Here is a 121555-nt window from a genome sequence, read left to right as displayed (position 1 = left end):
TTTTTTTGACGCAAAGTTTTATTTTATCGTTATCCTTCACACAAACGTCCTTCGGCCTTGGGGTCATGGAAATCGGGGTTGAAGCCTGCACAGAGTAGATCGTTGTTTTCCTCCTTTTTATTTTTCACGGACGTCCTGTGACCTCCGTACGGTTCGTGGTCCCCGCAATCTAACGCGGGGAAAAACGGGTCGCCTGCTCTGTAGTCAGGGTATTCCTAGGAAGGGTGATAACTCGCTGTTCTTCTGGAAATTCACATATCACCCAAAAAGGTGACATGGGTAATGATTACGGTATGTTTTTTTCCGGTGTTTATTTTTGAGCGAAAATTGGTGCATGTTTTTCGGTGCTTATTTTTTAATCACCAGTGTATTATGGGTTGAACGTCTTGTGATGACGCTAAAAAGCGTTGATAACCAAAGAAAAATGCGATTGGACAAGAACATTTCAAATTTCCAATTCTATTCACATATCCATTACGCTCTTCTCGTGGGAGCATCTATCCTGACGAAAAATGCCTAAGTCATTGAGCTGTGAACGCATACTCAGTGTACAATATTTCGGCCTAGAGAGGTATTGCGCACGCTCGAACGCGCTTCACAGCCCAGTAGACGAAGTTGGTGGCACCCAGAAGGCGAGTTTTTGAATGGTCTGTAGTAGGCAAAAGAAACAAATAACAATCAACGCATATCAGCTCTTCAAGCGAAGAGGCGCGTTTCTAAGGTCAATGGTTCCGGACGGCACTAATGTTGTTGGCGTTGCCGTAAGATGACGTCAGTTCATACGAACTGACGTCACCTTACGTGATCACGTGACACAAACACGTCATCTTACATGATCTCGTTACACGAAATGACGTCATCTTACGTGATCACGCAGCACGAAATGACGCCATCTTACGTGACCACGTAACACGTCATCTTGTAAGTCAACCTCTCCCCACAGCAGCGCGCTCCGCGCTTTCCGGGCCCGTGCAGTGCTGTAGTCGAAATCAAGCTCCCTATGGCAAGCGAAAGCTTCTGAAGTCTCACATTGAGAATACTCGCAAGCGACCGTCTGTGGAAGCTTCGCACGTTGAGGTTTTTGTTGAGATCGAGCCATCGTGTTCCATTAACTATAGTTGAAGTTATCGTTCAATAAAGCCCCAAAAAATATGAATTTAGTTGGTGTAGACATCAAGATCTAATCAAAAATGCGGTTTGACGTCGTTTAATTAACGTGTATATACAAGTGTAGAAAAAAATGAGTTATTTGTGCATAGATGTTTAGAAAAGTGTTTATTATTCGACATAGGACTTTGGGAGAAGGATGTGTTCAGATTTTTCTCCATGAGCTCAAATATACCTGACGCAATAAATAGTGACGATTTCATCGTCCCAGTGGTGAGCAGGTGATTTCTTGCTCGAAACAATGATGCCATTTCATAAACCAAGTTCTGTGACATCTGCTTTTCCAATGCCTGGTCACTATTTTGTAAACCTTTCAGTCCAAACGAGTACACTTCTGTTTGTTTTTGTTAGCTTACACTGTTAGAAAAACTCCTGTCAAAATATGGGACACATACATGCTAACCTTGTTGCCACAACATGTACTGTATTACCGGACTACAGAACATGTTCCATACTTCTTTAGTGCGGGACATGTTCTTGCTGTATGGGCAGCCACAACAAGTTCCATACAACATCATCACGGAACAAGTACTGTATGCTACAGGAAATGTACCATCGTGGCACACAGCAGCACATGTTCTGTTGCAAGCCATGCCAGAACATGTACCATTTTTACGAAGTACATTACATGTTCCAATGCGTCCAAAACGACACAGGTTACATTTCTTGTACGTACGGAAAAAGTTCAGTCTTGTTTGTGATAGTACTCGCCCCATTTTATGTTACTGCCGCTATTCGTGAGTACATCCGGGCTTTGTATGTCACATGACAAGCTCCTCTTTGAAAAAGTTGATATGCGACATGCAAAACAGGGATGCCCTGGCAGTTTGCAGGCGCAACTTGATGCACGTCTTTGCAACATAAAATTACCTGCAATGCGCAAATGTTCCCCAAACTTGTATGTATGGAAAATTTTAACTGTCGTATCTAATGCGAGCACTATCCTGAAAACAGAACAATGAATCTGTGACATATATACTCAATAGAACAGCCAGGAATGCCATGAGAAAGTGTTCACATGCTACGTCAAGTTTAGAGAGCATTGTACATGTAGTGACGGGGATAAAGGCAGATAAACATTTGTAAAAAAATCGTTATCAAACTAAGTTCACGCTTGGTCCTTTTGGTTCCAACCCATAGCAACGGACCCATTGCAAAGAAGACTGAACAGTTTTCTGCTTCAAAAATATTTACATTTATTTTTCTTTTAAATGACTAGAGCAGATACACAATAAAAAAAAACACAGTTCATGCCGCAAATATTTTGGGGGGCAGCTCAGCCATAAAAAAAGATATGAAAGTGAGCAGTCTCCTAAAAAAATCTGACCAAAAATTATGCTGACATGCTACATCTCGAAAAGAACCATCTTGGCCTATACAACAAATTGTAATATTAACAATAGAAAAGAAAGATTAATCTAAACAAGCACCGAAGTTTCTTTCCACTTCTTTTGGAACTTCGAGAACTCTTGGAGGGCTCCCTGCGCCTTCAGATGCACCAGAGCAACTTTTCTTGACGACTGCCGGGACCCCTCCTGCGGGTTCATTGCCACAAGTCGCCTGAAAAAAAAGATAACATAAATAATGGGTGGGATTTCTTAGAGGAGGATGTATAACAGAAGCTAAGGAGTTCCTGGCTCCTTCTTTAACTTCTCTATCGGTTAGGAATCCAATCTGGACAAATTCTAAACCTCGTCTATAGTATACTTTCAAGCCGAGACACGCCCTTAATTTCGACAGTCCGTGCACACACCATGAGCCTCCAAGTCTGATCCTTGCATCAAGACAAATTGTGATTGTACACAAAAAAAAAAAAAAAAAACACGATTCAGCTTACTGGCATCAGTTCTCAGTAATAACTGGACACATTTCGGATCGTGTGTCAGCACACAACGCTAAAACATTCTACAACCCGAGACGGAGGCTACAAAGAAGAACGAACACATCCGTCTCAATTGAAACGTATGTCTTCGAAGCCTCCATCTCGGTTTGTAGAATGTCATATTAACCAGCTCGCCTGTCTAGTAAAGTTGTACCCAACGATACTTCGGTTAAAAAAAGGAATTCACAGTACCAGTAAATGCAATATTACAAAACAACTTGCCTGAAGTGCTTAAGCAGAATATTCTGGTTATTATTAAAGGGAGGTTATCATTTGAGCCCGTTCTCGTTTCGCCCTTCTCACTTGGCCCTTCTCAAAACAACCATTCTCAAAAAGATCTTCTCTCTTGGACCTGGCGCATTTGGTCCTTTCCCGTTTCGTCCTTCGCATTTCAACCCTCCTCATTTGAGTCCGTTCTCGTTTCGCTCTTTTCACCTGGCCCTTTTCAAAACAGCCATTCTCAAGAATATCTCGCTTTGACCCGTCGCACTTGACTCGTTCTATACGAAAATCGTTTTTTTTTTTTTTTTTTGGGGGGGGGTTATATTAATAAGTACATTGATATATTTTGTGCGTGCGTGTGTGTGTGTGCCACGCTACAGGCATACTCTCTCTGCCAAGGATTTTAGCAGTGCGTCGAGATCGTCGTGAAAAGCTACTAGCTGACAATAAAACAGAGCAAGTATTTATCGAAGCCAGATCATATTCCGAAATGTCACGTTTTTTGGGGTCTCTCGACCTGGGACAATGCCACCACTTCTACATTGCAGTGTTTCTCAAATGGGGGTCGCGAAGGCATCTTAGGGGTCCGCGAAGCCATGTCTTATCAGTCAAGCACGACAATATTAGTTGTCTTTCTTCACGTCGTTAAGAAACGTTCCAATTTTTTGGGTGAGTACTCTCGTGCGTGTGTCAATGAGATAAGTCTACTTCACACTAGCAATTAGTTATATCCATTTATTAAATCATTATCATGATAGCCTATACCTTTCTATTCCCCTCACCCCGAGCGGGTTCCTCCATCATCTCCGCCTTTCTGCAAGGGGTCCGCGAAACATCAATGGTTGAGAACCACTGCTAATGTGTATGCTATTTCTGTTCAAACAAAGTTTCCAAATTAAATGTTCATCGCTTTTTTTTTTCTTCGTTTGCTTAGAGGAAGGGAAGGACGCGTCATTGTACGATTCTCAGTGCGCACCTCTACACATAACATATACCTAATGGTATGTTGGGGGCCCAAGCAAGGTAAGGCTCATCAACAAAGCCGCGAATGCATAACAACGTTAGAAGCATGCCGAAGTAATGCCATTCGGTCATAGGGCGAACGGGCAAAATGAGAATGGGCCCAGTTGCGAAAAACACGATTCGGATCTTATGAGAAGGTTCAAACGAGAAGGACCAAATGAGAATAGGACGAAATGTGCAAGGTTCAAATGCGAATGGGACGTTTTGAGATACACCCATTATTAGAATGCTGAACATTCACGTGTTTTTTTTTTTCATATTATTTATTCTAACTGATAAGCATAGCCTGGTCACAGGTATATTCGTGTGCCCCTGCAGAACAAGGGCTCATGTATTTGAAGCCGATCGATACTAAGGCGGATTAAAATATAAGTTGCATGCTCCGTAGGATGCACAAGTTCTAGTATTGGTTCTATATGACAATGTATCTGAATACCAGATTCATACTGATTCATTATATTGCAAGATAATAATATGACTTACAGAGAAACGGTCCTCCCAAGCAGGTCACGCAGTTACTGCAGCACATCCAATTAATGTGAGCAACGAATATTTTCAAGCGAATTGTGAATAAGGGTGTCTAGAAAGCAGCACGTTAACATCAGGCCTTTGCCTTTCTTAGTTCGAAGTTTCAACAAAAACATGGTACAACATGTTCCAGGTTGCTGTTGAACGTGCCAAACAAACACAAATGCTAACGCTAATATGCTGCTCTACAGAACATATTTCTTTCCGAATTGCTGCCGAAAGTTAGACACTTTGTTTAATGTAATTGACAATGCCTCAGCAAAAGTGTGACCAAGCTGAATGAAACCCTTAATATCTACATGGGAATACTGCAATACGTTTGAGGAATCGTTATGCGTCTGCTACACCGAGCGTTTTTTTTTTTTTCTTACAATTTTGTTTAAAAAAAAAAGCCATGAAAGCTACACTTATCCGATTTGTGCGAGTGAGTTATACGCCCAGGAAGGATTTGGGGGTGGTTAATCTTCGCGATAAGTCGGCTAATTAATTAAAATTCGTTAATTAACTTTTTAATTACTGAAAATAGTCATATGGTTCCAATTAGAAATTTGCTGAGCGCCGTCCAAAACCCCTAAATCGGTAATTTTTAGAAAGACTTTGAGCGCGTGAAGAGAGCAACAGTGCGCTGAAGTTACTACTCGTAGAGCAGGTACAAGGCTGGGGCTAAATAAGAGACAGAAAAATCGCACAGGCGCCTTACCGCGACAGCTAGCTTTGTATGTGCTCCACGAGTTGTAACTTAAATGCACTACTACGCTTCTCACGCGCTGAAAGTCTTTCTAAAAATGACTGATTTAGTGGTTTTTGATAACGCTCAGCAAGTTTCTAATTGGAGCCATATGTCTATTTTCACTAATTAAAAAGTTATTTAACGAATTTTAATTATTAGCCGACTAATCGCAAAGATTAGCCACGCACATAATGTCCCCATTGGCGTATAACTCACTCGCAGAAACCGAATAAGTGTAGCTTTTATGGCTTTCTTTAAACAAATCTGTAAGAATAAAAAAAAAAAAAAACGCCCTGTGTATGTACAGTACTCACCAAAGGAACACGCTACTGTATTACCTCTGGAGATTACATCAATCCATGACGTAGCGCACAAAATTGTTGCATTAAGCAACATGTTATAGTCGTCGTTCGGCCACCCACAAGTTAGCACTTTTATGAGGTAATGATCAGTTGGTGTGTTCCTATAAGTTTCGGAAACATTGCACATTGCCAAATGAAAACACAATTTGAACTTTTTTGACTTGTACCATATTATATAATGTGAACGAAATATGTTTCGAGGGCTCAATATTTCCCGATTGAGGTCAAAGTTGAAGTTTTGGAATAATTTGCGGGTTCTAATTTTCACGATGCGGTGGGATCTCAATATAGTTTCCAATGTGTTTATATTTTACCAGAATTGTTCGCGGGACCTTTTTTTTTTCAAATTGTAGGCGATTTGCGAAAATTAGGTTCTTGCGAAAAATAAGTCGATTACAGTCTTCGAAATTTCTAATTTTGAGCCAAATTGGCTTTGCCGGAAATACGTTGAAGAGCACACCATCATTCAAAAGTATGCCAAACTGCTTAGGATGTTGGCAAGGACACGATAACAAATTAGCTACATAATTTATTGCTAACGGCCTATTATGTCATTAACGCTATCAAAAAGTATTTAGCAGTTATCGCTGCTTCCCAGACAAAAAAATCGCCTATTTATTTCTTCATGAAATGCAATATCCACTAGACAATTCTACCACCTGAAGGAATTAGAACTGTCCATACGATACATTTTTGAAAAGCAAATTCACAGCGCACATTTTCATAACTGAAAGGCACATCTATAGTTACCTCTAAACGAACTTCAACGCTGCTAGCAGCTCAGCAGGGTACTTTAGGTATGTGGCGTATATCAGCTCCAAGGCAGAGAGGAAGCTGACTCCTTCGAAGCACCTGGTGCCATCCAGTGGCAGTCGAAGATGCTTCTGCCTGAAAAAAAGTCGATTTTTTTAGTCATAAAGGAACGCTGAACCGAACGTTTATGATTTCAACTGTGTTTGAGAGCATTAATACCTAGGACTTCGGGAGTTATAATTGTTTTCAAACATGGCACACCTTTTCAGTTTTTATCTGGGGAGGAGATTCTCAGTTTCTTCCGGTTAACATATATATCCACGAGTTTTATAGCTTTATTCCGGTGATATATACAGTATTTTCCTTCAAATCACAAGGAGAAATCGCACTCCGTTGAGGTGAATGAACTTGATAAGCGACAAAAACAAGTCAAATCCCATCCTCAAAAAAAAAAAGTGAACTTGACATTTAAAATTTAATTACAATTCACGAGCATGCTCCTGAATGTGTGAGGCTGCATGCATAATGCGCGACTCTGGTCGCATATTCGCGAGCAAGCTCGTGAGTTGCGAGGTTGGTTAGGTCATGATGGGGCGAAAATATTTGTTTGAGGGGCTCTACAGTAATTTTTATTGGCAGAGCGAAGCTCTGCCACTATGGCCAGGATTCGGGTCGTCCAATCAAAGAACATCAACGCGCGTCGTGCGTACAGCCACTTCCGGTTGAGCTGCACGACGTCGTGCATGTAGCATTACTCTACATAAAAAGGGTGTCCTCAGGCCATAAGCGGGAGTTCACTCTGAGCATGCGCAGCGTTCAGAGAGCTCTGATGTGGCGTCCAGTGAATACCACCTATTACAATAAAGGTTTCAACTCGACCGGGGTAATTTCGAAGTAAATTCGTTTATCAGAATCTCAAGTTATTTAGGAAATATTTTTGATTTTTGAATTGCTCGCCACATGCATCCTGAGGCAACACTCCTTTTTACTAACTTTGTGTGTCCAGAGTCATACGGCAGAATTCGTCTTTTTCTTCTAGTTCTGTACATCCAGCATGTGTGTCTCTAATCAAAAGTCATGTGGATGTTCAAGAACTGAAGGCTGCTTTTCTCAGGTAACTCAAAAGTAAAATCCAGTCCTCTGTGCGCTTCTCGAAATTTCTCCGTGATCTTTGAACGTACCTTGTCTGTTAGTTTGTGTATTGGAAAACACACCAAAAAATCGTGCACATATCTAAAGCACTTGCTGACTCCATTTTTCTGAAAAAACCCCTGTAGTTCTCTATTTCCTTTTGCCATGTACAGGTGGTACTACCATATATACACAATTTTTCACACAGGATAAAAAACATCGCCGCAAGGTACGAAGTCAGAGTGTCACTATCTGCCCCTTTCAGGCTCAAAGGATTACGCAGGAAGGTCAGCAATGAAGTGGACGAGACTAACAGCAAGGCACTGTGTCAAGTGAAACACAGGAGCAAATTTGTTGAATGTGTCGAAGGTGTGGTATACAAAATACCACTGTCGTGTGGAAGATCCTACGCCGGGCAGACTGGGAGATGCCTTAACGAGAGACTAAGGGAGCACAACCATGCATGCGGACAACTGCAAGCACCTGGCAACCTTGCAGCGCATTGTTCAAAATGCAACTGCAAAGCTCTCCTTGACACTACTTCCATCTTGGCCAGATCAAAGGACAGAACAAAGCGTGAAATAATCGAGGCTTTTCACATGGCCTCGGGTAGACACGGAGCGTGCGTCAGTGAGCTATCGCTAGCTTTGCGACAAGAAGAAATAGATTTACTCAATAAGATACCAAACTTGTCGGAGCAAACATCAGGCCCCAGGTAAACGCTACAAAAAACACACCATCCAGTTCGTATATCAAAGAGGCAGCTACAGCAAACACCATCAAGTTCAGAAGCCAACAAATTCAAGACATCAACCATTCGTTTTCTTAGCCGCAATTTTGGAAATACGGGTCGGGGGAGAAAAAAGAGAAAGAAATTAAACAGTTGTTAGTCTGCGCCAATTCATGCATGTTTTTGTCTGTCCTTCTGCATTAGCTTCATTTCTCCAGTTGTTTTTTTTTCCGCGTAACTACGCAGCGCAGCATACCATCAATACTAAATAGGGTCGGGCAGTATGCCGCCCCGAATCAGGAACTATAAAAGGCCTAGCTTTATGCAGCTGGGAAGACGAGACGCTACACGCTGGGCATCCCGAACTTGGAATATACGACACCCTTAGAGATAGTAAAATAACACTGCGTTAGGAACAACTTAACGTATACGTACCTTGGAAAACAAAGCCGTCTACGCACCGCTGAACGCCTCTGACGACGCGATAACAACGTCGAACTCGCCTTCCGAACGGGCAGCAGCACTCCGCAGCTCGCGGGCCCACACCGGCCGGCAGCGGCTTGCGCATGCGCGGGTGAGAGATGTCTTCCTTCGCGTGGCGTAACACGGCTCACGGGCACTGTACTTCCGCGGTCTGATAGAGTTCCATAAAAATTGCTGGATATCCGGCACTTTTGGGCGCGTTCAATCCGCTTATACCAGTTGAACCGAGTATAAACTGTAGTCTTGTAAGGCTTTTTTTATTTATACGGATAAGCTCATACTTATTGCCTAAATAGCACATTTCAATGCATATGGTACAGTTCCCGTTTTTGAAAGCAAACAGCACATTGTATGCATTTCCAGAAAACGGGACATGTTCTATGCGGTTTTTCCACGTAGATTGATGGAATTTTCTAACAGTGTAGGAGGGGGTCACAGAGCCTATCTTTTTGTCTTCCTCTAGGCCAGACGTACAGAGTTATACCGCAACACGCATCTGTGGAGCACACAGAGCTATCGCTCTCCTGTTGGCGGTGCAGTAGCAGACGACACAACGCAGCTCCGTAGTCTACCGAGGGCACGGCTAGCCGCGGCCCGTAGCGCGACCGTTCAGACTAGGGAAATGGTTTTGAAGAACCGAGAAATGGTATCTTGTATACAATAATCACATGTCGTTAGTATATTCTACTTGCTAAGCCAAATAAATATTTGCAGCTTGTGAGAATATGTTTGCGTGACGATTTACCGTTCACACTCCTGACGGATGTTAGCGAATCCTTCATGTTCGTGGCTCGCAGTTATCGGTACCCCCTCGGAGTGACTTCACCATATATATGTTTTTCTTGCTTGCAGGACATCATAAAAATCACAAACACGCGAGAAAAAAAAATCTTATCAGTGAATACGTGTGATTTTGAGCTTCGCAGCTCTAAAGATGCCCGGTAAATGTCGTCCAGCTTGGGAAGAAACTAATCCTTTTTGTTGGAGTTTGACTATCGTATGCTGGCAGCTCGTTTCCGGTCTGTTTTGTCTATACTCCGTTTCACCGTAATTTGGCAACCCTCAGTCAGAGCTGCTGTGAGGGAATCACAGTCGCGGAGCAAAGCACGTGACAGCTACTTTTAGGAGCAGTACTATTGCGCCTGCAGCGCGTTACCGACTGGTGTGTTTAGCGTCCTATGCTGGCCATACATTAAAAGTGGTCCCGAAGTGCAACAAATGACGTCACAGAAGACGGAGTGTCACCACGCTGTTGCATCTCGCGATCCTGGCAATTCATCGTAGAAATGCTGGCGAAAACCACGAGGGAACACGAGTGTCGCTGTCGTCATGGCGTCCCAACGAAAAGCAATTATACAATTTCGACGTTTTTGTAATTCGGTAATTTAAATTACTGTATACAATTTTTAAGAAAATAAAGTGGGACCGGACATTTCATCGAACGCCGTTTCGTCGAACGCCGTTTCATCGAAGCCGTTTCATCGAATGCCGTTTCATCGAACGCCGTTTCATCGAAGCCGTTTCATCGAAGCCGTTTCATTGAACGCCGTTTTATCGAACGCAGTCTTATCGAACGCCAGGGTGGCATTCCCGCTTCCTGAAGCTGGTCGAAGGTGCCCATCCGTTCTGGAAGTTTTTGACTTGCATCGCCACAGAACATCAACTGACGGAAGACAAGCTGGAGGCGATGCTGAGTTCCCAAGAGCCTCCTCGCCAGAAGATGGCCATAGCGGTAAGGAATGTGAAGGTCCGCCTTTTTTATGAGAACAGACGGGCTGTGGGGGACTTTTTGAGAGCAATTGCTCATCATTTGAGACGGTGAATGGCTGTTGCACGAACACGTGAAGCCCCGAAAGTTTTCAAATAAAATTTGAAGTGACGTACTTACTTTTGACTTCATTGAGTCTTAAAACTAAAAAAAGCAATGTTTCGTTGTAGTTTAATAAATAGCACCCCAGCTTTAGCTACTGCAAGCTTCGGGTAATAAAAAAGTGTCAATGGAAAGACATGAGCGGCTAGGAGGCTCACATGGCTAAGGTTATTGCGCCTGCGCAGAACCTAAGCCGCCTTCTGGCCTCCATGAGTTGGAGTGCGCTCTTACCGGGAGTGCGAATTTTTATTTATTTGTTACAATACCCTCAAGACCCATCGGGTAATACAGAGGGGGTGAACAGATAAGCACAATGTGCGAAACAAACATAAAGATCGATACAAATATCTTCATGGGTTACTTGCATCAAAATAAATCGTAACAGCTACAAGTTTGGACATTAAAAAACCTGACGATGAAATAGGTGAATGACACAAAAATGCACTCGATCCGTGCATAAAAGAACATCTTTCACACTTTTTATTTAAGTGATATTCGATGAAACGGCCGTCAGCGATTCGATGAAACGGCGTTCGATGAAACGTCCATTTTTTCGATGAAACGGCGTTCGACAAAACGGCGTTCGATGAAATGTCCGGGAACCAAAATAAAGACATCATAACCAAATAGGAACTTCCGTGCTAAAACGTGCAGTGCGAAGTGAAGGCAACTACTATCTTTTTTTTTTTCTTGATGTCCACAAAAAAAAGGCTATGCAGCATCGATCCTACCGTTTTTTTTTGTTTTGTTTTGTTTTTTTCGCACATTATGTGATGTCCTCTAACACGAAAGTACCGACGTAAAAGCGCTGTAGAGACGATATAAAAACAAAAATTTAAGTGAATCGAGCTTTGTAGTGGAACGGAAAAAAAATAAATAATTAACGACTTTTTACGGTAAACACTTCACCTCTAAGTAGAACTTCAAAAAAGTGACGGTTACACGCTTTCATGCCCATTTCAACGAGGTTGGGAGAACGATGTATTGCATCTTGTGAATAGACATGTGGAGCAGCATGTTTATGTTAGAGGCATTGTGTGTAATCGCTGCGCAGTACCTGCCAAAAGGAGATATTATTTGGGCACAGTCTCAACCGTTTCCGTCTGTGTGTGCTACGAATACAGCAACTCTTTTCGTAAAAGAAGTGATGAGGAAATGGCGTGCCCTTGATGATACGATTGTGATTATGAAATAAAATTTTCAATCAGCCAATAATTGCGACCTGTCCGGTCGCCTGGAACCCCGACAACAACTATCGTTCTCTGGAAAGTTCATTCTAATATTTACACGTTTTGTGGAGTTCATCGAGCGAATAAGAATGTTCCAACAATGAGCTAAACCTACACGAGTTCCTGAATCCAACACGGCGCTTTTGAATTTTAGCGCCGTAGATAGTTCTGCGAACAGCGTATACTTCTGTGCAAATATTCGTCTAACAGTTCTGCAACGTTGGAAAGCACCGGAATGATTCAGAATCACTGCGGAGTTGATACTCGGGAAGATAAGACGGGCACTTGGGAGAAACGGACCGTGGCATTTGAGACAGGGGCACAACCGGGGGACAAACGTGCTACAATCGCATACCCTTCCAAGGTCATCGCTTGGGCGACCGCGCGCGCGCCCAAGAAATTTTTCTTTTCTTCTTTTTACGGGTGCTGGGGGGGGGGGGGGGGGGAGGGGGGAGTGGAGTGGTGTAGGCGCTGATTGTCTTCCTCCTTTGTGGCTTTTGACAGACGCACAACGAGACTGGCAGAAAAAGCGCATGATTCATTTCTTTCGATGGAGGCGTTCTGTCTGTGTATGCGAACATGATTTTTTTCCCCTTTTAGTAGTTAGTTGTTCTTGCCTTGACTCCGGTCCCAGTGGGTGCGTTGTCGTTGTATGCCCACTATTTTTTTTTTTAGTTTACGGTAGTTTTTGCGCTGACGGGGTATCAAGGTAGACAAAAAGAAAAAAAAATGAAACAGCGCCTCGACAAAAAAAAAAGTTGTTGCGATCAGGAACGTTTTCAAAGCGATTTTAGGAGCCTGCAGTGTTACCACAGGTGCAGATTGAGAGCGTAACCCACGCACTTGAAGAGAAGGGGAAGCTCTCGTCTTATTGGAACTCTCTTTTATGGGTTTCCACGTCGCGATTGTCCTTCAAAATCAACTGTCATTTATTTCTCGCTCGTGGCTTCCAAGTACTGGAAGCCACGACTCGAGCCACAATAGTTTTGTGAAATCAAGGTTTCGCTGAAATGGATAACTCTCACGTACAGTTCGACGCGCAATACCTTTGCCGTATTGACTCGCGAAAGATGCCCCCAACACGGCTGAGTGTGGCGGTGCTCCAGACCTAACATCTAAATTTTGTTGCCTTACCTGTTACTATTTCGCGCCCATTTTGAGCCATATCAAAATGAAAGCGCATGATGAAATAAAAATGACACTCGTTTTCCGCTCGATGGAAATTTCACGCCAGCTCGCTGTCTTTGCTGGTACCTTGAGCGTTTCCCAGCGATGCGGAGAGTTAAAAAAAAAAAAAAAAAAAACACGTACGATGGCATCCTTTGCACACTCATTACTTCTATAACACTGAGCCACCTCGTATCCTTTCGTTTTTCTTTCATGGTACTAATTTCTTTCTGCGCATTACGGCTGTTACGACGCTAAGTCTGTCTGCCCTTCGAATTTGAACTTAGGCTCAGATCAGGGACGAACCAGTTAGAATCAGGAAAATATAATTAACGTTGTAGCAAAGTAAATCTATCATATCGATCGGAAATACGATTTGGCACATTCCATCTGAACACATATTGTGCACAGCGAATGCAATAGCGAGTCAGCGTGCAAAACGCCGCCACACTGAGCTACCATAACATCTCAGCGATTTTTGCATAGCACCGAGCACGGAAAAGAGAAAACAGTTATTCATTCACATAAACGAAGCAAATTTATTTAAAGCCCGGACACTCCGTACGTCCAATCTAGCTAAGGTTATCAATAGACTCGACCATGTCATTTGTCGAAACAGATAAAAGACGTTGGCAAAAATGATTAGACTGAATAAGTGAATCTAACGCACGTATTTTACCAACCGACGGTCGCGCGCCTTCAATACCTTTTCCAATTGTCATTGCGCCCCTTGGACACACTTTGGGGAGCAATGCATATTTACATCGCCGCCCGAGGTCTCCACTGATCGTGTAGTGCTGACCCAAATAAAATGCTAACCTGACTCTCAATCGCTCACCGCAAAGGACGATTTCGAACAGGCGGTACTGTAGGTCACTTGAGATAAAAAAAGAAAAACAAGCTATAGAAACGAGCGTCGTAAAAAAGGGGACCGGCATTTTTATTCCTACCTCCGAACAGAAACTAGCGCAACCCACTGCATCACACAGCGCAGAGGCCGGACTCGGCCACCGCGCGTACATATCAAGCGCGCGCGAGGGAGGGAGAAACTTCCTCCGCCGGGAAAACACGGCACATTTCGGGATCTATTTCACGCAGCGGATAACGCGGGCCTTTTCACACCTCGATACTGGCGCCATCTAGAAGTTGCGCGTTCAACCACGTGTCGAGCCGCGCGCCATCTGGTGGCTGAAACGGACGAATAAATAGAGGTACCGCGCCCTCTTAACCGGAAAACTCCATAGACCTTTTCCTCTCTGTCACATGGCCGGTGCCATCGTGGAATCACGTGACGCCGCTGTCACGAGGTGGCTTCCACGCGTCGCTCCGCTCTCCCCTCCGCGCCTTGGAGAATATGTTGTATTCGTGTATTTTGTCGCACTTCACCTCAATCTGTTGCCTTGCTCTGTAAAGTATCGTCCGATTCTTATAGACCGACACGCGGAGCGGCTCTGTTTACCAACACGGCCGGAAGGCCGCGCATGCGCGGTAGCTATGTGGGCAAAAGCAGCCCGGCTGTCCGTGTTTTCGCCATTGCGCTCTATGGCGTGCGCTCGTTGTTGACGTTGTAGGGACGCTTGTATCTTTATTTGTGCGTCGTATTTCCTCATAACGTATGTCGTATGCTATGCCCGACTATTTGAGCTCGTTGCCCGAGCCTGAACGGTAGCGGTATCGAAGCAAACTGTGCGTGGACGGCGTTGCCTACGAGGATTCGTACGCCGTAAACAAGGCCTGCTGGACTTCCGACGTAAAGTTGCTGCCACGGAAGTCAACGGCTCAGGTCGTCGTTTATTCAGTTTTTTTCGCCAAGCCAGTTCACGGCCGACACGGTGCAGGCGTACAAGTCTCTCGAGGTCTACGATTACATCGAGTCGGTTTCCGCACTGCCGGCGGGATCAGCAGACTGTGGGTCTGCGGAAGTGTGTGTATTCATTAATTGATTAAATACACAGAGCGTCTTCAAGTCAAGGTATGATATTTTTCATACCCTCTTGACCACAAGGCATTACAACCAATAAAGGTTTGTCCGTTCTGCAGTCTTGACGGTAACAGGTTACAAGTAACGGCGTTACTAGGAACGCGTTACTTTTTTTAGTAACGTAGTAACCTATCCGTTACGTTTTCGGCACAGTAACGGGTAACGTACTTATGTTACTATTTCAAGTAACGTAGTTACATTAGTCGTTACTACTTCCCAAGTCTTAAAGAAATTACACTTCAATTGTTTCCGTGTTTTAGGCGTCAAGCCATGTTTTTCTTTGCGTCTTTCCCCTAAGTATTTAGGTGAAACCGTGAAAAGAGCTAAAGTAATTATGTTCAGTTTATGCATGAACATAATGTTTCTTGATATATGACCTGTATCGTCAAAACCGTAAAATGTGTTACATCATAATTTTAAAAAAGTAACGCAGAAGTAACGTGCCTTACTTTTTATCGGTAGCGGCAACGCGTCCTTTTATTTTTAGATAACGTAGCTCAGTAACGCGTACCTTTTATTTGCAAGTAGCGAGTAACGTATTTCGTTACTTTTTTTTTTTGGTAACGCCTACAACACTGCCGTTCTGTCGTCGATCCCCTTCTGCTCGGTAGCACGGGCGTAGCGAGCCTCCGACGAGCGCTTGGGGGGTGCCCGGGTGCGTTGTGCGTGAACACCGTGGAAACAAAATCCGGGTGGTCTCGATCAGACAACGGTTTCCCTGCACATATGCAAGCCTCGGGACGGAGATTGAAATGGAAGCCGCACTTGCCTCCAAGAAAGTGTTTGCCGCACAAACGGTCGTTCGCGCGAGGCGACCATTCTTTTCGATCCACGGATATTATCCACCTTCTATGCCTTTCAGAGTCTGCCGGGAACTTGTGGAAACTCACTCCGCTGCTTTTCTTGTACATTTCGGTGCAATTGACGGCAACACAGCTTCGCGGCATGCTGAAATGCTATGACGCCCATGCGAAACGTGCGCGCTTTTGCCCACACCCCCGGGCTCCGGCGCGATCGCAGCGCCGCCGCAGCTCCGTGACGTCAAGCCCGCGTGTCGGTGTATATTAACTACCAAACTGCATGCCATAATTATTTGCACACATATTGCACTTCTATTTATAAGACGTTTTGCGTATTTTCATTGTCGGCGTACCGGACGTATGGGGAGTCTAGAGAGGAGGCACAGACATCAGCCTCAGCACTGCCGCACTTCGAGTATATATAGCTTACCCTTAAAGGAAATTTTCTTGGTCGATTTCGAGCGGTTTTAGAGCGAGTTTTGTCGGTACTTTCCTGGACGGTCAAACGCACGCTCGTAGATTTCCCGAAGGCGTGAGCAAAGAACACTTTTGCATAGCCCCCAAATTCACCAAGGGAATTCCACATATGACAGCACGACGGTTGAAAAGTCAATTACTTATTAGTGCTTCTTTTTATTTATTTTTTTCAGGGATTGTGGCGGAGCATTGGCAATAAGAAGCATGAGGTATATTTATGATAGTGCATTGAGGATCTTGAACACTCGAGAACTATAGTAAATTTAAGGAGTTCCACGTGGTCCGCGTGCCGCAATACCGGATGCCTTTGTAGCGTGCTTTTAAGCGCGCGCCTGGGTGATACAGTGACCGCTGGTCGAGCGCTTAAAAGCAAGCTTCAAAGGTCCGGTAGTGCGGTACGCCGAGCAGGGTAACGGTCTGCGAAAAGTTCCCAATAACTCGAGCCAATAGATCGTGACAGAAATTAGAGAAAGCCCTACTGGAGCACGTGTCCAATAACTATGACGATCCGATTTACTGTACCCGCTTGTTCACTTGAGGTTTCGCCTGCTTTCTTCAAAATACACAAATTAACGCGTCTGTGTGTGTGTGTGTTTTTTTTCACACTTAAAGTGTACGTGCATTGTGCGTGAAAGCTTTTACATGTTCGGCGACAACGCAAACGAACATTGCGAGTTGAAACATCGGTCCGCAATTATACAGTGATGATTAGAAGCGTCAGTATAGACGCTATTAATTCGCAGAACGTCAATGGCTATGCCCGCTGACTATATCGGACGTGTCGTACGAAGGTGGTGCGGATAGATAAATTTCAAAAGGTCGAAACTACGTCGGACACACAAACAACCAGGATCGAGGTGTGTTCTGTCTTCCTAGAAAACAAAATAATTAAAAATATATAAAATATCGGGTCTACGCCTATTGTCTCTTGTATTTGTGTTCTTTTTGTTAATAAGCTAGTATTAAGCGATAATTTTGTATTATGCTACCAGATGACAGAGCCCGTAGACCGCTCGCTGCACCCATCGGGAGATGGCAGCACAATCCACAATAAACTCGGTACGTACGTCCACCGTTTACCTTTACAACTTTTTAGGTCTTATTTTTCACAAAAAAAAATAAATAAGTGCTACACCCTCAAATTTTGCAAGGTAAAATCCGCTACATAAATGCACAATCGGCGAATATTTTAGCTTTTTATGTGCAGGCGCCAATGTCTCCGGTTGTTTTGACAACGTTAGAATCCATTCTGGTCACCCTTCACAGTGCATTTGCTGTTTTTTCCCTCAGAGTCTTTCACGTGCCATCGAAATCCCTTTTTAATTAGTTAGCCGCCGCTTGACAGAGCAGCAAACCGGCCCAAGAGGGCATGCCGCCAGTAAAAGAGTTGACTAAACTCGCCGCAAGAATTCTCCACAAGCCTTGCAACGGCTGACAAAAACAAAAAGCAAAATGTAGCGGTAAGAGGACGAGACGGAGCTCGAGAATGAACGTGGTGCAGCACTAAATCAGCGAGGAAGTCATAAACGGAAAAAAATAGGTGAAGGCTTACTTGCAATTCGTAACAACGTGAACCGAATTGGGGGAGATAAGATAATGAAAAAGCGAGTTTCTGATAACTGACGGTCGTAAGAGACGCCACACTCTCGTCTCATAAAAAGACATTGCCACCTTAATCTTAACCTGAAAGGGCAACTCCGCTCAATATTGAAGATTTCGGGATATTGATTGATTTCGAATTAAAAAGCCCTAGTAAAACACACTACGTCGTTTGCTTCGCGAAAAATGGGATATATATTTTTAAATCTAATTTTAAACACGAGCGGAAATCGAAACCGAAACTTCGGCTCCGCCCGGCAGCATTGCCCTCGGGTCGCCAAGTACATGGCCATCACGTGGTATGAGATGTCACGTGATCCTCGGCCCAACGACGGGCGGGATTGGGCAGATTGGGGCGGGAGTGTGGCAGGCGCGAGTGTCGTCTGCACCGCACTCTTCGCCACGTTTTGGTGTCTACGGCATTCGACGACGTCTGCACAACTGCGGCATCGGTGTCCGTAGTGTGGACGAAACTCCGAGAGACAAATATCGCAATCGGTGAGACGACGACGGCGGTTGTGACGCGGAAGACCGCGGTAACGGCGGGACCACGGCGGGCGGCCGGACGGCTCCCAAGAAACGCGCTGCGCAGGCGCGTTACACCAATCACGTGGACACCGCTGAGCGCCGAGAGGCAACGTTGCCGTCGTCATGCGCGACGCTCGCCCGAAGAAGTGAAATCAAGCAAAAGGGGGCCATGATAATGACGTGTAGCTCAATGTTGGCTCCGCCCATGCCGTAGCCTTGACTGCGCTGTTGGTTGCGCCTGAATTCGCCCACTCAAGTCAGCCGATTTCGGCAACTTGGCGAGTTGCAAAGTTTGTCGGACCGTTTAAGAAACATTTAGACAGAACTGCGTCGTAACATCTCACGTGTGGTCTTCCTAGGCGACACTGAAGAGGACCTGCATTGTTTTTTCAAAACCAAAAATGAAGCGGAGTTGCCCTTTAAATAAGTGCAGGCCGTTCACCTAGAGTTCCTGTATATAGCTACCTACGGCAGCAGAGTTGCGCATTCAGCCTCGGCGGGTGGCCGTAGCGCCGGCTTTTCTGCACGCCCTGGACGCTTCGCTCCTCACGTGACTAAATTTCGCGAATAGCGGCGCCGCGCGCGCCGCCGCGCATGAAAAAAAGGGAGAGGAGGAGAAGGAGGCGAAAGCAGGGGAACATGCGCTCGGGCACGAGCAACGTCGGCGGAGCAACCGTAAAGGTGGCTGTCTTGCACGGCACCGGATGCTTTGCTCCTCACGTGATGGATCTCGGCGAATAGCGGCGTGGCGGCGCGGGGAAAACAAATGCGCAACTCTGCTCTCCCTTCGGGGGAGCATATCGAGGAACTTTACGTTCACCCTTTGGTGTTAGACTGGTGGCAGCTGATAAAGCGCGATCCAAACCAACGCTTCTTTTTCCGCCTGTAGGTCGTGCGGCTGCGGATGTGACGTATTTTCGTGACGTCGCGCCGCTTCTTCGCTCCTTCCGGGCGCGCACAAAAAAGTTGGATAATTTCAACTTCTTTCTCAACGCGCACAAAAACGCGCGGTGACGTAGTAGGGCGCTCCTGTGTCCCGGCCAATCGGTGGAGGGCAAGCTAGTTCCGGCTCCGCGTTTCTTCGCCGCCTTCTCAGAGCAAGTGACAAAAGCGCCCGGTGCGCATCCACAATTGGCCCTCTCCTCCCCCACTTTTATTCTCTTCCAACATAACAACGCGATCTCTCTCTCTCTCTCTCGCCGCCTTCTGGCGCGACAGACTGGCCTGGCCGGCCAGTCTGTTGCGCCATAGCCTCCTCTATACGGAGAAAGCCTGGCACATCGACGACGGAGCCATAGAGCGCGCGGCCGCAGGAAAAAGGAGAGGAGGAGCGCGCCCAACGGTGACCAATATGGTAGCGCAGAGCAGAAAGGGCAGACCTAGACAGCGAGCGCTTGGGTCAGGAGCGGCCGCTCCCCGAACCACGCTTGTTTTTGTGTTTTCGTTACCGTCGTTTCTGTACTCCGGGAGAAACGGGCGCGGCGATTCGAAAGGGCGCAGGGAGAAACGGGAAAGGGTGGACGTTGAGTTTCTCCTCTCCACGATAGCGACAAGAAAAGAGAAAAAAAAAAAAATATTGTTTCTGCGTTTGGTCGCTTGCTCTTTTGTGGCGCTAGCGGGCAAGGTTCTCTCCGCTCCCGTTTCTCCGCCCCTCCTTTCCCATTTACGGCGGCCGTCTTTTCACGCGACGCGCCAGGCTTTCTCCGTATAGAGGAGGCTATGGTTGCGCGCGTGCGCGCTCGCCCGAAGCTGGCCCGTCCAAACCAAAGCGCACGGTTCTGACTCAGAAAGCGCGCCCGGAAACAGCAAAAACGTCAGGAAATGCGTCACATCCGCAGCCGCACGACCTACAGGCGCAAAAAGAAGCGTTGGTTTGGATCGCGCTTAAAACCTATTTGCTCTACCGACGTCTAACCCCTGGTTAGCTCAGTTGGTAGAGCGCTCCACTGGAAATGAACGAACTTTTACTTGCTTTCGCATGAGGAAAAGTAAAGCCTGGTTCAGACAGTTGCGTTTGACTGCGTTTGACTGCGTTGCGGCAGCGAGAAACCAGGACATCCCTCCTGCTTATATCGCGTGCCAAGATGATTCCTTGAATTGGATTCCACGCTTCATTCGAAGCACAGATGTGCCGGTGACTCGCTTTCGGTTCTCGACGCAACGCAGTCAAACGCACTCAAACGCAAGTGTCTGAACCGACCTTTAGGCTTCGTCGTTTTACGTAGATCCCCTATGCTGAGCGCAAGTTTGTCTGCTTCTTGCGCAAAGGTAGCGGGGACGCCAGAATGCCAAGCTCTGATTGGCTCCGATTGGAGAGACAGTGGGTGGACCTCAATCTTGGCTGCCTTGAGGTCTACCCACTATTCTTCCAAACAAAGCCAATCAGAGCTCGGCGTTCTGACGTCACTGCAACCACTGCGCAAGGAGCAGACCAACTTCCGCTCCGCTTAGCCACTCAGAGCTTACGAAACGCAGGGCGAGGCGAGTCACGTGCCTAGTATTAGCGCTCAGCAGCCAATCAGATTGCGACATATCAGCTGGTAAGAACGCCGCGGAACAAATCGTGAATCGATAAATCTGATTGGAATATTTAGCCTCGCCCCGCGTTTTTTATATTGGTCCTGCCTATTGTTTCCGGCACTTTTTTTTGCATTTCGATGCATGCTTCATCGTGTGCATTCTCTAGTTTTAGGTCTGTGTTAGCAAAAATAAGTAAACTTCACGCGAAACTTCAAGACCACCGGGTAGTTTCTAAAAAAAAAGGCTGCAAAAAACAACTTTTGTTTTTTTGCGAATAAAATGTTGCTGCTGCTTGGGATACCCTCGCTACCTCTCTGCAGTTTTTTGTGATCTTATACGAAGCAAAACAGCTTCTATGTTTAAAAATGTGTGTACACTCGTTCTGTTAATAACACGGAAGTCAGGGCTAACGTTTGTTCTCACACATATGGCGGTGTTTCACTCAGTGTGTTGGCTTTCACCGTGTGCTTTAGTTTTTATTGCCTCGATGATTTTATCAGTACTTGAGAGAATTACAATCATTGCAAGAGTGAAGTGATTACACCGCGGAGATTGGCATATTGCCTGCTTGTAAAAAAAAACTAAAAAAGTTCTTAAAAAAAAAACAGTTGTGGGTGAATTTTATGGTGTTTTATCCTCTGAACTTGAATATCACGTTCGTTTTCCCCAACGCGATGCCACTAAACGTGGGAAGAGACGAAAAACCTCCAACCAATCGCAGGGAAAACTGCTCGCAGAGATCCTGGCGATATCCCACACTGCCTGGGGATAGTTACGAAATTGGAGAGGGAGCAAATTGGCGAAGAAGTGAGTGAAAACACGTTTATTGGTACCATCTTTGATGGCAGGCGGCGGCACTACAGCAGGGCCCTTTTGGCGAAGGAAAGAATATGTACATTTGGCTTTCAATTCCTAGGCTATGTGACGCAAGCTACCGCCCGTTATAAAGGGTACAGCCGTTAGCACCAATTCATCCGTCCATTCATGGACACGAAGCGCGTCACGGAAGCCGAGTTTTCGCCGAACGCTGACGTAGACCTCTTGTCCAATAGGTACTCAGAGTGCGTGATGAAGCAATGGCGGACAAGCGTTGCGCATACTTTTGAAAAGGAAGGATTACTAACTCCTAGATTTTCTGCAATGTTTTTGGCAACAGTTGGCGGGTGACCAGAACTGCCGTAGTCACTGAGAGGATGAAAACAGCAGGGAGAAGTTTCGGCTGTTCCACCTCCAACTCAAGCTTCCTACCTTCGGTGACACCTCGGCGTCTCGGGAGCATCGGGCGTGCGCGCGCCGACAGTCAAAGCACGGCGGAAGGCAAAAGGCACGTTGTGAAGACCAGGCACTCCAAAGAAACGCCCAGCAGTTCTCATCCTGTCAGCGTTTATAGTGAATAAAGTGGCTCAAAAACAGTTCATTTGAATTATGAACACGAAGGACGTGCCTGTGAACAGCGGTCAGCGAAAGTGAAGAAACCTGTTTGATGGTCCCTTAAATAAGGGGTCTCTAAACAAATTAATCCATGATGTAACAATAGAAAGCCTACATGCAAATAACACGACTTTCGAGTAATACAGTTCAATATGTATTGTAATTTAATATTTGGCTATTCATGGCATATTGTGAGGAATCAAAGTGAGTACGGTTGCACGCATAAGACCACAATAAAGGAAAACACTTTCGTGCTGCCGGGACGCGCAGCTCTCAACGAGTATGATTTTCGCTCGAACCACTCCTGCGTTTTCTTCTCCTGGAATCGGTCTTCGCGCGTTTTGCCAGCAGCTGCATTTTATGGGTGCAACGTTGCACGTTACAGTATAATAAGTTGTAGCCCAGAAGCCTCAGCGGGCACAAATCGAGGCACTTACGAACGTTAGCATATTCGCAAATGGCAGAAAGCTAATGAAAATAGAAGGAAGGATCTAAGGCAATACGCAAAAATCGTCACAGACCAAAAAGCAAAATAATTTTAACATAACTACACAGACATAAAACAAGGGACAAAGAGCGGAGATGCCGGTGATGACAATGAGTAATAAATGTGATACAAAAAACTATGAGCGGGATACAAAGTCAGAACGGGTACGAAGCGTTTGGTGGGAGTCACAGCGCCGTTTCTTTGTACGCTCTTATCTTGGCACAGCTAACAGCGGGCCTGCTGGAAACGGTCCGCGGAGCGGGCGTCACTGCAAAGACCGCGGCCAGCCTCGGGCCGTGTTTAAACCGCGGGCCGGGGTTCGGAAACCCCTGCCTTCAATCAATATCCACGTAAAATAAAAATGTGATCGGATATTTATTTTTTCAAGTTGGAATATTTTCACGGTAGGAAATACATCTTGTGATGGTAGCCGTATGAACCTCAGTAGTGAGTAGTCGTGTTCAAATCTTAGAGAACGTTGTATGTCATTTTAAAACAGCAAACGGCTGAAGCGCCGAAGTTACATGAGCTGTATAAACGGAACTTTATGCAACTATCGCCTTGAGGTGGTGCTACTGAAAGAGCTATCGAAACAAAAAGTTTCTGTATTGCAAATTTATAAAACAGGTCTAAAACACCCGAGTACCCAGCTTTGTGCAGCAGCTTCATTAAAAAGAGAAAGTACACGAGTCCTTTAGCTTATTTTATTTCATCTGCCACATCGATATTCATTGTCAAATAAACAAATTAAAGTTTTGAGTATTAATTCTATCGTTCTTTTTTTTTTCATTCTTGTCGCTCATTGCACATGGTTGATCCCACGTCAGTTCGTGCAACGATGGTCGGGGTCATAATTTTGATATTTTTGTTGAAAATATACATGAAAGCCATGTTCTTGGGAGGAATATTCAGCTATACAGGAACGCCGTAAGAATATTTTTTTCGCTGAGACATAAAATAGAGAAACTCGAAGCGTGGAAATTGAGAAGATTGGACTGTGCTAATTTGCACCGTCGTCATTTTCTCATTAAAGCTATCACGTCACCCTAACTTGTTTAATACATTCTACAGAAGATATACGACACATACAAAAAAAATTGAAAACTCAATGTAATATTATGCTAACAAAATGGTCAAACATGGCATGAAGACGCGTTTTAGAGACATATTCACAATTTTTTTCGTAAATAAACCATATTTTATAATGATTCACTAAACATATCAAAATGTGTGTCTTTAAATATTCTTAACGAATATATAAAGCTAATATGCCCACACTGAATTGTATGCTTATAATTAACGCGGAAATGCGGCTGTTTCTCAAAATGTGGCAAGATTGGACGTCGATATTTAAAAAAACTTCATAATTTATTTATTTTTTAAACTCCCCTTGGTATTTTGCAGTGACTCGAACTAACTTGTGATGGCAAAACATTGAGTATCAATTGACCTCCAAATGGGAAAATCTACGACAAACCTTCACTCCGAGCGAGCCGACGTCTTCGTCTTAGCGGCTTTGCTGCACCATGCCAAACATTTTGAGCATTAGTTATGGCATGTATTTTATGTATTTTTAGAGCGCAGCTCTTAGGCGCCCGTTTCCGGCTTGAGCGGCGTCGCCGTCGACGTCGCCGTCGGCGTCGCCGTCGGCGTAACCGCGCGGTGAATTATCGGTAAATTTCCCCACTAAATCTAGCGGAAAAATTTCCCGCTAAATCTAGCAGAAAAATTTCCCGCTAAAACTAGCGGAAAAATTTCCCCGCTAAATTTAGCGTAAAAATTTCCCGCTAGATCTAGCGGAAAATTTGCCCCGCTAAATCTAGCGGAAATATTTCCCCGCTAAATCTAGCGAAAAAAATTTCCCCGCTAAATCTAGCGGAAAAATTTCCCCACTGTCTAGCGGAAAAAATTTCCCCGCTAAATCTAGCGGAAAAAATTTCCCCGCTAAATCTAGCGGAAAAAGTTCCCCGCTGTCTAGCGGAAAACATTTCCCCGCTAAATCTAGCGGAAAAAATTTCCCCGCTAAATCTAGCGGAAAAAATTTCCCCGCTAAATCTAGCGGAAAAATTTCCCCGCTAAATTTAGCGTAAAAATTTCCCGCTAGACCTAGCGGAAAATTCACCCCGCTAAATCTAGTGGAAATATTTCCCCGCTAAATCTAGCGGAAAAAATTTCCCCGCTAAATCTAGCGGAAAAAATTTCACCGCTAAATCTAAGCGGTGAAATTTTTCGCGGAAAATTTTCCACGCTAAATCTAGTGGAAAGAATTTCCCCGCTAAATCTAGCGGAAAATTTTGGTTACGTGACCCGGAAATCACGTGACCTGGGGAGTCACATGACACCCCGAGGTCACGTGACCTCTGAGGGGGGCACCTGTTTGCCCCCACGTGACCCCACCAAGGTCACGTGCCCTCGGGGGGGGGTCACGTGACCCCCCTTAGAACACGTGGCCCTCAGTACCCTCCCCTCCTCCTCAAGAGCTGCGCTTCAATTCGGCATTACAGGGAGTGGTAAACGGCTTTCACTTTTAGAGCGCAGCTCTTAGGGGCCCGTTCCCGGCTTGAGCGGCGTCGGCGTCGGCGCCGGCGTCGGCGTAACCAAGGTCATCCCAAGGTCACGTGGCCCCCAAGGTCATCCCAAGGTCACGTGACCCCCAAGGTCACCCCAAGGTCACGTGACACCCAGTCACGTGACCCCCTGAAGTCACGTGACCCCCCGAGATCACGTGACCCCCCCTCCTTGAGGTCACGTGACCCCCCTCCCCCGGTCACGTGACCACCCCCAGGGCCATGTGACCCCCGCCGAGGTCACGTGACCTCCCCGATGACATCGATGACGTCACCGGCATCCGCATCGTCATCGTCATCATCACTGATGACGTCATCAGTGATGATGACGATGACGATGCGGATGCCGGTGACGTCATCGATGACGTCATCAGTGATGATGACGATGACGATGCGGATGCCGGTGACGTCATCAGTGACGTCACTGATTACGTTATCAGTGATGATGACGATGATGCGGATGCCGGTGAGGTCATCAGTGACGTCACTGATGACGTCATCAGTGATGATGACGATGACGATGCGGATGCCGGTGACGTCATCAGTGACGATGACGTCATCGGAGAGGTCACGTGACCTCGGCGGGGGTCACGTGACCTGGGGGTGTCACGTGACTTCGGGGGGGCATCCGCATCGTCATCATCACAGATGACGTCATCAGTGACGTCACTGATGACGTCACCGACATCCGCATCGTCATCGTCATCATCGCTGATGACGTCATCGGAGTCCGCATCGTCATCGTCACTGATGACGTCATCAGTGACGTCACTGATGACATCATCGGCATGGTCACGTGACTCCCCAAGGTCACGTGACCCCCCCCCCCGGTCACTTCACCCCCCAGTACCCTTCCCTCCTCCTCCTCAAGAGCTGCGCTCTAATTCGGTGTTACAGGGAGTTGTAAACGGCTTTCACTTTTTTTTAATTATTTTTTCTATAAGGGATGAGTATAACTGACGCGAGAAGGGACTTTGAACTGGAATACCATTAATTAGCTTACAATTCACGAAAACAAAACGGCCCCACTCTGCAAATTCGCTACCATGCATATTGCCGCGAGCGCAGCTGACCAAGAAGGCAGCGCGCTCGTGGTCTAACGGTTATCGCGCGTGCTTTCCATGCTGAAAGACAGGGTTCGAATCCTGGCCGCGGAGGCGCATATCTTGTTGGCTCTTTAAAGTAATGTTCTGGTAAATTCGAGAACCATGTTGGGGGCACTTGGGGGCTTGTTCGAGGTCAGAATGTTCTACACGCCGAACCTTCTACGCCGATCATTCCAGAAGCCCACACATGCACGTAAGGGGCTCCGCGGGGCGATCTGCATTCAGTATCGCCCCAGCGCTCGATCCTGCGGTTTCGCCGACTTCGACGCCCGCGGCGCTCTGTTATTATCCCTTGTACCCCTTTTATTTTTGGCACAAGGTCGCCACATTAAACGTTTATTTCTTTCTGTTTATTTATTGTTTTTTGGTCACCACCCGGGATATTTTGGTGGAGGTGCGGGGTACCGCATGCCCGTGCAGCGTTCCCCTCTCAGGGCCCGCAGTGCTAGCCCCATTCCAAGCCCGGTGAGAAGACCACTGAACGCGGAACCTGAAACTCGGACCAGTCGCCGCTCCCAAGGTCTACACCCGGAAAACGGACTTCTGCCATTCAGGACCAAGCAGCCAACGAAGCCGACGATGGACGACCAGCAATCGCAGTCCCCGACCGCCGCTGCCGTCATCTACCTGCCTGTTGCCTAGCGAACCCCGGCGACCTTCCATGGCGAGACCCCCGAAGACGTAGAGGACTGGCTTCTGCACTACGAACGTGTGGCACGCCATAATGGATGGACCACTGAGCAGCGCCTCCAAAACCTCTACTTCTCCTTGGAGGGTACCGCGAGGCAGTGGTTCGAGAACCACGAGGCGTCGCTTACGTCGTGGGACACCTGTATCGCTGGCCTGAAGGAGACATTCATGAACCGGACACAACGACAGCGAGCGGAAGACCTCCTTCAAGTACGAACTCAAGGGCCCAACGAAACTGTCACCAGCTTTGTTGAAGACGTCCTACGCCTGAGCAGCCGCGCAGACCCTCAGTCCACTGAGGAGAAGAAGCTGCGCATCCTGATGAGAGGAGTGAGGAGTGACATCTTCGGTGGCCTTGTTCGCAACCCAACAACTACTGTCGATGAATTCGTCGCCGAGGCAGCTAACATCGAGCGGGCCCTGTCAATCCAAGCCACCCACTACAACCGACTCGCCGGCACGCCTGCTGCTTCGACGCTGACGTCTTCCCGATTTGACGAGGGCGGCATCAGCGCTCACAATCTTCGTGCAATTGTCCGCGACATCGTCCGGGAAGAGCTAAGGAAACTCCTGCCAACCAGCCGGCTTCGCTGTCGATAGCCGAAGTGGTACGCGAAGAAGTTCAGCGGGCAATTCAACCGGAGACTCCTGCCAGCGTGGCCGCAGCCGATGAGCCGACAGTGACCTACGCCGCAGTGGCCCGACGACCGCCGCCAACTGCTCAACATTACCCGGTGGCGCCACGACGAGACCCACCAACGCAGGCGTGCCCCCGACGCAACGACGAAGTATGTCAGTACGACCGCCGAGAACAGCCGGCGACAAGGAAAACCGACGTGTGGAGGACACCGGATCGACGACCCATCTGCTACCACTGCGGGGAGGCGGACCATATCTACCGCCGTTGTCCTTACCGGCAAATGGGCCTGCGTGGGTTCCACCCGAACGACCCACGCCCGAGGTACGGCGAACGCCCTCGCGACATCGAGGAGTACCTCCGACGCTCGCCCTCCCCAGTGTCGTCTCTCCACCGTGAAGCCCGCTCCCCATCGCCACGACGTTCAGCGTCCCCAGTGTCACGACCCCGCCGAGAAAGCGTGTCTCCCCTGCGTATACGGGAAAAATTAAATGCGGCAACGCCTGGAGGTGGCGTTGCCGAAGACGACCGTAGTAAAGAGCCTCCAAGAACGACGGAGCACCCCCACTCTGTCGACGCTACGGATCACAACGACGTCCCTGCATCGGTGTCTAACAACCTAAACGTTATAATCGACGGCCACGACGCATCGACACTTGTGGACACCGGAGCAGACTACTCAGTCTTGAGTGGGAGGCTCTTTCGCCGCCTGCGAAAAGTCATGACGCCGTGGGATGGACCCCAAAGACGAACCGCCGGAGGACATCTCATCGCACCTGTCGGGAGATGCACTGCTCGCGTCTAGATCCACGGTGAAACGTGCCCTGTGAAGTTCGTCGTTCTGCAAGACTGTTCGAGGGACGTTATCCTCGGAATGGACTTTCTCTGCGAGTATGGCGCCGTCATCGACCTCGGGGCAAACCAGTTGACGCTGCAAAAACCTGTTTTACCACCGGTGAAGACCAACACGACGTCAACCGCGATCCGAGTTATCGCCGACCATGTGAACCTACAGCCGCCGTCGAGTGTTTTCGTCACCGTTATAACCGACGCAGCCATGCACGGTGAAGCTCTTCTGGAAGGCAGCGTCCAACTGCTCCTCGAAAAAGGAATTGGTGTCGCAAGAGGCGTAACGGATCTCCAAGACGTACAACTGCTCTTGTGACGAACTTTCGCGAGGAGCCGCAGCACCTATTGAAGGGTACAACCGCGGGCCACGTCGAGGAGCTTCAGGCGCCAGCCGTGGTCACCGCAATCTCCGGGGAAACCTCGTCGCCACAGCAGAAGAGCACGATGCCGCCGCCGCTCGACATCGACCCCGAGCTCCCAGCTACGAAGCGCCGGCAACTGGTTGATCTCCTTACCGAATACAGTGACTGTTTTGCCACGACATCAAAGATTCGCCAAACACCAATGGCGAAACATCGCATTGTTACCGACGACGACGCACTTCCTGTTCACCAGTCGCCGTATCGAGTCTCCTTAAAGGAAAGGAAAGTGGTTCAAGATCAAGTACAGGAGATGCTCGACGACGACATCATTCAACCCTCAAGAAGCCCATGGGCGTCCCCAGTCGTCCTTGTAGAGAAGAAGGACGGAACCTTGCGGTTCTGCGTGGACTATCGTCGACTGAACGCTGTGACGAAGAAGGACGTCTATCCGCTCCCCCGCATCGACGATACGTTAGACCGACTGCGCCACTCCCGATATTTTTCGTCGATGGACCTGAAGAGTGGTTACTGGCAGATTGAAGTCGACGAACGTGACCGGGAGAAAACTGCCTTCGTCACTCCCGACGGACTGTACGAATTCAAAGTGATGCCGTTCGGATTTTGTACAGCACCAGCCACCTTACAGCGCGTCATGGACACCGTTCTGGCAGGTCTGAAATGGCAAGCTGCCTCGTCTATCCTGGACGATGTCGTGGTATTCTCACGAGATTTCGACGAACACCTCAGACGACTTCGAACCGTGCTTCAAGCCATCAAGACGGCCGACCTGTCACTCAAGCCAACAAAGTGTCGGTTCGCCTATGGGAAACTAAAGTTCCTTGGCCACGTCGTGAACAATAAGGGTGTTCTACCTGACCCCGAGAAGACCCGCGCCGTAGCTGCATTTACGCCACCGTCTGACAAGAAGGCCGTGAGAAGATTTCTCGGACTCTTTGCCTACTACAGGGGCTTTGTTCGAGACTTCGCCAAGCTATCCGCACCGCTGACACACCTCACGAAGGACGCCGTAAAGTTCGAATGGACAGAAGAACACCAGAGGTCATTCGACAAGCTGAAACGAAGACTCCAGACGCCCCCGATTCTTGGCCATTTCGACCAGTTTGCTGAAACCGAGATCCACACAGACGCCAGTAACACCGGACTGGGTGCGGTACTAGTCCAAGTGCAGGACGGAGCAGAGCGAGTTATCGCATACGCAAGTCGGACGCTGTCTGACGCGGAGAGGAACTATTCAACGACTGAAAAGGAGTACCTCGCTGTCGTATGGGCAATAACAAAGTTTCGCCCATAATTGTATGGAAGTTCTTTTTGCGTGGTCACAAACCACCACTCGCTCTGCTGGCTGGCGAATCTGAAGGACCCCTCCGGACGCCTCGCTCGGTGGAGCCTACGACTGCAGGAGTTCGACATGACCGTGGTGTACAAGTCCGGCCGAAAGCACAATGATGCCGACTGCCTGTCAAGGGCCCCAGTCGAGGCCGGTCCTGCCAGCACCAAAGAGGACGACGAAGAGTGTTTCCTCGGTGCTCTGGATTTCAGCGACATGGCAGCACTCCAACGAGACGACCCTGAGCTGCGAGCACTCATCGAGCACCTAGAGGGACAAAGAAGCGCCGTTCCCCGCGCTTTTGTACGAACACTGCCAACGTTCTCCATCCGACAAGGCGTGCTGTACAAGGAGAACTTCAGCGACAGCAACACGGCGTGGCTATTGGTGATCCCTTCCAGTCTTCGAGAAGAAAGTTTTCAAGCCTGCCACGATAACCCGACGGCGGGACACCTTGGTTACAGCAGGACTCTTGCAAGGATACGCGAAAAGTAATACTGGCCCAAGCTTGCGAACACAGTACACCACTACACCCGATCTTGCCACGAGTGTCAACGACGGAAGAAGCCACCGACGAGACCGGCAGGACTTCTTCAACCTATTCCGCCGCGATCTGCCCCATACCAGCAAATCGGTATGGATTTACTCGGACCTTTCCTACCGTCGACGCAAGGAAACCGATGGATAATCGTCGCAACCGATTATCTCACGCGGTACGCCAAGACAAAAGCCCTTCCATCAGGAACGGCTGTTGAAGTCGCCAAGTTTTTCATCGAGTCCATCGTCCTCCGGCACGGCGCTCCCGAAGTCCTGATCTCAGACCGTGGATCATCATTCATGGCCCAGCTGATGCAAGAAGTCCTTCGCCTCAGCCACACCAGTCATCGTCGCACCATGGCGTACCACCCGTAGACCAACGGGCTGACAGAGACTCAACAAAACCATCGCCGACATGATCTCCATGTACGTCGACGTGGAGCACAAAAGATGGGACGAGGTGTTGCCGTACGTCACATTTGCCTACAACACGGCCGTACAAGAGACCACCGGAGTGACACCCTTCCAACTGGTGCATGGGCGCAAGGTAACGACAATGCTGAACGCTATGTTGCCCCACAAACCGGCTGTCGACGTAAGCGACGACGCCAAGGTGGTTGCCCAAAGGGCAGAAGAAGTCCGTCAGCTCACCAGACTCCGGATTAAAGCCCAACAACGCGTCGACACTGGCCGCTACAACCTTCGTCGTCGGGACGTCCACTTCCAGCCCGGAGACAGGGTTTGGGTCTGTACTCCCATTCGTCGCCGTGGTCTCAGTGAGAAGCTTCTCAAACGCTACTTCGGACCCTACAAAATCATCCGACACCTCGGCGATCTGAACTACGAAGTTCTACCCGACGGGATGCGCCCATCTGCAAGACGCCAGCCACGACCCGAGGTGGTGCACGTCGTCCGGCTCAAGCCGTATTACGAACGATAGTGTACTTTCGTCAAAGGGTGAACTGTTAAGTGTGACTCGCGAGTCTGCTATCCTTTTGCTGTGGACCTGTGTTTTCGTTTTGTGGTGCATCGGGATGATGCACTTTTTTAAAGAGGGGGGGGGGGGGGGGGGGCTGACCAAGAAGGCAGCGCGCTCGTGGTCTAACGGTTATCGCGCGTGCTTTCCACGCTGAAAGCCAGGGTTCGATTCCTGGCCGCGGAGGCGCATTTTTGTTGACTCTGTAAAGTAATGTTCTGGTAAATTCGAGAACCATGTGCTTGTTCGAGGTCAGAATGTTCTACACGCCGAACCTTCTACGCCGATCATTCCAGAAGCCCAGACGTGTACGTATGGGGCTCCGCTTGGCGATCTGCATTCAGTCTCGCCCCAGCGCTCGATCCTCGGTTTCGCCGACTTCGACGCCCGCGACGCTCTGTTATTATCCTTTGTACCCCTTTTATTTTTGGCACAAGTTCGCCACATTAAACGTTTATTTCTTTCCGTTTATTTCTTGTTCTTTGGTCACCACCCGTGACAATATACATAAGCTTAAAGCTCTCAGTTGCGCAAGTGACCATGTATACATCCGGCCTCTCGGCATATGATGACTTCCACAGATGAAATGCCTGGATTCCTCTCACAGGATTTATGGTGGTCCACTCTCCACTCTGCTTGCTTCACCGCACGAAATTCTCGAACTCGTTCCGCAGACAGGTGGAACATGCAGACATTAGTTACTTTTTCGCGTAGCACTTCTACAAAGTCTTTAGCGGTGACAATCGTTGAGTTGAGCAAAGATCTCAAGTTGGTGAGCGTTACGTGGTGTTTAAGAACACCGCCTACTCCATCACAAGCGCCTTTTTAGTGTTCAGTGACTGAAAAGATTATTCTTGCCGAATAGTACGGCTGCCGAGACAATTCGTGCAATTGCAGGCAATTCTTGAAATGCGCCGCCCCGTGCTCGTCTGATACAAAAATTATTTCAGAAAAGACTGGGTTTGAGATTTCGTCGTGTTTCTCCTTCTTGTTTTCCCCAGTCTCATGGCTGTCTTAAATCATGAACGTAAACCAGCTCGCCTGCGCCCTATCGCTCATTTGGGTGATGTTCATCAACACACTCTTCTATGGCCTCTATGGCTAGAAAAGCGTGAGCTGTGTCATGTGTCGTGTCATCGCTGACAACGGCAAAGCTTTGCGTGCCTTGCGTGGACGTAACTGCACATGTGAAGAGAGGCACTTGATTTATTTTCCAATGAAAACTCTGCACTTCGGTTGGGAAGATTACTGTCCAATTTTCCGCAAAATCGAAGTGGAGCATCACTGCCTTGGGTGATAAGACGGTTCTCGCGTCACGTATCAGGCCTTGTTGAAGATAACGGATGTAAGAATGCCAGATATACTTTTCGCTCTCCAGTTCCCGCAGGAAGGCAGAAGTGTCCATAACCTTTTTGACGAGTTCACCGGCGCCCCATAACTCCATCTCGTCTTTGTCGAGATGGAGCGACTGCAGCGAGAGACTCTACGTTTTTGGGCACTTTTCGCAACGGCGCAAGAAGCAATCGTTCTGTGCAGCGCTGCAGAGGCAGATGCGCTTGAGGTCGTCTCCAGTAAATGTCTTCTTTGGGGCATTTTTTATTGCAGTTAAAAACAACTGAAAATTGAAGCAACATATGCATGCGCACACCTCGTGCTCGGGACTTTCTTCCACCCATTTTGGTCGTAGGGAATAAAATTTGGAGATGCCCAGTTCTGGATGCGGATGGTCCTTCCTAAAAAGCCGGTAAGCTTCCTTAATATAGCGGTTCATAAACCTTTTTACGACTTCCGACATGTTGTCGTTGATCATGGCTTTGATGACGTCCTTTTGGGGGGGCTTTGAATAGAGCATGCGAGGTCGTCGAGTGTGACTCAATTGCAACCCTCACGTCTTCGGCATTCGCCTTTTTCCCCGTGTAAGGACCAGGGGTTGCCCATGCACCACTTTACGCTTCAGTCTTCTTGTCTGATCAATCATGTAGGCAGTCGCTTCCGGCACCAGACGCAGTATTTCTTTCTTCGAGATGCTTGGTGGCAGAAGCGTGTACAATCGCTTGCGTTCCTGGTGAGAACTGCATGCCTTCAGCGCTTCGCAGAACGCGTGAAACCACTCCGCGCAGTGCTCACAACTGTCTTCGCCGGTTTGCACGCCATAAACGCTTGACAGCTTTCTTCTAATCAAAGAACTCACTTCAGCTTGTTTTTTCTTCAAACAAGTTCGGACCGTTTTTTAATGGAGTTAACGACGAACTAGCAGCACACAAGTTTTGGCTCACTTCAGCCAGACTTTTTTCAGAGTCCCGGAAAGAAGAGTTTGACGTGCTCACGTTGTGAGGAGAAGCAATCTCATTCTGGAGGTACTTGTAGCAATGCTGGCATAAGAGGTCAGATTTGTTCGCTGTCCGTGGAGCCAGTAGCTTTTCCAACCGCACTTTGTTGAACCTCCCTACCGGCACGAGGTGCTTATCGCTATAAACTTTCATCTTGTGTCTCCGTCGATAGTCCACACAGAACAATCGCACGATGCTGAATTGTTGGGCCATGGCTGTTCGATCTGACACTAGGCTTTTACTCGCTTCGTAAATGACATAACTTGAAACGTCCTCGCAAACGCCTATTTGAGAGGTTCTGACTTCCTCTCTCTCGGCTCCGAATATCCGGCCAGAGTTCCGAAAGAAAATGTCGTTGTGGTTATCAACTTCTGTCTTCCCTTGTCGATATAATCTGTGCGTCGCAAACGGCGTTTGCAGCTCCACTTATGGAGCACCAAAGACATCGAGTCTCCTGTAAGCATGGCGATAGTCAGCTGTTTTTTGTTTTGAATCACCCTGTGAAAGTTTCCTTTATTGTAAAGTTTTTGGCGTTTTCCGTCTTAGAGTGTAGTTTGTGTGCGTGTGCGTGTGTGTGTGTGTGCGTGTGTGGGTGTGCGTGTGCGTGCGTGTGCGTTCGTGCGTGCGTGCGTGCGTGTGTGTGTGTGTGCGTGTGCGTGTGTGTGCGTGTGCGTGTGTGCGTGTATACGTGTGCGTGTGTGTTCGTGTGTGCGTCTACGTGTGCGTGTGCGTGTGTGTGTGGGGGGGGGTGTTTGGGGAAGGGAGATTACAGCGGTAAAAAAAGGGGGGGTTAGGGGTTCTGTCTCGGTCGGTTCACAAAGCGTGGTGAACCTCATCTGTCTAGGTCCTTGGGAGAGGTGCCCGTTCCCGTTGCTGTCCTTAAACTTGGAGTGATTTACATTGTCCGGTTAGGTTCGGCCAAGTCCTTACGGTCTCCTGTCTTTCTCTTCCTTATTTTTTTCTTTCTGTGTGGGAATGCATTTATTATTGTTATTCTTGTGAATAAGCTCAGCTGCGTTTAAAATTTCGCTTCGCACAGTCCGTTTTTTTTCCCCTCGTCTCAGGGTTTAGTTTGCAATCTGTCCTGCATATTTTCCCTTACAACTACTCTCCCCTTCATTTCCCGTAACTGACTCTTCACGTATTTAGCTTTGGGTGTCAAGGTACAATTCGTAACTGCCGCCAGCCGTGACGTTCGCAGGCGTTTCTTTTTCGAAATAAGGGGCGGCAAGAAGGGGGCAGGGGGGGAGGGGGGGGGGGATCGTCACACAACGGTAAAGCAATGCTCGGAAAAGCAGGACTTTCCACTCTCTGCAACAGAGTCCCGCTTTTCAGCCTTTGACGCTTCCATGAAGGCGACGCGGCAAAGCCGCTATAACAAGGAAGTCCGCTTGCTCCGAGTGAAGGTTTGTCGTAGCTTTTCCCGTTCGGAGGTCACATGTTACTCAATCTTTTGCCATTACAGGTTAGTTCAAGTCACTGCACAATGCCAAAAAAAAATTAAAAAAAAATAAAGATTTTTTTTTTAATATCGACGCCCAATCGTGCCACATTTCGAGAAATCAGCCGCATTTCGTCGTTTATAACAAAAATACAATTAAGTGTGGGCATATTATTTTTTATATATTCGTAAAGAATATTTAAAGACGCACATTTTAATTTGTTTTGCGGAGTATTATAAAAAAAATTATGTTTTCCCAAAAGAAAATTGTGAATATGTCTCTAAAACGCGTTTTTACGCCACGTTTGATTGTTTTGTTTGCATAAAAATACTTTATCGATATTTTTAATTTTTTTGTGTATGTGTTGTATATCTTTTGTAAAACGTATTTAAAAGGTTATGGTGACGTGAAAGCTCTGATGAGAAAATGACGACTGTGCAAATTAGCATCGTGAAATCTTCTCAATTTCTATGCCTCGAGCTTCTCTATTTTATATCTCCGCGAAAAACACTTGTTATGGCATTTATATATAGCTGAATCTTCCTTCCAATAACACGGCCTTTCATATATATTTTTACAAAAATATCTCAATTATGACCCGGACCATCATTGCATGAACTGACGTGGAATCACCCACATTTACAAGTGACAGAAGGTCCGCCTTCACGGCACATGCAAATCAAGCTACACTTGCAACATAATTCCCCTGGCAAGCAACGGATGGGATCATAGATCGGTTTCGCAAAAACTGCAGAAGTAAATTAGAAGGGAAATGAACTACGGCTTTCAAAAACAGTATCGGGTAAAAAAAAAATCTGGAGACCAGTTTTAGCGGCAGATGTCGGGAGCGGACTTCCAGTAGGCTGCCACAATCCGTTCCAGCAGTCAACCTCCCAGAAGAACGAAGAAACCTGACGGCATTAACTTCACCGAGAGCAAGCAAAACTGAGAAAGGTAACGTAGCCCATATTTGATCGGTAAAGGCCAGTAACATGGAACAACCTACACTAGTGCACCGGTCTCCGAAAAAAACATCGTGCTTCGGATCGGGCTAAATTCTGTTTCAGATGCAGGAGAGAAAAAAGGCCAGGACCACGTCACATTTACTGTGAGTGCTTGGTGTAGCTGGTGATAAGCCAGACGCCGTGACGATGCGTTTTTGGAACTGCTTCGTTGATTTCATCAATGCTTAGCTTTAAGCGCGGCCAGACTTCTTTTTTTATTTTTAGTTAATTGTCTTTTATTTCATGATTCAACTGCGCTGTGAATGATAAAAAATATAATGACCACTGGGAGGACATAAAAATGCAACTAACGAATGTTCATTTTGCTTTCTTTCTTCCATACGACGGCGGATCTGCGTATGCGAGGTAAAGAAGAAAATGGAGGGAAGTTTAAAACACAAAAACATGATTTAACGACAGTTTTAACAATTTACGCCATCAAATGCACTTTTGACGCTGAATGATGGGATACATGGGACCACACCGTCGGCTACGTCTGAACTTACTGGGGCACGCGAGTGCTTTCTGTACAATTTGCGACTGTATATGTACTGACAGGTCTGGCACGCCCTACGAAATTTGAATTCCGAACATACGTACATGACATTGGGCACGGGGACTTAGTTTCGCAAAACGTATGACAGATATCTTTTTTTTTTCTTTTTTTCTTTTTTTTTCAGAGCTCGAGTCAAAGCTCATAAGAACTTCAAAATAAAGCAAACATGGCTGCCGTGCATTTTTTATGCCTTATACCGCACGTTCGTCTTCTGCACACTGGTTTGTAAACTTGCTCACGGGTGGTTATTTTTAATATATTTCGTTAAAAGTAATAATTAACGCGATTATTTAGCTCGTCGCCAGCCTCTGTCACTTCTCTTTAGCTTTTTTTTTGCGTTCGGCAAGTCGCCCAGCAGCGAGCTCATAAACCAGTGTGCAGACGACAAAGAGACTGGTATAAGACGTAAGAAAAACGCGACCTCCAATGTTGCTTTACTTCTTATATTACACTACTCCAGAATTTAGCTAAAAATATACATGAAAATTCTGGCGAAACGAGGCGTGCGTGCCCTTTTTCGGGTGTGTACGTTTGGAATTCCTAGTTTGCAAGGCGTGCCAAATATGTCAGTCCTCACTGCCGCGCCCTGTACAAGCTACTTTCTGATGTGATATTGCTTGTTGGGCTTTAGTCAATTCAAAAAAGCAGTTCTAGATGGCGATATGTCCTAGTAAACATACAGCAATTGATATACGAGGGCATTATTTTCTCTCGAGGGTAAAGGTGGGGGAAGGGGGGGGGGGGGCGTTTTCGGGTTCCTTTTACCTCCAGACAATCTTCCCTGTGAAAACAGTTAATTGCGTGGAGATCCCGAACGTTAATATTATTATCTCTCTAAAGGCGCGTTGTGCATTATATTTTGGTAACAACGTCAAATCTTTAGGTGTAGGAGACGTGTCTGATCCGACGCAGAAAGAGGGACACGTCAGGATCTTGGTTTAGATTTTTACTAGAGAAATAGGCCACCGACGAGTGTAATTTAAGATTTTTTAGGATGCTTAGAGCTGTATATATAGTTCAGGTCAAAAAGGTTAGACAAAGACGTCACGACTGGTGTCAGTGCGAGGGGATATACCTGGAAGCTTGCAATTACATGCGCTGACCACAGGAGCGACCCACCCTTGGCCTCCGAAAGATCTGCGTTGGACGTAATCACTGGTCAGAGGGTTTTCGTGCTTTCTCGCTTTGAGCTATATTGTCGGAAAAAATCAAACGAGATATTTCGATTCACGGGATAAAAATACTCGGGAATTTACCTTTAACTCATTTTTCACAAGAACCCATTTTGGTTCCCTTTAAGTTAATCTTCTTAGCACAAAGGGTGGGGCTCCCCGGGTGAAGAAACGTACCAGAGGCAGTTTCCGAGCGTGTGAGGTACGCAATATTAGACGCCGAAAAGAAGCCGTCTGGATAGAAATCACCTGAGTGCAGCGTTGTCGATAGAGGGTTTACTTTCAGTTCCTGGTGACGCCAACGAAAATTAAAAGCACACCTGTTCAAACGAATAGACCATGGATACGCATATCCATGAAATGGCGACTGCAATTTGACTTCAGGAAAACTTGCCAAGTTCAACCTTTCGAAGACAAAATTTAAGGAATACTCTAGCAGGACTGATAGTTTAGATTATTCCCTACTCGGCCAAGGATGGACCTTTGAAACATCGCTCTAATACTTAATTTCTTCGACATAAACAAGTGGATATAAAATCGCTCAATATTTACATATTACGCGTCATGAAAAAATCTTTGGCAAACGACGATGTTTAAAAAAAAAAATTAGTGTCCTCGAACATCGAACTGAGAGCCCATATCTGACCAGTTTATTTGTTCTCCGTGATTTGGCGCATTGTTAATCAAATTGTCGACTTCCTTGTTCACCATGAACCAGGGATGGGTAGTATTTCAAATACAAGTATTTGAAATACGCATTTCAAATACTTTGTGTATTTTGCATTTGTATTTAATTACAAATTGGGTAATGTGTTTGACGTGTGTATGTAAATAATAAAACGTGGGTATTTCAAATGCAATTGTAAATAAATACAATTTTGTGGCCGAGAATACATCCCTCAAATTTATTGTCACTGTCCAGAGCAGAAAGAAAACTACGTTCTGCACCGAATGCAGTGTCTCTCAATCAAGCACAAGCGTTTAGTGACTTTGTGATTACGGTGCTAGTCCAGGGCAAGAATAGTGACGAAATCGACCTTCACAGGCAGACTGGCTAAATAAGTGCCTGTGACAACGTGTGATGCTTTCCAGCCCAATTTCCACCTACATTTTTGTCTGGAACATTCTAAATGCGCGGGTAGTCCAGATTTTTGTAACTGGTGCGAGTTGCAACAATAAAAAATTTTCTAGCTAGTGCTGCGCGTCTTGGTCGTCTCGGTTTTTTGTTGGTCTATACCAAAATGTAATCGGCAAAAAAAAAAAAAGCTGTTTGAAGTTCTGTACTTTTTTCACCTATTACGTCCAAGCTGATTACATTTGTTTGTGATTATATTTCTATTACGTTACTAGAGCCTCGCACACTACCTCCCGAGTGTGCGATGCAAAATTAAAATGAGATACCCAGAAACCCGTTGCAGCTGCCCTGAAGTCGCTGACGCAAATTTTGAGGAATGTATTTGGAAAAGTATTTGGGAGGAGACCAAACACATTTGGTTGTATTTGTATCTTGTACTTAAATGCTTTTTTGGAAAGGTAATTAGATTTGTAATTAAATACATTTTTGACGAAGTATTTTGTATTTGTATTTCGATACATATTTGCATGTATTTTGCCCATCCCTGCCACGAACCCATGCTTTAGTCCCTTCATTCATTTATATTTCTGTAAACTAGTATCAGCGGGTACGGCTGCAAACTACGGTGATCTTCCTCCTGCATCAGTTCAATGGTTTCGTCACCGAACCTAGCCGAGCATTGCCCAATTCACAAAAACGTCCGCCATTTAGGCTCGAACCTACTTCGTAGCTTTATATAAAATTAAGCGAAAACTGCATAACACACCAACACCGCCGCATGCGTGCTGAAACCGAAGCAAACCAAATGGAAGCCACATCATTTGGATGAGTGCATCAGCGCCCTCTATACGCCTGATAGATAACTACTGAGATGATTACAAGTTGCTCTCAATAAAATGTAACAAACTATCGTTAAAATCTACGTGTCTCAAAAATCACCTTTTTACTTTACTGTTGTTACAGATTAAGGCCCGTTCACACACTTGCTACTTCTAAGGGCCGTGTGCCTTAAAACCAGTGTTGTACATGTTCCTCAAACAAAGGAACGAAAGGTCGTTCCTCGTCCCTTCTAATTTTTGGAACGTGTTCCTGTTACAAGTTCCATTCGTGAAAAAAGAACTCGTTCCCGTTACAGTTAAAAAAATGGAACATATCGTTACACATATTCGTTACATTTAAATTTTTCTGACTACCGTATTTATAATTAGGTCGAGGAAAGGTTTTTTTATGTACCTTATCAAATGGGAACATAAGATTTGAATGCCGTGATGGAAGGGCACTAGGAGAAGAAAACAAGCCGAAGCAGGATTTCATTCGTTGATATATCAACTTTAGAAATCTCGGCTGTTAACCATATTCATGTTGGTGGCGGGCGATTCAGACGAGCCAAGCGTACTGTTACCCCACATTGCACGAGCGTTTTACAACAACCTCATACGTTTCAATCTAACAAAGGTCCTTTCTGGAGCTTAACTACAGTTGCTTCTCGATGTTGCTGTCCGCACGACGAGCAAGTGATGAGGGTAGAGCTTTTGGAAGGTCAGTCTTGAAAACTAAAAGCCCTTCTTCGTGAAGTTTGAATTTGTTGTTCACTTTAAAGGTGGGGGACAAGGGGAGAAGGAATATATGTTTAAGTTTCTGTCTCTTTTAAGTGGTGAATGTTGGGGATACACGAGTGCGTTCTATGTCTGGCAACCTATACTTTTGTTGTAAATGTACGTCTGTTTGGAGAAGTTCAGTGATGGCTCTAGTCGGGCTTAGATTTTTGGGTGTATGAGGATTCGTGCAAGTAGAGAAAGTAGCTGAGTTTGAAACATCCCTCTTCCTGTGTCTTCGACAAAAATATCTGCTTTTTGTACCGCAGTCTCGATCACTGAGAAAAGAATCGATGTCCACTAGTTCTTATGCAACCTACTGTTAACAAGCGAGATCCGCATAAAATAAACCGTAATTAAAAAGGGAATGAGATCCTGCTCTTCGTGAAAACATTCTTTTTTTTTTTTACTTTTAGAATATCTCTCCTTTATATAAAATAAAAATTACCCCCTGGATGAACAAAAAGGAACGCCGTTCCTTTTTCCGTTCCAGTAAAAATGTAACGCGTTCCCAATTTAGTCCCACTAATGCAAAACGGAACGGTGACGTTCCTTCCTTCCTCCTAAAAAAAACGCGTTCCAGTAACGCCGATCCTTGAAACGCCGTTTCGTACAACACTGCTTGAAACCTCTTAAAATCTCTTTGGACAAGAGAAGACACTACCGCCACCGGTCGGGTAATCGTGGAACACTTGGAGGTAACCGTGGAACAACGTATATTTCCTACTTTTATTTCGTGAATCATTCTTTCTTCTTTGCTCTACCAAACTTTTGTTGGTGTTCTAAACGACCGTATCTTATGCGTACTACGTACATTTGACCCTGAAAACACCGCAAAACGTTCGCTCTTATGAAATGTAGTTCCAGGGTCACCACATGGATGGCACCAGCGTGCCAGTGTGTTCTCTTGTCGTAAGAGATTTTAAGGGGTTTTAAGGCACTCAGTCTTAAGGAGTTCAAAGTGTGTGAACCAGCCTTTAGTTTCACGATACTTTACTTCGATATTTGTCAAAAATTAAACAAAATACATATTCGATGTTTAAAAAATGCATTCTAATACTGCTTAAATTTTTCGAAGATTTCAATTGTTTATTGTGGTCATTTACTGAGAAAATACGGGTGCTGTATTTCATTTTATCAGTTGTCTTCACTACTCCAAGTGATTTGGCGCGTGCGTGCAGGTTTGGGCAGAGCTTTTCTTGAGCACGTGCTCATTCACACATTATGACTTTTTCGCACGTCACACACTCTCGTTCACGCCACTCTCCCTGACCTTCGCACAACTTTTCAGGAAGTGCACGAAAAATATTTCGCGGAAATAAATTAAGATTGTGCAATAAAAGGTTTCATACAGATGTTGTGAACACGACCTACCATCGTTCATTTGATGGAAAAAAAAATAAAAAAAAACTATTAATGGAATGGAACAAAACATTGCAACTTCATTACCCGTCTGGGTATACGTTATCTGAAGTTGCGGATGTACTGGGGTATATAAATATGGTATATTGTCTATAAATTTTTAGTATTAGCGCTTTGAACGGAATTCAAGTCCTGTGCACTCAACTAAACAATAGGGACTTTTAGCGAAGCGTTACCATGTTCCGCGTACCGCACTACCGGAGCCTTTAAAGCATGCTTTTAAGCGCGCGTCAGGGTGGTACCCTGACCGCTGGGCGCGCGCTTAAAAGCATGCTTCAAAGGCTCCGGTAGTGCGGTACGCCGTGCATGGTAACGGTTTGCTAAAAGTTCCTAATAACTCGAGCCAATAGATCGTGACAGAAATTAGAGAAAGCCCTACTGGAGCACGTGTCCCATAACTATGATGATCCGATTTACTGCTCCCGCTTGTTCACTTGAGGTTTCGCCTGCTTTCTTCAAAATACACAAAATAACGCGTCTGTACGTTTTTTGTTTCGCATTTTATTTTTACTTATATTGTGCGTGAAAGTTTTTACATGTTAGGTGATAACGCAAACGAACATTGCGAGTTGAAGCATCGGTGTGCAATTATGCTGTGATGATTAAAAGCTCCAGTATAGACGCTATTAATTCGCAGAACGTCAATGGCTATGCCCGCTGACTATCGGACGTGTGGTACGAAGGTGGCGCGGATGGTTGAGGAAATCAGAAAGGGTGGAAACTACGTCGCACAAAAACAACCAGGAGGTGTGTTATGTCTTCCTAGAAAACAAACTAATTAAAAATATATAAAATATCGGGTCTACGTGCCTTGTTTCATTTACTTATGTTATTTTTTCTTAGTAATCCAGTTTTAAGCGACAACTTTACATTATGGTACTATATATAAATAACATGTAGACTGCTCGCTGCGCCCATCAAGAGATGGTAGCACAATCTACAATAAAATCGGTCGTCGGGAAGCACGTCCGCCCTTTACCTTTACAACTTTTTCGGTCTAACTTTTTACAAAAAGAGAGCTACGCCCTCAAACTTCATAAGGTAAAATCCGCTACCTAAATGCACAATCGGCGAATAGTTTAGCCTTTCTATGTGCAGGCGCTGATTTCTCCGGTTGTTTTTACAACGTTAGGATCCATTCTGGTCACCCTTTAGAGCATACTGCAAACGACTCATTTTCGCGGGGAACTAATTTTCGCAAACTTCGCGGAATCGCCCACAATTCGCGAAAAATAAGTCCCGCGAACAATTCCGGTAAAATATGAACACATTGGAATCTATATTGAGATCCCACCGCGTCGCGAAAATTACAACCCGCTAATCATCCCAAAACTTCAGCTTTTACCTAAATCGCGAAATATTCTGCCCGCGAAAAATAAGTCGTTTACAGTATTTGCTGTTTCTTTCCATATAGTTTGTCACGTGACATCGAAGTTCCTTTTCCAGATTAGTTAGCCGCCGGTTGACAGAGCCGCAGTGATCAGCGAACCGGCCTACGTGGGCATGCCGCCAGTAAAAAAAAAGTTGACTAAACTCGTCACGGGGAATTCTCCACAAAACTTGCAACGGCTGACAAGGAAAATGTAGCCGGAAGAGGAGGAGACCCACCTCGAGACTAACCCTAAAGCACACTAAATCAGCTTTATATCAATGCCAAATCAGCGCTGATTAGCGTTCCTGGTCCGGCCTAACCGCAGTCGAGGAAGTCATAAACGGAAAAAAGAGGTGAAGGCTTACTTGAAATGCAGTACAGTGTACCGAATTGGGGGAAGATAAGATAATGGGAAAGCGTGTTCCTGATAACTGACGGTCGAAAGAGACACCAGGCGCTCGTCTCATAAACAGACAGAATCAACGAACTTCGAATTGCTTTCGCGAGAGGAAAGGTAAGGCTCCGTCATTTTACGTACATCCCCTACGCTGAGCGGAAGTTCGTCTGCTTCTTGCTCAGGGGTAGCGGTGACGCCAGAACGTCAAGCTCCGATTTGCTCCGATCGGAAAGAGAGTGAATAGACCTCAACCCTAGCTGCCTTGAGGCCTACTCACTATCCTTCCAATCAGAGCCAATCAGAGCCAATCAGAGCTCGGCGTTCTGACGTCACTGCAACCACTGCGCAAGGAGCAGACGAACTTGCACTCCGCGTAGCCACGGAGAGCTTAAGAAACGCAGGGCGAGGCTAGTCACGTGCCTAATATTAGTGTTCAGCAGCCAATCACATTGCGACATATCAGCTGATGAAAACGCCGCGGAACGAATAGTGAATCGAGAAAACTGATTATAATATTAGGCCACGCCCCGTCTTTCTTAAATTGCCACTGTCTATTGTTTCTGGTAGTTTTTTTTCATTTAGATTTATGTTTTTTTGTGCGCGCTCTATAGTTTGAGGTCTGTGTCACGAAAAAGTAGTGTAAAATCTACGCGAAACCGTCAAGACGAACTGGAAGTTTCTTCGGAAAAAAACAAGCAAAGACTGCAAGAATCAACGCTTTTTTGTGTGTGTGTGTTTTTGCTCTTGTTTTTGCGAAGAATTGGTTGCTCTCGTTTGGAACACCCTCTTTCCATCGCTGCCGTTTATTGGTGTCTTATACTAGGCAAAACCGCTTCCATGATTAAACATGTATGCACACTGATGCAGTTAATAACAAGGAGTCACGGCTAACGTTTTTTGTTACACATACGGCGGTGTTTCACTGAGTGTGTTAGCTCTCACCGCATAATTGAGTTTTTATTGTCTCGACGATTTTATGTGTGCTCGAGAGAAATACAATTATTGGAAGAGTGAAGTGATTACTCCGTGGAGATTGGCGTGATCGCTGTTTAAAAGAAGAAGAAAAAGAAGTATAAGTGAAATTGACGCTGCTTTTATCCCGTGCATCCGAATATCAGGTTCGTTTTCCCTCGGAGAGGTCTCTAAAAGCGAGAAAAGACGATAAACCTCCAAGCAGTCGTTACGTCATGCTGGGATCTTTCGGCTGCCAAGCGCGTCTCGCTCGTGTGGTCCACACGTGCCATTGCAAGCTTGCCAGGTATCCGCGACTTCAGCAAAACGGACGGCACCTGGCGGGAAAGCACTGAACTGACCGGAACAGGTCCTTTCGAGATTTCTGGTCGTCTCTTGTGGCTTCAATGATAACACGTTGTCGGTGTTTCGCGCGATAGAACAGTTGTGCCAGTGACTCTGTCGGAACTGTGTATCGGCTTGTTACCCAGGTTGCTCTGAACGCAACCTACAAACCGCGTGAACCAAGCATTCCGCGTTTATCAACGTTCATCAGCACCGGGGGAGGACCATAGGCAGTCCTTTCATCGCTTCTTCAAAGAAAGTTGAGCCCCTGGAAGCTGGCTTACGCCAACACATCGCCGCAGGTTCGAAACGTGGAGAATAAAATTCGGGGCAAACCATTTGGAGTCCAATATTTGCTTCCTGATGCCCCAGTGCTGTGCGTTGAGCTGGAGCAAGGAACGGCACGACCTCTATTAGACAGCCATATTTGCCTGATAGTGGCGTCCCCTATAGGTGGCTGGAGTCGCGAATATTCTCCCGCACTGGCACCAGTCGTGACGTCTCTTTGTGACCTTTTTGCAAATAGCAAGAGTGCGCGTGCATGCTTTGATTGGAGGGTGTTGTATGTGTATAGAGTCTAGAACTTAGTCTGCCTCAACGGGCAACGAGTCTCCCAGCTGTAGATGAGCAATTTAGCCAGTGCAGTACAACCTCTAGCCTGGGGTCCTTAACGTGCACCACGCATTAGTGATACACGACCGCACGCCGGTGTTCGGTGCTCATCCAGATCGAAACGTGCAGGGGTGGGGATGGAACGCAGGATCCCTGGGTTCTGCAGCTCGAGCTTTCGCTACACGTGCTCGGAGCTGATGTGTGCTAGTTCGCTCGACCAGCAATCCGCCTGCATGCTTTGATAGGCGTTGAAGGTGCGCCAGAGCGGAGATTCCGAAAACTCGTGATATGACGTCAAGCCCCGGAGTAGGGTCTTCAGCGGTATTTTGAAAAAGGTTTTCTACTCTCTCCGTGGACCAAATTGAGAAATAATCTGGAGGCCAAATGAAGGCGATTAGGTTGTTTATCCTCAAATACAGAACTGCTTCAGTTTCCTTTTCACGGTTGGGATAAGGAAGGGCGGGTAAATGAATTTGAGGAACATGGATATCTCTAAATCCTAAACAATCCGCTCATTGTTGCGGTTGTTTTATATTAAAGTACGTTTTTTTATTTTTTTTTTTTATTTTAAAGTATCATTTTGTAACGGTTTAGTGAGGTCATTTTGTTCTTAAACTTCCTCATTCAGGTAAGCGAGTTAACTTAGTGCCGGGGTCACACTGCTCATACCTCACACAAAGAACAGTCTGCAAAACACGAGTCACCGCGATATCCGTGGTTCGAATGCCGGGTGCCGAGATTCCTCCTTGAACTCATCGTCCTGCGGCATTGGAAGCACGGATCTCGTCTTCACTGGCTTTGGAATCTGTATGCAGACTGTCTTTTGTGTTATGTATAAGCAGTGCGACCCCGGCTTATGTGTTTCTCCATTGGGAAGACGAAGGGAATTTGTCAGCCCATTTCGTGAACTTGTGTGTAGGCTACACTGGCACAGGATGTGTTCGAGTGTGTCAGTGACGGCACACTTCTCACAGAGAGAAGGGTCCAGCTGTCCGATGAGGTTAAGATAGTATTTCGTTGAGGCTACGTTGAGTCTGACGTTTAGGACTGCGGAATGAACGAAACACGAGGAACGGGTCAATGCTCTGCCGCTTTCTTTGATACTAAAGTGGATTTGTCCATTAGTATTTTACCAGAACCTCGATAATACGACGGTTGGTTCTAGTTCTCTAGTCCTCGCGTGTGTTTCTTTTAAAGGAGGTTATTAAGCCGCGGACTCGGTGAGCATGCTTGATTGCTAAATTAGCACTATTATTGCCATGGATATAATAAGGGCTTGGAATCCATTGTGATGGCCTGGGATATCACAAGTGCTTGAAATCCACTCTATACATATTTTCAATAGCCTCCTGATTATTTGCTCAACGTCTGCGTGAACGTGCCTCGTTTTCCGGTGTTGTTCGACCCTTCTTTCTTTTCTTTTTTTTAACACCTAATAATGTTTGCCTTTCTCACCCTAGACGCGGTTTGTATATTTGCAAAAACAAAACACAGTGGAAGATGCCGGGAGGAGGGTTTGCCAATGAGACAGTCTTCGTTGATGAGACGGTTGTTGATGTGGCCCGAAAGATAATCCAGATACAGGTATTTATGACCGTATACGTCTTTCTAGTGCATGAAACGAAACGGATTTACACGACTCCATTGTCAGAAAGTTAGATAAAACTGGTGTATGTTTTATTTTATTTATTACTGAGCAGTTTGAACGATACGGTTATTTTTTTTCCTGCTATCTTTTAACATAAATAGAAATAAAAATGATTTAATGTTCAGGGGCTCAAACCGGTATGCGGAACTCAAAAGATATGCTTGTCGGCCCCCATTTTTTTCCCGTTTTATTTACCTGGTCGATCTCTAATTTTTACGAGTTGCTTGTTTATCCGCTTATCGAGCTTGCCACAGGTGGCATCGTAAATTGCCAAGGCTTAATATGGAGCCCGAGGACACCTGTCAGGTGAATCGCGTCAAATTCGTACACATGACAACCGTTTTGGGTCCCCATTCCGTGAAATAAAAGTGTTTTCAAGAAATATCAAAATTATAAGTGCTTTCCGTTCCATGATACACAGGAAATTAAACTCCTTGGGAACATTGAGATCTTTTGTCAAGAAGAGCAGAAATTTATCATTTTGAAATTGTAATCTACAAAATCCTATGCAAAAAAGAAACGGTTGAGCCGTGGAATAAATACATTCTGCGTCCAAACGTTTAATTACTGTTTATTGTTATTGTATGACTCTCATCTAAAATATTCCAGGGGAAAATTGAGATATTTGGGTGTTGGTCAGTTGTTGTTTGACATCCGTAAGGCGTTGACGTGCAAGAAAGTTTGGGATAGCGCGTTACAAGCAGTGTTGTACGGAACGGCGTTCCAAGGAACGACGTTCCTGGAACGCGTTCCTTTTAGGAGGAACAAAGGAACGCCGCCGTTCCATTTTTCATCAGTGGAACTGGAACGGGAACTTGTTACATTTTTACTGGAACGGAAAAAGGAACGGCGTTCCTTTTTTTCGTCCAATGGGGTAATTTGTATTTTGATTCTAAGAGGGAAATTCTAAAAGTGTAAAAACCATATCTTTACAAAAAGCAGGGTCTCGTTAAATTTTTGGTTGCTTGGGGTTTATTTTGTCTAGTCCTTGCTTGGTAACAGTCGGGTGCAGGAGAGCTACTGGACATTTGTTATTTTTGCCGTGCCTGAGAGTGCGGTATGAAACGGAAAACGTTTAGTCGAAGGAAAAGACACAGAAAGAGGGACGTTTCAAACTTATTCACTTTCTTTTCTTCCACGAATACTCATACACCCAGAAATCTCAGGCCGACTACAGCCATCACTGAACTTCCAAAAACAGACCAGTTACAACGAAAGGACAGGTTACTTGACATCGAACGCACCCTTGTATCCCGAATATTTGGTCACTTAAATTATACAAAAAATTAATCTTTACTTCTCTTATTCCCAAGCTTCAAACGAAACAACGAATCTACACTTCACGGAGAAGGACTTGTTTTTTTCAAGACTGACATTCAAAAGCCGTACCCTCTTCTTTACTTGCTCGTCTTGCGGACGCCAACATCGAGAAGCAACCGTTGTTAAGTTCGAACAAGGTACTTTGTTAGATTGAAACGCCTGAGGTTGTCGTAAAAAGCTCGTGCAATGTGGGGTAACAGTACATTTGGCTCGCCTGAATCGCCCATCCAAAACAGGAATATGGTAAAACGCTGAGAATTTTAAAAGTGAATATATAAAAAAAAAAAAAAAACTGCTGTCGTGTGTCTTCTTCTCCTGTTGCCCTGCCATCACTGCATTCAAATTCGTATGTTGCCATTTAATGGGTTATATTAAAAAAACACTTCGCTTGATCTAACTAATTATGGCAATAAGAAAAATGTGAATGTAACGTATATGTTCCATTTTTTAACTGTAACGGGAACGAGTTCCTTTCTCACAGATGGAACTTGTAACAGGAACGCGTTCCAAAAATCAGAAGGAACGAAGAACGAGCTTTCGTTCCTTTTTTTGAGGAACGTGTACAACACTGGTTACAAATAACATAGTACTTTGATCAAGTTAACTTTTTTTTGTAACCAAGAAGCGACTTAGTTTTTTCGCGAGAAGGAACGAACAACGAATTTTCGTTATATTTTGATGGAGCAACGAGCGACAGTATTGTTACTTCTGGATAGGAATGTGTACAACACAAGCTGCCCTATCTTGTTTTCATCCCCGCTTGTGCCTATGATTTTCACGGCAAAAGGCGCCAACAAGTAAAAACGAAAGGTTCCCATGAATGCGTTTATAAGCCAAGTATTATTAACGACCCGAAATATTGGAACTGATATTTTTAGCCCTGGTGCGTTGGGAATCAGAATGAAAGGAAAGCACAAATCTGTGTTTCTGTTTTCCCGCTCTCCAGGGTTAAAAGAGGAAGTCAGTTCTTAACATGCTCGCCTGCAGCTTTGCATAACCTTCACAAAAATATTGGTAGGCGGCCACTGCTTCAAAAAAAAACACACCCAGAGTAACGAGAAAGGAACTCGTTACGTTGGAGCCCAAGTAATGCGTATATTTTTGTCTCAGTAACGAGTAACGTGTTTGGTTACTTTTTGAGCGAATGGTCGAGTGATGGTATTTTGTTACTATTTTAGGTAACATGTACATGTCTGAAAAGCATGATCACATAGTCTGAAGAATTTTTTCAAGATGGAAATAAAAGGTAGAGCTTTCCGCGAATCGATCCATTGTCATTACTTCCTCTCATGGTGGGTACAAAATGCACCGACGCGACAATCTAGCTTCGCAAAAATGTTCCTCTTAAAGGGTTCATGAAATGATTTTCCTACTTCTTCCTCCTTAGCTTTAATCCTCAACTCAATTGCGAATTGTGAAATCACGTGGTCGTGACATTCCTTCGGCACCGGTGCGATGACTCCTAGCTTCCACCGTGCTTTTTATGCACACCATAGAACTTGTCATCCCCCAGTGACGATAAGTTCCGTCAGGGCACTCATTGGCCACGAACGCGAATCCAAATATTCATCGACGGATTGATTGTTGACGAGCGCATACGTCCGAGTGACGCAGTTCTCGTGTCCAATGCGTGAGCTGGCCTCGGCTGACGTCAGTTTGGCGCCGGTGACGCGCTTTTGGAACCGCGGATGTATCAAGTGAAAAGGCAGAGAGCTTTCGAAGGCAAGAAGGTACAAAATAGTCCGCTATATTTTCAAATGTTCGTACCGAAAAGCTGGCTTTTGACTTTCTAGCCTCTTTCTTTTGGCCAACTAAACGATATGCGATTAGTGAAGTGCCATTTTAAAATCATTCATCCCAACCCAAAATTCGTTTCATGGCCCCTTTAAGGGAGCGCCAGTTCGATGAGATTACTTTCCAAAGCCCTGTGCATACACTTATGCTTCCAACTATACTTTGTTTCAGCTTAAAGGGGTACTCCGGCGATTTTTAGAGCTACCCCTACTAACTTTAATTTCTGAATCACCGGCCATTGCCCTTTCCTGTGTAGTATTTAGTATCGCGAAATTCAAAATATTTATTAAGAAATCGGCAAATGAAAATGATGCCAAAAGGCTTTTCAGTGCTGTGACAGCAGTGGCAAGAATGCGCGCCAGCCGAGCAGAGCAGTCTAACAAATGAACTATACCTACCATTTGATTCCTGCCGCTGCCCGGGTACTGTAGCGAGCTTTCGATGCATTCATTTGACACCAAGAAACTGCTTGTAATCAGTTGGGAACAAATCCTACAGTCCAAAGAGTGAACCCGTGTCAACCGCTTGCGTCATTTTTTTTTTTTTTTTTTGTCGATGCCAGAAGCGGCTTTCAGTTTGAAAAAACACCATGAAGACCAAAATTGTAAGTTCGATAACTTGGGTAAAAAAAAAATAATTTTGACCCAATATTTGAGATACTATTTCAGGGATGTGTGTAAGTGCGCTTAGAAAAATTTATGAAAAATCGGAGACCATGAAGAAAACGGCAGAGTATTTCCGGAAAAGAAAATCCTTTTTTTTTTAACAGTCAGGGTGGGACACCCGTATAAAAAACTTAATTTTACGCCAAAAAAAAAAAAACATGTTTTTTTTTTTTTAGAGCAATATTGACGGTGCGAGACGCGATTTAGTCGGTAGTCACCTCCTTTCCACTTGTTTTCCCTCTCGGCATCTCGGGCGCGTGGAGGAGAGGTGGACCGGCTTCGCCTTTACGTTGGGGAGGAAAGAGCGAATTAGCATCTCGTAAAGCAAATGGCCATTCCGCGACGTCATGGACTTTGCGCGCAAAATTTCAAATAAACCTCTCGCCGTCAATATTGCACTAAAAAGATCGAGTAAAACTTATTTTTTGACTTGCGTGTCCCAAACACTGTTTAAATTTTTGTTTTTTCTCATTTTACGGGTTGAGCAGCGTTATAAGCGTAAGTCACTGGGACTCTCTTGTACGTGATCGGTTCAGCGATGATAGAATACGCACAGCCACATGACGAACATCATGCTGATGCGCTTTCCGCCAATGGGGATTGGCCCCGTCAGCTCGTATACCGTCGTCTGCGTCTGGACTTAAGCAGAAACAAGGTATAAAGTCTATGGACCAGAGCCAAAAAGGAAGTTGGTGGTTCGGAGTAACGTTACTTTAGTCATCTTGGTGCTCAAAATCATCGTTGTCAGTTATCTGAAGCTTTATCTGCAATCCCAGGAAACTGCATTCTATCCTACGTAAACCTTAGAGCAGTCCGCGACGGAGCAAAACGACGTTGCCTGGGTTTCCTGACGCAGAATCTAAGGCCCATGAAGTCGCATTTTCAAATAGTCAGGATCGCCAAAAGCACCCGCTCCGCGCTAAGCACTAAAATGGCGGACCCCACAAGGAAAACTGGGAATGCATTGCGGATGCTTTAAGCGTTTACTGGCTCTATAGTTGTAACTATACACCTTTTCCACAAAGGCGCCGCCATCTTGAACGTCGTCACTTCCCGTATTAGCAAAAACATTGTTTTGTCGTCCCCACGGCTGTAGAAGACATTTAGGATATGAGCGTAATCGTCCCCCATTTTCGTTCTGCCCCACGTCTATTTTCTACTATTTCCGGGTTGAAATTAGTTATTATTTCTTTCGTCGCCTGCACCGGATATGTCCGCCAGGTGGCCTGGGTCGAGAGCAAGAAAATAAGGCGCATAAGACTCTCGCAGTGCTCCGTCATTCGTGCCCTCCAAGTGGTAAAAAAAAAAAAAAAAGCCACAACTGATTTTTTTTTTAACAGTGCCGAAACTGCGGATGACAGTGCGCTATTCGATTTAAACCACAATGAGCACATCCTTACAGGAAACGGACGATCCGTTCTTCGTATGTGACGTCAGAGAAGTGGAGCGGAAGGTGACGCTATGGAAGCAGGAACTGCCTCGCGTGATGCCCTTCTACGGTGAGCAATGCAGTACATCTAGATGGATAGACAAAAACTGATAGAAGAATAGAAGTTTAAGGTATGTACGTACGTTCCCTATGTGTAGATACGTCGGAATTTATACCCGTTCACTAAATTGTATTAGTACCCCTCAAGAAAATGAAATTTTGAAACCAACCCTTTTATGCATTGATGTATTGATTTCAGATAAGTAATAATCAGTTACTTTATTGATTGAACGACAAACTGACTGCATGAGTGCTGCGTTTTTTATCACTCATTTGATTATTTCATTGATTTATTGGCTGATTGACTGATAGAGTGTTTATTTATAGGTCAGAGCACAGCCCATGGTCGGCACGGAGTATCGAGAGTGTTTGCCGTGCAGCAAAATCCTTCTTTATGGTATTAGTATTAAAAGTAAACGAGAACATTTTTGTTTATACATTTCATGAAACACGAGACATGCTGTATACATTAATGCTTCTTTACATCTATATGATTTTTTCCATATAATTTCTTCGTAGAGTACGAAACGACTCCTGTATTTTCTATTTTAATTCGTACCTACTCGCACATTTGACGGGATGGACACTAAAATGACGTTGTTTAAACACAGCCGTGAAGTCTTGCAGAGACACCGTCGTCCTGGAGGCCCTGAATGTTCTCGGTGTGAACTTCGACTGTTCAAACAGGGTGAGCAAAACGCTTCAGCATTTTCTACTAGCGTTCGGTTTGCTCGTAGCTAGCCCACGTTGCAAATTCCTTCTTGTGCTTCCCCAGTATTGTTAGAAGAATGTTAAAAGCGCTAAATATTACTTATATTGATAAACACACACACCATACACACACATTCCCCGCGTTTGCGGTAGATTAACGCATATTCTCTTCTTACATTTCTGTTACCAAGTAAGCTGCTCTTTGTCGTCCATAAACAAATCTGAGATATAAAAAACCAAAAACAAATATTACTCGCCAAAGTGGAAGTGCGTCCTTGTTTGTATAAACGAAGATAATCAAAGTGAGTAATAAGAGTACAAAAAAGAAATTTCAGACTTGTTAAGTACGTTAGCGTAATGTGTGCTGTCAGACCGAGGCTTTCAAGAGATTCTTCCACCTTTCTGTCGTATATAATGATGTCCGACAAGAAATGTATTACCGGCGCCCTCAATTTCAGGAAGAGCTTCAGACGGCCTTCGACATGGGAGTCGATCCAAATCGCATCGTGCTCGCCAACACTGCCAAGTGCACTTCAGATCTGAGATTCGCCGAGCAACACGGCGTCGCCCTCATGACCGTCGACTCGGAGGAAGAATTGTATAAGATAAAAGACCCAGAAGCTAGGTACCATCCTTTCGCTATCACGTGTTTAAACTTCCCTTTTCCGCAACCAACCGGCCTCAAATTCACGCACACAGGTTTCATGAGTCGCAAACAAGTACAATGGTCATTGTTCAATAATAGAGCATGGAATGTTGTTTGTCTTTTTTTTTTAATGGCAACCCATAATCCCAGAAATGTGTTCGTCTGTCCGTCCGTCTGTTCGTCCATGAATATCCCTGCTAGATTCAGCGGGGAAATCGACGTCACATGACGTCATGGTGTAATTACTGCACGATTTAGCACCACAATGACACGACACCTGACCTCGTCGCGTGACGTCGGATCAAGTAACCTCAATATTTCCGCTAAATTTAGTGCATGGGACGTCAGGTCACGTGACATTAATTCACCCACTGAGTTTAGCCCCGTAAATTAAGGGACAATATGTTCTTCTTCTCCCCGAAATAACAGTTAATGAGGACTTTGAATATAATGGTTGCTGGTCATTCCTTTTATATTTTTGCCGACTAGTTACCAAGTACCAACACTACAACCAGCCGCTCCTTGCGCAGGTTAATGCTGCGCATCACCACCAACGAGGCTGGTAGTCAGATGACGATGAACACGAAGTACGGATGCACTGTGGAGGAGGCGAAGACAGTGCTACGAACTGCGCAGCGCCTAGGCTTGAATGTCGTCGGTGTTTCGTAAGTGCATAGCAATGTTGCGCCTTCCGCGTTTGCACAAGGCGCGACAGGGCGATATTCCTAATGCAAACAAGCGATCCTTTTTTTTTTTTTTTTTTTCGTATTTCTCCTAAAATTGAATTACTGTAATCAAAACAACCATCATGAAGTGCTCGGTCAGGGAAGCAACTTAAGAAGCAGCATTAGTGCTCTCAGCGAAAACTTGCCGGATTATCTTAAAAATCTTTCTCGCAAAAAAAAAAAAAAAGAGGCTTTTTTTTTAACATTGATGTTGCATTGGAGGACCAAAAGGGAGACAATTTGTTTGTACCACCTTTTACTATTTCCGCATGTAGCCGAGTAAGCGACACCGACTTCGTAGTTGGTAACACTGTGTTAAACACTTTTGGATGTACATATACAACAGCAAAAAATACCAACGTCGTGTTCGGGCGAACTGTGTCGTACTGCTAGAATGCGTCACCAAAGGTGGCTTAAACAAAAATCTAAATTAAAAGAAAGGATCCGGAAGGTCACATTTATAAAAGCCGGGCCCGGGCATCAGCTCATTACCGAGTCTGGTAATGAGGGCAATCATGTGACAAATTGTGGAATGTCAATTGGTTTGTGTTGGTTGAAGAACGTAGCGATTCGATAAACTTCCGGATATGAATGGCCCGACTGCTCCATGTTTTCGCTAGGGCGTTTTCTTTTATTTTTTAACGAGACACTGAATTAGTGTTTGAAAGATTAATGTACCTAGATCTAGCCTTCTCATCTCAGACTTTCCCCAGGTTCCATGTTGGTTGTGCCTTCAAGCACCCCGAAATTTTCGCGTTCACCATCGAGTCCGCTAAAGCCGTATTCGACGTCGGCAGTGAATTTGGATTCAAGATGTCACTGCTCGACATTGGTGGCGGATTTCCTGGCGGTCTTCGGAAACACGACACATTCTTAAAGGTGCTTTTTGCGTGAGGCAGTTATATATCTAGAACTGCAGCGAACGCCCGCCATAGACCCTTTTCTAACGTCCGCGCTAACGCCTGTTCGCCATTGTTTGCTCACATACTCTAAGCATGGATTGGATACGATGCCTGCGTCAGCATTCGGCGTGGAATCGGATCCAATCACGCGCTTCGGGTCCAAGCGATGGCGACTATCAATGTTGCTCGATTCGATGGGCTTTAGAAAAGGGTCATGCCCCACGTACAAGTTATCGTTGTTTCTCCACCTATAGGTAAAACTAAAACGCCAGTTAATGACTTTTTTATGTTGTTTTGTATATATTACAGTTGGCGACAGGCTAAGAACCAAGTGTACGTATCCCGCCTCCAGCACCAGCTCCTTGCCTCCTGCCGGACCGGGCAGAAGGCAAGTGACGGTAGCAGTAATAGGTTGCTCGGGACCCACCACGCCCTCCGTTTCTTAAGCTGTCAGTAAATGTAAAGTTGCAAACAAGTTTCTCCCTCTAAGCTCCTTGTTTACGTGTGCGTCTGTTTACGTAGCTGCACGCTCACGAGAAAGAAATTGAGACGGTTAATTCTGTGAGATGATTCAGGCGCCAAAAGCTTTATTCAGGAGCGTTTTCTTTGTCTTATATGAAAACTTGAGTTCCAACTGTTTTGTTTTGTTTGATCTAAGGTATGTGAGGCTGTCCGGTTGTCAATCAATCGGCACTTCCCCGAGTCGAGCGGAGTGCGGGTGATCGCCGAACCTGGTCAGTTTTTCGTTACATCGGCTTTCACTTTGGTCACCAAGGTTGTCGGGAAAAGAAAACGGGACATCGTCTTTGATGGTGAGGATTCCTCTGTTATATATGTTACTGGAATCACCACAATTGTTGGGATGATGGTAAGTAAGTTTTGCGGGCCTGTAGGTTTAACTCTTGGTTTCGTTTCATTGAGGTAGACGTGGTAGTTGACCCAAGGCATCCTGAGTGATAATTTGCTGCTTGCAGTGCGTATCTCGTGTGTTGTTTTCTCTGTTAATATTACGTGTTTCTAAAAGAAGGAGAGTTGAAATCAGAACAGAGAGACGTAGTTGATTTTAAGAGGTACACTGCTAGCTTCAAGAAAATGTTATCAGATTGTTTGTTGATAATCAACAACCTGTGCAATAATCGCAAGCGGGAAAGATAATGGCAAAAATAAAGTAAATAATTGTGAAAAGTAAAAATATTTTTGCTTTGTTTGCAACTAAGAGTTGCCCTCAAGCCGGTTCTTACTGTAATGAATTTTGGTCTGCTTACTAATTAGGGTTTTCCTGATTATTTTGTGAAGAATGATTATCTATCACGTGCAAGAGCCCCTGCTCATTTCTTGCATTCACTAAAAATTGTGGTTCTTTCTCTAAATGTCGGTGAGCTAGTCGGGACGCTCAAGACGTCAATAGCGTTATGTAGCAGACATGTTACCCTGTTTGTGGTGGACAATACAAAACGTCAACAATTCCATTTAAAGTCCATAAAGCCTGCCATGTTACAGACGGGGGTTAATCCGTTTGGTATATCGCACGGTTTAAGATGATGTTGACTTCAAATTTATAGATGTCATGATCTTAATTTATGCAATATGATCTTTAGGTTTCTCCTACGCACACGAAGATGTCTTTATCAACGAAAGCAAATTCAACTCCATTCCTCGTGGAATGTTCCAGTACCTAGACGTCACATTTCGTCCATTGGACGTGAGTTTTGCATTATCATTCCGCCTGCTAAAGAAGCAAACTATGAGCCGTAGTTGTTTTCTTTAAAAGCAAACACCGCCCTGGGAGTCGCTTGTAAACCATGACGTGGAATGCAGTTATTAAACTTCATTCGTAATATCCATTTTGGGGCTTGTTATTCCCTCTACACGCCATTCATACTGCACCGACTCACACAACGTTTATTTGAAGAGGGTGTATTAGGGTGTAAATGTTGAAGTACGCGTTCTTTTCTGGCGCGTTTTAATACCGAAACACTTCACTCCGACAGCCGCCCTACGATCGGCCTCGCAACGTCCTCACGACCGTATGGTCGACGTCGGGCAGCCCTCTGGACCGCGTTCGAGACAAGGACCTCCTCTTCGACGTGGCCGTGGACGAGTGGCTTTTGATGGACAACATGGGGGCCTACTCCCTCGTCCTCACCTGCGGCTTCAACGGCTCCGGGTTTCCGCCCGTCAAGTACATCGCGTCTGCAGCCAGCGCGTCTCGAGTCCAGGCCGTCCTGGACTCGTCCGCTGTGAGCACCGGCTACGGACAGCTTAATCAGGCGCTCAACTCCCGCGGCAACAAAAAACCGTAGTTCGATGAAGCCGGAACATTGTGTGCTTCAATTCGAAAGCTCTAAGGTGCTTCAGAATCGGCTTGCTAGAAAAGCATCTCAGTCGAGATTGGGTGAAAGGAAGGCAGGTTGTAAAGGCTGGGACGCGCGAGCGTCTTGAGACACAGTTCGAGTCCCGCTCAGCTCGTCCGCTAGCTTTGGCAGTGCTTTCTTTCAGCCGGTCTCAGCTGAGACGCCATTTCTAGAAAGCCGGACCTGCTTGCCAGAATCAGCGTCTTAGCTTAGGCGGCTACCTTCCAAGCCTGGGGCGTGCGAGCTCTTGGGACCCGAGGTGTTTAGAGAAAAATCTAACCCTACTTATAAGGCCTCCTGCGCTGAAGCTTTGAACAAACTGTAGCGCCCTCATTTTGGGGTAGTACAAGCTCACCTGATGGAGCCTCGCAATACTTATGGCACGTTGGTTGAGCTTTTTTAACTCTGTCCTGGTGCTGAAGAACGAAAAAATACCTTTGGACGCCAGAAATCGGCCAGAAATCGGCCAGACTAAACGCCGCAAGGCAATCAAAAGTGCCAAATTCATGACATCACCGGGTACGCGTCTCTTATCTCTGGGTGGTGACGTCAGGTGACGTTAAAACACCTGCGTGGTGACGCTTTCATTTTTCTTTTTCTTGTCATGTCTACTTTGGAACGCGTGAAACGGCATCTCTTGGCTCACGCTCTTAGCTTTGACGGCGTTCGAATTTTTCTTGTTTCTTTGTATTTTCATCGTGATCTCGCGCTCCGCACCGAAGCAGGCACGCTTCTGCAAGCGTGACAGTTTGAGACGCTAAAGTTTGCACTACACAAAACAAGGCCTAACAAGTCCCTTTTCGCAGCACCCCTGGGCAACGCAAGAGGTCCACTGTTGGCAGCAAACTGTCGCAAGTACGCTCCTTCGGAAGCCCTGTGCGGGTGCTTGTTTTCATAGCAAGATAGGAGTAAGCCTAGCGTCCCACGTCGACTATGCTGCTCGATCTCATCTTTAATCACAAAGCTTGCTCTGTGAATTGTAATGTACAACCGTAATGATTAAATTCATGGTTTCAATACCTAGAAGAAACCTACACAGGTAAAAATTTGCGTGCCATTTTGGCTGGAGAAAATTAACCGTTTGGCTCGCATCAAGTATGTCCAGGTATGTTCCCGTCATTTCGCTTCGAAAGGCAAGTAGCTCTCAAGTTTTGCAGTGCGCCTGGCCTAACAATACCAAATACCGTGGAAGCCAATACTGGCAACTCCCGCGGAAAACGGGCGAAAAGTGATTGCAGCGCCCCTGGCGAGCTCGGAGTCTCCGCTGGCAGACAAATTCTCCGAAATGCATTGGTTTTGCCTATCTCCGTGCGAGGTGACCAACGAAAAAAAATTGTCACGGACATTCGCTGCTTTGAAAGTTAAAAAATGGGTGCCAGCTCATGAGTGAAGGACATTCTCTTCGCGTGGGAAAGATGTTACAGCTTTCTGGGTGCAATTTCGGAGTTCTCCCGAAGAAAACATTCTGTCACAACTTATGTAAGCCAACCAAAACACGAATGTATGCCTTCGCGCTGTTTCGTGAAAAAGGGGAATGTAAAAACATTTCAGAACATAGCTTCGTTTCAACTTTATTGTTCTTATCAGTCAATTCGTTTTGTTGTTGCAATTCCCATTTCTCATAAATGTCTTGCTTATAACCGTTTCGTCGAACAGGCGAGCTGGCTATTCGCGTTAAGATCGTCTCCGGATGAAGAAGCAGAAGTCAATTTCGAACCACGTACGTTACGCCGATGTCAGTATGCTCCGAAAGAAGGCGTTGTGCATATGCAAAGCTGACGCGATTATAGATTAACAAAAGCGGAGTTACGAAAAAAGCAGACTTCTCGCGCTTGCAAAGAAAGAAGGGGAGAGCGTCGTAGCCCCGCAAAAAAAGATGATTTCAGTCACGTTATTTACAGTGCACAAATTCCGATTGTTAGCGCGGGGACGACCAACATCTTCTGCTTCGCTGCTTCTTTACTTCTACGGTAAAGGCCGACACCCGTTGAACCGTCTCCACTCTTTTTATTTTTGAGTCTTCTTTCTTTTATATTTTTGAGGCGACGGCACTCTGCCGCGGTATTTCTTCCTTCTGCTTATATGTTGCTGTGTATATTTTTTGTTTGCTTTTTTTTTTTTTTTTTGCCCGACGTGTAAACAATCGCGTATCCTTGCTTTGTTTGGCTTAGTTTTTACTCCCTTTCCTTCGCTTCGGCGCTTACTACCCCCGGTTCGTCTGCGCTAGGCCCGGGCATTTTGAGGGCCGTCTGCAACTTTGCTGTTGTGTTTGTTGTTTTCTTCCACTGTCGTCTCCGATAACCTCCTATTTTCGCCTTCGATTCAGTTTGTAATCCAAAATCGTCATACGTGCTTTTTGATATTTATTAAATATATTAAGAAGTGTAAGCTCGTTACCCATTTTTATTCAAATTTTATTTGTGTACTCCGGCCAGCACGTCTGCTACGGCTCATCGTTTGTTGATCAACCGGCCGCATTCAAGAACAAGTTTGTGCGATGTGGTGGAAAATCGTTCTTCTGGTTCCTACATCGACCTACGGACACCTACGTCAACAAGTACTTGAATGCACTTTTAAACTGCTTCGTCAAGCGAGCGAACGAACAACCCGCCAAAGTCAATTGGAAAAAGAAATTCGAAAGCAAAAAAAAAGGTTACTCACTGCTAGCACATATAGAAGATTGCTGCCTGCGACCAAAACATTTCTGCGACTCTTTTTTTACCGGGCAGTGTGAGCTGCACTACGTTATTTATTTCCCCTGTTTTGTTTTTAGTTCGTACCTACGCCGCGAAAGCAAATAAAGAAATGTACAACAAGCAACTGAAAAAAAAAGGGTCGCTTTCTTCTTTTTTAATTAGTTTCGTCTGTTGCTTCCGCTTTGTTTGTCGTGAACTCAACACCGGTGGCGACCACCAGCTATTCATTTGCTGCTTTCCATTTTTCTTTCTTTTTTCTATAAGCGCCGCAACGATCGTCGTCGTTGAAATAGTTTTTTGCTAGCTTCTTTGTTTTATTCGCCGTTGTCCGCTTCTCTTTCCCGTTTCTTCTTATTTTCGTCGGGAATGGCGACACCATTTTTTCTGCAAAGTTCGGTAAGTGTCGTGTATTTTTATCCTTACTTTTTGTTTTGTTTTTATGCTCCAGCAGCTCGTGCGCTTGCTCTGATAATATTAACATGTCGTTTTTGCATGTTTTACCGATTACGACGTAGTTCGAGTAGCTAAACGCCTTTTTTCCGCTTCCCAGACGCGTTTCAAACGCGTGTGATCCCCTGAGAGGCGTTTGAGACCGCTAAATAAACTGCTCTATCTTTGTTTATGCGCGCGTTGTTATTCGATTGTCGTTGCAGTTGCGATCAGTGGATTCCGCTTTGCAAGCGAACTGACCGTAATAAATTGTTTCTGCTGTTAGGGTGACGATACGGGGCTTGTAAAGCTCGAGGACGTCGCGGAGCCCATACTTTTCCATTGCGACGACTGCTTCCGTAGACTCCGAGTCCGCTAGAGGCGCCACTGTCACGTTCGCCGCCGCTCCTATGTGTTTTCGGAGGAGTTTCCAGTATTGGCGAAGCTATATTGTATTTGACAATACGAATACTTTTACGTCGCGTTTTAATTCTGCGTCATTACGCCCGCTCACCTTGCTCGCGGATGCCATTTGAAAAATAAAAAATAACAAGAACAGTAAAGCTAGAAGGACTGCATATTTATTTTGTTGATTTTTTGTTAGTTCTTTCGGTCGCTTATTACGGCTCATTGATAAACGCTGACAGACGCTGATATTGGACAGAAGCTTGTGCATGACGGAACGCTAGAACGCCGCTCTCATGGTCGCGTCTCCTGAGCGTTGCAGAAATTTTAGACGGGGGAGGGATAGCAGGACGGACGAAAGGCGAAAACGGAAGCCAACGCCTAGCTTTCGGGTCCCGTCTCACGGGCATTGCCGACGACGATAGGCGGCGGTGAGAAATAGCAGACGATGCCGGAGGCTGCCGCGCGTCTGTTCGCACGACCATAGAGTTATTATAATGTACGCAAGACATTCAACTGGCGCTAGTGTCTATGCGACTTCAAGGAGGCGAATTGAAGCAGACAGCAACCAGTCTACTTTTGTGGTGCTCCTGTAAGTTCCTGCGTCAAAACGAGCGTGCATTTTGTCTCTTCTCCTGAAAATAACATGGATAACTTGTTATTTAGGTCGTACCGAATAGTATGTACCTTTATTAACATTGTAAATGCGTAACTGCTTTAGTTACAACATTTTTTTTTTTATCAATGACGGTGTTAAATTTTGCTATATTTCAGGCCCCAACCTCTGTCCCATAGCAGGTACGTTAAAACAAGCGACGATTCTCAGCAAAATAACAATCGAAAGGCATGTAGAGCGTTTTCAAGGTTCGCCATCATTCGGGTGACGCTTATATATTGCTAATATGCAAGTACTGTCCCATATGTGAAAATGGCCCCGTCGTGCATCTTTACGAGCGGTTAAACACATTCAAAACGTAAGGAATAAAGTGTGTATTTTTTTATAATTTGCTATGCCGGTCAGCTTTTATCGGGCGCATGTTCTCTGGCTTCTCCCTATTTTCAATGATTTCAAGCGTGCGGGTGATGTTTTGAACGCAGAATAAGCATATGCGCACACATTCACCAGAAGAAGGAATAAAGCGAAGGAATAAAGCAGGACTTATATATTCCCAATCGGGCTGTATTACGTGGCCTTCAATTTGTTTTGATCGTCTGCATGCACAAAGAGTTAGTGATCCAGTGTTACTGCGTAGTTCTTGCCGTCTCTCTTGGTTTTCCAGATGTCCTTTGTTTGTTTGGAACGTATGGCACGTATATCCCAGATGATGGAAAGCGCCGACGCCTTGTTCGCGCTAACAGTGTCCAACAGTGCAGATAAATAGATATAAGAATCTGTTTACGCACCTTTTTTAATGCCATGACTTTGAAATAAAAACGCTGTAACTGACCACTTATTTTGTGTGCGTGACTGATAGATGCTCCAATCTACCTAGTACGTACGAATTCTTCGTGATATTTTATCTCGTAAATATAAACAACGCAAAGAGAAAATGCACTTGTTTTTTTTTTTTTTTTCATAGGCATCCTGCGTTGCCCAGGAGGCGCTGCGAAAAATGACTTAGGACTTGTTTTGGGTAGTACAAACTTGAGCGACTCAGACTGCCACAGATATAGAAGCGTGCCTGCTCTGGGCGCGGAACACGATAACAAGGAAAATAGAAAAAAAAAAAAAAAAAAAAAAAAAAACGAAGGCCGAAGCTAGGACGATAAAAGCGTGAACCAAGAAACGCCGTATATCGCGTCCCAACGAAACATAAAGGGGAAGAAAAAACAAAAACTTCGGGACGCCAGATGTTCTAACGTCACCATTTAGAGATACGAGACGCGTACCCTAGCGGTGGTGGCATGAATCCGGAACTTTCGATTGTCTTACGGTGTTGAATGTAGCCAATTTCGGACGTCCAAAGGTGTTTTTCCGTTCTTTTGCACTACACAGAAGGAAAAAAATCATGGCGAAGGAGCCACAATAGTGGGAGTCGCAACCAGGTGAGCTTATTGTACTATCCAAAACGGGGGCGCCACAGTTTGTTCAATGCTTCAGCGCAGGAGGCCCATAGAAATACATAACCGGAAGTCAATTTTCGAGTAATTGCCGTCTGCTTCGATTTGAAACAGCACACTAGCGCAATTTAAACCTCTAGCGTACATTGTAATTTATAGTAACTCCATGCGCACGACTAGCAGGCAGTGTCAAAAGCCAGCCTAGGTGCATCGGATGTCGCGAAAGAGAGATCCTAGGCTTGTTAGCATGTTCCCACTAGAAGGCTATAAACATGAAATCTGTAATAATTTACGATGCTGGGTTTTATGAGGGAAGGGACAGGTTACGCTTGGCAGACATGCAGGTCACGTGAAATTATGACGCCACGAGATTCTGTGACGTCACATGACTTGACGTCATGCCCGGGTGTCATGTGACACCATTGTGTCATGTGACGACACACACACACACATACAATGTGTACCCAGCTCGCGCGCAAAACATTATTTGTGCCTCTCAGTTCTTCGCATATGATCAAGATAAGCTTTTCTTCTTTTTTTTTTCAAAAATAGCTTTATTTGAATTTAAACCCTGCAAAAATCTATATTTGCCTCCCATCCCACCCCTCCCCTTCCCCGTTCCCCTAATTAGGAGTAAAAGCCACCGTTAAATAAAAAATAATAGTTCGTTCATTCAATAAGTTGAGCGATTGAGCCTGTCTAGCGGTACAAACAATCAAGAACACCAATTTTTAAGAGAGTTTTCATTCTTATCATGAGCCTAGATCGAAATCTCAGGGAACGTTTTAACTTTCTAGGGTATTGATGCCAGCAAGCCCCGATGCGCCTTCGTTGTCAGCTGTCTTATTGTCAATGCTGCGGAATTTCAGCCCCTTGGTAAGCGTCGACATGTAGCTGGGCACATGGCACTCCAAGGAGTATTCGATATCGTTGACCACTCTCTCCGTCACCATTTCCATGAGTGTGGACAGCTCCACTTCGGTGTTGTCACATGCCAAGATGTCACACAGCTCCTCAATGAAGTAGCCCCTCCTTTCGAGACCTCGGTCGTAGTATCCTGCACATTTTGAACATGGGCCACTCACCGACACTCTTAAAGCAAATAAACTTTCGCCGTTTTTTTTTTTTTTTTTTTTTTTTTAGCTAGTACTGAAAGATTGGTATAACAACTGCTATAATGATAATGGTGAAAACTGCTCAGATGAAGAACTAACGCAAGAGGTAAATGGTGATGCCCACTGATCTCTATGACAATTGCTGGATCGCGTTTGCCCGCTCCGCGAATGCGGTCACTGGCGGCCATCTTTAGGTAGAGTTATATCACCTCTAGCCAATGTAAGCTGCTGCAGCCGCTATCATCCATCCATGGCAGATAGCGTTTTGGCAGGTGGGTTGGCAGGCTGCGATCAAAATAGCGTGGGTAATATTGCGTGCTTGATTAAAATTATTTGACGAAACATGTTTTTGAAACCCGGCGTGAACAGCAGTCCGGTTTTTGAGGACCTGGTAAAAGTTTCACGAAATCGCAGCACCGGAAGAAAAGCAGCACAGCACGTATCGAAAGTCGCATCGAAAGAAGCATCGAAAGCAGACGACGGTACGGAGTCTGCTTTTGATGCGAGCTGCGCTGCTTTCCCCCGGTGCTGCGCTTTCGTAGAACTTTTGTCGGGTCCTCAAAGATGAGGCTACCGTCCACGCCGGGTTTCAAGAATCTGCTTCGTCGAACAACTTCAATCAAGCACGAAATGTCACCCACGGTACAGTGTACTAGATCTATGGCTATTTTTATGGCAGCCTGCCGCCATTGCGCTGTCCGCCATATTACTAGGATGGCTAGAGATGATATAACTCTACTTAAAGATGGCCGCCAGTGACCGCATTCCGCTCCATAGGAGGAGCTGGTCAAACGCGATCCAGCAAATAGACATAGAGATCAGTGGTGATGCCCATCAGTGCCCTTTCGAAGTAAAATTCAATAAAAGAGGAAAAGTCATGTTCGCGCTAACAATGGCGCCCAGTGTACGTTCTCAGGGCTTTCGGGGATTGCCTACAAATAAAAGTAAAACTACACGAGGGTCACCGGGTTTTAAAGTAAACAGTCATCAGGGCGCTTGCTTTTTAAGTGTAATTTCACAAAACAAACAAAAAAGTGTACACCGACTATTATTGTTCTCCGTGTTGTACATAGCTCGTATCCTGTCTGTATCTGGTCATAATACAAATTAAATTTCGGGGCTTAAATCTGTTCAAACGGGGTAAGTAACGGGAACAAGAAATAACTTCATGTCTCATTCTCTTTTCTAGAGCACCTTTAGTTCCCTTTGCACATTATATGTTCGATAATTTACGTTAGGTATTATGATGGGGTTTTTCTGAACTCATATACCCATGTTATAACGTATAACTGCATTAAATAAGCACCACATAAAGTATATTTTAATTTAATGTAATAAACGCTTTGTAATTATGTCGATATTCAATTAAAAATAGTCGACGACACCCGAAAAACCTGAATCATCCTTTGGAGTACTTATCCACCAGGTTGAGGTAAGATTGGTTGCTCTAAAATAAACAATCGTGACAAACTGTTCAAGACGAGGTGTCACCATATCACAAGGAATAGGACTGCATGTCATATGAAAAGGCGATATTATTTTACGTAAACGCCCCAGCTTCTCTGTCTCGGCCGCCTGGCAGAGGTAACGTCCATTCTATGTCAAATGAATCAGATTTATGAGCTACAGATAACAGAACAAGATTTTTGTCATGTCATCTTATACAAAAGGTGGTTAATGCTAGTAGACTCTGCACACCTTATTTTTCGTTTACACAACATCGTCAGCCATCAGACAAGGATATGGACGCTAAGATGAAGGTGGCGCTAATCAATATCAATTTAACTTTTCTTTCACTCCCGGGATAAAGAAAGAGGGTGAGTTGGGGGGAAAAAGTGGCAATAATTCAGCTTGACAAGTTCTCTCCCCCTTCCCTACATTTGGCAACTTTGGGGGCAGGAAAGTAATAAAAACATTTACGGTCTTCGCGTCCATGTCCTCGGCACTGTTTAGATTTGAAGTGATTAACCAACTACGGTCTGTTAGAGGCTAAGACTAGCAAGACAAGCCCTTCCCTCAAAGCTGCCAGCTCGCCATAATTGGCGGTTTCCTTCTCTCCAGTCTTCACTCTCCTAAATTGGGATGAGTGGAGGGCTTTGTGGGAGGAGCTGTTCTTAAATAGCCGACCTTTATATCCAAGTAAACGCGAGCGTTTTGAGGAGCTCACCTGGGGGCGTGGAAAACGCGAAGAAGAAGTCTGCAAGCTCTGGAATTCTTGAGCACTCACCCTCCCCTTCTTTGATACCATCCACCGTGTGGCCGATTGGTTCGCCACCAAAAGCCTAAGACGTGGCAAAAAAAAAGGAAACCAAAAGCAATTTTGTCGATCCGCGTGATGGCCAAGTTATTTCGACATACGCAACCGACTCCGTAGAGATCTCACTATGGTGCGCGGGCTATATACTGAAGCCGTAGTCGCACTGCTCATATATCGTGCACAAGACACGGTATTCGCTAGAGACATGATGAAATAATTACCTGCAGACACACACCTAGTCTGTGGCAATCATTTAATCGAAAGACGTTTCATCGATAGATCCTTTCATCGACAAATCGTTTCATCGATAACTCAGATTATCATTTTTCTGCGTTAAGCTACATCAGACTGTGGCCGCGAAGCGGCGTGTAACGGTGTGTCAGGTGGGTTACCACTTTTGTAATGAGCCGCTTCAAACTGTCGCCGCTAGGCAGCGTAAACGGGCCGGATGGGTCAACACGCACTCCAGCGATGCACGCCCGACGAAATGTCCCTACAGCGTGCAACTCGCGTAACGAGTGTCGATGAAACGGTCGTGTCGACGAAACGCGTGTCCATGAAACGTGTGTCCATGAAACGTGTGTCCACGAAACGTAATTCCCCGAAACGAGTTTCGACGAAACGATAGGAACCCGTGTTAGCGTGCTCATTCGCGCAAAGTATTGGGAGAGCCAATCGCTACCGTCTACGGATGCAGCTTGGCGAATGACGAAGCTGATAATACCGGGAGTTCCCGACAAAAAAGGACCGTGTTTTTCGGGCCGGCCCGGTCCACAGAAAACTCAAGCTCCTTGACGATATGATGCAGCAGTTGGGATAGAACGCGAAACTTTGAGAACACGACGTTACCTGGATCAAAATATAATTGAGAAAGACAAAATTTCTTTATGAGCCGACGCCGACCTAAGCATAATATCGTCAAAACAAGAAATAATATTCTGAGCGCCGGTAACATTTATTTTACTGGAAAAAAATCTTGTCCCAAACAATGAAAATTGTATTATCTTTCTTGGTGACAAGTGTTTTTCACTAATATAAATCGCACGAGCGTCCCTCTAATGTCAGGTCTCGCTTTTACGATGTTAGGTTTAGGTGGGCGTCGGCTCATAGAGAAATTTCATATTTTCTCAATTAACTCTTAATCCAGGTAACGTCAGACTCTCAGACTTTCGCGTTATATCGAAAACCGCTAGCGTCACAATCTAACAGAGTTTGAGCTTTCTATACGATGTATACGTTATTTATCCGGGCCGCAAAAGACTGTTCTCTTTTCTCGGTAACACCCTATATATGTTTAGACGCAGCACTGAAATGTTATGCTAAGAGTCACAGCCCCGACTGTGCAGATTACAGCAAGTGACTCGCGCAAGTGATTTGCGGGCAAGTAGATCGGACCTTTTGTAAGACGAAAGCCTTACTTGTCCCATTACGCGAAAACTCGGCGGCGTTGTCCCCGAAAGATGGTCATAAAAATGCGTCATCAACATACTTGGGTAGTAATTCATTTACAGTAATTAAATTACTGTAATTTAATTACTTTTCCTAGTAATTTGTAATTGTAATAATTACTTTTGGCTGAAAGGAATGGTAATTGTAATTTAATTACTTTCTAGCATCAGTAATTGCTAAATTTCAGGCACAATTACAATTACTTTTGCAAGATTTTGCGGCGGTGGCGCTTTTCCCCCCTGGCCACGGCGACGAGAGCACAACCGAAGCAATAAAGGGAGAGAGTCTCCCAACCTGCTCAAGAAAAGGGAAAAGAGGGATGGGATAGAACGGAATGAAGGATTTTGTAGACTGCAAAACGATTTCATGAAGAATTTGAGAAATAATTTGATAAATGAGGGCTTCATTCGCGTCCGTTTTCGTTCCTGTCGTAGTTGAATCTGACTCTTCGTCTCGTTCGCTTCCTGTTGCTCCTGTTTCTAGGGGTCTTTCTTATTTCTCATTCCCACACGGGGGCATCGGGGGTCGAAGTCGAGCTGGTTGGCTCCGATCACATCATCCGGTCGAGGCGGGGAGGTTCGAGGTTTTCCTTACGCGTCTTCGCCGCTTGCATATTCGCTTACATATTTCAGTCAAGTTTGGGGACTTTTTTGTTCATGAAATTATTCTCTTTTCTTTATGAGTTTTTCACGTCTTTCTCCTCTATCTCGTATGTTGGTACCACTTGCACTGGTCGTGCTACTCTAACATCGAGGCGAAGAAGCGCAGTTTAGCAACAACAGTTGGAAGTAAGGCAGGGTGAGTCGTGTTAAGGAGACCTGCTGCTTCTTTTCTTCTTCGCCTGACATGACGATCCTAAATTTATTATATATCTCAGGAGCTTTTTTTTGGGTGTTACCGTGCACTGAATTAACCCAGAATCCCTGGCAAGAGAGTTGCTGCTATTGTGACACTAGTTTTGTGGAAGCGACCGCAGTTCGCGTGCTACGATTACCCACATCCGACATGTTACAAGTCCACAGACAGGGAGAGGAAGCGAATCATCGAGTTTGATGATACCAGTACTGTCGCATATTTGTTTCCTTGTATTATTTTTAAGTTTACTTTTTGTTGGTTTGACTTGGATACCATTTGCACAAGCTCTAAAGAGATTCACCTCGCACCTGTGAATTTTGTCGCCATTTATTTTTATTTTTTGAGAATATAAGAAATCAGGAGTTCATTACTCCGAACTATTAAGTTCTATAATCCATTTCACAAATTTCATAAAAGGAAAGTACAATGCGTGACATTTATACAGCGGCCATAAAACTCGTTTACAGTTATATGGCCCAAGGTGGGTAACTCTCAGAAATAAGTAATTGTAAAGTAATTGCATTACTTTTAAAAAGTAATTTGTAATTGCAATGAACTACTTTCGCGTAGTAGTAATTGTAATTGTAGTTAAACTAATTTGGGAGCTAAGTAATTGTAATTATAATTAAATTACATTTTGAAAGTAATTTACCAATGTATGGTCATCAAGTACGCGCCTCAGAAATAAAACACGAAGAAAAGCATAGCAGCAGATGCCTCGTCACGGAAGCCGGCGAGTGTGGTCAAGGTCAAAGCGGGCGCGTCAGAAATAAAAACACAAAGAAAAGCACTGCAACGCAGATGCTTCGCCACGGAAGCCGTCCCGAGGCCGGCGCGGGGTTCGCCGCGCCTGCGCAGTGGGGGAGCGTGATGTGATAGGAAGACGTGGCGCGACGCTTGTAGGTATGCGCTTCGTGTACGAATGCTTTCGCCTTCCTATCTCTGCCGATCTTTTGTTCCTGGTTGTCAACGTGGTTCCGACTTCGGTCACACGATTCATCGCGCGTCGGAATACTCACGTCGATGAAAAAGAGTTTTGGTTTTCCGACGAGTGTGTCACAAGCTCTTCCCGTAAAGGGTTCGGCCAGCCTGTGCAGTTGCAGGGGCCCATCACTGGCGAACAGTTGGCCTCCCCTGCCGCAGGGCAGAAGAATGCACACGAAGCTGGCATCGCTTTTTTTCAGTATTTCCATTGATGCCACTGCGAGAAGAAGAACATAAAAATCGAGATTTGCAAATCAGAGAGGTTTGTATGTAGTTCCCGACAGCTTAAGAAACGAAGGGAGTGGCTCATTAAGTTCCCGCCCCTTGCCTCCTGATTGGTTCTTGGGCTTTCCTATCGACTAATGCCGCAATCTCATTGGCTGCGGAAAGATAATAAGATGCATGAAGCGCGCCACGCCCTGCGCGTCTTATGTTGTCAGTGACGGTAGTTGTCACATTCGTCAGACATCTCTTGACTAAGTCGCACGGTATCAGTATGCAAACCATGTTATCAAAATACATAAAATATATCCAGGTCCAGAACAACTAACGGAGAGCGCTCACTTCTCTATAACTTAACCACACTCCTGAATAAACTCTTTTATAAAATAACGCTCCGGAACCATGAACGAACAGGTTTTCGATCTCATATTTAATGTCTGCTACCTGTTTGTAATCTTGTAAAAGCTCATTTTCGTGTTTCCCGTTTTTCTTCTAGTTTTTTTTTTTTTTACTTTTTTTTCTGTGAATATATAGAATGAATATAATGTACGCTACGCGACTTTCGGGATGCAAATTGAAACAGACAGAAACCAAACTACTTTTGCGGTTCTCTTGTGCATTCTCAGGGAGAACGCGCGCGCATTTTGTCTTCGCTGAAAAACAACATGAATCTCTTTTTTTTTTTATTTCGGTCGTACCGAATAGTATTTTAGTCTATTAAGATTCTAAATGTATATCCGCTTTAAGTGCAGCCTTTTTATTCGTGGGTGAACAATGTCAAACTTCGCTATACTTCAGCCCTAATCCTGTGTTCCATTGAATCTTGTGTAGACACGAGCGACGAATCTAAGAAAAATAACGATCGAAAGGAATGTAGAATGTGTCCAAGGTTCGCCAGCCTTCCGATAATGCTTATATATTTCTAATATGCCAGTCCTGTCACATATATGAAAATGACCCTGTCGTACATCCTGACGAGTGGTTAAAAACATTCAAAACGTAATGAATACAGTACGTAAGCCATGAACAGTGCTTTTTTTTTTTTTTCTATGCCAGGGAGCTTTTATCGGGTATCTGTTTTCTGGCTGCTCCCTATTTTCAAAGGTTTCGAGCGTGCAGGTGATGTTTTAACGCCGAACAAGCATATTCGCACATGTGCATAAGCAGAAAAAAGAAAGCAATACTTACTTATTGCAAACCGGACTGAAAGAAGAAAAAAAATCTTTGCCTTTATTTTGATTGTCTAGATGCACAAGGTGTTACTGATCCAATGTTACTGCACAGTCTTTGCCGTTCCTTTTGGTTTTCCACGTGTCTTTTCGTTCGCTCGGTACGCAAAACCTTCCTTCAGAAAAGCGCCGACGCCATGTTCGCGCTAATATTACCCGGCACTGCATGTAAATGCATGTATGAAGTTGTTTCAGTAATGTGTTTAATGACATGTATTTGAAAGAAAAACCCTGTAACTGACCTATATTTTCATTTACGTGATGGAGACACGTTTGAAACTATTTACTGCGTTATAATTATTTGTAATATTTGCTCTTACAATCAGCACAAAAAAAACGAAGCGCGCCCGCTTTTGCCCGCAGAAATGCATTACCAGAGGCCAATTTTCGACTGGTTGCTGTCCGCTTCAATTTGCAACAGTATACTAGCGCCAGCTCTACAGCGTACACTATGATAACTCTATGAGTGACTGTCACTTTTATAGTTTCATTTGTGAATCGTACTGACACGCCTGACAGCCCGTTCACACACATGCAACCGATTAGGACCGACTGAGACGAGACCGGTTTTTAAGCTTCTTGCGACGGCGTAGGACCGTATGCGCTGCTGTGGAGCATAGGGTGCCTCCATGTGCGCTTCGCACATGAAGGCTCCCTTGTGCCGTATGCGCTGCTGTGGAGCATGGGGAGCCTTCATGTGCGCTTCGCACATAAAGGCTCCCCATGTGCGCTTCGCACAAAGCGCACATGAAGGCTCCCTAGTGGAGCAGGCCCAAAGCCGTCGCAAGAGGCTTAAAATCCGGTCTTGTTTCAGCCGGTCCCACTTGGTTGGAAGCGTGTGAACGGGCCTCGATATATCGCCAAGAGATGATTGGGGACCAAGATCAAAGAGAGGCAGCAGCTCAAACTGTGGCCAGCTCTTGCAACTTTGTGCACAATGTACATTGGTCGCAAGTGCGCGTGCGTTGCGCTGTCGCGTGGCGAGGAGGATAGCTGACGGAGATGAGGAGATGCTTCTTGCAGACGATAGCAAATGTTTTTGTAATCTTCTCGCAGCTCACGTGGCGAACACGGCCGATAAGACACGTGACCCAATCGAGCAGCTTGGAAAACTCTGATATAAAGGCACACTAACTAACAGGGTTGGGAGTCGGGACCCTCAAGTTGCTTCGTCGTGCAGCTTTTTCTCCCGTACCTCTCGCTCTTCGCGAGTGGAGATAAAAGACAGCAATCGGGCTTTAGCAGTAATGGGTCACGTAATAGCACCTAGAAAAAAAGGCCTGCTCGTGACGTCACCGTAAGTGGGTTCCGAACCCGCCCCAAGCGTCCAACACGCAGACGTTCAACGAGAGACGACGGAAAGCGGCAGGCGCGTCCGTCCACATCATGTGCAACTAATAGCCTTACCATTTGCCATTTTATCGTACAGCTCTTGCTCGGACAAATCCGTGTAGGTCTGAACCAGGAAGCCTCTCTTGCTCCAAACGTCATTGAGTTTCTTCACGTGATCCAAGATGTCTGGCATGCTTTCACCTCTCTTGGGGCCGTCTGGATATTTCTACATGAAGAAAAACCAGTGAGCAACAATTCATCGGCGGCATTTAACGTAATAAATTGCATTTAAACGTAGACATGGTCGTTTATTTGTTCATTCCTTCCAATTACCTTACCGTTCGGCTACCTTATGGTCGCCGCATGGAGTTCATTTGCGCTTTGATTTGTGTTTACTCTTTTACTCGGTGAGCTCATCCCTTGAAATGTTGACAGACAACGCCATCTTCGGCCACCACAGTAGAAAATATTAGCTCAATACGTTAAGAAGGGGGGATGTTTTCGGGGAGGGATGTCCGAGACGTCAGTGATCGGAGCAACCAGCGGGACTCCCTCCCCGGCTCCAGCATTCACACGAACGGCGAGGAGCCGAAAGGGATGCCAGTGTTAGTGGACGCATTTAGCCGTCGCACTCTTGACAGTCAGGCTCGGGGCGCGCTGATGAGAGTAGAAAAACGGAGGCGTACATCAAACGGCGGTGCGCGACTACGGCAGCGACGCTATTAAATACAAAAACAAACTGCTTCCTGTTAAAAAAAACAAAAAGACTTAAGGGTGGATGGAACCAGATTTGTACGTACGTATATAGTTCAGCTACTCTACATAAGTTACTCTGCTTTAACTACTTTTTTGAGTAGTTTAGTAACTTTAAATTAGATTTTTATTTCGGAAATTAGTAGTTTACTTTATTACTTTTTCCGAGTAACTTTTGCTCAAATTACAAATTACTTTCGAATTTCAGGGCAAAACGCCTATCAACAAACATTCCTGCACAAAACGAGATAAGATTTTTTGAAGATCAGCTGATATTTGCTAACAGGGGGAAGTATTGGCATAGGGAAAAAGGGGGGAGGGGGTAGAAAGTGGTTTGGGAGAGCCCGAAACCCCCAAAAGTTTCATGAGCCCCCCACTGCAATAACACTGCTACGAGGTGCGGGGAGCGAAAAGACTTGACGCAAGAGAGTTCGAGTAGCTGTGGGATTAGCGCCGAAGACTGGCATTTCTCTTTGTCCCAAAGTTCAAGGAGACTTTACCCTTTTGAAGAAAGGGCTGGTCCCAGATTCTCCCCAACGCAGGAACTTACGCCCACCACAGGAGGTGTACACAGTGGATCCTCACTCAAAGGAGGCAACAAAAATCTCATCTGGTGCTCCCGTAGTCTGTGCTGTACTCGAAGAATCGCGTGCTAAAGGGCAAGATAAATGTGACCTTTCTGCCGATCCCTTTTCTCCCAAAACTCAAAATATGCAGATCTCCAAAGATTCGAAGGTCGTTCGAGAAACCTTAGTAATTCCCCCAAGGTTTTTATATAAAAATATAATAAAGAAGCAGTTTTGGAAGTACTTTAAGTACATGTTACTTAAAGTACTACTGTTTAGAAAGCTTGTACTTGCCGTACATTCTCCGAGTATGTACTTGTACTTTACTACAGTATTTTTTGTGGCACTTTCCGAGGAAAGTAAAACTCCCGACTTCAATGTACATTCCTTGAGTTTGAAAATAAAAAAAATGGCGTCGTGTAAAAACACGCTCTTTCGAGACGTCATCTGGTCATTTCTCTGAGTGAAGTAATGGCGGCTATAAGACCGACACAACTGAATACCTTTTAATCTTATTGTGTCAAATAGCTCGTCATCGAGAGTAAAACAACTACTCTGTGGCGATTTGATTTTATATAATACTTGCTCCCATTTCAGTAAAAAAACTTACGCGCTTCCGATTACCCCTGGAGCAATATATACCAGTTTAAAAAACACTGTATAGGAAATGAAAGGGCATCATGAAAAATTGTCAAACGTACCTGTACTTTACCTTGAAATATATTCTATTTACAGTACGTTACTTCAAGTACATTGCACCCGGTGTACTTACTACTTTACTTAAAGTAGATAACATCTCATTTACTTTGTGCTTTACTTCAAGTACTTTTCATATGTGTTTTACGCAACACTGTAAACAAGCAAACATTGTCTAAAAAATCAAGCTCAGGCGCAGTGCTAAACCTCATAATAAAAATTATAATTCGCAATACATCATTGACCAAAAAATTAAAAAAAAGTACAAAACAATTAGTCACGCAGAAGGAGAACCAGCTATTAAAGCATATCTGGGAAAAGTAATCCGATTCATATTTGGCTAGCACAATGGACCTTTTCCGAGAAGCGTTCTGCGCGTGCGCGAGCGCCCGATACCAAGCGGCGGAGGTTGGCACGAAAAATCGAGGAAATTATTGAGGAAATTCGGAAGGAGGCTGTGGATCAGCGAGTAGAACATGTAATTGCAGTATATATATAATTGTGTTAAGCAAAAAAAGAAAGTGGACGGAAAGAAAAACACGACGTTTGGGTGGACTCCAAGGATAAAGTCGCGTTGCGCACGCGCTACAGTTTAGAGAACGAAGACGTAGCTCCCATTGTCGACTGGTAGCGCAGGTAGGTCACTTCCGCAATTTTTAGTTCGTGCAGCCACCGCCTGGGGCCGTCTATATGTGCAAAAGGTCCATTTCGCTAACGGATCAAAACCTATGTACTTTCTTGTTACCATAAAAAACACGTAAAAGTAACTTCAAAAGTACTTTGCTACTTTTTTACGGTAGTTAGTGATTTCCTCAATTACTTTCCATTTGAGTAATTTCTACTCTACTCAAATTACTTTTGAGGACAGTACTCAGTAACTTAACTTAATTACTTTCCTTTTAGTAACTTGTACATGTGCAACTTGTACACGTCTGGATGGAACACAAAGACCGTGAAATCCAAAACCAGTTGTTTGAGGAGCTGCTTGAGGTCGTCCTTGATGAATATCCGATACTCCTTTGACTGCCTCCGATGACACGCGCGAGCCACAACAAGTTAGGCAATCCCGATGCCACTTCCGGCATTCTGCAGAGCAGCAGATGCAAAAGACACGCGAACGATCTCCTGCCAAGGAGGGGACTGTTCGTTCAGCCCGATCAAAAATCTCCCCCATCCCCCGGAGATGTGTATACGTCAGCGCGCCTCCTCCGCGCCAGGGAGGGACGTTGTTTTTACGTCATGCGCATCTCGTGGAGTAGAGGGAGGAGTCCCTCTCCCGTGTGAATACTCTTTTAAGAAACCGATTTACGCGGTCCGTTTAAAGGGCCTACGATCCATTTTAGTCATGCTGTAGGTTCTATTCTTCATTTCAGCTTACATCCGGACGCAGCAGACGTTACAAGCTGATGGGACCAATCAAACCGTGTCAAAAGCGCAAGTTACTGGGCGTTCCCTGCACGTGGTTTAGCATCGCTTTTTGGCGATGATAAAACACTGGAGAAACACCATCTGTCATTGACCCTATCAACTCGTAGAGAGGGCTGCGTTCGGACATAAGGGGAAACGTAGTATCGCCACACGGCAACACTCGCAAGAGCATGAATGGGGTTCGGAATTCGGACACTGCTCACCGTGTAGTAAGCGATGACGCAAACGCCGTTCTCCACGGTTACGGGGTAAAACTCTTCTTTAACACTGTGCCACGATTTGAGGGCAACCCCTTCGTCCAATCTCTGGCCGATTGCTGGGAGACTGCAAGAAGATTCACAAAGTCGGTAATTGACGGTTAAAATGCAATTTGGCGATCAGGCTTCCAGTAAATCTCAGGGCATGTGCGTTCGTTTATCCATTGAAGTGCGAAATCAAAAGTCGAGTGTACTTAAAAAGAAAAAAAGTTGTCTCGCAAATTGTGGGTGCGCCTTCGAAGAGATCGAGTGCATTCAAATCGATGCCAGTTCAAATAGAGACGGACTGCCCTATATGCTTATACTCCTACTAGATCCGCAGTCTCAGCACCCATCATACAAAACACAGTCTGCAGATACGGGTGCTCCCGGGGTTCGCGGCCCTGGGGTTTGACGTGTAGGTGTCGCTCTCATCGCAGCGCCCGAGTCGTTTATACCGAGAAAGTTTGGCCGATGGGCGGAGCTCGTGGCCCAGATAGAAAAACCCAACCTCATGATAGCAGAATTATTGATTGAGTGATTGATTGATTGATTGACGTTGTCTTTAATGAGTCGCAATCGCACCGCTCACACATTCTACAAAAGACGTGGCCGGTGTCCACTGCAGACATCATCAAAATGTTATCTGTGGACAAGTTCAAGCAGAGTTCGAGGCATATTTGCTACATGTGTGCTTCGAACATGTCTGCAGACAGTATTTTGTATGACGTGGTAGCGGAGTGACCAGGGTTTTAGGGTATGGCCTCGCATGTAAGACTTGCAGTCTGTACAAGGAAGGTTGCAGCTTGATACGTGTCAACAACACAAGATGGCCGGAGGAAGTTTTTAAATTTCCGATTATCAGACCCATAGCCGCGGTTGCCAGAGCGCAGGTATAATCAAAAGATTGGCCCCCTCTCGCTGCAAGCGGCTCTGAGCGTGCCAATTGGTGACTTGCGAAATTTCCATGGGCTGGTCGAGGGCAGAGCGAACTGTCGCAGAGTAGGCGTCTACCGCATCATGACCGCAGCCCACTCCGCTGCTGTGCCACCAACGGAATGGATGGATGGATGAGGCTGAATGAACCCTTTGAACTGGGCTGCGGCTTGCGCCCTCTAACCAGTGCATTCTTTTCTTCTTTTTTTTTTTTCGCGGCGAGCAGCAGCGGTTTTGGAGTTACACAGCTGTGAAGTCACCAAACAGAAACCGAGTAAAATAAATGACAACGCGGAAAAACAAACCTGTCGCATACACGTTCGAGGTACCATATGTGAATGCTTGTCGCTCTAAAATACCATAGAGAACCTTCTATCTTATTTTTAATGCCCTCCTCGTTGTCGAGGATTGAACATGTGAGGCTCTTTCTCTGATAACATTATTCTTAGAAAACACAATAGTTTTTTTTTTTTTTTTCACAGCGGAGCTGTTAAGAGCTAGTTTCCCCAGGATTGTGTCCGGTACCAAACAAATGTCGACACCCGTGGCCGATACAACACTCTGGTTGCCGCCGTCGCTCATAGATGGCGGTAGCTGTCCAGAGTGTTGTGTAGAGAGGCTACACAAGACTCTGGACAGATACCGCCATCTATGATTGGCGGCGGCGAATGGTTTCGCAACCGTTGCGAAGACCCTATCGCCTAAAGTTCGACTGCGTCGGGCGCTTCAGATTCCCTTGCGAAAGAAGAGCAGATCGCTCGCCTAGAAAGTCACCGCCAAGAACAGTAGCTACGCTCCGTTGCTCTTCCTTCTTCACAAGAGCGGAAAGGCTGAAGTTTTTTTCGTACATCTTGCTACTCACAAAACGCCATAGTGTTGGACACTGTTCGCAGTGGACGCTAAGAGCAAGCTCCCATTTATCGTCTCCCAAGAAAAACGACCCGACTGTGTGGAACGGACATTGAATGTCCAGGCTGGTGCATTCCTCTGAGTCGAAATGTTTGTTCTTGGAAGCTGTTAAATACGAACTATAGACGCTCTGCATCACTGTGCATGGGCGCCGCCACAACCGATCTCAATTTTTGTTTCCTCTTATTACGTTTACTTCACTTCATCATAACCACAGCAGAACAGGTTATTACCTATTTATATTCTACTGTGTCCTTCTCCCCAGTATTGGCCTTTGTAGAGGCTTCTCAACGCCCGCTTCAGTGGGTCGGCATCTAGGTAAGACAAGAGAAGGTCAGCAGTGGCGGCTGTAATCTGACAAGTTTGCAAAGCCTCTATACTTGGGGCACGGATTTCTAGCAGTGGAGCCAAAGCAACCCACATCTTGTCCCTGTGTAGAGTTCTCAGAATGCGCTGCGAACAACGTCCAACAATATGGTGTTCCGTGAATACTTCCTATAGCTTCAGGGCAATGAACAGGAGGCGCCCCGGTCCGTCAGCGCGGCTGGTGGGCAAAATAGGCATCTTTGGGAGATCATCGAACTACCTAAGATGGGGTGCGAGCTCTGCAACAGAGTTTGGGAGGGCTGTTGGACGTTCGTGCTAGAGATCGGGTTTAATGATTGAGGCCGCGGGCAGTCTCAGAGTTGCAAAAATCCCGCATCAGATGGCGCCACCTGTCAAACCAAACTTTATTGCCAAGGGCTATGGAGTTATTAGACAGTTTTAGTTAATCGTGCGCTAAAGCTTTGCTTTCGCAAAGGAGAATTTGCCGGTAGAGGGTGCGCATGCACAGAGCGCAATAAAAGGGCTAGCGTATTGCGTACGCACGCAACGTTGGGGATTTTGCGTTGCGGCCTTTGCGGCTTTGCGGGGAAGATCTCGGTAGATCTCGGGCCCACCGATAGCACCAGTTTCAGTATGGCGGTTGCCTCCACTGGCACAGCAAGGACGATGTGGTGTTCGCGAAGCTCAGCGTTAAGTCAAATTGCATGGTGTTCACCTCGAACAACTCTTTCCGGGACCTACCACGGTCGAATCAAATCGCCGTGCAGCTGAGGGAGCGCATAGTGAGAAAGTTCGCCACTCGCAATGTTTGCGAACACTGCGATCTGCTCAACGCTAAGCCTCTTCGCGTAGTTCATCACCGAAGGACGAACGACTCTTCAAGAAATTGTCGAAGTTGTCACTGGACATCAGTGGGTACTGGATTTCTTCCCGGGATAGAATTGAAAGAGGCACTGACACCCCAAAGGTCGTTTTTTTTTTGTTTTTTTTTTATTATCATTGTCCAAAACGATGCAAGTTGTAGTCTGAGACAAGCAAAATTTAACCGCATCGCGAAAAAAACAAAAATTCCTTACGCGCGAGCTGTTTTCTTTTATTCTTTTTTTATTTATTTTTTTTTTTTTTGCGTTTTGTCTCCCGCCGTTCATTTCCTCGCTTCTTTTGATTGGTGACGTCAAAAATCATGAAATTTATAAGCTTTGTAGGCGACATTTCTATAACATTTAATAACGGCAATCGTAAAACATGGTTTTTAACGCAATTGCGACCTCACTATACGGCCCTTCTTTTTGAAATAACAAAAAATGTGATGTCGCCTCCTATAGATTTGTATCCTCGCTCGGAAAACATGGCGGCGCTCGACGCACGTAGCAGAGGAGGCAGAAGATGATCGGTGAGTCGGGAAATCGGACGAAGAAACCTGTTTTTCCCGGACCGCCGGCGCCCTCCTCTCCCGCTCCTCATCTCCTCGCTTCGGGTCGCTGTGGCAACGGCGGTTTGCTTTGTACTAGCGTGGAGCGGAGGCGTGAAAGAAAGTAGACTCGCAGAACTCCGCAATATTTGACGTCACCGCATTGGCGCGGATCGCGCGAGAACGTCAAATTTGGCATTTGGAAATTGTTTTTTTACTTCACAAATACTGAATTCCCAAGTTTCGAATTTTGAGGGTAATGACCAGGCATCGTTTTCAGTCATTTCGGATAATAAAAAAAAATGATTTTGATATGTCAGTGCCCCTTGAAAGAAGGTGCCGTTTCCATGGGACGATTGATGGAAACTCCGCGATCGAATTTTGCTACGTACTCGTAAACGTAGCCTCCGTCCCCCGCAAAAAAAGCACGCTCGACCAAGCAGCTCCGGCTTGGTTTAATTAGAAAGAAAATTATTAGACACGCTTTTGTTTTCAATCAGAGCCAGAGTATCGCGTTCCTTTTTCTTTCGCCGCCAACTCCGTATTGGCGAAAAAGAGGTCACGTGCACCGAGCTGGATCCGACCTTCGTGCGACAAAGAGGCTTTGAAGGTGCCGGTTTCGGGCGGATCATGTTCCTCGCTTTGCGTTTGCGAAATATACACCCTACACTAAAATAGAACGAACTAGGAGGTTTCTTGACCATTCAACATTATGTGCAACCACTGGATACAGTATAATCGCGTTGTTTTATAATGCGAGCGATGTTTTCAAACATGTTTTCAAAGTCTGGGAAGAAGATGACAGGAGGGCGATGACGTAGCTCGCGCATCCGGGGCTCTTGCAGAAGCAACGGTCGCTTCCCGCGCTGCGGCCTTGGATCCAACATGGCCGTACTGAAAGCGCCATTACGATACTCTGCTCTGCAAGGCGGAGCATATACAGTTACTCTAGCAGAAGTCTACGGCTCTGGCAAATTGAATCAAAAAGATCATTCGAGATGCTTACTGGGCAACCTAACGCACGCCTAAAATCGGTCCGAGCATTGCTTGCGTAAAAGCCAGCAATACAATACTGCCGCGCGCCAAGTAGGCAGCGCGGCCGTGGTCTAACGGTTATCGCGCTTGCCTCCCTGCCAAGAGCCAGGGTTCGATTCCCGGGAGTTGCGCGTCCTTCTGTTTATTCTTGCAGTTTAATGTTCTGGTGAATTTGAGAACTCTGTCGCCTCTTCGAGGTGCGGATGTTCTAGTCGCCGAACCTTCCAGGTCGATTGTTCCAAAAGCTAACGCGTGTACATAAGGGGCTCCACGTGGCGATCTGCAGTCAGTCTCACCCCAGAGCTCGAACCTGCTGTTACGCCGACTTCGACGCCCGCGACGCTTTGTTCTCATCTTCTGTTTTTTTCTTTTTGGTTTGGGCACAAACTTCTCATTAAACGTTTAGTTTCTTCAGTTATTCTTCGCCTCATCATTTGTCATTTGTGACAATACTAAAACTGTATATTAAAATGTACGCTAGAGTTTCCGCTGTCGCTAGTAACTACGGAATTTCCGGTTTCGACATGAAGCAGACGACAAACAGTTCACTTTTGCAGTGTTCCTGAACATTCTTATTTTAAAACGCGTGTGTTAGTTGTCTCTTCACCGGAGAATAACCGGAATTACATTGTTCGCTTGAGTCGTAGTGAACAGTGGGTAACTTTATTTACGTACTAAAAATGCAATTAATTTGGGTACAGTATTCTAGTACCGCGAAAATAATAGTTCAAAACAACGTCCCGCTGATCATTAGTATCAGCGGAAACGTCCCGCTTAAGCTAATGATGATAATCTGCGAGATTTATATATCACTAAAACAACTCCTATATACGAGCGGTTAAAAACGCGTAAAACAATATTTATTGAGTGGATTTTATTGGGTGATAAGAGTTTTCGGACTTTCCCTCATTTTCAACGTTTTCGATCGCGCTGATAGGATGTTTTGAACGCTAGAAAAAAAACTGCCTTTGCGCCTATACATGAGCAGAGAGAATAAAAGCTATATTATTTATTGCATATGGCACTAATTATATGGGACATTCACTTTATTTTAGTGGTCTACGTGCAGAGGGAGTACCCATTGTTCGTGCGTAGTGCTTAAACACTCTCTTAATTTTAGAGATACCCTTCATTGCTTTGGCACGTAAACCTCCTGCGGAAAAGCATCGATGCCGTGTTCGAATTAACATTGTCGGACAGTCGCATAAATGTATAAATGAAGCTATTTTTACTTGGTGTTCAAAGCCATGAATTTTAAACGAAAAAATAAAAAGGTAACTTACCAATATTTGTTTCTGCGCGACCGAGAAATCTTCCGAGCTATTTATTACAAAATAATTCTTCGCAATATTTGCTTTAATAATCAAGCGCAGAAAAGTAAAATGCACCAACCTGTTTTCATGTTTAGACTAGCTCGCGCGTCTGCTTTAATTTGAAATCATACACTAGCTCCAGCTGAACCTCTAGCGAACTTTATACTAACTCCGTGCGTTTTACGAAAAGCAGAAGTATGAATTAGCGTAGAAAAAAGAAGAAGAAGCCTCGGAACAGCTTGTCGCACTTTTGTGGCTCTCAGCTTATTTTTCATAAATTGGCCAGTCTTAAATAATTTTCAATTGTTATTGGAGTCGCAAGCATTGTATTTAAAAATTGGCATCTGCACCGGCAAGTCTGAACGCCAAGAAACGGGCGTCGACGGCCGGCAAATTGCCATTGCCGTCGCAACCCGATGCCATTCCATCGATAAAACCACCCGCTACCATGGAACAAGTACCACCCTCACAGGAACAAGGTAAATTACCTTCACCAAATAAAAATCCACCCTTCCAAGAGCTGGCACCGATGCACCCAACTACCATCTAAGATATACAGGCGGAAGCCGTCATTCCCATCAAACGACAGCGTGTTGAAGGCGCACGCAGACTTGACCCGCAGAGGTCAGACCCTTCATCGGGAGCGGCGATTTCGGCTTACACGTTACAGGAACGCATGGATGATAAGGACGATGACGCGAGTTTCACCATTGTCTCTTACAAGAAAAACCGACCAGCCGGTATCCCAATACTCTTTCATCCGACGTCCGAGAAGACTTCCTTCTGGAAAGTGAACCCGAATGTCTTGGCACGAGAGGTATTGGGAATAGCACAGGAGAAAATACTCTCACACAGAGTCGCCAAGGATGGCAGCCTATCGGTCAGTGTAGCGTCCCCTCCCTGCGGCAAATAAACTGCTTGCGCAAACATCCCTCGCGGGAATCGAAGTAAGGGCAACCACTCCAAGGTCTTACTCCAAAAACATGGACAAAATCAAAGGATTTCCTCTCCAATACTCCGATAGTGATCTATTGGAGTACTTAAAAGACAACAACTGTCCAAAGACAGGTTGCATACCAAAGACAAGAAGATGGCACTTCAGTGGCCCGTCCCAAAGATAGCGTAATACTTCGCTTCACGCAGGACCGCCCGACGCCCCCCAGGGTATACTTGGGGTTCACCAGCCACCCAGTAGAAGAGTACTTCGGTTGCCCCCCTCAATTCTACCAATGTCAACGATTTCAACATATTGCCAAGATCTGCCGCGGTGCCCGCCGTTGCAAAATATGTGCAGGTCCACATCACCATCAAGAGTGCAGCTCACGAGCTGAACCTAAATGCGCCAACTGCGGCCAAGGCCACGCGGCAACGTTTTCCGGCTGCTCCAGTAAAAAAGCGGCAGCAGTTGTAAGAAAAACAGAAATCATAAATGGCAGAACACCTACTCGACGATCTCCACCATCAAATCAAGAGGTGGTGCGAATACCTGATACTCCAAACGACACAAAATCGTCGACATCCAAGCCTACGTATTCAGACCTGCTACATCGACAACCAAGCAAGAGAAACACCGATTCAAAAAAATTAAAATGGTTTCATGACGTCAGCGCCGCTTACTCAATCCAAAAAGCGCGAGTCAGGACCTCCAACGCCTAGCGCGTCTGGTGCCTGAATTGCTCCACGACTCAGTGCATTACAAACGACACCATCAATGGAGACGTTGTCTGCTACATACCGTGCAGATTCCCAGGTCAACGCGGACAGCCAAGCAACTGATCAACGATTTTTCATGCGGCTACTGTTTTTGGCAGTGAAAGTGATCATTAGATCGCTACCAGACGCCGTCAACATCTCAGAGGTAAAGGCGATCCTTAATAGGGAACCCCTTATTCTGGGGACAAGGGTCCCTGAAGTGTAATGAATAGTGTGTACAGTAAAACGACTGTATTCCAATGGAATGCGAATTCCCTCCGAACTAAAATAGGAGAGTTCAGTAAGCTCGTTGCGCAATACCAGTTCCCTGTTCTGGCAATATCTAAAGCTCATACAGATGCAAAAACTAAGATAGCTGGCTACCTCCCCTATTGCTCGTCCCGTCGGGATGGTCCCAGTCGAGCAATGCTCTGTTTGAGAAAAGACATGCCATCAGTTATTATGTGCTCATCATTATCTGAAGCGCCAGAATACGTTGCGTGCAAGGTTTGGCACGACCGCAATGATTACAGCCTGCGTATATATAGAGCCAGTAACATCAGTGACGGAGGGAGCTCTAACATCAATACTATCAAAATGTAGTGATCCCTACATTTTGTGTGGGGATTTCAACTCGCACCATACATTGTGGGGAAGCACACAAAATGATAAGAGAGGGAAGCTGATTGCCAATTTAATAGAGAAATATAATCTATGCGTGCTAAATGATGGCACTCAGACATTCCTTCGTGGATGTACTTATTCAAGTGTTCTGGATTTGACAATATTTTCTCAAGACATTTTCCCGGATTTATCATGGCATGTTGATACAGAAACCCATGGAAGCGACCATTTTTCCATACTCGTCCAGCACAGAAAGGTAGCGAGACCGCGCAATGGACAACGTAAACTTAAAATTACAAATTGGCGCATGTTTCGATATTTGAATACGCTAAGCTGTAAAAACGTTGATACGTTGGACGACCTTACTTCGATTGTGAGAGAAAATTTGGACCACGCAATAGGATGGGTATCCATTCCATTCGATTACAGACGTGTTGATGCTCCGTATGAAAAACTTACAGCAATACGACGCAGAGCCGAACGAAGATATCGCCGCTCAGGATGGATAGAGGACTATAAGGAGGCTCAGCGTGTTCACAGCCTTATACAACGTAAACTTAAGCAACTTGCCAAACATCGATGGCGACAGCTTTGTGGTAAGCTATCGGCTGTAAGTGACCTCACGAGGATGTGGATTATTATTAGAGCTCTCCAAGCGCCGACTATTCAAAGGTTCCCGTTGCGAGCAATGGCGCTATCCAGAGGCGTATCAGAACTGACAATAGCAGACGAGTTTTGCAAATTATTGGTTCGACCAAGCACGGCATCTCGGACACTTAAATACTTTGCCTCCTGTGCCGATGCCAAACAAACAATTGATAACGAGTTTACGTCCTGTCATTTAGAGCTAGATTGTGTTTTCACAATGTGGGAACTTCAAAGCGTACTGAGAGTGACACGTCGGGATAGGTCACCTGGCCCAGACCTTATCACACGGGATGAATTGACCTACATCGGTCCACGTGCGCTGAACTTCATTTTGAGCACGTTTAACTTCCTCTGGGTCAAGAAAGAAATACCAGACCCATGGAACGTCGCTAAGGTCATACCGCTTTTGAAGGCGGGAAAAACACCCATGGACCTAGCCTCCTTTCGACCGGTCAGCCTTACAAACTGCTTAGGTAAGCTTTTCGAAAAGCTCATTAATCAACGACTATAATGGTGGCTAGAAACGAGTGAAGTGTTACCGGAAGAACTAGCAGGGTTTCGTCCCAAACGCTGCACGATGGATTGCGTTTAAGATTTGGTAACATGCATAGAACATGAACGTACGCTCGGAAAAATCACAATAGCTGTATTTTTAGATATCAAGCGCGCATACGATACAGTAAGTCAAATCTACATTCTATATAGTAATAAGGTGGAGAACTGGGCCAGTTGGTTGACGTTATACATGATGGGGAAAACAGCTCAGGAAACACGGACTACGAAGAGGAACAAACACGACAGGACAATGCTGTACAGCATTGTCCTGTCGTGTTTGTTCCTCTTCGTAGTCCGTGTTTCCTGAACTGCTTTCCCCATCATTCTATATAGTCTTATACAACTTGGAATTCGAGGACGAGTCGTACGGTGGATAAAAAACTTCCTTTCAAAATGGACAATGTTTGTAAAGACCGCAGATGGAGATAGCACCAGTCAAGATCCCCGACATGGCGTACCTCAAGGGAGCGTACTAAGCCCTATTCCATTTAATACGGTCATGGCTTTGCTTCCAGGACGCCTCCCTTCACCACTCCATGTGACGATATATGCAGATGGCAATTGTATCTGGGCCTCAGGCACATGTCTAAAAACTTTACAGGATCAGCTTCAAGCGGGACTGAACCTTTTAGACGAGTTCTTAAGTGAACGGGGTATGGATGTTGCACCTTCAAAATCAGTAATGCTTCCGTTCACGAGGAAGCACCTTCGTGGATTCTAGCTAAAAATACAGGGTCAGCCTTTAGAACACGTCTCGCATCATTTCTTTCTTGGTGTGATTCGAGATTAAAGCCTCACTTGGGTAAAACACATCGATATGCTGGAGGCAAAAGTGAACAAAGCAATCAACATTTTACGTTATTTTACTGGAGTTCGTTGGGGAGCCTCAACTAAATCCATAATAATGCTGCATTCTGCACTAGTTCGGCAAATTATTACATATTCACTCCCAGCACTCTATGGATTATCTGCACCACAAAAAAACAGACAACATTACATGATCGCCCGTAGTCTTCGAATCTGCTTGGGCGTCTTGCGTTCAACTCGCGGAACACTGGATTTAGCAGAAACAAGAGAGCTACCTATTCCAACTTTACGCGAACATATGAGTCCTTACGTCGTTTCCTACGATTGTCCATTCAGAATTGTCACCCAATTGCGGAAAATTTGGCGACTAGGACGGACTCACATATTTCCTCAACACTGATATCGTCGAGCGTCATCGTGCCGGATTACACACCGTGGGTTCCGACTATAGCTCGACCACTCTGGGTGTTTCGCGTCGGAGATACTAACACGGAACTACGCAACCTTAAGAAAAGCCTGAGCACATCTCATTTTGCGATTACTCAGTCGGCGTTGTCATACTTGCATGATTACTAAAGAGACCACATTCATGTATACACGGATGGCTCTACGACAAATGATGGCTCAACCTCAGCTTTCGTAATTCCATCAATGCAAGTGCAGAAATGTATTCGTTTGTCCCACAGAACGTCCTCTACTGCTGCAGAACTTTATTCAATTTTTGCGTCAGTGAAGTATATAAAGGACGTAGAACCTCAAAACCAGTGACTCCAAGGCAGCCCTCGGTGCTCTTTCGTTAATAAACTCTAGAAGTCCGGCATATGCACTGGCCTACCAGGTAGCTGATATGATCGATCGGGCCGTAAGTAATGGTCATTCATTAAAGCTGCAGTGGATTCCAGGAGAGAGCGGAATCTCAGGAAACATGGAGGCAGACAAACTAGCAACAAGTGCACATGCTTTAGACAGAACTCGAGGAATTCCTTTTTCCAAAACAGACATAAAGTATTTAATTGCACACCACTCTAAAGAAATGGCAGTCAACATATGATTTAATGAGGCAGGACGGCAGTCTACTCTCTTCGTGGTGGATCCAGAATTACGGTTTTATATATCAAGTGATATACCGAGAAAATGTGAAACAATGCTTCACCGCCTGCGACTGAACGTGGCTTTCACGAGACAATTTTGCTACAAAATTAATGAAATTGAGGACCCAAAATGTTCTTGCGGTCAGAGTGTAAAAACTATTGAACACATTTTTTTTTAACTGTCCTCGCTTCGATCGCAATCGGTCACAACTAAAAGTACGGTTTGATACCCTAAATAAAAGGCTTTTCCCCATAAGTAAATTACTGGGGCCATGGCCCAATCAAATCATGCAGAAACATGCTCTCCAGGCAATAAAAGGGTTGAGCCTTTTATTGCCTGAGCCTTGTTGTAAAATGAGTGAATATAGCAATATGTATGTATCTGTGAACAATCTGGGTGACAATTGGTAAGACTCGAAGTGACACTTCATACCAAGAACCTAAGTGCTGGTCGTTAAGTGTTCTCATCGTATGTGTCTATGTATGTGTGCACGTGTTGGTGTGTAGAACTAGTGCGTGTTATTATTTAAGGACCATTGTCAGAGTGAAGGTGGAGTCGCGCCCCGTACCTACCGTGCGGGGCGAGGCCCGGGGGTGACGCTTGGAACGTTCTGACCCTCTGCACGACGGTCCAGTCGCGTCGCTCAAGCGGAGTTACACTCCTGGAGGTTATGTCTTGTATAGACGTTTTGCACACGAGCTATATTTCAGCCGCCATTACTGATCTTCTCTTGTATTACTGAGATACCAAGCCACTGAAGCGCGCTTTGAGGAGCCCCCACAAAGGCCATTGCTGCGGAGAAGGACACAGTCGGATCTGAAATGGCAATAACCTGTCCTGCTGGGGCAATGATGGAGGGAAGTGATCGAAATAAAAGGAAACAAAAACTGAAGGTCACTTATGGCGGCGCCCATGAACAGCTGCTGAAAAGCGTCTGCGGGCCGTCGTGTGCGGGGCGGGCGATGCTTGGGCGGTGTCTGGCGGGCTGATTGCTGTGGGGTCTGTGGACGGTGTGGCTTCAGCTTTAGATGTTTTTTTATTATGTTCCGTTATAGGTAGGGGAAAGGTGGGGGGGGGGGGGGGGGACATTGAGGTGTATAGCTGCATCTGTATGTTTGAAGTGTTTAATTTCTACGTCGGAAATATTCTCTTCAATGGTAATGGAGTAGCCGGTCACTCCTTAGAATGACTAACATCTCCATTTATTATTTTTAACACATATTAAAAAAGAAGAAGAATTAGCGTACTATTTGTGTTGCTGTTTTTCTCACCTTGGAGTTTTAGCTTGTGCCGGAAGTCCGTCTTGGAGCGAGTGCGGCGTTGCTAATGCATCGACTGGATAGGAAAATAAAACAAAACAAAAGATCAACAATCATCATCGCTTCAGTTGCACATCAATCTGAAGTTACAGTGATAAACTCAAACTTTTTCCATCTTCAAAACCCGAAACTTGTAAACAAAAAATGGGAAACACGCGCACCCAGAAATCAAAATCTCACCCGCCAAACATTTTTTTTTTTTTTTTACATCTTTGCGAGCAGACGTTGGTTAAAATAGGCAACGCAATTTTCGCTCTCAAGTTTCGAATTTTTTAACGTATTCAGTACATTCCAATTACAGATAAAAGCAACGAGTCCGTCAAAGCGAGAGGTCAGATTCAGTTGATTTTACGAGTCTTTGACTGAAGTAAGCAAAAAAAAAAAAAAGCGAAACTTAAGTTCAAGCATTTTGTACAAAATATTTCTTTCAACTTTCTTTTTCTTCTTTTACTTATTTCGCTGACGTCATCGCACAGTGCAGTAAAAAAAGCATGGTGCCTATACTCCGTTCCACCTTATGTTGTACCGCAGACAAGGCCAGAAGCGCGAGCTCATAGCGTTGGCAGCTACTCTTAACGCACGAGAGCTTGTGCCGCCGAGGTGTGCCCTAGAGCAAGGAGCTCGCGCTTGTAGCCTTTCCTGCGGTACATCATAAGGTGAAACAGAGTACAACAGCGTCGGCCCCCCCTCCCGCCCATCCCTTTTCCTCTTTCCATTCCTTTCTCTTGGGTACAACAGCGAAAACAAAAAATAGGAATGTTGGACAGAATCAATAATTCAAGTAAAACAACCAAAAAAAATTGACATCAATCAATAATGCGCATAAAAAGAAACATACAATAATCGCAAGCTTGAACATTACAAGTTGATTCGACAATTAAGGCAGAAAGTAAAGTAGAACATATACCATTTCTGGAGCATTTATTGCAGCCTCGTAATTGCCTAGTATAATATACAATCTCGGGATGAGGAACTGAGTTGTGACCACGGGAAAAAGTATAACACGTTGGTTAAACATATTTAGGAGACACCAGCTGAACGAACCAAGCTTACAAATGTGAGGAGAACGAGAGAGACGCATTCAACCGCTGACTAACAACTGCATTTAATGAAACACTTAATCTTCATCGACAGGCTAGGATCAATCAAACCTAGCTTGCTTCACTTCTTCCTTTTTTTCCTCATTTTTAAATTAGGGTATCCTGCTCGTCTGTCTGCTTGTGGGCGGTACTTCCACCTCGAAAGAACGTCCACTCTTCTCTGGTTAAAGTGGCCCTGCAATCATATTTAGCGTCTACCTTTTTTTGCAGTTTCCACGCCTCTCGGGGTTCGGGCAAGCCCGCGGGCACGGAGAGGGTAACTAACTATCAGTGCGTCGTATTTTAACCGGACGACGCGGAAACCTCCTCCACCGACGAGGGCGACCCGCGGTACCGAAAGCGCGCAAAATGTAACGTCTTTGGTCCTGGGCTTACTACTGGTCAGAGCCGCTAAAAGCTTCTTTTTTTTTTTTTTTTGTCGAAATACAAAATATAAGAGGCGCGAACCGTTTCAATTATTTATAAAAACAGTTTTTGTTCAATATCTTAGATCAGAAAAGAAACGAATGCAGTTTATAAAGTACGGAAACAAGAAATGACCCGTCGACAAACCCGCTACCAAGTGGTGGAAAAGGCGGCGTGCACTAGAAATGAATAGTGGGATCAGGCGCCTATACGGAAAGGTCCCGGATGTACGCGGCGGAGCTGCGGTCGTATGGACAGGAGGATCCGACCGACTCCGAGCGTTCCGAAGGCCTTTGGCTAGGAGCTTTGTCTTGCTGTTCGGCCGTTTCGCGGTACTGCAGCGCGAAGTGGCTCCCATTCTGAACTGATCTTTACCCCGTGTTTGCTGTCGTTTGTGGCCAATGAAGTGTCATGCCGAATTAGTGTTTAATCGCGCAGCAAATTCAATGAGAGCCGCTCTGGCTGCCCGCTGCATACAGCCTATCCAGAATACGCTTTAGTGGCGCCCTTTGCGTCGTCGACACTGAGCGCAGCAGCCGTGAGTTCTCGCTGAGCTCACTACCCCTCCTCTAATTCAAGGCCACTCAAGCAACCAAGGACGTCATGAGGGAGGTTATTTTTTGCATGTTTTTGTAATTTTAATTTCGAGAAAAGAAACGTTTCACTAAGTTACTACGTTCAGTGCGCTCAGGTTCGGTGAAAATTAAAAACCAGCAAAAACATCCATGCACGGCCTCTTTAAGGTCACAGGTGGTGAACTGACACACATGTCCCCTTTCTCTTCCATGTTTAAAGCTTCTAAAACCTGACGGGGAAACCGGTTTCGATAGTGCCCCATGATGGTAACTTTGTCTAAGTTTGCCTTGCACTTGCAGTCACGGCAATGTAGGGCTAAGTGACCTGCTGCCGTCAAATTCTTCAAACTATTGGCATGTTCCCGAGTCCTATCATTTGTATACACCGCCCGGTCTGTCCAATGTAACAGCGGCCGCATGTCAGGGGTATGTGGTATATACTGTAAACGACTAAATTTTCGCGGGGACCAAATTTTTGCGAATTTCGCGAATCGCCTACAATTCGCGAAAAATACCTCCCGCGAACAATTCGGGCAATATGTGAACGCTACGGAAGCTACACTCGATTCGCGAAAATTAGAACCCGCGAACAATTTCAAATTTTCAGCTTTGACCCGTTTCGCGAAAATTTTAGCCCGCGAAAATTAAGTCGTTTACAACCTTTTTGTCGCAGTGGGCATAAACGGTCCTGTGATTGGTGCCACACCCCTTTCTGTTGCTGGTTTGCCCCTGATTGTCAAGGCGGTGTATAAATGATAGGACTCGGGAACATGTCAATAGTTTGAAGAACTCGACGGCAGCAGGTCACTTAGCCCTGCATTGCCGTGACTGCAAGTGCAAGGCAAACTTAGGCAAAGTTACCATCATGGAGCACCATCGAAACCGGTTTGCACGTGAGGTTTTAGAAGCTTTAAACATGAAAGAGAAAGGGGACATGTGTGTCCCCTTTCTCTTCCATGTTTAATGGAAGAGAAAGAGGACACAACTTCCGCTTGCATTGCTTAATGTCACAACTCAGGCTGCGTTTTTATGGTCCAAACATATGTTTCGGCATCGTCATTCGCTGAGCTGCTTCTGAAAATTGCGGTGATTGGCTCTCCGAGTGTTGTGCGTGAGTGTAGACGCACAGACTTATTTTTTTTTTATTATTGTACGCTGCGCTGTTATGACTCATTGGCAGCTTATCATTCGTGAACTATGAATTCATGACGTAGGTGTTTGAGCGCTTCGGCTCTCGGAAACACTTGCCGAAGCGTGAATGTGTTGGCGGATCCCCAGAAGGACCTTGATCCTTCAGCCTATGAAGATATCCAGTAGTTTAGATTCTCTTGGAATTCGTATTTGGCCAGCCCCGTTGCCGTAGTACACTTTCTTCCGTGACGTCGCTCATGCTTCAAATATTCGAAGGAAGGCCAAAAGGGCAGAACGCACTTTGGCCACTGTTTAACGCGGCTAAAAAAGTAAGCGCTCCGTCAACCATGCCAACGGGTTCTGGTTGTAACTTGATGTTCGACATTTTAGCACAACGAACGGATCAATAAAGATACGCGTTGAAGAACGATTTGGGCTATTTACGTATTTTTGCCGATTTCAGAGTACCGTTTTACTTTGCGTGCTTCCCTCTTTTCGTTCAGTTTTACATTTACAAATTTCTATTAGGATGTCAAGCACTCCGTACCGTTGCTCCTACATACCAAGCAGGCATCATAATGCCTTTTCATGTCCAGTGACACAGTAATAACTTATCTATTATTTTTATAGAGCTCTTATAACAATGGAATCCAAAGAGGGATCTTCAGAATAGTGGCCAATTGAAATATCACGAGGAATCTTTAAAATGGCGGCCAATACACTGCTAAGAAATTAATTATTTTATCGGGAGACTTAACCCTCAACAAGTTTTAAGTGTCCTAACTACAGTGTTGTCCTAACAAAGCGTTGGCTGCCACATATAGGTTGCCCAGAATTCCATTGTTATAAACCCTAAAACTGAAAAAGAAGAAAAGTTACAATTGTAAGCAGTGAGAGAGTGCAGGCGAGCTGGTAATCAATCGACATCTTGTAAACCCTGAGATGGGAACGATAAAAAAACGGACGAACACAACAAAATCACAGGCCGTTGCCAGCTGCTACTATTTCTGTGCCTTCTTTGTAGCTCGGAACAATACTGGAATCCCGAATTTCGGATTAAGTACAATATACTCACTTTTATGTTCGTCAGCCATGATTATCCCAAAGCGTCTTCGTACGCACCCGTACTCAACGTAGAATGCTACCCTTTCTGAAAACGCTGCGTCTGTCAGGATATGCCAAACGTCCTTATCGAGATAACTTATCCAGGTATGAAACCCTACGGCAACAACGAGGAACGATTCCCATATCGCCGTCACATCTGGACTTTGACACAATACTCAAGGATAGACATTTCTCCCGAAAGCGAGCGTTATTGACAGTTCTCAGACGCTGTAGTTAAGTTCCGGCTTTTGGTTGCAATCGTTCTCAACGGAGATAGGTAGCTTTTGGTGCCTGACATGAACCAGGAACAAGCAATCTGTGGGATCACTTGCTTCGTGCACACCTCGAGCGAAAAGCACAAATCGCAGTTCGAGCAGTTTGGCGGCCGGTATAGAAACGGGTAAAGACGCTAACGCCGCTCTCGGGGTCAAACTAAGACAATACGATACATCAATAAAAATAAAAAGAAGCGAGTGTGATGTTTTGTGAGTTTGTGTTTCTCAGCTTTAAGCCGTATAGTCACACTGAAGGTATAGTCACGTTTCATCAGCGGACGTTTCGAGCTATCCCAGCCAATCCCGCTCCGTGGACGTGACCCGTGATACGCTTTCCGCGCGTCGCCGTGCCCGCTCTCCAAGGACACGTGACACTGACACGGCCTTGGATTGGCTGCAATGGCTCGTAGCATCCGCTGCACCCGCGGACGTAAGGTGAAGCGGAGTATAGACCAAACACGCGTCCCTGACGTCACGCAGCTGCGGTGGCGCTGTCGACGGCACTGCGCATGCGCAGACGCTCCAGTTCACTTGAATTCGATTTCTGCGCATGCGCAGTGCCCACACCTGGTGTGGGCGAACGCGGGCTTGTTTGTAAACAGCGTGCCGATCTATAGATAGGACATTTACATGCACATTTTAAAAGGTCACGGAAGTGACGTGTAGGCGTCTGATTGGTGGGGGCAATTATGTGATTGCCTTCACCTCAGACATTATACACAAAAGATACGGTGTTCACTGCGGATATAGTGACGAAATTATCTGCGTACACGCCTCAAGCATGTTGGCCTCGGACATATGTGTGCTTCGATTCGAACATATGTGCGACAGTGTTTGTATGACCGACGCCACATGTACCGTCCTATACAAGAAGGACACGCACCTCAGAGAGGGTCTGCAGGCTGTCTTTTGGACCAAGGGATCGGGAATAGAAAACCACTCTCACCTGGAATATTTACCTCGAAGTATACAGTATTCGTGCGAGAATAAGAAACGACGAATCATTGTTTAAGACTGAAATAAAGTAAAGGGAAATGTAAGGTTATAGTAACAAATGAAATTAAATAACCACAGTGCTTAGAACACACATCCCGGATGTGTTATCCTGATTTTCTCAGTTTGAACTTCAAATGCGCCGTTACAATGCATATACATGAATGTTGCTTATTTTCTTTCTTATTATCCAGTGCGTTTTTTTTTTTTGCTGTTTTTTTTGTGTTTTGCAGTTTTTAACGCAAACGTTCCAGATGTCTAAAATAAGAGGAGTGGGTCAATTGGCTATGGTAAAATCATTTTAACCGGGTTCTTTAGGTAGAAAGCAACAATAATCATTATTATCGATATGGAAGTTCTGAATATTTAAATTTATTCAGAATATTGGGAAAAGCGGCTTATAGCTTTAACTGTTACTAGAACTGGACCTTGAGGTCATAGTTCTGTCTAGGCTTATATAAATCACTCAGTGTTACCGGCCTTAACAGCCTATTATTTATGAGATCGTTATAAGCATGCGCTCCGAGCAGCGTCCTCAAACATGACGTCCATTAAAGGTATGCTGAACCGAAATCTGAATTCCCCAAAACACGCGGCAAAAGCGTGCAACGGGATAGTACAAACACCAAAACATCACTCATACAGCGACATCTCGAACGGATAACCGTATTTAAAAAAAAAAAAAGAAAAGAAAAAGGCGCATTTGGCAGGAATGTTGACGCCATGTTTCTCCGAGAAGGAGAGGGAACGGCCTCACGTTTTCTCCACCTCGCGGCCTTGAGGGAGCGAAGTGAAGAGAGGAGGAAACTAGGTATCTTGACGTCACGCGCCTCGTCGGCCTGGTTCAATCTCGACCTCTTTTTCCAAAAATACGGCCGTCCATTTGAGATATCGCCTTACTAGTAGTGTTGTAGGGATTGTAGCGACCCGCCTACATCTCCAGCATTGTTTTTTTGAAATCCAAATTTCGGTTCACCATCCCTTTAAATACCCCCGATAGGCCTAGAATTACCCAAGCATCAAAAAGGATGCCGGGAACGTAAATGCACGCGCTGCGCGTACTATACTCTGTTTCACCTTATGATGTACCGCAGGAAAGGCTACAAGCGCGAGCTCCTGGCTCTAGGGCACATCTTGGCGGCACAAGCTCTCGTGCATTAAGGGCAGCTGCCAACGCTGTGAGCTCGGGCTTCTAGCCTTCGCTGCGGTACAACATAGGGTGAAACGGAGTATAGCGTATTCAATTCTAAATGTTCGAAAGCAAAAGTCTAAAACAAATGTCACTTCGCACGCGCGTCCAACAAACGCTTTATTTTGGTGTTTCCTTCGAATCTTCAAAAGGCACGTAGCTCTCAAGTTCTGAGCAGCGCTCCAAGCGGGCAAAATAAAATATCTGACTCGCGTTTCGAGCATGCGTCAATACGCTTCCCCACTATAGTTTTTTATACTCCGTTCTATTCAAAGAATGAGCTGCGAGCTTTCAGCGTCCCTGCCAAGCACGCGCGCTTGTGCAGTGCGAGCATCGTTGGGGGAACGTGCTTTTGCGAGTAGCTTCGGCTTCGCTACAGTGTTCTAGCTTCGCTATCACGTTAAGTGAAATATACATGCTCGCCGAAGCTATGAAAGAAAGCAAAGATGAAAGGGATTTTTAATGAAACGCTGCAGGCCGCGAGCTGCAGAATTTGTTTCTTTTTTTTTTTTTTTAGACGTTCTCATATCACGCATCTACAGATGCTGACAGATGCTTTTATTCGACCGTGGCACGTGAAAAATAAAATCGACCGTTACAGCGCCACACGGATGGTACAACCAGCATACATGGTCGCGTCTTCCGTGAGTCTTCCTGACGCGTTCACGCCCCCTGCTCCAGAGCAACGGGCCTTACGGCGCTGATGCTTCGAATCGCTTTAAACGTATCGTGGCGCCCTCTGGTGGCGGGCGATGGGGTGTCTGAGTAATACAAGTCCCCTGGCCTCGCACAATAACAAACCTGTTCGGACGGCTGCTTACCTCTGCACGCTGCTGATATTGGTGAGTTCGCGTGGTCAAGATTCAAAATGTGTCACCCGTAGTCGTCACCGCACAACGTTACTCCGGGGACCTGAGCTCGCCGCAAGCTAGTAATTTTTCCTTCGTCCAAGCCTGCTGAAACCGGGCGCGACCTTGATGCGTTCGAAACGTCGCCGACGACGGTACTGTTGCGTCGTCAACTGTCAAGAACGGAAAGGTATTAACCTCGGAGTGAACTTCTACAGATTCCCACCGAAACCGTGCGAAGTCGAGCGGAGGGAGAGATACTATAACCAGCCGGTGCACTGAGTAAGCGAGACTTGTTTTTCCTCGCTCTCCATCGTTGTTCTGCTAAGGCACGGCCACTCGATCAAGCGGCCGTGGCATGCATCGAAACGTGTGTTATGCGAATGTAACGAACAGGAACACGCTATACTGTCCGGCCGCTGGAGCGATCCGATTGAACTACATCTCTTGCAACATGAGATCAAGAGTAAAAGCGCCGTTCCCAGCGAAAGCTTTCCTCTGAAGAGACGAGAGTGCGCCCGCACCAACGCACTACAGAAAGCAACAAGCATTTTGCTGAAAGCGGAGCTCCTACTGCTAATCTTATGTTGCGTGAAGCTTGCAGCGCAAATGTACAAGAAAAGCTGCAGAAGCTCGAGAGGGAGCGTGCAGTAAGAACGATGTGATCGGCCGGCCGACAGACGGCCGGTCGATGCTCTATCGCTATAGCGTCTGCTTTCGCGCATTTTCGAGGTTGGTCATCAGCTGATAGCGTTGGCTTTACGGAGGGACAGCAGTTTGGGAGTTTTTGCTTACAAAGCACGTTAACGTATCTCGTAATGCTCACTCGAGCTTGACATTATTAGAAGCTTGCTGTTTTTGCGAGTGACAGCGAATCAGCTGCGAGTGACAGCTCCGACACCGAATTTGTGGCTTCTTGTACAGCGTAGACATAGCTTGCATCGCTGAGTTTCTTCCCTTTGCAAAGGGTTAGGGACGAAAGAAGCTTTCCACGTAAGAAATGGGCTCGATTTCATACCGTAAAAGAATCGCGGGCGGAATTCATACCGCCGGCTAACGTTTTCACGTGGGACAAATTCAAATGCTCAAGTTTGTACTACCCCAAACCGATAAACAAATCGTGGGGGGCGCTGCCAGCCGGCTTTTCCGCAGCGCCTCCTAGGCAAAGCAGGATGCCTATAGTGGAATTCACTGGACGCCATATTTGAAGGCGATGTTTAGAGCACATGCTCAGAACAAGCTCACATTAATAGCCTGCGAAGATCCGCAGTCTTGATGCTGCAGAATGCACGTTGCCAAAGAACTGTGGAAGCTCGCCGTCAGCATGCGCTCAGCAGCCGCGCACACTAGAGTGCCTTCATACACACGCGCGCTTTTGCTTGAGTGGTGACATCTCAGCCATTTTTCCGCCCAATCGTTTTTTTTATGCATTTTGAAGTGCGCGCAATCCGGTGTCACTCAGCTCGAGCGCGTAGCGTTGGCTGATGCATAGACGCCATCTTACCGCCCAAGTCACGCACCGCGTGCGCGAGAGCGTCACGCGCTGGTACATTCCGGACAACAATGGATGTCTTCACCCTGAGACAGACAGACATCCAGGCACCCTAGCGCACACACATATATGGCCTCCAGTGATTACGTCCCTAGGAAAGGCGAGCACGTGCAGCGCGTGCACCTACCTTCCCAACATTTTCTTTGATGCTTGCGTAAATGAGCGAAAAGTATATCAGTACTCCTACAAGGGGCGCTCCAATTAATAACTTTTGTAAAAATTCCCTTCTTTATTTATATTTCCGAATAACACTATTATTAAAAGAGTCGACGAATTCCCGCCATATCTCTCATCATGTCGTTGAAAGTTACGGGCTCGTTGGTCCAGTCAGTCTTCTACCGCATGATCGCACTCTCTACACACTCTCAAAGGCAGAGGTCAAAATCGAGAGAGGAAAGGACGGCGATTCTTTGATCCGGCGAGCATCTGCCTTCAGCGCCAGGCAACTTTAAATGGCAGACCAACTACACGCTGTATAAATATCCCCACAACCCAACTTTTTTTGCCCTTGTTAACACAAGTGGGAACGCGCAGGCACGCGCAACCAAAGCACTACGGGAGCCAGCGAGCTCGCGCTGAAGGTTGAGCTTTCAGTCTCAGCTTGAACGGGGTACAGAGACGTTGCTTCCACCCCTCTGTCGGATTAAACAAGTTCCGAATTGCAAAATAAGGGAAACTGCGAAATAAGGGCAACACGACTTCAAATGTCGTTCAGTTGTCCTTTTCTATTTTCTCTCTCTCTCTCTCTCTCTTTCTTTATTTTTTATTTTTTTCGTATTGTGATTTTATAAAGTGGAATTCCAAATGGTTAAGTTCTTGACTTGTAGTAAATTCACCGGTGAAATTTCAGCGTTCGCTAAAAATAAACCTTTTTTACGTTAACTTTTCACAAGCAAAGATTGACTGAATTCATCTCGCTTCCGTGAAAGAAAGTGGCAAAGGACTCCCACAATGTGTTCGGAAGTTATGGGACTTCAAATTTCCCACCAAGAATGTTGGGAGTCGAACGCTCGTTTAATGTTCAGCAACTACACCAGATGCCGTAAGCAATCAGTCGTCCGTCTGCGCTGCGAGTATTCAAACGTTCAAACAGTTTAGACATTTCGTGTTTCTCAGTGTGCAACACTGACAGTTTCAATATGGCAGCCTCCTGTCGAGCTGGGTTTCGTATTTTTCGTCTCTTTCGCGTGTCGTTCCTTCGCACATTCAATCAAACTGACCTCAAAAGAGCTTATCCATGCGTGCTAAAATCACCATTTGTGTTTGGACATTGCCGCGGAATCGTTCCAAGGTATCAATTTTATTCTTTCAAGCCTTTGATTAAGCAGTCAACGTTAGCTTGACCGTAGTCAACGTGAGCTTGACCTTCGTACGTTACCTACGTTTAAAATTAATAAATCAATAAAAAGTTTTCCTGAACCGTCCAGATGTATTTCGTTGAATACTGACTCATGAGTCTCAATAAGCCAACCTGGGTTCTTTAACTTTAATCGCGCAGTAGTTAGTGCACAAATGCGTTTCAGTTAAATGCTTGTTCCTATAAAACCTGTATTACTTTTTTACGCTCTGCTAACCTGTGACGCATTGATAAACGTGGCCCTCTACACCCCCAAATTTTAATTTTTTTTTTTTTTTTTTGTGATTGATGGGAGTTTTGTAGCACGCACGTCGCAGGTTCTCGCGCGTCACGCTCAGCTTTAGCACTAGTGAAGGCAGCAGGTTCGCGCTGGGGGCTAGGAGTTCAAAAAGGGTGATAACAAAAGACCGTTTGTCTTGTTATTCATTCACTGAGCCATAAGTTTCTCATAGACCGCGTTCACCGAACTGTCCGCTACCTCCGTATATATGTGAAGTTTTGTGTCACTTGAATGTGGAATGTGCAGAGAGTTCATTTATTCACTTGCTATGTAAAAATACAGTTTTGCTAATGTGAATAATTTTGATTGCAGGACTGCTGTCCTGGCTGGTGTCTTATCCTTCCTTGGGCTGGGTGACAGCAAAGAGGAGGACACACTGATCGTTACAATCAAGATGGGCATCCTGAACCTTCAGCAGCAGGATTACAAGAAAGCAGAGTCTATCCTTCACGTCGCCCTCAAGATGGCGCAGGAACGCACGGACCCCCAGGCCGAAACTTACATCTTTGATATCCTTGCCAATGTCGCGTATGAGAAGGGAGAGTACTTGAAGGCTGAGAAGCTGTTCATAGACGTCATGCAGCGAGCGATTTCCTCGGGGACTCCCCGCGACGACAACTCGATAGTCGAAATGTCACTCAAGCTGGCGCAAATTTACAGCCAAACGAACGATATTGAGAAAGCAGAACAAGGCTTTCAGTTTTGCATCGACACGCAGCAGAAGAAGTTGGAGGGAATAGACTATGCGGACAGCGCTGTAAAGTTGACGGAGGCTGAAACAAACAACCTGGTTTTGTGGGCAATGAGCATGGAAGGCTACGGAAGATACCTCCTCGAACAAACACGTTTCCAGAAGGCGCGCGAATGCTTTGAGCAAGCACTGAAGGTCTCGGAGAAGGTGAACGGCCCGTCGCACGAAGTTACTCTTGCCTTACTCAATGACATAGGAGCGGTTGCTACGCTCCTTCAGGATTACAATACTGCCATTGCATTGCTTAGAGAGACTATTGCCAGGGCACAGAGCGTCCAGTCCCCAGAGCTGGCGGCTTTCTATTGCAATCTTGGAGGCGTATTCATGGAGCAAGGCCAAGACTTGGAGGAGGCAAAATGGGCATGTACGAAAGCGTCGAAACTTGCGAAGAGCACGAATCATAGGGAAGCTGCGGCGAGGTCTCAGGAATGCCTAGAGGAGCTGCGGAAGCATGCTACCGTGTGAAAAGCGAAGACTTTTAGCTGTTGCATGGCGTGTGCTGCAGCATTTTTCGAGCTTTCAAACGAAAAAGCAGTATTTAGTGATTGAACAAGCAAAAACGCTGCATTTGGAGAAGTCATCACATCGGGAAATGCAAAAGTTAAAGTAGCCCAATAGCAATATAGGTAATGTTGATATTTTAGGTTTACCTTTAATAGCATACAATGTGTGATGTCAGTGTTTGACATAGTATTTCGTTGTCTAGCAAGTTGCCTTTGTGGACTTTACAGCATAGGAGTGCCTGTTTTGTAGGCTTCAAAATATTAAGTTGTGCACTTATAAAAAAAATTCAGCTTGCTTAATCTATTTAGACCAGGATCTCAGCAAGTCGTTTCTCGCTTACTAGATGCCATGACTGGAATGCTGACGCCAAATAATATGCCAATGCCATATTGGCAAAGCATGACACTATAATTGGGCACAATCCCTGCATTAAGGCACTTAAACACTTCTGCATTTGACTGTGTCTGAGTGGAATGGTGTCCTTCTGGCAGGTAGCAGTCGCTTGTGGAACGATGCTCGCCATTGTGCAGTCCGCCGCAATGCATCGAATGGAAGTTTAATCTTGCTCAACTTTCAAACTTGGCAACACTGACGGAGTGGTGCGGCAGTCCAATCAAAAGCCAAGTAAAGAAAGAGGGTCTTGCGCTTGCTCGCGCCAATGAGCATTGCACATCCTGTTGCCGTTTGGAAATGGGGTCTTGCTTTTGCTTATCTGAGAACGGTGGGGACTCAGGAGCAGGCTATTATAAGGTTGCTGTAGTTCAAGCTTAACAAAAATGTGTGTATAGGCCTTTACTGTTAAATTCTCTGCTCATGGCCAGTAAGTGCATCCGGTGCAGTCTAGTGTGCTGATGCTTTGAAGGCCTTGATGTAAATCTACAGATCAAATTTAGGCTCATACCAGGAAGCCCTAGCCGTAGTTTTAGGTTAATTCATTGCTACAGACAAACCTGGCTTGTGACCTAACTTGTGTTAATGAATTTTCGAAAACTGCAAACTTTTACCTGTTTCAGACGCTCTCGGTGCACTGCCGTGCAGGCCACAAGACACTCCTCCATAGATATCCGCTAGCAGAGAGATTGCATATGCTGTCGACATGAGTAAGGGCGAGATTAACTCACTTTGTCAGCTGGAGAAGTACTGTGCCCGACAATTCACTGCTTTTTACATTTGGCAGGTACTCTCAGTGTAATACAAAACCAGACTGTCTACTCACTCTTGTACTGCTGCAGGGATATGTTGCAAATTAAAAAAAGAAAAAGCAGTCTATAGGTAGCTTCCAGTTTTTCTCTTCCAGAAGTGTGGGATGGGTTTAATTGTATACAAGCATATTTTCTGTTAATGTTCCCATGATCTTGTCACCAATCCAAATCTTCAACATTATGATGCTTTGGTTTACTATGTGCACATCATTAGGAAAATTCCTTTCATTAATTTTCCTACATGCTATATTCTGTTTTCATTAAATTAATATCTGCAGTGGTCCGCATTAGTTTTTTTACCATGAGCAAGAACTTTCCAATTGGTTATATAATGCTCTAGTCAAAGCTTGCTTATTGGATCGGCACCTGTAGAGACCGGCGACCGTCAAGGTCAGGGAGGAACGAACACACACACGCGCCTGGTCCGGGTAGAACCAAACGAGCAACGTCCTCTACCTCTTTACTCTCTCGCATATATACAACCTAAGGGTAGCGACACCCACCACAACATCCCCCTTTCTCAAGGACATCGCTCGTGGGTGAACAAATCACAGCGCACGACCTCACTGCAAGTTCAGTCTCTTTGGAGCTACTACTTAACGGCCAGATCTCGTGCCCCAAGGAGAGTGGATCCACAACATTGGCTGGTGTTTGACTTGCATCAGCTCTCAAACTTGCCCTTGGCTCTGCGGGAGCTCCCTCGGCTGAAGGCTCCAGAGAAGGCGCTGTAACCAGTCTTCTTTGTTCAGAGCCTTGAGGTTGCAGCCCATTGGCTCCCTTTGCGGCAGGAACCGGCAGAACCGGAGTTGGCAGGACGGGAACTGGCTCTGTAGGTTGGTTCTTGAAAGGAATCGGCTATCGCCGATTTCTCTGCGATACAACCCGCGGAGTTTCGACGACGTAAGATCGTGGGCGTTGCGCTCGGCTAAGCACTTGGGCAGGGCACTGTGCATCAGCCACCCACACATCTTCGCCAGGTGAAAGTTCCCTGAGCTCGCGCACTTTGTGACGACGGTTGAAGTTTGAGGCTTGGCGTCGCTTGGCCACAATGTCCTGCTCCAGGAAGACCTGTGACTTCAACCATGCTGGCCGGAGTTTCTCTGCAGCCTTGGGTACTTGAGTCCGCAGCTGTCAACCCATCAGCAGCTGAGCAGGGCTGAAATCCAAGATGCCTGGTGTATCTCTATAGACGAGAAGTGACAAAAACGGATTGTCGCCTTTAACCAAGAGGTCCTTCACTGTCTGCACTGTACGCTCCACTTCTCCATTTGACTGCGGAAATCCCAGACTGCTAGTGACGTGCTTATATCCGTAGTCTTCCGCGAATCGGGCGAAATCGTGGGAGGCAAACCGTGGTCCGTTGTCACTTCAAAGGACCTCCGGGGTTTCAAAACGCGCCATGACGCTTTTTACTGCAGAAATCACGGCTTGACTTGACGTGCTTCGCAGTGTCATTATTTCAGGATATCGTGAGTGATAGTCTACCATCAGTAGAAAATCTTGGCCGTTCAAGTGAAATAAATCGACTTCCACCTGTTGCCAAGGTAGCTCTGTTGGAGGCGACGTCATGAAAGGTTCAGCTCGCTGTTCTCTTGTAGATGCTCAGTGCTCGCACTTCTCAAACATGGTTTTGATTTGATCGCCAATACTGGGCCACCACGCCGAGTCTCGAGCCCGTGCCTTGCAGCGGTTCACTCCTTGGTGTCCTTCGTGAATGGCCTGCAGGACATCAGGTCGCAGCGATGCAGGAATCATGAGGCGTCCTCCTTTGAGAAGCACACCATCACAAACGGTTAGTTCTCTGCAGTAGTTCCAGTACTTCGTTAGGTGACGTGAAACCTTGGTCTTCTGAGGCCAACCTTGGTTGCAGAACTTTGCGAGTGCTGTACACTCGCAATCTGTTGACTGTTGTCGATGGACCACTTTGAGACTGTGTGAACCACGCTCTGGACGTACAGCTCTAGGCTGTCGCAGGTTGACAGAGTTGCCCGGTCCAACGGCGCTCGAGACAGGGTGTCGGCCGTTGCCAGGAGCTTCCCAGGAATGTATAAAATCTGGTACTGATACCGCGTCAACTTGATCCTCAGTCGCTAAACTCGTGGAAAAAAAAAGTCCACGTCCATGTCGCCAAGCAACGCAGTCAAGGGCTGGTGATCGGTTTCCACGCTACACCGCAGTCCCCGGACGTACTCATCAAAGCGATGCACAGCCCATGTCACTGCCAAAGTCTCCTTTTCAGTCTGGCTGTACCTCTGCTCGGTCGCTGTGAGTGACTGTGAGGCAAAGGCCACCACCCGACGCTCGCCTGACTGTTGGTCCTGGAGCTGGACTGCCCCGAGACCGAAAGAGCTGGAGTCAGCAGACACTATGGTTGGGTGCTCCGGATTGTAGCAAGCCATACAAATGTCTCAAGAGAGCATAGTCTTTAACTTGAGGAAGGCAGCCTGCTGGCTTGGTCCCCAAAACCACGCTCTCTTATTGCTTAGCAGTTTTCGATAGAGACTGTGACGTCAGACAGATGCAAAAACCTACCTACGTGGTTGACCATTCCTAGTAGTCCGCAGACACCTCCGACGTTGACCGGTAGTTCCATATGCTGTACAGCCTTCACCTCCTCAGGGTCTGACAAAATACCATTCTGGCTGACGACCACGCCAAGAAACTTTACACTGGTGATGCCAAACTTGCACTTGGACTTGTTCAGAGTCGGACCTGCCTTCTTTAAGTGGTCGGGAACCTCTGCGAGACGCTTGTCATGTTCCACATGATCTTGGCCAAAAATGAGAATGTCATCAATCATTGACAACTTCATCTTGGCCCTTCAGGATGTACGACATCTGGCGTTGAAAATATTCTCGCGAAGAGGTAATCCCGAAAGGCAACCGACAAAAGCAGAACTGTTTGAACGGGGTAATGAGCATTGTGAGTTCTTGGGACTTACTTGACAGCTTCATTTGGTGAAAACTCGATGTGACATCGAGCTTGGAGAAGACTCTCGCCTCGCCCAGAAGTCCCAACGCTTGAACCACTGTCGGCAGGATGTGACATTCACGCAGCACCGCCCGGTTCAGTTGAGTCGGGTCCACGCATATGCGGTAGCTTCCCGAAGCTTTCGGCACCAACTAAGCCTGCCTACCACGGTGTCAGTTTGGTTACTCTCTGGATTACACCTTGAGCCTCCGTCTTGTCTAGCTCAGACTTGACGACATCGCATAGCGGGATGGGAACCTTCCCCAGAACGTGCCGCGAGTACGGTACCGCGTTCGGCTGAAGACGAATTGTGTGCTGCTCCCGAATTTCGTCGAGGCCTTAAAACAGCTGTGTCAACAAAGTCCCGGCGAGCTCACTAGGACAGCTTTCGGTAGAAGGCTCCGGAAGGTGATCCACAAACTTGGCCACACCCAACGCCTGAATTGCCAGAAATCCCAACAAGGGAACAACTTGCGAACGTACCACGTAGAGCTTCTGCCTGACGCGCTTGGTTTTCCATTCCAAGGCTGTGATGAACGTTCCAAGCACATCCAACGGTTGACTGGCTGGTCCTGTCAACTCCCCCTCTGGGGGCTCCAGGCAAGCTGGTATCCCCGAAAACGTGTTGAGGACGACGGTGACCTCCGTGCCGCTGTCAACCTTGAAGCTCAGCCGTACGTCGTTGACCTTCACGTCTACAAACTTTGCCCTTGCCTTGGACGGAGAATGGACGGCACCAAGCTGCAGCGAAGCCAACTTGTTCTTGGCGCGGCAGACAGCTGCGAAGTGGCCCTTCTTGTGGCACTTGTTGCATTGCGCATGGTTAGCAGGGCACTCTGAGCGCGGATGCGGAGAACGTCTGCAAAACCCACATAAAGATGCATTTGCTGCGTTGCCGCTTGCTTGCTTCAGCCTTGGCAGGCGGTTCTTCACTACTTTCGCCGCGTCATAGTTTAACGCTTTTGCTTCCGCTGAAGCTGCCGTGGCCGTGGATGCCGATGAGTCCTGCAGCTTCCATTCACTTTCCGCGTCCTCGTATTGGCGAATTTGAATGAGCACTTCGTCCAACGCCAGCTTTGTGTTTCGGCACAATCTGTCCGACAGCTGTGTCTCTTGCAAGCCCATCACAAAACGGTTGTGAATGAGCCATTGCTCCAGTTTGCGCGACGGGTAGTTACATTTTTTTGCCATGTTACTGAGCATCGTAAAAAAAGTCTGCTGACTCACCTGCTTGCTGCAACCGTCTGTGGAAGCGTGCGCTCTCGTAGAGCTCGTTGACTGGGTGAACAAAGCACGCATTGAACTTTTTAGAAATCAGATCTTAGTTGTCAAAGTCCAAGTCGCCAAAGTGTAGCGAAGTCAGGACGTCCCACGCTTGTGGCCTCACGAACACACACTTTTTGCTGACAGCGTAGAGTCCCGACGCGTAGACATAGTGCTCGAACTGCTGATGCCACTGTTTTCATCTTCCGGGGTTGCTGAAGTCAAACTGAGGTGGAGCTCGTAGATTGAGCGCACCGACTGGTAACGCTTCCGGACCAGTGGCGGCACCCTCCGCTTCCAGCATGGCTGTCTCTTCAGAGGCTGGTGCTGGCGCTTGAAAAAGAAGGCGCTATATATATACAACCTAAGAGTAGCCACACCTACCACAACAGCACCGACCAGCACTGGTGTTTTATCAGGGCAAAGAACAGAGGGGAGGCGAGGTGGAGGCTTGGCCTTTAATGTTTAAATGATGGAAATTATACTCCATGTTAACATTTTGTCCGTGATGTGTCAAAGAGAGTGAAGGACAAATGAAAACGGTTTCCTCTGTGTGAAGTCTCCTTGCCCACTTGCCATCTTTCTCTGCCATGTTAAGGCAATGCAGCCCCGTTGGAACTATGCAATCTTTGGCAGCTTTGAAGACTGCAGGTATAAACGCTGAAGCAAAAAACATTCTAGTAAAAGAACATATGTGGGCAAGCAACAACATGGCTAAATAATTTGAAACTCGCATGGAGAAAAGAAGTGGTTTGTGTAAATGCAGTGTTGTCAGTGCAATTTGGCCCACCACAACGGCATACGTATCTCGCTTTTGATGCCATGCTTTTCTTGCAGTGTGTGGCACCCGAGTGCTTGTAGAACGTAAAATTCCTTCTCAACTCTTCCTGACTAATGTAATAGCGAGTTTGTTTCACAGCACTCGTGCCCACGCGTGCCCACTCGCAGCGTGGAGCAGGCTTGTTTCGGCCGGCACTCCACAAGTGGTTGCACTCTCAGAGTTTGTTTCATCGCTGGCACCCCACGCGTGCATGCACTTTCTGCACCGAGGAAATCGGGCGTGCGCCGAAATGCAATCCCGTCATGCCCCACTCCGGCGAGGAACGGGAGCAGACAACCCCAGCAGAAGCAGACGACAAGGGGTCGTCTGCTACGATGCGTCATTCGTACAACAAAACTGAAAAGAAAAAAAAAAGAAAAAAAGTTTTTCTGATAGGAATTGTGTCCCACGGTTAACAGAATCAAACACGAGCTTGATTGTGAGCGTCTGCTATTTTATGAAAGAAGCAATTGACAACCCGTGCTTTATTTGAAAGTTTTTAGCTGCTCTGTTGCCATACAGACGCTGAAATATACCATTGGTAAAGAAATGCTCAAAACAAATGCATCAGTGGCCCCCCGAGATCTTTATCACCATCCATGTGCGAATGAAAAATTGAACATTTGTCGACAAAGACCCCCCAGCAGAAATCTGACTGCCCAATATGCATCCGAGAAAGCTAAACTTAGCGACTTTACGCGACGCTTGGGCAACATCATGCTTAACATTTACCAACGTCAGCTATCTTGCCCCATCGTATTTCGTTTTGAGTAAGCTCTCGTTCTCGGCGCCCTCACCAAGGCTAAAATCTGATCCACCTGTAACTACGATCGAAATCGAAAGTCCCACGAAACGTTTTGCTGCATATTCCAACAGACTCGTTTTAAGCCATACCCTTGCAGTGGTTTACGCATAATACCATGCTCAAACGGATAAAGAGTCTGCGCGGACATCATCAGTCTTCTTCAGTGTAAACCCCAGCTGCTTTGTAGTCAGCTGGTTGCAGAAATTTACGTTGTCTGTGAATATCTATGCGACAGCCGAGTTGGTTGAATTCATCGCAAATAAAAACTGTAGGTTGCAGCGACCAACATTTATAGATAAACGTTGGTAGCAACTGCGCTCTCGCATTCCCACCATCACGTCGAAGAGAAATGCGCTAGTTTCGGTTTGAGGTTGGTACTCTTTCTACAACATAGATGGTGCCAGCATCAATCTTTTGCATTCGGTGCATTTGGCAAGTTTGTTTGAGGCCAGTTCTCCGTGCAACACTCCGCGAGTGCAATGCATTCTGGGAGAGAACTCGAACGGTGCCAGTGTGTGTGAAACAAACTCGCTGTAAGAAAGAGAAAAACAGACAAATCTTGTTTACCACATTTCGCTGACTTAGAATTGTTCGTTACATTAGCACCCTTTGCTATTTGAAAAAAATAAACGTTATCCCGTGAGGTTCTGATTTTTTTCAAAACAAACATGTCTGGGAGTTTATTGACAAACTACAAGGAGCCGTTTAACACAACAGAAAATAAAAACAAGTCATTCAAGTAAACTAATGGCAGCTTTGCAACCGTTCGCAGCCACAAGCGAAAATGCATGAAATCTACCTTTTTCCAACAATGTTCTGCCACTTAGACGCGCGACTGGGTTCGAGACTAGCATAAGATACTGAGCATCCGCCCATTCCACACTAAGCGCCCATCCCTAAATGTTCACATCTGAAATAATAGGTGCAGTACAAGTATAGATAAAACTTGTGACATAAGAAGCGCCCATCCCCCACTTTCTTGCGATTATCTCCAAATTTTGAGTAAGCGCTTCATCGGTACTTCACAGTAAGTGACTGGATAACAACTCGCTTGCTAAGCCTCTCACCCATTCGAGACTCAAAACGTCTGCTACATCACGTTTGCACATTGAACTGCTGTAACCTAGATATGGCTCCCCCAAATTTTGCTTTTGTCCACATCGTGGCTTGTATTCAGTCTCGCAGTTGATACAAAGAAACCATCTTCCCTCTCTATCAGCCAGAAGGAAAAGAACGAGTGTACCGAATTCATTTACTCGAACCAATATTTCTGCAAAAGGTCCATTGAGCAACATCAACAGGGCAGTAATAAAAAAAAATGGTGCTCATAACCTTCGGCCTTTTTTACTTTATTTAACCCTAAAGCAGTAACGGTGCGAAGGTGGCGGCTGTGGGTGTGGCTCTACCCACAGACATCCAAGCCTAGCTTCCATGCTGGGAATTGGATGAACATTTCAAAAACAATGCTATGCATTGTTTTTGCACAGGTCACCTTCTTGCGCAGTTGTGGTGACATCAGAACGACATCCAAGCTCTTATTGTCTTTGATTGAAAGGATAGTGGGTAGACCTCAATGCTAGATGCCTTGAGGTCTACCTTCTATTTTTTTTTTTTTTTTTCAGTCAGCCAATAAGAGCTTGGCGTTTTGACATCACAACTTCTGTGCAAGAAGCAGACGAATTTGTGCTCCGCATAGCACAAAGACCCTTTTTTGGTATGTACCTCAAGTGTACGAGCAGGAGCTCCTAGTCAAGCTACAGGTGCTTGCATGTAGTTTTAGGTTAATTACTTCACTGACCTTGACTAGCAGCTTTGTTGTGGAGCAAGTGACATGCATTCTGCACAACGATCCATTCAATATTAGTGCCGCAATTGTAACCTTTTCAAAGTCCCAAGAAATAGAAGATCTATGTACACATTTTTGGTGCTTTTTAAAGCGGCGATTTCAGAAGCGATACTTGCAAAGTTCCTGGGAAAATGCCACAACTCCACGTACTGCCTTGCAGTTTGAAGATCTCGTCGTCTTTGTGTCCTCTAATGCCCGTGTCCCACTAGAGCGATATACAGAAACAAAAGACAACAACAAGCCTCAAACCAGAGTCTTTCGCGACTTGAGAGGCTTTGTAGAATAAAGGAGGCTAAGCTCAAACACGAGCATCATGCACGCGAGGGTATCTTTGGCAGGCTTGCAATCGCTCGTGCTTATTTTATGAGCACCGAAGGACTAAACGCCTGCCAAAGGTACCATCGCGAGCATGCTGCGTGGGTTTGAGGCTTGTCGCTGTATTTTGTTTCTGTCTGTCGCTCTAGTGGGACACGGCTCGCCTTATTGCAGGCACCCTGTCGGTAGCCGACAAAGTTGCGGGAGAAGGCAGCATAAAGTGGTAGCAGTATCGAAAAAGTGTCTAACGTACACGCATGAGGATGCGAGCCACAAAAGAGCCCACGAAAAACCAAACATACTCGTCGTATGCAGGGGGAGGGGCGGGTGGTTGATTGGCATTGCGGTAACTGTGAGGGTGCAAGCTGCTTCACGCATACGTGTCGGTTACATTCACAGCAACCATTCGTACAGCGGTAACTCGTGATTGCTTCACAAAGCTACCTCTTGCGTCGTTTGGCACGTACGGGGAACGGTCGTCCTGGTGACCATCTTTGCTGTCGTTTCAGTCGCTCTGAACACAACCAATGCAGTTGTCTGAATCGGGCTTAATATACACATGGACACTGAATCAATATGTTCATCCTGCAATGGAGGAGCACAGGCTAGTGGTTCTAAATGATCATACTTCAAAACATTGGGAGATAAAAGAATAATAATACAAAGTGAGTCTGAACATGATGGAGTACTGTCGAGACCGGTTACAACGAAGTCAAAGGGAATCGGAAATCACTTCGCTATATTTGCTATTTCGTTATAACCGACTTTAACAAAGTTCAAAAGGAAATGGGAAATTGTGATGCTTTGCTGTAGCCACTACTTCATTATAACCGGTTCTCGACAGTATGTCTTCTTTTTTCCTTCCTTCTTTCGGAGTATATTGCATTATTACAGCACTGTCAACGATAAGATAAGAATTGCAAAAAAGTCTTTCAGTTGTCCAACCTCTGGCACAGGCTTCCTACCTTTGATAGTACTTTGGCATCTTCCCGCGAGCCAAGGGCGTGGACGTACACACAAAGCACGATGGAAAGCAACAACCGCACGGTTAAGGCTGGGCATCCAAGAGAGACACCCTGCGCTTGTTTTGTAAGTAATTACAATACAGTCCAGTGTCCGACACCGTGCTCTGCCCGAGTCTGTTCCTAACATGACAGCATCCCACAACACTGGTATCGCCAACGACCGCTTCCCAGCTGTGGGAGATAAATGAAGAGAATTGTCGAGTGCACATTCATGTTAACTGTGTAGAGTTCTGTGCCTCTTTGGGGGATCGGTGGCTGAGCGTGTTGGAGCGCTGCAACTCTGAGAGCGTGGAGCGGAAGCTCGCACTGCAGAACCCAGGAATCCTGGGTTCAATCCCGACCTCTGCCCGTTTGAAACTGGATGACTATCGTACTGGCGTGCTGCCATATATTACTACTGTGCAGTGCATCAGTAGCAATACAAAACCCTAGGCTAGCAGTTGTACTGCACAGGCTAAATTTCTCATCTAAGACTGAGCTGCCAGACACCCATTGTAGCTGACTAACGTGTGGCAGTATAAACACATGCGCAACGGTTTTGGACCTCTTCATATGAGCAATTGAGCAAGCAAGCGAGGAACTACATTGCTAAATCTTTCAACAGAGACTACACATCATAGCAGTGATTGTAGTACAGGCATCCAATTTCCTGGAGCTCGATTTTGGTCTCTGGTGACGGCCAAGCTTTCTCGGCTGTTGAGAGGTGGTCATGTCGCAGCATTTTGCTGGGCACAAGCCTTTATCGGCTAATAAAGAATTTTTCTTTTTCGTTTGTAAGTCTACGCTTAGGCAGTATTTTGGTGAGAACTTCTCATGAACACACAGATGATGAGATGTGTCGCAGCCTTTGATGGGGCTTGTCCCGAGAGCTGGTTTCTCCACTGGTCGACGTCAGCTTGCACACAGCAGAACTCTGCTCTTTACAAATGAAGCAAGGGTTGTTGATCCCTTCCACTGTCAAACAGCAGAAGCAGATCTTCCAATTTCAGGTTGCTTTCAATGTTACTTTACTGCAGCACTGAGTTTGAATGGCCTTTCATAGTAGAGAAACCCCAATCTTCATTTGAATTAGCAAACAAACCATCTGCTAGTAATATCTTTGCTTGCTCCAAGAAAGTCAAATTATATCTCACTCTCACAGTGACAAAAATAGGACCCTTGGCATATTTCTGATTAGGAGACGGCACAGGTACTTTTACCAGCCTCTGCCATCTTCAAGGTATGTTCGGTTAAGCTAAGTCACGTGGCGTTTTCCGCTTCAAGGTATGTTCGGTTAAGCTAAGCAGGTGGTTACCAACTTTGCTTGGCTCCAAGAGAATTCCCTTTCCATGGAATTTCAGGTTTTAATGAACACCACAATGCAACTGCAGCCAGTAGCGTCACTAGGGCGAGTGGCACCCGGGGCGGTAGTCCTATGCGACCCCCCGCTCACGTGGCCCGCCGCAAAACCCCCCCGAGCGCCGCACCCAAGGCAATCCATCCGCCCCCCCCCCCCCTCCCCCCCTTTGTGACGCCACTGCCTGCAGCCATACAAACTCTAATTACACCAACAGCCCTCTTGGAGATTCTGAATTTCCTCCATAATAAAGTTGAAAGTATTGGCCGCACCTTTCACAAAACCTTTTGAAAATGAGCAGTGGTACTTTAAAGCCATCTTCATGGCAAAAATATGTCCCAGGAAGAACATACAAAGCACCATAAATGTCTTGTAGAAGAGGAGGAAAAAGAAAATCGGTTGTTAGTCCAGCGGTGTGAATGGTCTTTTCTTTATGTGTATGTTTTTTCTAGTTCAGCTGGCCTTAAGTGAACTATGAACCAACTAGCTTAGCTCAAGCCTGTCACAAGGGCCAAGCTAAAAATAAATTGGGGGACGATCCTATGGCATGATTACGGGAAACTGGATTGGTGCATAGGTTATATGACGTCACTTTTTCAACCAAATCTAGCGGGGAAGCTATTTATGTCTCTAGGTCCCATGACGTCAGGTGACCTGCCATCAATTTTCTTAACAAATTTAGCGAGAAAACAGAATTTGTGCGTAGGTCATGCGACGTAAATTTTTGTGCTAAATTTAGCAGGGAAAGTGAATTGGTGCATACCGTAAAATCCCGAGAGATAGTTCACCTAACATCAAGAGCAAATCGGGTGAAAATATGGAGTGGGCTAACTTTCGAGTACAACCAAGAAAAGTATAAGAATTGCTATTTTTCGGTCGTGTCCCTTCCAAGCTTGTTATGGTGGCAAGGGGCAACGAAGCAAAGATGAATGCACTTCCCAGTCAGCAACATTTGCTTATATTTCACCACAGCTCACTAGCCACATTCACACTAAGGCCACCATTGATTCCAACACTACTATTACTAAGAGTGGGCTATCTTTCAGTGTTTAAAAACATAACAAATCAAGCCAAAAATAGGGGTGGGCTATCTTTTGGGGCTGGGGCATCTCAGGATTTTACGGAAGGTCACGTGGCGTTTTCCGCTAAATGTAATGGAGAGTCTGAATTTGTGTTTTCCACTAAATTTAGCGGGGAACCTGAATTTGTCCATAGGGCCCACGACGTCGGGTCACAGGCATCAATGTTCCTGCCAAATTTAGTGAGGAAACTGAATTGGTTTACACTCACGCCGTCGCAAAACCGGTAGGACAAGCCCATAACAGCTATTGCTGTAAAAAGATGTTGAAATACCATAGGAGGACCTTCGTGAAATGTCAGGAGCACCAATTTCCATAACTGGGAAAGATTATGTTGTGCACTCAGGCGAACCTAAACATAACCGAAGTAACTGAACCCGTAAGGTCTTGTTGGAAACTGCCAAAAGGCCAGAAGCTCACTTTTGAAACTCAGTAGCCTGGTAAGATTCAACCTCAAACGCTTTTTTGACTACGTCGCTCAACCTGTAAATAACGTGAGAAGGTTCTACAGAATTCTTAGCGGCCACTTTCTTCGCGTCGGCGTCGTGGTTGACCAAGAGCAAGGCACTCCACCCCGCTGCCTTAGAGGCGAGGTAATCCAACTCCACGCTGTCGCCGACATGCAAGGCGTCTTCGGGTTTCACTGGTCGCTCACTGCTGGCGCACAACAGCGCCAGCGAAAAGATGTCCTTCGACGGTTTCTCCACCTTCACCACCGATGACGCTATCACGAAGTCGAAGTAGTGGCGAAGTTTGAGCTGCGTTAAAATGCAGTCTAGCCGTTCGTCCGTGTTCGAGATGACGCCCAGCTTGTGCCCGGATATCTTCAGGTTCTCGAGGACGTCTGCGCTACCGTTGTTCGGTGTCCAGCAGTTGGACGTTTTGTACGATTCGTAGAGGTGACTTGCGATCACTGTCATAAGGCTGTCGGCGGCGTTGCACCCAGAGAGTAGGAATGTCCTGCGGACGAGCTCTGACCACCACTGCTGCGAGGTGAGGCCGCTGCTGCAGCCGAAGTTCGGGTGCTCGGCGATCATCTTCTTCCACTCGGTCCTGAAACTGGCGTTCAAGCGCTTCGGATCGGAGCTGACGCCGTACATGTGCGCGACGCCAGAGTAAGCTTGGCCAACTGACTCTCGGAAGCGTAGAAGAGTGTTGGTGGCGTCGAAAGTGATCAGCTTAAAGCGCGACACCATCGCAGGGCGCTCAACGGTGCCAGAGAGATGACGCAGTTATTTTCGGTCATTTATACCAGGAGAAACAACAACCTCGAAGGCAATTTCTTTTGATAGGTAGAACGTAGACCGCACGCGCCCACCGTGCTGACAAAGCGTCCCGTAGAAAAACAACTACTTGGATTCGATTGGCTTTGACTTTATACCCTTCGAAAGCTATTGACCTCAAATGAAGCCGGAAACTAAATATAATAAACTCGGTTTCACCCCCGAGTTTGAATGATTTGATTGAAATTGATTTCACTCATTTAACAACAGTGTAAACTTTTATTCTCTTGTGTAAAATACAAACAGCACGGATGGGTGAATGCTAACGCTCTACCCTTTATACCGGGCGGTAGCTTACGCCACCTAGGCCAGAAACTAGGAACAAAAAGTACGAAGAGGGCAAGGGGCGATGGCGTAATCGGAAAAAGAGAGGGAGCAACACCAGGAGGCGGTGTCTCTCCGCGGGGAGCCGCTAGAGCCGCTTTCAACCCAGTCATCGAGAGCATGGCGCGAGGCAGAAGAGTCAAAGAAAGTCTTGTTTCGTCGGGTTACTGCAACTACTACTCACAAATTTTGGTGTGTTCTGGTAGAACGGTGAACAGCTGTTCTGGGGAAGTAGATAGACAAGTTGTGATGCTTATTTAATTTAAGATATTTATCTGGACATGTGGGGGCTACCGCTGCAAGCGCGGCTTTTGATAGATTTGACTTTAATCTGTAGCGTGTATAAAACTCCAGAAAAAAGTTATCCCCGTACATGAAAAATTCGGTTTTCCCTAAAAAAAAAAGCAATAATCACGCTGCACTTTTTTTTTTTTTTTTTTTTTATCTTTGCCCGCTGCCTTACGTAAGTTTTTGAGCCTGAGCACGAGGTTTGATACTATATAGTGCAGTCCGAGTTGTCCTTTTAATATTTTTAAATTTATTACGCAATTTTTGCGGGTCATATTGCGGTGTTTGCTTGTACTAGAAGTATCTTTCAAGTTTAAGCCGGGCTTGTTCATTTACATTCTGCAGTTATCAGTCACCACGACATCCGTGGTTCAAATGCCGCGTGCCAAGTGTCTCCTTGAACTCGTTGGCCAGCGGCATACGAAGCTCAGATCTCGTGCTGACTCGCGTTTGAATCTGTTTTGACCCCGGCTCTAGGGAAAAAAATTTTGTGGTGAGATACGACCACCTTGCAGTGATTTCACCATTTTTCTTTATGGTGAAATCATTCCAAGGTGGGGCGTTACCTTATAAACGTCTAGTTTTTGGCACATGATGTAGCACCAGTGGCGTAGGCAGAGGAAGGAGGGGGGGGGGGGGGAAGCTTTGGGAGGTCGAAACCGCCCCCCCCCCCCCCCCCCCCCCCCCCAAAATGCCAAAGCTACCTCCCACCGGGGCAAGGGCAGATCCAAAACTCCGTTTTTCTTTTCTTTTTTGGTGGGGGGGCGCAGTACATTTTTAAGGATACTATTCTCCCATTCTTTCTGTGTACCGGGGGTTCCACCCATGTCGGATTGCCCTCCGCGCCTGCACCGGGGCCCGCTCGCTGCCCTGCTTACGCAGTCGGTTTTGCACGAGGCACGGATCAACGGGGAAACGCGGACTATCTCCAACTTATATGCTTTCAGGAAAAATGCTAGTAGTGTAGAAAATGCTCAAATTAATAAAATATACAATATTGCTTCATTCATGTTTATTCGAAGGGATGCGGAACTTGATCACAGTATATATATATAGCACGGATATTTTGAAACATTTGTGGGGTGAGGGACGGAAATTTTAAGGCAAAGCATAATAAACTATTTTTACTGAATTACACAGTTCAATCAAACGAAAGTGAACATTATAAATCGAACACATGGTGATAATATGAAACAATGCCAGGTGATATAAGGAATATTAAATGAATTGTAAAAACGATTGCACTGTAAGCAACGGGTGCTGATCAGAATTACGTGCTTTCGACTAGAAATTACCACGAATAAGAAGATAACTGTGACTAGTTATTTCAGAAAGCAATTTCCAGGCTCTCTTTATCATCTCATTCATGCCAAGCGCCTACACATTTCAAGATGCTGCCGCCTGCGTTCGCGGCAAAAAAAAAAAAAAAAGATATCCACGACGTTCTCCGCTTGAACTTCAATGTCGCGTTGAACATTCAAAGGCACTAGACCGAGCAGTCGCTTATTCGAAGTGGACGCTCTCAGGTGTGTTTTCAACCGTCGTATAGTGAAGAGAACGAGCAATCAGCTTCTACCGTTGTTACGGGCAAAATCGCTAGGATCTTGGGGAGACGCTGGACGTCCTGAAATAGGGCCTCCGGACAGAGGGCGACCGCCTTTAGCGCAGACCAGACGGTCATTGGACGCCTAAAATTATCCTATTTTGGCGAAGTCTCCTTCACTTTGTGAAATTTTCCTTTATCGAGTCGCTCACGGATGCGATGACGGTCCGTCTTGCTTTCTGCTTTGCATATCGAGGTGGCATCGGATACAATTTCTAATTAGATTAAACTGAACATCAGAAACTCCGAGGAGACAAGCCTTCATATTCTCATTACGCAGAGGCGCAAGGATAGTCAAGTTCATTACCACGTTCGGCGTGTGGTTTGCGTGTTTATGTGTGCTGCTGTGTCATGTCATTTCTCCGAATGACGGAACGACGAGTTCGGACTGATAACTTCTCATGGCCCCGAGGATATACTGCTGCTGTCTTTGGACCACACTGCAAGATAAAGCGGCCTAGTAAAGATAAAACTTTCTTTCCTTCGGCATCTGGTTCTGTAGCAGGAATTTGTTAAACCTTTAAAGGGGCCCTTCAAGGACTTCTTAATGGTTTTTAATTTGCACCGGACATGAGCGTACTGAACGTAGTAGCTTAATTGAACTTTTCTTTTCTCTAATTTTGCTTCATTTTAAAAATTATAGGCAAATTAAAATTACAAAAACAAGCAAAACATAACCTTCTTCATGACGGTTTTGGTTGCTTCAGTGGCCGTGAACTAGAGGAGGCGTAGTGAGCTCAGCGAGCGCTCAGGGCTGCCGCACTCCGTGTCAACGGCTCGAGAGGGTGCCACTAAAGCGTGTTCCGGATAGGCTGTATGAAGCGGGCAGCCAGGGCGGCTCACATTGCATTTGCTGCGCGATTAAACCATAATTCGGCATGCCACTTCATTGGCCACAAACGACAGCAAAAACGTCAGTTCAGAACGAGAGCCACTTCGCGCTGCCATAAAGCCAAAGGCCCAAACCACAAGCCAAAGCTGCGCGCCCAAGGCGTTCGGAACGCTCGGAACCGGTCGGATCTTCGACTGAAGCGCCGCCGCGTACATGCGGGACCTTTCTACACTCGCCGTTCGTCCGTGCCTGATCCCACTACACCTTTCTAGTATGCGCCGCCTTTTCCACCGCTTGGCGGCGGGTATGTCGACGGGTCATCTCTTGTTTCCGCACTCTATAAACTGCACTTGTTTCTTTTCTGATCCAAAATACTGAACTAAAACTACTTTTATAAAAAAAAAAAAATTGAAACGGCTCGCGCCACTTATATTTTGTATTTCGACTAAAAAGAAGCTATTAGCGGCTCTGACCAGTAGTAAGCCCAGGACCAAAGACGTCACATTTCGCGCGCTTTCGGCACTGCGGGTCGCCCTCGTAGATGAAGGAGATTTCCGCGTCGTCCGGTGAAAATATGACGCACTGATATTTAGTTACCCTCTCCGTGCCTGCTGGCTTGCCCGAACCTCAAGAGACGTGGAAACCGCAAAAAAGGTAGACGCTTAAATATGATTGCAGGGCCCCTTTATAATAGATTTGGATTTTTGCTCTTATTTTTCAGCGTCGAGATTTTTTTTTTTTTTTTTTTTTTGCTGGTTTATTTCTTGTGGCAGTATAGCTATCTTTGTGTTTTGTCTGGCCTCCACGCGTTGGTAATGCAGTTCTACCTCAAGAAGCGGGGGAGTTGCGTGCTGTGAGGAAGTTTTTGAAGTTGGTGGGCCGCAACTACGACGACAGTGGAGCAGTGAGCCACCACGCCCGCATACCTGTAAGCGAATCCTGCTCCGTTTTGAAAAATGACAATGCCCAGCTTTACCCGTTTAAACTTAAAAAAACCTAAAAAGAAAGAAAAGCTTTTTTTTTTTTTAACAGTCCGGTTGGGACACGCGCGCCAAAAAGTTAAGTTTATGTGTTTTTTTTTGTTTTTTTTTAGAGCAATATTGACGGTGCGAGACGCGATTTAGTCGGTAGTCACCTCCTTTCCACTTGTTTTCTCTCGGCATTTCGGGCACGTGAAGAAGAGGTGGAAAAAGCGAAAGACCATATTGTTGAGGTCGAAAGAGCGAATGACCATTTCGTGACGTCATGGACTTTGCGCGCAGAATTTCAAATAAATCTCTCGCAGTCAGTATTTCTCCTAAATCATTTGTTTGTCGCGTAAATTTTATTTTTGACACGGGTGTCCGAACCAGACTATTAATAAAAAAAAGTTTTTTTTTTCTTTTCATGGGCCCTTTCACCGCGCCTCCCTAATCGTCCGAACCACCGAGCTCATCCTGCGTCATTTGGGGGGGGGAGGGAGGAATGCCGTCGAACATCCCCCCCCCCCCCCCCCCCCCCGAAAAAAAAATCCTGGCTATGCCACTGTGTATCACAGACCACCACATCCCGTTTATGCACCTTGTGATCTAGCTTATAATTGATTTGCACACAGACAATAGGATCTTAAGCAAATGAATTCTGGTTTATTTATAAATTCTAACCTTGTTCCAACGTGTTTTCTTCGTTATTCTAACTTTCAACCTGGTTTATATACAAATTCGAAACATTAAATGCTGTAAGCATTTTTTTTTATCTTTTTGCTGATATTATTAGTCGGACTAATCTGCAGGCCAAAGCAGTTTGTTAAGAAAAATCACCCGCTCGTCCTTTTATGCCACCAAACCCGCGCGGAAAGGACGGAAACACAAAAATGACAAGCAGCAGTAAACAAAACCATGTGTCACAGTTGAAAAGAAAGGGAAAAGTCTCGACGGGTTTGGGCAAAACACGGCCAAAGTTCTAAATTGCCCACTCGCTGCGTACCAACCTAGAAATATATATATATAAAACATTATAGGCCGTCTTTTGCGGGGGTCTGCGAGAAATTGTTCAGGAAGAGCACCCCTCAGGGGAACCTCTCCCCCATATTGGGATGCACGCTCTCGAACGTACAGAAGATGGTTTACGCCGGCCAGGATACGCATTGTGTAGGTGCATATGTGTCAATGTGTGCGTGGTGATGGGCGAAGAGGAACGCTGCACAGCTATACTTCGTCTCACCCTACGATGGACTAAAGGCAGAAGCTACGAACCGCCAGATCCAATCACGAGCCACTTAGACATTGTGTGGTATTTTGCTTCGAAGCACGTATCGGTGCCCGCGCCTCGGACCACCGATGGGAATGGGCTGACAGTGGTTCGGATCGAGCAATGAGTGACTCAGCAATTTTACATTGCAAAGAAAGCCACGGCTTAATGGCTCTTTGCAGTGTCGATGC

At 45.8% G+C, this 121555-nt stretch overlaps 4 protein-coding genes across 4 annotated transcripts; 2 read left to right on the top strand and 2 right to left on the bottom strand.

Moving 5' to 3' along the window:
- Positions 1 to 47911: 47911 nt before the first annotated feature.
- Positions 47912 to 58735, top strand: LOC115330664 (ornithine decarboxylase). Its single transcript, XM_029992537.2, has 9 exons — positions 47912 to 48029; positions 53275 to 53371; positions 53973 to 54049; positions 54531 to 54697; positions 55249 to 55383; positions 56157 to 56322; positions 57004 to 57157; positions 57944 to 58047; positions 58337 to 58735. The coding sequence occupies exons 1-9, from the start codon at positions 47946 to 47948 to the stop codon at positions 58646 to 58648; spliced, it is 1296 nt and encodes a 431-aa protein (XP_029848397.2). The 5' UTR covers positions 47912 to 47945; the 3' UTR covers positions 58649 to 58735.
- A 6088-nt stretch (positions 58736 to 64823) lies between these two features.
- Positions 64824 to 94470, bottom strand: LOC115330648 (caspase-3). Its single transcript, XM_040205783.2, has 7 exons — positions 94367 to 94470; positions 90033 to 90096; positions 77380 to 77500; positions 73809 to 73959; positions 70986 to 71167; positions 67573 to 67687; positions 64824 to 65347 (listed from the first exon to the last, which is right to left on the bottom strand). The coding sequence occupies exons 1-7, from the start codon at positions 94383 to 94385 to the stop codon at positions 65076 to 65078; spliced, it is 924 nt and encodes a 307-aa protein (XP_040061717.1). The 5' UTR covers positions 94386 to 94470; the 3' UTR covers positions 64824 to 65075.
- Positions 94471 to 100363: 5893 nt separating this feature from the next.
- LOC8023741 (tetratricopeptide repeat protein 19, mitochondrial) lies at positions 100364 to 102607 on the top strand. The gene is made up of 2 exons (XM_029972244.4): positions 100364 to 100543; positions 101202 to 102607. Exons 1-2 carry the CDS (start codon positions 100392 to 100394, stop codon positions 102103 to 102105), a joined length of 1056 nt encoding a protein of 351 aa, XP_029828104.2. The 5' UTR covers positions 100364 to 100391; the 3' UTR covers positions 102106 to 102607.
- An 11106-nt stretch (positions 102608 to 113713) lies between these two features.
- LOC115313296 (rhythmically expressed gene 2 protein) lies at positions 113714 to 116178 on the bottom strand. Its single transcript, XM_029972249.4, has one exon. It carries the CDS (start codon positions 115999 to 116001, stop codon positions 115222 to 115224), a length of 780 nt encoding a protein of 259 aa, XP_029828109.1. The 5' UTR covers positions 116002 to 116178; the 3' UTR covers positions 113714 to 115221.
- Between the last annotated feature and the right edge of the window lie 5377 nt (positions 116179 to 121555).

The sequence above is a fragment of the Ixodes scapularis genome, unplaced genomic scaffold (genome assembly GCF_016920785.2).
Source record: "Ixodes scapularis isolate PalLabHiFi unplaced genomic scaffold, ASM1692078v2 PGA_scaffold3__209_contigs__length_174095766, whole genome shotgun sequence".
In the NCBI taxonomy this organism is placed as follows: Eukaryota; Metazoa; Arthropoda; class Arachnida; order Ixodida; family Ixodidae; genus Ixodes; species Ixodes scapularis.
This window is presented reverse-complemented; position numbering and strand designations above follow the sequence as displayed.

What these genes read in the sequence shown, in the direction of transcription:
- LOC115330664 (XM_029992537.2), top strand. Translation starts at nt 47,946, where the DNA reads ATGCCGGGAGGAGGGTTTGCCAATGAGACAGTCTTCGTTGATGAGACG. An exon ending in TTGAATGTCGTCGGTGTTTC is followed by an intron (nt 55,384 to 56,156) that starts GTAAGTGCATAG and finishes GACTTTCCCCAG; the next exon opens with GTTCCATGTTGGTTGTGCCT. An exon ending in AACACGACACATTCTTAAAG is followed by an intron (nt 56,323 to 57,003) that starts GTGCTTTTTGCG and finishes GTTTGATCTAAG; the next exon opens with GTATGTGAGGCTGTCCGGTT.
- LOC115330648 (XM_040205783.2), bottom strand. An exon ending in GCGTCATCGCTTACTACACG is followed by an intron (nt 73,960 to 77,379) that starts GTGAGCAGTGTC and finishes TTCTTCATGTAG; the next exon opens with AAATATCCAGACGGCCCCAA. An exon ending in CGCGTTTTCCACGCCCCCAG is followed by an intron (nt 65,348 to 67,572) that starts GTGAGCTCCTCA and finishes CAAAATGTGCAG; the next exon opens with GATACTACGACCGAGGTCTC.
- LOC8023741 (XM_029972244.4), top strand. Translation starts at nt 100,392, where the DNA reads ATGGCAGCCTCCTGTCGAGCTGGGTTTCGTATTTTTCGTCTCTTTCGC. An exon ending in TGCCGCGGAATCGTTCCAAG is followed by an intron (nt 100,544 to 101,201) that starts GTATCAATTTTA and finishes TTTTGATTGCAG; the next exon opens with GACTGCTGTCCTGGCTGGTG.
- LOC115313296 (XM_029972249.4), bottom strand. Translation starts at nt 116,001, where the DNA reads ATGGTGTCGCGCTTTAAGCTGATCACTTTCGACGCCACCAACACTCTT.